Source organism: Pituophis catenifer, unplaced genomic scaffold (assembly GCF_029215685.1).
Source record: "Pituophis catenifer annectens isolate HBS135680 unplaced genomic scaffold, rPitCat1.0.hap2 SCAF_2, whole genome shotgun sequence".
Taxonomy (NCBI): Eukaryota; Metazoa; Chordata; class Lepidosauria; order Squamata; family Colubridae; genus Pituophis; species Pituophis catenifer.
The window spans coordinates 42,149,620-42,292,855 of record NW_027256882.1 but is presented as its reverse complement, the minus strand read 5'-3'; the positions used below and the strand labels follow the sequence as shown (position 1 = coordinate 42,292,855).

General features: G+C 42.0%; 8 protein-coding genes across 14 annotated transcripts in view; 4 read left to right on the top strand and 4 right to left on the bottom strand.

Annotated features, from left to right (window-relative positions):
• Positions 1-9,285: 9,285 nt before the first annotated feature.
• On the top strand, positions 9,286-10,272 carry LOC139310175 (zinc finger protein 154-like). Its single transcript, XM_070934337.1, has one exon. It carries the CDS (start codon positions 9,286-9,288, stop codon positions 10,270-10,272), a length of 987 nt encoding a protein of 328 aa, XP_070790438.1.
• Positions 10,273-22,025: 11,753 nt separating this feature from the next.
• Positions 22,026-26,451, bottom strand: LOC139312167 (zinc finger protein 436-like). Its single transcript, XM_070936734.1, has 2 exons — positions 26,225-26,451; positions 22,026-24,191 (listed from the first exon to the last, which is right to left on the bottom strand). Exon 2 carries the CDS (start codon positions 24,178-24,180, stop codon positions 22,729-22,731), a length of 1,452 nt encoding a protein of 483 aa, XP_070792835.1. The 5' UTR covers positions 24,181-24,191; positions 26,225-26,451; the 3' UTR covers positions 22,026-22,728.
• Positions 26,452-39,786: 13,335 nt separating this feature from the next.
• Positions 39,787-62,175, bottom strand: LOC139312168 (uncharacterized). 6 transcript variants are annotated; one of them, XM_070936737.1, is made up of 6 exons: positions 49,377-49,491; positions 47,113-47,261; positions 46,294-46,367; positions 42,486-42,518; positions 41,228-41,896; positions 39,787-40,719 (listed from the first exon to the last, which is right to left on the bottom strand). In XM_070936737.1, exons 3-6 carry the CDS (start codon positions 46,325-46,327, stop codon positions 40,178-40,180), a joined length of 1,278 nt encoding a protein of 425 aa, XP_070792838.1. In that variant the 5' UTR covers positions 46,328-46,367; positions 47,113-47,261; positions 49,377-49,491; the 3' UTR covers positions 39,787-40,177. The 6 variants fall into 6 exon arrangements, with proteins under 6 accessions (XP_070792838.1, XP_070792840.1, XP_070792841.1 ...); XM_070936739.1 differs by lacking the exons at positions 46,294-46,367; positions 47,113-47,261; positions 49,377-49,491 and adding exons at positions 59,856-59,920; positions 62,034-62,175; XM_070936740.1 differs by lacking the exons at positions 46,294-46,367; positions 47,113-47,261; positions 49,377-49,491 and adding exons at positions 59,856-59,920; positions 62,063-62,175.
• On the bottom strand, positions 54,285-56,462 carry LOC139312176 (uncharacterized). The gene is made up of 2 exons (XM_070936751.1): positions 55,664-56,462; positions 54,285-55,130 (listed from the first exon to the last, which is right to left on the bottom strand). The coding sequence occupies exons 1-2, from the start codon at positions 56,352-56,354 to the stop codon at positions 55,003-55,005; spliced, it is 819 nt and encodes a 272-aa protein (XP_070792852.1). The 5' UTR covers positions 56,355-56,462; the 3' UTR covers positions 54,285-55,002.
• A 6,870-nt stretch (positions 62,176-69,045) lies between the features above and the next one.
• LOC139312177 (zinc finger protein 436-like) lies at positions 69,046-89,298 on the top strand. The gene is made up of 7 exons (XM_070936752.1): positions 69,046-69,131; positions 72,127-72,198; positions 76,037-76,157; positions 76,284-76,369; positions 78,061-78,181; positions 84,648-85,286; positions 88,403-89,298. The coding sequence occupies exons 2-7, from the start codon at positions 72,184-72,186 to the stop codon at positions 89,296-89,298; spliced, it is 1,878 nt and encodes a 625-aa protein (XP_070792853.1). The 5' UTR covers positions 69,046-69,131; positions 72,127-72,183.
• Positions 89,299-96,498: 7,200 nt separating this feature from the next.
• On the bottom strand, positions 96,499-102,430 carry LOC139312171 (zinc finger protein 436-like). Its single transcript, XM_070936743.1, has 2 exons — positions 102,004-102,430; positions 96,499-99,368 (listed from the first exon to the last, which is right to left on the bottom strand). Exon 2 carries the CDS (start codon positions 99,355-99,357, stop codon positions 98,203-98,205), a length of 1,155 nt encoding a protein of 384 aa, XP_070792844.1. The 5' UTR covers positions 99,358-99,368; positions 102,004-102,430; the 3' UTR covers positions 96,499-98,202.
• Positions 102,431-105,507: 3,077 nt separating this feature from the next.
• LOC139310174 (zinc finger protein 850-like) lies at positions 105,508-130,851 on the top strand. The gene is made up of 5 exons (XM_070934336.1): positions 105,508-105,617; positions 108,008-108,075; positions 110,030-111,237; positions 120,505-121,224; positions 129,922-130,851. The coding sequence occupies exons 3-5, from the start codon at positions 110,381-110,383 to the stop codon at positions 130,625-130,627; spliced, it is 2,283 nt and encodes a 760-aa protein (XP_070790437.1). The 5' UTR covers positions 105,508-105,617; positions 108,008-108,075; positions 110,030-110,380; the 3' UTR covers positions 130,628-130,851.
• A 10,975-nt stretch (positions 130,852-141,826) lies between these two features.
• Positions 141,827-143,236, top strand: part of HDAC11 (histone deacetylase 11) — a 26,394-nt gene continuing 24,984 nt past the window's right edge. For both annotated transcript variants that reach the window (XM_070936750.1, XM_070936749.1), the window contains exon 1: positions 141,827-142,512. In XM_070936750.1, coding sequence (XP_070792851.1) covers positions 142,511-142,512 — 2 coding nt within the window. In that variant the 5' untranslated portion in view covers positions 141,827-142,510. The remainder of the gene's footprint in view (positions 142,513-143,236) is intronic.

The following is a 143,236-nucleotide window of genomic DNA, read 5'->3' as shown; positions in this document are numbered from 1 at the left end:
TGGTGGGTTTCAACCGGTGTTAACACCGGTTCGTTTCACGCATGCACTTTACACATACTTTGCACACACGTGCTCACTTTGCTTGCATTCATGCCAAATATGCACTCCGCGTAAGCGCATTGCATTTCGGAACAGCTGAGGCATGGCAATCCGCTCTGCCGCGCCTTTCAGCTGGGCTAAAAATGACTGAATATAGGTAGGTATAATGCAGGGGCAGTGGGAGGGCCCAGCTGACAGTCAGAGCAAACCGGTTTGCTCTCAGCTCACCATCGCCGCTACCGGCTCTCCCGAACCGGGATGAACCAGTAGAACCCCACCACTAATTGGAGGGGAGCTCCAGAAGACAATGCTGGCTACAGTGTCCCTTGCTATCTTACTTCATAGAGGACAGAGACTCTAAACATGTCTTCTCTTCTAGTATAACTTCGAATAGGCAATTTCTACTCAGAGCAAGTTGTCCCACAGATATCAGGTCCCAAATAAACTCTGTCTTTTATATTTGAGTCCCAAAATTACTCACAAGTAAATAAGTCACACGGCTTGTGTTGTGATGCAATTTCATTATTTGCCCATATGTGGATGCCTACACAATGGCTTTCTCATAGACAATGCTCTCTCTGTCCTTTTTACTATTTGTACGATATCTTCCCCTCAAGATATCTTCAACTATTTCTTACTGTCTCTCTTTGTCTGTGCTATGCAACTTGACATATTCGTTTCTAATAAGCAGAATATTTCCCTATGAATAATTATAAATGGGTATTCTATCAAATCAGATTTTTATATACTTCCACAGTACTATTGATTGACTTGATCAATACTTGATCAACTGAATACTTGATGTTTGTTGAATTAAGGTCCACATCATCCTTGGCAGTGTGGCCATCAGAATCTTACATAGTATTTGAGAGCAGGTATGAGCCAAATGGAAAATACTTGGAGTACGAAGAAGTTTTTCAGAACCTCGGACAGCGTTTTTCTGCCAAGTTACCCTCCGTTCTTGCCCTTCCTCTGATCTATTGTTTTTGTGAAGGAGAGCCTCAAAGGAAAATCATGTAATCAGCTCTGTTGTTCTCTCTCTGGTGTATTGCCTGTGCTTGAGAGCATACACTGCATCTTGTACGACACTGAGGTTCTTGGAGAGAATCTAGCTCAAAAGATTTTGCATTCTGCTTTAGGGATCAGATCAAATGCAATCTGGTTTCACATATCACACTAAACTATGGTTCATTTGAATATTCTTTATTAGATCAGCAATAAAGGTCAAGTTCACACACATTCAGCCATAAATAATGACTTATCGATCATAACAGCTAATTTCACAAAAGGCTAATTTCTCCAAAACTAAGCATTTCAGATTATCATGATGTGACATGTGAACCCAATTCCTTAAGGGCCACTTGCAAATCACCTTAATTATATTCCACCCCTCCATTTCAGAGAACCATTTTGGTGTAGTGGTTAAGTACAGCCTTGATGGTACAGTGGTCTAAGCACCCTGTTATTAACACAGCTGCCTGCAATTACTGCTGGTTCGAATCTCTCCAAGGCTCAAGGTTGACTCAGCCTTCCATCCTTTCAAAGGTAGGTAAATTGAGGACCCAGTTTGTGGGGGCAATAAGCTGACTTTGTATAAAATATACAAAAGTATGAAGGCTATTGCTTAACACATTGTAAGCCGCCCTGAGTCTCCGGAGAAGGGCGGCATATAAATCAAATTTAAATATTTTTTTTTAAAAAGTATTAGGTTAGAATTTGGGGGACTGGGAGTTGTAGTCCCACCTTAGGCACAAAGCCAGGTGGATCACCTTGAGCTGGTCCCTCCTTTTCTCATCTTAGAGAGGAGGAGATAATAGCAAAGCAGTTGCAAAAATCTTGCCAAGAAAACCACAAGGACTAGTCTAAGCAGTCTCCAGGAGTCAAGATTGACTTGAGACACACAATCTACAAACATCATCCATATCAGAGTCATGCCTACAGCCTGCTTCAGAAGATGGTGATACAGTATCTAACTTATAACAGATTGGAGAATTAGGGGTGAAATCAACAGTGGCATGGTTGGTAATTAGAGGTCTTGCATTACTTAATTACTAATAAAATAACTACTTGCAATACAGCTATATAATGAACGAGTGTTTAATAGTTTTTCCGTAAGGACTGTACCAAATGACCCTTCCGAATTCAAGAGCCCAAGGCTTCATCTACATTTTGCAACATTAGTGGGAAGAAATATGCCTTATCTTATAGGAACATAAGCAGTATATTCAAGAACTCTGGTAACTACACCATGTGGTCTTTTCTCCCTTTTCCTAGCTAGCACAATTGTTTTATTTAAATCTTTATTTGAATTATAATCACCAGTTTGGGGGGGGGAGTTATTTTCTTTTGAGGCTATAAAGGAAATAAAATAATATTTAAGCCCACGTATGCCTATTCAGGAGTCAAATATGGATATTGGGAAAAGCAAGTTCAGGCTATCAAATGCATTGTGTTTTACAGATATTAACATTTTTGATTACTTGACAATACAGCACATGGGGAAAATCTTTTTTTTTTTTTAATTCTATCACTTTCCTTAACCTCTTACAGTGTCTTGGCAAATGAAGGAAAGTTTAAAAATATGCAGATTAATCTGTATGCTTTGGCTATGGTTCAACTTAAAACATGGATCAATCTGAATATGCTGATCAAATTCTTCTAAAATATTGGATTGGTGCAAGGTCACCCAGCTGGCTTTGTGCTTCAGCTGGTACTAGAAGTCACAGATTCCTAGTTTCTAGTGTGATCCCTTAACTATTAAACCAAACTGACTCTTGCTATCTCTCTCTAGGTGGGAAAAATACAGAGTTTAGCAATAGCAATAGCACTTAGACTTATATACTGCTTCATAATGCTTTACAGCCCTCTCTAAGCGGTTTACAGAGTCAGCCTATTGCCCCCAACAATCTGGGTCCTCATTTTACCAAACTTGGAAGGATGGAAGGCTGAGTCAACCTTGAACCTGGTGACATTCGATCTGGCAAATTGCAAGCAGCCAGCAGTCAGCAGAAATAGCCTGCAGTACTGCATTCTAACCACTGCGCCACCGCGGCTCTTAATAGTTTGGCTCCTATTTAGAATTATATAACTTCCATAGCCCTGAGGGTATCCATGTATATAAAGCTGAAACTTCCTTCTGCATGAAAATAAATTGTAGGGGGAAATGAGCCTGGTGGCTCAGCAGACTGATAGCATTGTGATTAACACTAGCTGTCTGCAATTACTGTCAAGTTCGAATCTCACCAGGCTCAAGGTTGACTCAGTCTTCCATCCTTTCTAAGGTAGGTAAAATGAGGACCCAGTTTGTGGGGGCAATAAGCTGACTTTGTATAAATATACAAAAGTATGAAGGCTATTGCTTAATGCATTGTAAGCCGCCCTGAGTCTCCGGAGAAGGGCAGCATATAAATCAAATTTTAAAAAATAATAATAATAATTTAAAAAAAATCAATTTCCTTAATGGACTCTGAACCGAGTTCCAAGAGAGGAGCTAAAAATAATAATGCAAATACAGGTAGTCCTCAACTTATTACCATAATGGAGCTCAACATTTCTGTTGTTAAGTGAGACATTTCTTAAGTGAGGTTTGTCCCATTTTATGACCCTTCTTGCCACAGTTGTTAAGTGAATCACTACAGTTTTTAAATTAGTAACCTGGTTGTTACAGGAATCTGGCTTCCCCATTGACTTTGCTTGTCAGAAGGTCGCAAAAGGTGATCTCATGACCTTGGGGCACAGCAACGGTCATAAATATGAACCAGTTGCCAAGCATCTGAATTTTGATCACATGATTAATGGGGCTGCTACAAAGTTTGTAACTCTGAAAAACGGTCATAAGTCACTTTTTTCAGTGTTGTTGCAACTTTGAGTGGTCACTAAAAGAATTGTTGTAAGTTGAGGACTACCTGCACTTCCAAATTACTCTTAAAAAAACAACCAAGCATTGTATTATCTTCACCCATTGAGTGGTTTTAAATAGGTTTTCCTCAACTTTGTCCTGTTGGCTACGTTGGCTAATAAATAGGAAGTGAGAGGTCCAGCTCCTGGCCCCTTCTGCGTGGGGTGCCTCAGGGCTCGGTGCTCTCTCTGCTCCTTTTTAACATCTACATGAAACCGTTGGGCAAGGTCATCCATCAAGGTATCACCAATATGCTGATGATACCCAGCTTTATACCTCTGAAGTGAGGAATATAGTGACTGCAGTGGTGGGTTTCAAATTTTTTTACTACTGGTTCTGTCGGTGTGGCTTGGTGGGCGTGGCTTGGTAGGCATGGCAGGGGAAGGTTACTGCAAAATCCCCATTTTCCTCCCAATCAGCTGGGACTTGGGAGGCAGAGAATAGATTGAGGCGGGGCCAATCAGAGGTGGTATTTGCCGGTTCTCCGAACTACTCAAAATTTCCGCTACCGGTTCTCCAGAACTGATCAGAACCTGCTGAAACCCACTGTGGGTGTCTGGATGGAGAAGAACAAACTTCAACTGAACCCTGGTAAGGCAAAATGGCTATGACTGGGGCCCTTCTGTATCCAGGGGTTTATCATTTTTGCCCCTGAATGGGGTTGCACTATCCATGTGGTGGAGAACCCATATATTTATCATGAGTGTAACAATGCTTCTCTTTCAATTCCAACCTGTTTGGGCTGAAGCTTCACTTCTGCACTGTGCATGGGAAAAACCTACTGTGGAATGTCTGCCTTTGACATCGAAAGATTCACCTAGGTGAAAAAAATCATTTACGTGTCTAGACTGGAGAAAAAGCTTCCACAAAGCTACAAACAAGCAAGATACTTCACAAGTGCCGTGAACGTAGAGAAAGCTTCAGCCAGACTTCCTTGAGTGACAAGGTGTTTTTTGGAGAACCAGTTTGTTGTAATGGTTAAGGTGTTGGTCTAGAAATCAGGAGACAGGGAATTCTAGTCCTGCCTTAGGCATGAAAAACTGGCTCAGTGACTTTGGGCCAGTCATTCTTTCTCAGCCCGACTCACCTCACAGAGTTTGATGTTGTGGGGAAAACAGGAGGAGGGAGGAATATTGGTATGTTTGCTGCCTTGAGTTGCATGTGAACAAAAAAGGCAGGGCAAAAATCAGAAAATTCAGGGAAGGAAAGAAATGCAGTCAGAGTTGTAAAAAAAAAAAAAAGTTCTGTGTCTGAACTGGAAGGTTAATCAGATCATCCTTTCCCCATGCTGTCATTTGTCACTTTTCACCCATTGTGGCTTATGCCCCATTATCTCCCATTAAAGAAGCTTCAAAAGAAATCAAAGATTTCTTCCGATGCCAGGAAAAGGCACAACTGTTTAAAGAAGTTGCAGACACCCCTTTCCAGTCCTACCTCAATGTTCTGAAGTCCCTTTTGGCCTTCTAATCCCAAACCCTATTAAGAGAACCAGCAACTTTTTATTTATTTTATTATTTTATTTATTTTTATTTTATTTGTCAAGCATATATAAGATAACGGGTAAAAGTATAAACATAATTTGAATACATGAAAAGAGTAAGAGTAAAAAGGAATATTAGGACAGGGACGGTAGGCACCCTGGTGCACTTATGCATGCCCCTTACAGACCGCTTAGGAATGGGGTAAGGTCAACAGTAGACAGTTTAAGGTTAAAGTTTTGGGGGTTTGGGGAAGAGACCACAGAGTCAGGTAGTGCATTCCAGGCATTGACCACTCTGTTGCTGAAGTCATATTTTATGCAATCGAGTTTGGAGCAGTTTACCTTGAGTTTGTATCTATTATTTGCTTGTTGTTATTGTTGTGGTTGAATCTGAAGTAGCCATTGACAGGTAGGATTATTTATTTATTATTATTATTTGCTTTATTCATTAAGCATGAAACTCAGTCAACTAAACATTCAAAAAATGCATCACAAATACCATTGACTGGTGCTAATGGTTGATACAGGGTGCTGCCAGCGTCCTAGGTATCAACCAAGTACCTTTTTAAGATGTATGATGTTCCAAGTAGCGCAGTTTTTTGCAGTTCCACTGGTGTTATTGCAGGAAGCTGCAATTTGCTGATGTATAAAATTTTTAGACATGGTACCAAGTGCCCCGATGACAATGGGTATCACTGTTACATGTTTCATCCATAGCTGTGTAGTTTTGATGGCCAGGTCGTGGTATTTCATGATTTTTTCCAGTTCTTTTTCTTCAACTCTGGCATCTCCTGGTACTGCGGTGTCAATAAATTGTACGTTTCGGTTTTCGACAGTTGTGATATCTGGCATGTTGTGTTCCAAGTGACGATCTGTCTGTATTCGAAAATCCCACAAGATCTTCACCTTCTCATTTTCTATAACTTTTCCACTTTATATTCCCATGACTTTTTGGATACAGGAAAGTCGTATTTTTTTCATAATGACCAGTGGATTAATTTAGCAACTCGGTCGTGTCTAGTTTTGTAATCAGTTTGTGCGATTTGCTGCATTCACATATTAAATGTGAAACAGTTTCAACTTTGTTGTTGCAAAGTCGGCAGTTTGGATTGTTGGTGGATTTTTGTATCTTTGCTTTCATGGCATTAGTTTGTAGTGCTTGTTCTTGAGCAGCCAGTATTAAATCTTCCGTTTTTTTCTTGATGGTTCCCATCTTAAGCCCATGTAAAGTTGTCATCACATTTTCCTTCAATGTTTTTCAAGTGCTGTCCATGTTTTCCATCTATTTAATCTGTCATCCAGCTGTTTTTCCTTATATTCTGCCTTTATTTCTGTTGTTTTTATAGCCTGCAGCAATTTTTCTGTACTTTGGTTCACATAATCATTCAAACTTCATTTTTCTTCTTCTACAGTTTGATGGATTTGTAACCTGTCGATGTCACTTCGTGGATGTAAAGCGTGGTACATATTCTATTATTATTATTATTATTATTATTATTATTATTATTATTATTATTGCTACTAATAAATTACTAGCCTTAGTATCTGCAGTTCCTCCCTGCAGTGACTGATCAGTTCCTTTAGCATGTTTTTCCCTCACTGGTTGTAAAGCACCAGCAATGAAATAACATAAAATGCTTCCTCCTGAGTAGAAGAACTTGCACCACTTAGCAAGCTCCATGGTGCTCACACCCAGACAATTTGCCAAGTTAAATTGCATTCCCCATTCTAACCATCCTCCCACTATATTGCACTGCTTAAAGTCTCTAGAGAGGCCCAAGACTTTTAAAAACACCAGATTATTTAGGATATTTCCTTTGGAATCTTACATTTCTGTGACTTTTCTTTAAGAGTTTTCCCTTTAAGTAATAGAGCACCTAGAAAAGGTTTTTTCAAGAAACTCCCCACCACTGTTGAGACCACACCCAAGGTGGGACACCTTTATAGCTGACCTCTCCCTAGGGAAGGGGCCTCTTTCAGAAGAGCCTAGGTGGACACTCCAAGCAAGAAGCAGCCGTGCTGGATTAAAACAGTTACGGTGTTTACTTGGTGGGTGGTGGTGTTGGGAGCTGAACCTTAAAAATGGCTTTGTCTGTTTTCCTGTAACTAGGTTTAATCAGTGAACATTCCTGAAGAATTGAGGTTTGCTTGCTCCTGTGTCTTCCTCTTCTTCAGGAAGGCGCTGTTTCTTGTCTTTTACTTCTCTTTTAATGAGTGTTTTAAGGAGGATCTGGGAATGCGTTGGCACTACAGTTTGTATCTTTGTTATCCCACAGATAAGCGGGACTGTAGTCTAAACATCTGGGGATTATCACACTATGGGGAAATGCTACGTTAAGAGGGCTTTGTTCTTTCAACCCAAAGCAGGTGCAATTTTGTCTTAATTATTGATGTGCTCGGGAGGCCTCTGACTGCAGATTCTACACTGAGCTGGATAAGGGAACAGGTATTTTGCCAGGAGTAGATAATGTCAGTCTTGGGAATAGATAGTCTGGAATATTTTGACTTGAAGCTAGAGTAGAAAATAAATTCAGTGAAAGAAAGCAGCTGGCCCTAGTTCTCTAATACAGGGGTCTCCAACCTTGGCAACTTTAAACCAGGTGGACTTCAACTCCCAAAGCTGGCTGGGGAATTCTGGGAGTTGAAGTCCACCAGGCTTAAAGTTGCCAAGTTTGGAGACCCCTGCTCTAATATATGTGAAGAGTCTTTCTTTCCCTAGCAAAAAGTACTTTCACATTATATGATCACCTATGTGTGCTTGCAATTCTGTGAAAAGTTCTGGCTTTTGTGTCTTCTATCTTAAAAGCATATTACAGAGCTGGAAGGAAGGCAAACAGAGCAACCAAAATGAAGTTGGGACTAGGTTTCTCTGTAAAAGAAGATGGCAGCCAGCAATTGAGGCTTTGAAAGTCAGAACAAATGTAGGGAAGAGGCTTTGGATGGACAGGCAGTCATAGACACTTGATCATTCAGTCAATATTTAGATTATGTAAATTGCTGTAGGGTATGGATAATTCGGATGCAGAATTTCTCTCAGAATGTTAGAATTTGAGATCATTTACTGAAGCTGACAGCAGAAGACTCAAAACAGATAGTTAAAGTGTGGAATTTGTAGCTTTCAGATAGGAGTGTGGCACTTTTAATTAGAATTAGTTTTGTAGGGTTTATTTTTTAATGCAATCAGACTATCCAGAAAGTTTTTCTCTTTTTTAGTGCAGGTTGAAGGCAGTTTATAGAAAAGTGTGCCTATACCAGCAGCCTATAGGTAAAGAGTTTATTTATTAGTGGATAAAGTTAAGTTTGCATTTTCATAAAATCGGAGAATTGTAGAATTGGAAGAGACGCCAAGGCCAAACTCAAGTTCTAGGCCAAACTCTGCAATGTGCAGGAAGCCAATTAATCTTTTAGAGATGGCTAGTAGCCAGGCTCTTCTTGAAAGCTTACAGACATGCAAAACACACAATTACCCTAGGTAGATTGTAAAATAGTTCTTAACCATTGTTCCTATAGCTTCCTTTTATGCACATGACCACGGCTATCGCATCTACTCTCCGTGTTTATTTTTCAGACTGAACACTCTAGATTCTATCGAATGTCTTCAAGGTTCATTTACTTCCTCTTTAAACACCATTTAATTTGTCAGCTTTCTGCAAATGTACCCAGGATTGTACACAATAGTCATATGTGGTCTCACCAGGCCATGTAAAGAGGAACAATGACATTACAAATCCTCAATCCAAGACATTTTAAGAGCGTTCCTTAAAAAAAAAAAAACTATAGAAACTAGCTCCAGATAACCTTCTTTTTTCTTTTTTCTTTTTGCTGTAGGTTGGTACCTGAATTACCTCTTATTAATTTTCAGCCCCACATGGAGGCCCCAAGCAACAAAGCAAGAGAACCAGGAAAGTGTAATGCTGGGACTAAAGCTGGTGTCCTTCCCATGGTCCAGCCAACTTCCAGCAACTACCAGTGCCTTGAATGTGGGAAAAACTTTCGACGGAGCCTAAACTTGTTAACTCACCAGAGGGTCCACACGGGCGAGAGACCTTACCAGTGCCCCCAGTGCAGGAGGAGCTTTGCTCAACAGTCGAGTCTGACCATTCATCTGAGGATCCACACGGGGGAGATGCCCTACCCCTGTCCTCAGTGTGGAAGGTGTTTCCGCCAGAGTTCGAACCTCCTTAAACACAAGCAGCTGCATGAAGGGGTGAGGCCTCACTTGTGCTCAGAGTGTGGTAAATGCTTCGCTCAGCGCTCCAACCTGCTCACCCACCAGCGGATTCACACAGGGGAGATGCCTTTCCTCTGTTCTGAATGTGGGCAAACTTTCCGGCAGCACCGCAGTCTTCTTAGCCACCAGAGGTACCACAAGGGGAATGTGTCTAATGGATATAATTGCCCCGAGTGTGGGAAAAGCTTCATACAGAACTCGGACCTGGTGAAACATCTGAGAGTCCACACGGGGGAGATGCCCTACACTTGCCTCTACTGCGGGAAGACCTTTCGTTACGTCTCAAACCTCAATAGGCACAAACGAACCCACACGGGGGAAAAACCCCATGCCTGCCGCCAATGTGGAGAATGCTTCAGCCATTTGTCCAGCCGGAATATACACGAGAGAATTCACACGGGAGAAAAGCCATTTGGGTGTGCTGAATGTGGGAAGACGTTCATTTCCAGTTCTAAGCTTGCTCAGCACCTGAGGTCCCATGCCAAGCAGGCATCCCACATCTGCAGTACATGTGGGAAAAGCTTTTGCCACTATCCAAGTCTCCTTAGGCACCAGCAACTTCACAAAGCTTGGAGATCTCACCTGAGAAAAAAGGGAGAGAAAGGGACAAAGCGGCTTTGCTAGACTGAGCTCCACACACCAACTGTTCTATCAGGTAACTTTCTGTCTTAACCTGGGGAAATCCCCCCCCTGCCCTCCATTTTGAGAAATTGCAACTCAAGAAATATGATAAGGAATTTTAAAGAGAATTTCCAACACGCACTATATTCCCCAGGACTCTTTGGAGAGTACTAAATTAAAATTGGTGTCAAATCTACATCTTCTTGTAATTTTGACTTGGTTGGCAACTGAAATACTAAGAATGTTAAGTATTAAACATAGAAGATAGCCTCACTAGGGGTCTTTAACAAAATAATAGTTCTGCTTGTATCAATGTTGCCCTATCCTTGTTGCTAGTTATTTTCATTAGCTAACCAAACGGGTTTTCCTGCATATATATGCAGATTAATAATTTGGGGGTTCTGACTGGCTGAAGAAGAGTGACACCTGTGTATTTCATGTCCTTCCTCCTTTGAAGGCCCTCCTATGCACCCACATAGCCTGGTGTAGAATTTTCTAGCGATGATGTTGTCACCAATAAGGGGGCATAGGAAGCGTTCTGATGTTTTTACGTTAACGTTTTTCCAAACACAAAAGTGGGAGTTATTTTGCAGAATCCAGAATAGTTAGATAAGGCCCTTTAAATCAGGGGTGTCAAACTCAAGGCCCAGGGGCCGGATCTGGCTCATGGGGTGCTTAGATCTGGCCTGTAGGGCTGCCCTGGAAACAGCAAAGGACTGGCCTTCAGTGCCTCTGCTAGTGAAAACGGAGCTCGGGAGGGCCGCGTGAGGCCCTCCCGAGCTACGTTTTCACTGGCAGAGGGTTGCAGGAGGCTGTTGCAAGCAAAAACGAAGCTCAGGAGCCAGTTTTTGCTTGCAGAGGCTTGGTCCACCACAGGCACCCCTGACAGGAGTGACGTCAAGCTGGCCATGCCCACCCCCCACCCCCCTAAGGTCAAACACAATGCTGATGTGGCCCTCAATTAAATTGAATTTGACACCCCTACTTTAAATTATGCAGGGGGGGGGGGAAACAAGGAATGTCTTAGGTGAGCAAGGATACACTTGGGGATGAAATGATTTATGCTATATTATAGAATAAATAGTATGCTAGCTCAAGCTGAAGACTCATCTAGCCAGTTTTTATTTTCAAAATATCAGCTAGATACATCTGGGAAGTCTACCAACAGATGCATTCTTTTGATTGTATTTTCCAAGATCTCAGTTATAGGGATATACTGCCTAATGAGAATAGAATAGAATAGAATAGAATAGAATAGAATAGAATAGAATAGAATAGAATAGAATAGAATAGAATAACAGAGTTGGAAGGGACCTTGGAGGTCTTCTAGTCCAACCCCCTGCCCAGGCAGGAAACCTACACCAATTCAGACAAATGGTTATCCAGTCTCTTCTTAAAAACATTCAGTGTTGGAGCATTCACAACTTCTGGAGGCAAGTTGTTCCACTGATTAATTGTTCTAACTGTCAGGAAATTTCTCCTTAGTTCTAAGCTGCTTCTCTCCTTGATTAGTTTCCACCCATTGCTTCTTGTTCCTGCCCTCAGGTGCTTTGGAGAATAGCTTGACTCCCTCTTCTTTGTGGCAGCCCCTGAGATATTGGCACACTGCTATCATGTCTCCCCTAGTCCTTCTCTTCATCAAACTAGACATACCCAGTTCCTGCAATCATTCATCATGTGTTTTAGCCTCCAGTCCCCTAATCATCTTGGTTGCTCTTCTCTGCACTGTTTCTAGAGTCTCAACATCTTTTTTACATATTAAAGGGAATAAACACAGAGCTGCTAATAGCATTATTCTCTTGGAAATTTGCCTAATTACCTTCAAATAACGTTGGCAATTACAACGTTAGAGCAGAATGGGGCTGCCTGGGAAGAAACTGTCCTAATTCCAGTGTATTTGCTTGCTCTCTATTCCTGCAAAGTCTAATTCTAGACTTTGCAGGAATAGAGAGCAAGCAAAATATCCTGGAAGCCTCCTTCTGAATTTTTAAATGGTGACTTGACTACTTACAGTTGCTTATCTCATGCAGTATATTATTTAAGTGTAGGATTGGTCAAGTCTTGTTAAAAAAGCGTATATCTGAGCAACTACTGAAAACACTAATGGGTGGCCGTTAAAATGTCTACATCTAAAATGATGGAATGTAATATCCAGCTGCTGTTTGTATCCTGCTCACCCAAATGAGTTCCTTGGATGAACAGGAATGGGATTTGTGAGTTCTTTTTTTTTTAAATTAAAAGAATCTAAGAAAAGGGTCAAGTGATAGAACCCAATGCGGCATTCAGATAGGCACAGTACACCCCCACCCTCTAGTTTTCAGCCATAGGGAGATAACGGTTGGTTTAGTGTAGGGGTCAGCAACCTGTGGCTCTGGAGCCGCATGTGGCTCTTTCACCCTTCTGTTGCGGCTCCCTGTCACTCAAAATATGCGTCACAACCACCACTGTGTGACACCCGCTGGCACACAATTTATTGAGCTTTTCAACCCCCCCGGTAGGCCAACCATGGATAAATTCAAGAAAAGAAAAGTTTCAGAAGAAAACAGAACGTTTAATTCAACTACATATGCTAGTTTTGTGGCCACTCAAGAAATAGTCAGGCACAGGAAGGGTTTTGTGGCTCCCAGTGTTTTCTTGTCTGTGGGAAATGGGTCCAAGTGGCTCTTTGAGTGTTTAAGGTTGCAGACCCCTGGTGGTTAAGGCTCCATGCTAGAAAGCAGGAAACTTGAGTTCAAGTCCCACCTTAGCCATGAAAGCCACCTGGATAACTTTGGGCCAGCCGTATACCCTCACCCCAGTCCATCTCACAGAGTTGTTGTGGGGAAAATAGGAAGAGGAAGGTGTGTTGAATATGTTCCCCGTCTTGAGTTACTTGTAACAATAATAAAGTGGGATATAAATAAACAGTTCAATGAAAAATTTAAAAAGATACGAGAGCGCTATATAATTCCGGAACTCTTTATGTCTTTTTCAGCAGAGGAGCCAAATCCAGGTCTGAGGAAATATCTTATGAAGATGTGCTGGATTCTGCAGGTTTTGTAGTCTGCTCCTCCCAACCACCATGACTCTTGATAGCTCTGTAAAATGAATACATGCATCCAGACAGGAATTTGGTGAGAACATTTGGGCGGCTATTGCAAATGGATCTAATTTACAGCAATCTCCCTCGTCAGAAGCAGTTCCTTAAGTTCTTGCCTGCAATAAGAAAGAGAGAAAGAGAGAAAGAGAGAAAGAGAGAAAGAGAGAAAGAGAGAAAGAAAGAAAGAAAGAAAGAAAGAAAGAAAGAAAGAAAGAAAGAAAGAAAGAAAGAGAAAGAAAGAAAGAAAGAGGGCTTCCCAAAAGCAAACAAACCTTGGCTTGCGTTGATCTGCTGAAATTATCCTTCAAAGCCCTTTTTAACCTTGAGCAATGTTGTTAAACCCTTTAAATACTGTGGTGGCTTAAAATGATACAATCAGTTAGGATGACATTAGATGAATGATGCCATATCATATCCTAGCACTGACATTCATAGCTTGAGAAAAATCTGTTTTCTGTAATTGTATGAATAAATTGTGCCTGGGCATGCATGCATGCATGCATGCATGTATGTATGTATGTATGTATTTACAGCAATTTTTTTTGTCTTACAAAATGTATGTGGAAGACACATGCTCAGAAATGTTTTGCTTATTAGGTATAAAACTAAAATGCCCCATCAAGATAGTGCATACCTGAATGTTCAGAAATGCTCATTTGTTATTCCCATGGCAAAAAGCACTAAGGAGGATCCAGACTGCAGCCATAATCAATTTTAATTATTAAGGAAATGTTGAAATTGTGTGTCGCAGTGACTAAATCTACTCTCAGAAGAGCTGGGGGAGAAACATAGTGCAACTCCCTATAGGGAATTGTGGTTCTTTTAAGAACTTCTACAAAAAGTTGAATGTTTAATCTGTAGGCTAGGATTATACTCTGCCTTGCTTAAAAGGAGATCAATTGCTGCTTTTTTCTTTCCTCTTTTCATTTTCCTGCAGAAATAAATGGAAAAAATTTAAAGAGTATTTGTTTCATGTTAAACCTACAGGAGAGAGTGTGTCTATCAAAACAAACAAAAACCCCACTATATTTGTGGCTAAGCAGTAGAGACAAATTGCGTCATGCAAATCATAACAAATCTTTGTATAACCAAAGAACCTACATGATGATTTAGCACAGCACAGAACTGTCAACTTATAACAGTTCATTTAATGGATATTTGAAATTACAGCAGCATTGAAAAAAGTGACATAACCATTTTTCACAATTATGACTGTTGCAGCATTCCCATAGTCACTGGATCAAAATTCAGACGCTTGGAACTGACTCATATTTATGACCATGGCAGTATCCCAGGATCATGGGATCACCTTTTGTGAACTTCTGACAAGCAAAGTCAATCGGGAAGCCAGATTCACTTAACAGATTCACTCTTCTATTAACTTAAACAAATGCAGTGATTCACTTAACAAGTGTAGCAAGAAAGGTTGTAAAATAGGGCAAAACTCATTTAACAGCTGTCTCACTTAGCAACACATTTTGGGTACAATTGTCATAATTCGAGAACTACTTGTTCTTGGGAATTTTCTCTCTCTTTTATTTCTTGTACAGTATAGGTAACAAGTGTGGGAAACTTTAGTAAGCATAATCTCTGTTCTAGGAAGACTCTTTGCTCCTAGGACTGCTGAAAGATCTCCTGTTACAGTATAGGACAGGGGTGTCAAACTTGATTTCATTGTGGGCTGCATCAGGGTTGTGTTTGACCTTGGGGGGGGAGGGGACAGGGTATGTGGCTAGGGTGGCCGTGGTCAGTTCGACATCACTCATGTTGTCGGCGCCTGTGGTGGCCCGAGCGCTCTGCCAGCGAAAATGGAGCTCGGGAAGACCGTTCTGTTTTAGCTTTAGCTGCGCACGGCCCACCCGAGCTACGTTTTCACTAGCAGAGGCATTGCGGGCCGATCCTTTGCTGTTTTCAAGGCAGCCCCATGGGCCAGATCTAAGCACCCGGCAGACAGTGGGCCCGTGGGCCATGAGTGGTGGGTTGCCCCCAGTTCGGACTGGTTCTATAGAACCGGTAGTAAAACTGGTGGGAGGCTCTGCCCACCGACCCCGATGTCATCAGGACGCTTCTGCGCATGCACAGAAAAGCGCGTGCGTGCGGCCCCATTGCGAACCAGTAGTAAAGGTAAGTAGAGCCCACCCCTGCATCCCTGGTACAGGAGGACAGCTCTGCTTGCCTGTAGTGGTAAAAAGTCAGGAGCTTGGTGGGCTTCACATAATTTAACAACCAGTTCGCCCCAGCACTGAAAATGTGAGTGTGACCTTCTGCACATGTGCTTTGCTCGGGTGCATGCTTGCACGCATGCACACGTCTTAAAAAATACAGCTAAATTGGATGGCATAGCGCCAGGCCAGATGGGCCACCCGCAGGTCATAACTACCAATTCGCCCGAACCGGATGAATCCCACCCCTGCTGGTAACCCCTTTTCCAGCCAACAACTTTTTCGAAAAGGCAGAAGCTTTTGTGAGCTGTACACTTCAACAGATGCGAATCACGAAAGCTGCTTTCTTTTAATAACACTTGTTAATCAGAAAAGGTGTTACCAGATTTCTGGAAAATGTAACGTCCTTCGGCGCCCAAGAATGAACCAGGAATACCTGAGGTCTGGCAAAAGGACATCTCCTCCGCCTGCGTGTGTCCTTCGTCCAGGCTCACCCTTAAAATCAAATATTTTCAAGGCTTCTCACATGACTTTTTCCTTTTTCCTGTTTTCACAACAGCCTTTCAAACCTTTGTGTACAGTCACCTTGTAAATTGTCTGCTTCTTTCCCTCATCCATCAACAGACTAAACAGTTTAGATTTATGTTATTTTATTTCCTGATTCCAGTGTTAGTAGGAGGTCCTGGCTTTGAATCAAGGTTGGGTTCTCCACAGAACATGCAGGGCAAGTTACTTGGAGTAGAGGCAAAATTTATCTACTTCTCCTATTCCAAGTCAAGATTATGGAAAACAGGGCATTTTTATTTTCAGGAGACCGCTGTAATCTGTAATTAACTCCAAATCTGAGAATGAATTGCCACCTGAGTGCTCCATGGACATAATTACCAGTAATATTACTCCAAACAGATTTGCTAATGTAGCAGAGCAGTGTAGTGGCCTAGTGGTAAAGATGCTCGCCTCTCACTCGGAAGGTTGAGATTTCAATCCTAGGTACTGCAGATGTTTCTCTCCTAGGCACAAAGAAAAAGTATCTGCTATGAACTCTGCATAAGCATCAGGAAGGGGATCCAGCCAGTAAATGCCCAGCTCCATTCAGTCGCCCCAATTCTACCCTGAATTAAGAGATTACCAGTCATAAAAAGGGAGTTTTTTTTCTGTTACAGTGGCAATGTGTGCATCCTTGGAAAATCTGAAGGCCCAGACTGGGGACAGATTGTCCATATAAAATCTATTAAAGTAGTCCCTAAGAGAAGATACAAACTAGACGGCACATAATCATCTCACAGTCTCTATTGACAAAATATAATTAAAAATTTATTCCGAACTTCCATGTGCAAGTACTCAATTTATGACCACTGTTCTGCCCCAGCTATGGACCCCAAAGAACGCAGCACACACAAAGTCTGTTCAAACCTTAGTTTACTAAATAAACCAGTCTTTTACAACAATGGCTGTTAATTAACTGCATTAACAGCCGCCAAGAATTCAAAGAATAATATCTGAAAGCTTACAATGGTTGGCAGAATGCCCAGAAGCAATTTGCAGGAAGCTGATAAGATAAGCAAGACAAGTTGCCTACAAATTGCTTCAGTCTACTTTCCTCCTTAAATAGGCTAAGGGAGTAGCCAATTAGCCCCAAGCCTTACTCTCGAGGAGACCTCCTCCTGAGGAGCCACTCCTGCCTTTTGGCAGCTCTGTGTGCCTGTGCATCGAGAAGAGGCTCCTCCTCTTTGTCCTCTTCACTTAAGGGAGTTTCTGGAGGTTCTGAAGGCCCTGGCTGAATCCCCGCCTCTGGCACCACATCTTCTTCAGCCTCCTCATTGTCTGACTCGAGTGCCAGCTGCACAGGCTGCTAGCACAGCACCACACCAACCTCCTTGCTATCGGAATCAGCTACTAGCTGCACAGGCTGCTGATGGGCCACAACAACCACACAGTTGGGATCAGGATTTCTGTTGCTATTTAAGGTCATGCCTGATTTTACAGTCCTTTTTGCCATATTTGTTAAATGAGTCACGTTGTAAAATCCAGTTTCCCTGACTGACTTTGCTTGTTGGAAGCCAGCTGGGAAGATTGGGAATGGTGATCACAAGACCCCAGGATGCTACAACTATCATACATAAATACTTGCCAGTTACCAAGCATCCAAATTTTGATTACGTGATATTGTAACTGTGAACAATTGCTAAACAAATAGTTGTAAATTGAGGACTACTTGTACCTGTAGTAGGCATGGACTCCTCCCACCATAGTCACTATTTCTGCAACTAAACATACATAAATACTTTATAGAGCAGTGTTTGTCAACCTGGGCAGCTTGAAGACCTGTGGACTTCAACTCCCAGAATTCCCCAGCCAGCCATGCTGCTTGAGGAATTCTGGGAGTTGAAATCCATGTATCTTTAAGCTGCCAAGATGGGGAAACACTGCTTTAGAGTTCCACATAGCCAGACTATTTGTCACCTAAGTAAACCTTTTCTGAACTTGGTCTAATTTACCTCTCTCTATACTGTAGTGCCCAGAACTAGACACTCTATACAAAATGGAGTCTGGTCGGGGCAGAGTGCTGTGATTTGGACCGGTGTTCCTGTTAACGCATCCGAGGGAAACGTCTGCCTGTTTTAACAGTTGCATTTCAGGTTCATGTTGAACTTGTGGCCAATAAGGTCACTTGGATTTCTTTCACATGGACTCCTGTCAAGACAGCTGTCTCCCATCCTGTCCATGGGCCTTATATTTCTCCTGGCTTGTTTGTAGAACCGGTTTCTCCCTGCTAAATTTGCAAATATCTATTTCAGTCCATTGTTCATGTCTATCTAGCTCTTTTTGAATCTTCTTTCATTTAAAGCAAGGGGGTCCAACCTTGGCAACTTTAAGACTTGTGGAATTGAGGAATGCCACTGTAAACCAGTTAAATCTACACCGGGAAAGCCTTTTCCCTTTTCTGTTTAGCTTGTAATTCCCAGATAAAAGACAAACACTCAAATTTCAAACAAACTTTATTGGCTACCATAAGAAACTGGAATACAGTAAATTTAAACTGGAAAAAAAAACAAACCCCAAGTCTATAGGAATACAGACAGAAGAACAGTAAACATGAGATATAAACAAACTTGATCGATAAAACATATCAAAAAGAAAGTTTAAGAAAAAACTTATGTAGACAGAAAAGATTTTCCCCACACTCCCAATGGTACTTCCCTTCGGTCCAGCTGGCCAAGTTACAGAAAATTCTGATTACGCTAGCATCAGTTCCTTCTATACCTAGTATATTTTCAGAGGAAAAACCCTTATTCTTTGTGAAGTTGACAAGGTTTAATTGTCACAGCATGCCTATTTTTTTATATTTAAACTAGTAAAAGTTGGGTTCATACATTGTGCTAAGCCAGAGTTTTAACTAAACTCTTGTCAATATTCTCTAGCTGCCTAGTTTGCACCTAATTCAAAGCCCAAGCAAAACTGTATGATGATTTACTGCAGGAGTGAAGAAACTTGACTTTCAAATGTTGCTAAAGAATAATCCCAGCATTACTTACCACTGGTCCTACTGTTTGGGACCGACTATGGAAACCATCATTAATTGGTTTCCAAGGGCCTGGTGGCTCAGCAGACTAAAAGCATTGTGATTAACACCAGCTGTCTGCAATTACTGTAAATTCGAATCTCACCAGGCTCAAGGTTGACTCAGCCTTCCATCCTTTCTAAGGTAGGTAAAATGAGGACCCGGATTGTGGGGGCAATAAGCTGACTTTATATAAATATACAAAAGTATGAAGGCTATTGCTTAACGCATTGTAAGCCGCCCTGAGTCTCCGAAGAAGGGCTGCATATAAATCAAATTTTTTAAAAAAAAAATTGGAGGCCTTCAGTTTCCCCGTTTAGGTAAACATAATATATAAATCCATCCAATGTGTCCGTCTGTGTAATGTTAGCAAAAATCACTTCTGCACCACTAATATAAACCAATACAAATAAAATAAATGAACAGATTGTCCATTATTTTAAGCTGCACATGGTTCTCAGGTTGCACTTTTGCATTTCGCTTTTGCCAACTGAACTTAATCTTTATTTTTAAAGAAAAATATGGGAACACAAGGCAGATTATGTTAAGAAAGAGCCCCATAGCATTTGTGGAACTGTTTATTGTGACACATCTATGAATTATATGTTTTAGAGTAAGAGATTATATTCTGCATTGGTGTTACTGTTTGTTTGGTATATATATCGTTTGTATTTTAATTTTATAACTGTTTTCTGTGAAAATAAGACAGGATTTTGTTCCAAAAGTTTAGTTAGAACTGAAGAAATTTCCTGATGAGAAGTGAAACATCTCCAAGGAAAAACCAAGGAAATCCAGTTGCTTTTTGGAAAAAGCATCCCTAGGAAATGCAATTAAATGTGCAGATGGTCATCTAAATCCAAGATTGCTCCTTAAAGCTAGGTGAAAGGTGTGTCATCCAGTAAGAGGGAAACATTTTTATCAACTGTACATTTTCCACATAACATGGCCAAACTTTAACATGGTCAAACTTCTTCTATGACACTGGTAAAAACCAACTTTTTATATTAGCTCAAAGAGACACATTTTCAAATTAGTTGTTTCTTCGATCGGATATCGGCAAATGCATCATCAATAGTCTAGTATTTTGGACAGTAGTAGCTGAAAACTTTAGGACTAAGCTGGTGCCATTCTACAGCAATGGGGCAGCATTCTCCAACATGTTCTTCAGATACTTTGAGCTACTTGTCAGATTCTCTAGTCACAATTATCTTTACTGGCAGGAAATTCTGGGAGGTGCAATTCATCAAATATAAACAACGCATTGAACAATCTTTTATCTCCAGTTTTCTCAGGTTTTGCCAAGGCTTATACTGTACATTCTCTCCCTACTTCCAATCCCCATTTCTGCCCTTGATCTTTAGTGTTTTTGTTACGTTCAAGTTGTCCTTGTCATGACCAGTTGCTTAGCAACCATTTGAAGTTACCATGGACCCTCCAAAGCGTATTTAAGATCAGATTCAAAGTTCCAATGGCCACGTGACCTCCAGTCACATGATCACATTTTGGCACTCAGCATTTATGCATGCATTTATGCCCATTTGCAGTATCCCGTACTTGTGGGATAGTAATTTACAATTATTGTTTTCATGGAAACTGACATTTATTTCTGTTTTTTGGCAAAAAAAAAAATGTCCACTGTGGACAATAGGTACACTTAACAACATTGGTGTTCACTTAATGACTGCCGTAAAAAAATGTTGTAAAATCGTGTCAGCCACATGGTTGCCTCAACTTATAATTGTCATGACATACAACAGAAATTCCAGGCTCCATTATGGTTGTAAGTTGAGGACTACCTCTATAATCAAGACCACAAAAACCGCTAGCTAAGATATTGGGAATTTGTGGAACAAGGAAGACTTCTGACTCTTTTATTTAACAGGTAATGCAGATGGTATTGTTTTAGTAAGTTGTGTGAGACCATCTATTATTTTATTGTGGTTTCTGAGCCACAGTTTTAAGACTGCACAATGTGTGAACCCAGTGTGCTATGGCTTAATCAACAAATTATTAAATAAAATTGCAGTTTAGAGAGATGTGTGAACCTAGGCACCATAGATAAGGCCATTGTTCAGAGCCTCTTTCTCTAAAAAAAAATTGTAGGCATTAATAAAATACTCCATTTATCAGCCTTGCTTGCTGGTCGCAATTTCTTCATGGCCTACGGCTACGGGGTAGGACCTACGGCTGGAACAACTGATAGTTTTCACGATCAATTTGTTAGCTGCTATCAAAATATAAGTATAATCCCAAGTATAGTATTGTCCCAAGCACATCTACTCACAATCGAGCCCAGATATAATTGCACCCAAAGTTGACTAAATCTGTTACCAGCACCCCATCTTCCCTTCAGGAAGAACCGTGAGTGAAAGTTAGCGATTTCAGGCAAAAAAATAAATAAAAAAGATTAATGAATAGAAGGAATACAATAAACCAGAAGAGATCAGTGGTGAACCTCCAGGGAAGAGCATAAACATTTCAGATAGATAGATCTGTCAGATAGATCAGACAGACAGACAGACAGACAGACAACAAGCCTTTGCGTCATACTTGGCTTATGTTTTAGATAGCTGGATTGAAATTCCTCAAGTTTGATTTAAATGCACCTTGAGATAAGACCCAAAGGAGAGATGCCTTCATTGCACTACTACAAAAAATCCACCAGAATTCTTCCCCTTGACAGACACATGGACGTGTCTATTGAAAGGCTGGGGGGGCTGCACAGCTTCTCCATGAGAAAGGAGAGGGAGAAGTAAGCAAAACTGTCCTTACATCCCATGTGCTTCCCTTTGTATGAGTGGTCGATCTGTACGAAAAAGATCATGGCTTATAAATTAAGTTAAATAATGTTATTAATGACTTAAAGCTTTATTCTACCCAGCTAAAGTATTTTTATTATAGCAACAATGTTTTATTTATTAAAAATACACACACACAAACGTAGGAGAGAAATTGTTAGAAGATAATAAACAACAGAATGTTTCGGTGAAGCAGAAGACTGAGTTTAAAAGAACTGTGAGTGTTCAGCATATTCTTAAAAAGTCATGGCTTTCCACTGAGGAACAGAGCAAATAAACCCTAAGTTGTATGGATTTCTTAAGAAACAACCATGATGGATAAGAGATTATTACTTTGCATTGTTTTAAAAGAAAATACTTCCCTACAATAAACACTAATTTCGGTTATATTTTTCTTGCTCCATTTGTCATTTCAAAGCAACCCATACACAGCAGTGCCATATTTGCTTGTTTTAGCTTGCATCAATAAATATATTTTTGAAGAGGTTCCAACATTACATCCGTTTTTGAATACTTCCCCTCCCACCTCTACGCTATACATTTTTAATCAAGAATTCTCAACAAACTATGTTTCCAAGAATTTATTTGGGGAAGCAAAGCCAGCCCATGTCAAAATGGCTTTTAATTGAAATACGGCTGACGAGACCATGCTGCGGGCGCAGGATACTTCATTCTTCCTTGGATCAACCCATTCATCCTTCAATATGCACACACTGGGGGAGAGGGGGGAAGCCATGGATAGTATCTTGTTTGATCAAGCAATCCATGAAGGCTAATTAAAATGGGCAAGGGATTCCAGATTCCGTACACTACTTTGTTACTGGAAAATAAGTGTTTTCCTTCTAGTTTTCTTGTGTCTCAGCTCCTGCACTCTGTCTTTATTTCACTCACGTGGCCAGCCTGAGGCGCATCACCAAGGACGAACTGAGTAGAAGTTCCGAGGCTGGTCAGAGCCAGAGGCTCACTTGGGGCCAGCTTCTCCTCCTTGGCCCAAGGGTGCTCAGGAGCTGGGGACACAGTAGCTGCTCCTGGCTGGGATGACTCAGTTTCAGAAAGAGACGTTCCCAAGGTCCCGTCCTTCACATGGACTCTCTGATGGGACACAAGACGTGAGCTCCGGGCAAAACATTTCCCACAATCAGAGCAGGTGTAAGGTTTCTCTCCGGTGTGAATCCTCTGGTGAGTGACCAGGTCAGCATTGATCCGAAAGCTCTTCCCGCAGATGTGACATTCGTAAGGTTTCTCCCCTGTATGGATTCTCTGGTGCTTAATAAGGTCTGAGCTGTAGCTGAAGCTTTTCCCGCAGATGCCGCAGGGATACGGCCTTTCTCCAGTGTGGACTCTCTGGTGGCAGATGAGGTGCGAACTCCGCTTAAAGCCTTTCCCACAATCGGGGCATTCGTAAGGTTTTTCTCCGGTGTGGTTCCTCTGATGGGTGACTAAGTCGTAATTGACCCGGAAGCTCTTCCCACAAATGGAGCACTCGTACGGTTTCTCACCCGTGTGGACCCTCTGGTGCCGAATGAGATGGGAGCAGTCCCGGAAACGCTTCCCGCAGATCCCACAAGGGTAGGGTCTTTCACCAGTGTGGACTCTCTGATGGGAAATGAGGTGGGAGCTGCGGGTGAAGCTCTTCCCACAGTCAGAGCATATGTAAGGTTTCTCTCCGGTGTGACTCCTCTGATGGTTGACCAGGTCGTAGTTGGACCGGAAGCTCTTCTCGCAGATAATGCACTCATAGGGCTTCTCCCCGGTATGGACTCTGCGATGGGACATCAGCTGGGAACTCTGGGAGAAGCCTTTCCCACACTCTAGGCAGATATAAGGTTTCTCCCCAGTATGGACCTTTTGATGGGCCACCAAGTCTGAGCTGAAAAGGAAGCTCCTCCCGCACTCGAGGCAAGAAAATGGCTTCTCATCTGTGTGACTCTGCATGTGCGCCACCAAGTCAGCTTCCTGGTTGTAACCTTTTCCACAGACAGGGCAGGGGCGCGGCTTCTCCTCTTTGTGAACCCTCTGATGCTCCACGAGACAGGAACTCCCATTGAAACATTCCCCACAAACAGGGCAAATATATTGTGTCTGTGAGGGATAAACCTTCTCGCTGTCAGAAACGTCACCGTTGACGGCAAGAGGATGGCTCTCCTGGTCATGCTTTGAGCTTCTCGGTTCCATCTCGTTGGTTTCACTTCCTTCCGATTCAACGTCTGGAGACACATGACTCTGGCAGCTCTCAGACAGCATCCCATGTGGCTCTGCTGTTTTAGGGCCACCCTGCTTGGGAGTTCCCTCCTCTTCCTCATTCACCATCTTTTCAATGACTGGATGGAAATAGAATCCACATGAAAATTAGCCATATTACAGCTAGTCCCAAATGTGTGGCATAGCGACTTTTTGGAGTTATGACGGATCTCCCCAGAACTACTTACAACCCAGTTTTCAAGTCCCAACACCTGCCCCAACCCCAACCCCGGTTACATGATCGCAATTTGGGCACTTGGCAGCTGGCCCACATTTAAGGCCAGTTTTGCAGGTTCCACAATTGTGTGTCACTTTCTGTGCATTTTGCCAGAAACGGGTGTTTATTTTTGGTTTGCCTTTGGATATAATGACTTCACTTTACAACTGCTGTGCTCATTTAATGACTGTGGCATTCAATTAACAACCACTGCAGAAAAAGTCAAAAAATTGAGCATGGTCACATAATGAATTGCTTAATAAGTGAATGTTAGGCGTGTATGCATGCCGCTGGCACAAATGGAGATGCGTGCATGTACGCTTGCCGGCCACTCACATGGAACCATCCCCTCTCCCCCCACTGCTGCTGGTCTGCAAAGCCAGAAACATTGAGGAACTGTGGGTTAGATATACAGGTAGTCCTCGACTTACAACAGTTCACTTAGTGAAAGAAAAAGAAAGAAAGAAAGAAAGAAAGAAAGAAAGAAAGAAAGAAAGAAAGAAAGAAAGAAAGAAAGAAAGAAAGAAAGAAAGAAAGAAAGAGACAGTGTTGTGTGGCTATAGATAAGCTGCAAATGATAGATAATGGAGAATATACAAGAAGTGACCTTTAGCTACAAAGGGTAAATCGGGGTTAAAGTTGAACTTAAAGTTGGGGGTCAGTGCTTGCTGAGTTTGGTTTTCTTTCTGCAAATATTTCATTACCCAACCAGGAAAACTGACACAAGGGAGTGGAGTTTCCTAACCAGTTTCTGACTGGGCTACCTGGCTTGGTTGGCTGAATTGTTTCATCTAAAACAGTGTTTTTCAACATACTGGCAGGGGAATTCTGGGAGTTGAAGTCCATACATGTCCAAGTTGCCACACAATAACAAGAGCCTTGGTGGCGCAGCAGAGTAAAGCACTGTTAAGTGACACCAGCTGCCTGCAATTGCTGTAAGTTCAAATCTCTCCAAGGCTCAAGGTTGACTCAGCCTTCCATCCTTCCAAGGTAGGTAAAATGAGGACCCGGATTGTGGGGGCAATAAGCTGACTTTGTAGAAAAAAGAACACCGCTTGAGGGGGGGGGGGCGAAAGCCCTACTAAGCAGGTATATACAAAAGTATGAAGTCTTTTGCTTAACGCATTGTAAGCCGCCCTGAGTCTCCGGAAAAGGGCGGCATATAAATCGAACCAATAAATAAATAAATAGACAAATAAACAAAGATGATAAAAAATGATTTAAACAATTCCTGCCTAATTGTGCTGGTTCTCCCTTCTCTAGATTCTAATTAAAACAAGGGAAAATGTGCTTCAGGTTGCTCTTTTCCTTTTCAAAACGTTTGTTTGCTTCTTCAATCGTTTATACAGCTACTACAATGTTACCTAGACGGGCAATGAAAGGGCTGCAGGAAGAAAAGCAAGTGCAGCAAACAGCAAGAGGCCAACGGGATTCTTTGCTACCATATATAATGGACACCGGGATTTTTACAGCCCTGTGGGGTTGTTGCTAACTAGAAAAGCGCAAACGATTTTTTCCCCCCCTTGCATTGATTCAGATAAAACGCTTTACACTGACCTCTCGGGGAAGGAGGGAGATCCACTGATGGGGAAGGAGATCCACTGATGGGGAAGGAGGGAGGGGGGGCAAAATAGCAGCAGGATCTCCTTTTGCGCTAGAGATGTTTAATCCTGTGGGGCAGCCCCACAAGAAAACAATAGCGGCCTAGATCAGCAGACGGCAGCCAGCCACCAAAAGCCCAGGCGGAGGATCATGCGACACTCGGTCCCGCTTTCCCTCCGGCGATCCCCCAGGAGAAGGAATCAAGCGGGACCGTCCCGAGACCCACCTAATGCCGTGCAACCTTTCCAAGCCCGATGAGGCCCAACTCAAGCTTCCCACGTCCCGGTTCCTTACCAGGATCGGGCGAGACCCGATGCAGCAGGACGGATCCGCCAGCAGAGAGCGGCGCCCGGAGCACCCGCGCGCGCCCGGCGGAGGGGAAAGCACCGGCGCCAGAGCAAACCTGGGCACTTGCAAAAGCAGTAATTAGATCGGGGCACAATCGGAGGAGGCTGCACAGAGGTTACTGGCTGGCCGCCGAGGCTGGACTTCCCAAGGCAAAGCTGAGCCTCCCGGCCTCTTCAACCAATCCTCGCCCGGTTTGAGAGCTGAGTCAGGCACAGGAAGCTGCGCCACGGAAAGACTTCTCCGCGCAAGAGGCGGCCTCCGCTAGGATAGCGCAACAGCCGGAGACCCCTGGCGGCCCTGCGGAGAAGAACGGCGAGGCAAGCTTCCCGGAGACACCGGGGACTGGGGGGGAAAAGAAGGACCCGAGTCTACCTGCGATCGTGCGCAAGGTAGGTTTATTCGGTCCCCTGGTTTGATGTGCGGGAAGACAGGAAAAAAATCAACCCTGCTTCGATTTTTTTCCCCCTTTTTTTGGCCAGCGGTTGGTCGCCAGCTTCTCCCTCGTGTGGAAATGGGACTTTGCCACTATAGTTCTTAAGAAACCCAATTGGATTTAAAAAGAAAAAAGAAAAAAGTAAATGATGCCCATTTCTGTTCTGGGAATGGGCCGTGGAATGGGTTCAAGAGCCTTGGTAGTACAGTGGTTTAAAGCACCCTGTTATTAACACAGCTGCCTGCAATTACTGCTGGTTCGAATCTCTCCAAGGCTCAAGGTTGACTCAGCCTTCCATCCTTTCTAAGGTAGGTGAAATGAGGACCCGGATTGTGGGGGCAATAAGCTGACTTTGTATAAATATACAAAAGTATGAAGGCTATTGCTTAATGCATTGTAAGCCGCCCTGAGTCTCCGGAGAAGGGCGGCATATAAATCAAATTAAAAAAAAAAGAAAAAAAAAGATAGGGGTCTGTATGTATGCCACCACAATTGCAAGCATGGAAATGTCTTAAGGGGGAAGTGGGGGTGAAATCCAAAAATTTTTGCCTACCGGTTCTGTGGGCGTGGCTTGGTGGGCGTGGCAGGGGAAGGATATTGCAAAGTCTCCATTCCCTCCCCTCCTGGGAGAAAGATATTGCAAAATCTCCATTCCCACCCCACTCAGGGGGCCAGCCAGAGGTGGTATTTGCCAGTTCTCCGAACTACTCAAAATTTCTGCTACCTGTTCTCCAGAACCTGTTAGAACCTGCTGGATTTCACCCCTGGGGGGGGGGAAGGTTGATTTAAGCTCCCTCCCCCGAACCCAGTAAATTTGAAATAAATCACATGGGACCGTACTATCTGATGCCTGAAAGTTATTAAAGTCCAATCTTCAAGCTGCCATTCCAGAAAATTGACAGATGCGGGCAGCTGCCAAAACCTGCCCACAAAAAGCACGAAATGGAGACTTAGGGATCTTCCACATTAAACAACTTTCTTGTAATAAGCCTTCTTAACACACCACACCCGGCTTATTTAATGCACCACAAATGTTTTGGGAAGTTTCTATTGCCATAGCAGATGAACCACAGTTATCATTCAATCAAGATCATGTGAGGTACTAATACCACTCTATAAAGCCTTAGTAAGACCACACCTAGAGTACTGCATCCAGTTTTGGTCACCACACTATAAAAAAGATGTTGAGACTCTATAAAGAGTGCAGAGAAGAGCAACCAAGGTGATGAGGGGACTGGAGACTAAAACATAGGATGAACAGTTGCAGGAACTTGGCATGGCTAGTCTAGTGAAGAGAAGGACCAGGGGAGACATGATAGCAGTGTTCCAATATTTGAGGGGCTGCCACAGAGAGGAAGGGGTCAAAGTTTCCAAAGAACCTGAAGGACAGACAAGGAAATAATGGATGGAAATTGATCAAAGAGAGATTCAGCCTAGAAATAAGGAGAAATTTTCTGACAATGAGAACAATCAACCAATGGAACAGCTTTGCCTTCAGAAGTTGTGGGAGCTCCATCACTGGAAGATTTCAAAAAAAAAAAAAGAAGACTGGACTGCCATTGGTCAAAAATGGTGTAGGGTCTCCTGCTTGGGCAGTGGGTTGGACTAGATGACCTACAAGATCCCTTCCAACTCTGTTATTCTGTATCATCACAGAAGGGACTAATGGAGCAGCCATTTGGGTTTGTACGAAAATCGGAGTAAAAAGCCAGTCTTTTACTTACTGATCAGGGAGTGAGCTCTCTTGACTCAATTGCTAGATAGTGCTTTAAATCATGAAACGGAAAGAACGAAAGTGTCAAAACCAGGGTTCCTTCTCTTTCTCTCGCTGTCTATCCCTAACCTAGTGTTTCTCAACATGGGTAACTTTCAGATGGTGGACTCCAACTCCCAGACTCCTGTGGCCAGCATGCTGGCTGAGGAATTCTGGGAGTTGAAGTCCACCTATCTTAAAATTGCCAAGGTTGAGAAATAATGCTCTAACCTGACTTTTGAAACCGGTAAGCACAAAACAGACAGCGCTGTGCTCAGCTACACAAGCCGGCATCCATAGTATTCTCATTCGAACAGTAAGAGTTCAGAATAAGAAAAATTGCATCAGGCATTTTGACAACCATAAATAATCCTGTCAACAGGTGGATTACATTGCAGCTCACCTACAAGTAAATGCAGATAGGATTGCAGGTTTACAACTTAATCCACTGCCTTGCTTATCTGCACCAAATTATCTAGCCAGAGGCCTTCAAAAGTCACAGCAGATGACAGCCGCTTGCCTGGGTGGCTGCTCTTCACAAAAGCCAAGCTGAGTTGGGCTGGTTGGTACCTGAATAAGCAGCCAGTAGAGAGCCAGTTTGCTGTAAGAGTTATAAGGCATCAGGAGAGAAATGAGGGGACCATGAGTTCTAGTTCTGCCTTGGGCAGTTGTTATGTGAACCCATTATTCACTATGGGGTGTTTTGTTTCCCAGAAACCAGAAGTAAAGACCGGTTTCCAGCAAAAGTATCATAAATGGTGATCAAATGACCTTAGGATGCTGCAAACAGCTGTAAATGCAGGATGTTTGTTGAGCATCCAAAATGTGCTCATGTCACATGACGTAACGGGGGTGTTACAGAACTTTGGATGCAGCTCGTAAGTAGCTTTTTTAGGCTCCATTGTAACTTCAAACGGTCGTTAAGCAACCAGTCATAAGCCAAGGACTACCTGACTTTTAGGAAGCCCATTAAGCTGCATTGCTGTCCTTCATGCTCAGATGAGAGCATCCAGAACCATCATTAACATGGCACTGCAAGGCACTATAATTTAATCATTTAATAATAACCCTGTTCCTTGTTAACATTTTACATTTGGGTCAAAATCAGCCAACCACAACAAAGAAATGCACTACTACCGGTATATCTCAAACTGATACCTGACATCCTCAGGAAATGTTGGCGTTGCACTTCCTGGAATGGCCACTCAACATGCTATAGGGAACTTCCATTCCCACAACTGAAAAATACAGGAGTCACGTGATAGACAAAAAGAAAAAAAGAAAGCTACATCAAAGCAGCAAGAGGAGAAACATTCACACTCGTGTATTTGGGGCACTAGGGCATTCCATTTAAAAAATGCCTCCATTGTTGTTGGGGCAATCGTTTTCTGGAAAAAAAAAAGCAACCTCTGCCAACCAGCAGTTAAACAAGTAAAAACTTGAATGGTAGGTAGACTTAAAAGTACCATTTATTTGCTTGGACTAAAGTTGTTGTCCAGATCTGTGTCTGATGATTCCTCACTCTATTTGTTTTAGGGAATATTACAATATCACTGTGGCACTTGGATTAAATGTGATAATCAGCCTGCAGCAGAATATGACTGATTCAATGTGGCTTTCCTTTGATTGATGGTATGCCATCAAGTCGTTTCTGACTCTTAGCAACCACATCGATTTTCTCTGTAATGATCTATTCCTAATCCATTCTTTCATGCATTCCTTGCCACTATAACCGAGTCCAACCTCTTTGCTTTCCTACCTCAGCATTACAGCCTTTTCCGGAGAGCTGGTCTACATATAATATGTCAAAAGTGGGATAATTCAACTTGGTCATTTGTGCTTCAAGTGAGAACTCAGGTTGATTTGTTTAATGGTCCATTGTTTGTTTTGTTGGGTGTTGGTGGTATTCTCGGGAGTCTTCTCTGAATCCCAAAGTTCAAAGATGTCTACACAGCTCGTTTCTCTTCAATGCAGCCTGAACGTATTTAGCAAAGATCAGCCATTATATTAACACTTTTCTACCTCAACCACAGAAGTCTGGTGGTTCAGCAGACTAAAAGCATTGTGATTAACACCAGCTGTCTGCAATTACTGTAAGTTCGAATCTCACCAGGCTCAAGGTTGACTCAGCCTTCCATCCTTTCTGAGGTAGGTAAAATGAGGACCCAATTTGTGGGGACAATAAGATGACTTTGTATAAAATATACAAAAGTATGAAGGTTATTGCTTAACGCACTGTAAGCCGCCCTGAGTCTCCGGAGAAGGGTGGCATATAAATCAATTTTTTTTAAAAAAAGTCTCCCATTCCTGGTCAATTGGAAGCCACATGCAAGAAAAAAGGAGTAGCAGAACCCGAGGGCAGAGTCAAAAGAGCAATCAGCCTACAGTCAATACGTAGCCACAAAAAGACCACGTCCAACGCCATTGACCCTTATCTAAGCCCAAAATAGTGCTAACCATTAGTTAAGTAGATTCCTGTGCATAGTTCAATTGGAATTTCACATGTGGTCCTGTCTTTCCCGCCTGACCAAATGATTAATGACCATTTAAATATTGTAACAGAAATACCCTTTATGTTCAAGAAGCAAGACATTGTTTAGATATTTAAATAATTCCTCCATTATAATCATTCTTTATTTATTGAAGCTTAAGATGTCTGTAGTTTTATTTTTACATTTTTATCCCCATTTTTTATGATTTTTATTATAACTCAACGTGGTGAATATACCTAATACTTCTTCCTACTATTTTCCCCACAACATCCCTATAAGGTGGGTTGGACTGAAGGAGAGTTACTGGCCCAAAGTCACCTAACTGGCTTTTATGCCTAAGGCAGACTAGAATTCAAGAGTCTTGTGGTTTCTAAGCTAGTACCTAACCACTATACCAAACAGGCTGTATGTAGTTTTGCAATGCTCTATTCCACCCAGCAATTCCCATCAGAACTTGGGAGGTTGAGGGTTTACTGGCAAAATTTCACCCATCTTAAGCAGAAACCACAAAAACCACATCCCAGGAGCTGTATTTAAAATGTATTCTGATATTACATTAGCATCTTTCACAATGGATCCACCTTTTCCAATGTGGTTGTCAAGAAATCTTGGGAAAAATTCCCAGACAACAAGATGAAAAAATGGCTCTATGTGAGTGCAATCTTCCATATTCTATTCTCTCTCCATATGCAGCATACGCATATAAATGAGAAGCTTGAATTAAAGGAACTCAAGGGAATGTTTAGGGGGTCGTATCAGATGGAGATATTTTGTGTATCTTTAACTTGTAAAGCCATTGTTGCTATCACAATTTACAGCTGAGATAGCGGAAGGAAATGCACTAATTTGTCCTCCAAATTTGCCAATGTGTGTGAATTTCATTCAGCAGAGGATATATATAGGATTTAAAAAGCAGGTTGTCATACTTTAGGAAACATTTAATTCCTTAAAAAGAGCCCTGTCTAAGAGGAATATACATACAAACAAACTTACAAGGTCTATTTTATAAGCCTTCAAGTTCACAATGCAGTGTATCCAGATCATATGTTGTCTTGTCAATTAAACCCTATGCTGCAGAGGTGGGTTTCAGCAGGTTCTGACCAGTTCTGGAGAACCGCTAGCAGAAATTTTTCGTAGTAAAAATTCTGACTGGACCCACTCGCATCTATTCTCTGCCTCCCGCGTCCCAGCTGATCGGAAGGAAATGGGGATTTTGCAGTAACCTTCCCCTGGAGTGGGGTGGGAATGGAGATTTTACAGTATCCTTCCCATGCCACGCCCACCAAGCCATGCCACGCCCACCAAGCCACACCCACAGAACCGGTAGTAAAAAATTTTGACACCCACCACTGCTATACTGCTATATAAATATTCTCTCTCCTTAAAGTTAATTCTCCTTAAATTAGTCCAGTTAGTCAACAGGAGGATCACAGCATCTCGGAGAAGACTGGGGCTGGGTTTAGATCAGTTTTTTTTTTTTTCCAAGTTCCTCTACCTTAAAAATTGCTGATGGGGAGTGGGAAAACACATCCATCAATCACTTTTTTTGGCAAATGTAATTTAGTACGTGTACAATATATTATTCTTGACTGGCAGGGTTGGTACATTCTACATTCCATCAATTAAACAATGCCATCTGTCTGGATCCCAGAAGCACACTTTCTAGCAGTGCCTGCCCTCTAGAATAAGATTTCCCCCCTCCCCAATTTGAATGGTTCCCACACCTCTAATGTTTCAAAAGGGCTTAAACACCTGGCTCCTTGCCCAGGGCTTTGGGGAAAACAACTGACACCCCTTTCTTCCTTCTATTCCCTTATTTTCTTGCCATCATTCTTTGGTCTTATGCTGTTCCTGTATTGTTCTTTGTTTTAAAATGTTTTAACAAGTATAAACCACCCATGATGCTGGAAACTGGCCAGCCTATACAATTTTATAAATTACAGGTAGTCCTTGACTTAACAAGCATTTGTTTAGTGACTGTTCAAAGTTACAATGGCGCTAAAAACAGGACGACAGTTTTTCACACTTACGACCATTGCAGCATCCCTATGGTCACGTGATCAAAATTTGGACGCTTGGCGACTCATATTTACAACGGTTGCAATGTCTTGGGGTAATGTGATCACCTTTTGACAAGCAAAGTCAGTGGGGAAGCCAGATTCATTTAACAACCATGTTATTAACAGCTGCAGTGGTTCACTTAACGACATTATGAAAGATCGTAAAACGGTGCAAAGCCCCCTTAACAACTGTCCCACTTAGCAATAGAAATTTTGGGCTCGGTTGTGGTCATAAGTTGAGGACTTCCTGTATTCTGTTTACAGTTCACATTATGTATGACATAAGGTTGAGGAACGGGCAGAAAAGTCAAGGCGAAAACATTTGTTAAGCACCCACACTTACAGCATTCAATTCTGACAGCTATGAAGCAGCTGACAAGCAATAGGGGAATGTTACTTGCAAATCAGGTCCCACCCACTCTCATTTCAGGCCACTTCCACAACTGGAATGCCAGGTGTAGATAGAGGCAATGCAGAGCAGACCTCAACAGGAAAGCTTGTCCGGACACATTTAGACTGAATTTTGAGGAAGCAGACAAGCAATCAACCAATTCGTGACTCACTTCCTACGTAACTGTTTTCACAGAGGTAGTTTAATCTTTAGTAGGAAAAAATGGTGCAGGCTCCAGCGATGTCTTAAATACTTACAGCAGGTTTCTCTCATCACATACACTTTTTGTTCTGCTCCAGCTACAGACCCCAAAGAATGCAGCACACACAAAGTCTATACAAAGCTTATTTTACCCTTTTTCAAACAAAGGCTGTTAATATTTTCTTAACAGCCTACAAGAATACTAAGATAAGGTAATCACAGTCTTACTAGGGTTGGCAGAAAGCCCAGAAGCAATTTTGCAGAGAATCCAAATGCGAAGGAGAGTGAACTAAAGTTGTTCCCTACAGCTTGCTGCAATCAACGTTCCTCCTTAAATAGGCTAAGGGAGTGGCCAATTAGCCCGAAGCCTTACTCTTGAGGAGACCTCCTCCTGAGGAGCCACTCCTGCCTTTTGGCAGCTCTGCGCGCCCGTGCATTGAGAAGAGGCTCCTCCTCTTCGTCCTCTTCACTTAAAGGAGCTTCTGGAGGTTCTGAAGGCCCTGGCTGAATCCTTGCCTCTGGCACATCTTCTCCAGCCTCCTCACTGTCTGACTTGAGCACCAGCTGCACAGGCTGCTGGCGCAGCACCACACCAGCCTCCTCGTCAGAATCAGCTACAATCTGCACAGGCCGCTGACGGGCCACAACACTTTTACAGGTTGCCATTTGATTCATCCAGTGCAGTATTCCTGGGAAATTCCTGCCCGTTTTTACTCTCTGCTTCCAATGAAGTAAATCCATAAACCATGATCCTTCTGATAGTCTTTAAAGTGCTGAGACCCTTGGTTGTCTCCAGTTTGATCACTGCAAGAGATGGCACGAGACGGCAGGGCCTAAATCAGATCTGAACCAGGCTGTTTTTCTACATCAAGGAGAAAACATATCCTCCTCATCAATCGGGGTGGGGGTGGGGGTGGGGGGCGGCTCAACTTTCTTTCACTTTAAATAGCATTTTGTCACCTCCAGTGATACACTGCAGAATTCCCATCACTGCAATCAACTTCATCGTTTGAGTGCAGTAAAAGCATGGAGCGAAGAACATAAAACTCTCAACTATTCAAGGAAAGTAAAATGTGCCTAAAATGCAGGGTTGAATTTGCGCTGTGATATAGCTAAATGTCTATGGAGATTCTCAGTCTGTCAACCTTGAACCTGACCAAAGCCATCTTGGAGCGTCAGTGTTGCTACACTGGAGCGGAGGGGTAGGGAATAGAGATAGCTGGGGTTTTGTAGCCAAAACAAAATACTTTCTCTTGAGAACCAAGGACATTCTCACACCTAGTCAGAGGAAGGAGAAGTGATGTCATCAGGCAACCAGACAGCGCCTTCATTGGACCATGTGACTGATAGTTTGGGGAGGTGGAAAACCTAGGTGAACCATCAGAGTCGGTTTTCACCAGAAATGTGCCAATATAATATATCCAAATAAAACTATTCTTTGAGGAATCTACCTGCCTCAATGTTTTGTTCGCCATAGGTATATTACTTGGAACCTTGACACAGTCAGTCATCCAGGACATGGTTGTCCCAAAGATGCTTTTTCAAAAGGCAACTGAATTTTCTTGTTTTTCTTAGATGATGTTTCGCTTCTCATTCAAGAAGTTTCTTCAGCTCTGACTGGATGGCCCCACCATCCAGTCGGAGCTGAAGAAGCTTCTTGGATGAGAAGCGAAATGTCTCCCTAAAGAAAAGCAAGAAAGTCCAGTTGCCTCATGAAAAAAGCGCCTTTGGTGCATTGTGGTATGTTTTTTTAATTATTGACTACTGTATCACCTCCTAGACCAGTGATGGTGAAACTGTGACATGCATGTTACGTGTGATGAGCCACATTATTTTCAGTGACATGCCAGCACGCCTCATTTTGCCTCAGTTTTCTGAAGCTGCAGAGGCCACATGGGAACGAGGCCTACCCTTGGGACAGCCTTCAGACCTTTTGGAAGTTGCACAAGGGAGCCAGGCTCTCAAGTGGCCTCTGGAGCTTCCAAAAAGCACATACGCTTTCCAGTATTTTTCAGAGGCTGCAATGCCCATGCAGGAGTATTTTTCGAAGTTTCCGGAATGAAGTCCTCTTGTAACCTGGAGCTGTCTTCCATAGGCATTTTTTTTTTCCCCTGAGTGGTACGTGGGGCTGGTAAAGGTTTATTTCACAAAGTATTGTAGCATTTCAAACAACAGTGAATACAGATAATCCTCGACTTTCAACCATTCACTTAGTGACCTAAGTTACAACGGCACCAAAAAGTGACTTATGATCATTTTTCAAATTTACTGTTGCAGCATCCCCACAGTCACATGATCAAAATTTGGACACTTGCAACTGCCCGGTATTTATGATGATTGCAGTGTCCCAGGGTCATTTAATCATCTTTTGCAACTATTTGATAAGCACACTTAGCGATAGAAATTTTGGGCCTAATTGTGGTCATAAGTCGAGGACTATTTGCACTTTTGAACTAATCATTTCAAACAGCAATGAATACTTCAGAAACAAGGCCTGAGGCACTTGCTCTGTTCACAAGCTGTTTACAAACCATTATGCTTTGAAATGTTTAATTGCGAGTGAGATCAACCATAGTTAAATGACTGGCACTCTTTAAATCATGTGGATTTAACTGTTCCCTCTCTGTTACTTTTAGAGAAATAGATAATCTGCAACAATTCAATATGCGCTGTATATATCACAGGAGTTTTAACATACTTTCCTTAAGAGTTCTATGGTTAACTGAAAAATACAATTTTTAAAGTTCTGTAAAATGGGATGCAAGTACCCCAACACAGGGAAAGACCAGACTGACCTTACAAAGCATATGAGATTGAAAAAAGGGACAGCCAAGGGGAAAAAAAGAAATGTGTCTTTTGACATGTCAACTTCCTCTTTCTGAAAACTATATGCCCCATTCTGACATCACAAATATTCTTTATATTTAGCTTTTTAGATATACAACATACAGATCCACCTAAAATAACCAGTTTGAAAGAACACAAGGTTAAAAAAAACACATTCTAAGTAGTTATAGCCTGAAAATATATTTTTTGGGAGGCTGGTTTTGGTGGAGCTCAATCACAATCACTTTTAAGTTTTCCTGCTTTGTTTCTTTGGATGACAAAGGAAAATATTCCATGGAACAAGTCTGCATCCTTGGCAAAGCTAAGTGCCAAGTGCCAGAGTTTTGATCACCTTAATATTTCTCATTTCCTGTGAAATTCATGATTTGTAATATGAACATTTTTTTTCCTTTAATGTCCTAGTCCTGCTATGGGGGAAACCTCAAAATATAATCAGGATGGAGTGATAAAGAAAATGGTTGAAGCTTTCAAAATAAATAGATTGAGAAGTATGGCGCTATTAAGAGAAAAGGCAAATTATTCTTATTGTGTTATGAAACAGTAGTAAGTAGAATGTGGAATGCAAAAAGACATCTTGAAACAAATCATCACTGGCTTTTGGAAAGAAGTGAAGAAGAAAGAAAGGAAGAAATATATTTTCTCAATAGCTCCACCTCAAAGAGGGTCAATCAAATTAAATTCCTTAAGTTCTTAAGACGTCCTACGAATGTAACATCAGCAAGTTTCAGCATTGCTCCTTCTGTAGCTCAGCATGGAAAGGCCCTCCGTGAAGGAAAATTTATTAAAGAAACTCTTCTAAAATGTGCACCTTTATTGTTTCAAGATGTGCAAAATAAAGGTATTAAACATATTTCTGATTTACCAGTTAGCAGAAATACCATTAAAGACAAGAGATGACAATAATCTCCAAAGAATATCCATTAAAATGAGGCTTAGTTATAAATATGTTTCGATTTATCTTGATGATAAATCTTGACTGATGTCAGCTCATTGTTTAAATTTTCCAATGATCAAACAATGAGAGAAGAGCTGGTAAAGCTAGGAACAGTACTAATAAATATATCCCAGAACAAAATAATACTTTTTTACAAATACTTGTAAAATAAGCAAGGTTGTAAAAATACTTCATGGCCTAAGCTTTTGTTATGTCTAAAGTTGTTTCTGTGATGACAGATGGCGGGGGGTGGAAGATGGATCTGTAAAACTGTTTACGGAAGATTTTGGAGAGCCAGAATGTATTATTTCATTGCATTATCCTCCAGAAGGTGTTGTGAGCCAAGGCAGGATTCACAGAACTATATGATGTAATGACAACAAAAATAGCCAATTTTATAGCTGCTTAATCCCTTCATGAGGAAAATTTTTTGCATTATTGCAGGAAGTTGAACCAACTCATAGCAGACTGCCGATGCACAACCTGAGGTGGTGGAGGAAAAGATTTGTGCAGCACTATGAAGAAATTAAATTATATGTCGAGAATAAAAAATTGAAGTTTCATCAGCTCAGGGACTGTACGTGACTCAGCACATTGATGTTTTTACACACCTCTCGGTTCACAGGAATGAAATGAACTTAAAAAGTTACAAGGTTTTGGCAAAAGTATTGATGTTATGTTTGGGTACATACTGTAAAAGCCTTTGAAACTAAACTTCAAATTTTCAAATGTGATGTGGGGACTAAAACCTGTAACTATTTTCGACGATTACCGGTAAATAACATTTCACGGTTTGATTGTCTCTGCTAAATGAAATGAAATCTTTGCATATAAGGTACCGGTGCCTGCACATTTTAAATTAAATAATTGATCAGATTGGGTGGAAGATTTAATCAATTCAGAACTTTAGAACAGACAATTGAAATAATTAAGTTTCAGGATGGAATAATCTATAGTACGATGGAATTAAATGGTTTTCAATGGCTACAAATTGAACGATTAGAGACGCAGTTAGCAGAGTTCCAGGTTAGCATCTAGACTCAGGTGTATGTCAACCTGAGATCTTGAGTATCTGGGGTGGGGTGTAAACCGTCTTCAAGAATAAAGATTGACACTACGAACAAAACATTTTGAATGCTTGGAATTGAATACCGGAAACTTTCAGTGCTTTTAAAAATCTAGCAATGGCTTTACTGTACTCACAATTTTTCCTCTACATACCTTGGCAGGGCATTAATCTTGGCATTAAACATTAAAACAGACAAAAGAAACTGAATGACATGAAGTTAGTGCTGCTTGCTTGGATTTGCACTGCACAAAATAGCTACCTTCAATTTCAGACTTATCTAGTAGACCTCAGCAACAAAATTCATTCACTGATGTTAATCAAATTAAATGTGTATCTGGTATTTTTTTTCACTTCCAATCAAAATTACTAATAAAAGTAATTTTTAGTGCACTATTCTAAGCCCCATTAGCAGGGCGCGTATTATTTTCTCTCTTTTAGGCTTTTTCATTATTTTACTGGATTCTTGTAATTATTTGTTGTTCCTTTATATAATACGGATTAGTTCTCAACTCATGATCATATTAAGATCAGAATTTGTTGATAAGGTGGAGGTAAAATGTATCCCACACAATCTTGCCACTTTTTTTTGCAGTGGTTGTTAAGCAAATCAATTGTTAAATGAATCATGAGGTCATTAAGTGAATCCAGCTTCCCCCATTGACTTTGTCAGAAGACAGTTGGTAAGATTGCAAACGATAATCAAATGAGCCTGGTGGTGTCATAAAGGAGCCCTGGTTGTGCAGTGGTTAGAATGCAGTATTGCAGGCTAACTGCCCATAGCCTGGAGTTCGATGCTGACGGGCTCGAGGTTGACTCAGCCTTCCATCCTTCTGAGGTCAGTAAAATGAGGACCCAGATTGTTGTGGGCAATATGCAGACATTGTAAACAGCCCAAAGAGTCCTGCGAAACACTATGGGTCGGTATATCAGTGCTATTGCTATCCTTGGGGATCCTTTTAACTGTGAGGACTGGTGTCACTTTTTTCAGTGTCATAACTTCAAAAGGTCACTAAACGAATGGTTAAGTCAAAGACTACCTGTATATAATATATGATTGGACTGCACTTTAAAAAAAACGGTTATGTAAAGAATTGTTTTTCTTTTGTTCATGTCTATGTGCGTGAACCACCAGCAGAATTAGGCATTTTCTTACATTTTTGACACATTGAGCCCAAAAGGTTTGCCATCCTTGTCATATGAAGCTTTCTGTGGAAATTGGGCAGCCATTTTTCAAAGACAGAAAGCTGAATCAAAACCACACCGATTTAACCCAGCCTAGCAACTCTAAAAAGCCTGTAAACTCCACCATCAAACACATGTTGAACAACTTGGAACAACAGTGCAGTTTTTATTACTTTTCAAATATTACCTTCTTACAGGTACCTGGTAATGTGTTTTAAGTGTGTATTTTTTTAAAAAAAAATTATACTTGTACATCGAACACTGCATTCCTTTGGAAACAAGGTGGAAGGAAAACTAACATAGGTACGCTAAAAAAAAAAAGTAATAATAAAATCTAGATGTACATTTGCTGGCGGCTGTTTCCACAACGTTAACGCTGTGGGGAGACACACGTTAAGGGAATGAGAACATGTCCTAACTATGCAAGAAGAAAGGCAGTAAGGAAAGCAATATATGTTGTCCTAATAGGAACAAAAGAACTGGAGAATTGGTTTCCACCAGGACGCTAAATCAGCAGTGCCGTTCTGCCTGATGGCTTCATTTCATCCGCTTCCTGGGAGAGACATCTCCATTGCTGGTGGCAGACTGCTGGGAAGGAAATGGAAGGCTGGAAGGGGAGGAGCATGGCATCTCTTGGCCGTTTGATGAAGTACCACTTGTGTGAATCATGCTAGGGCCTGGAAAATCGTAATACTGTGATGGATATGGAGGACTGTACGATGTTCTACCCCGAATGTCTTTCATAACCTCCAAGATGCCCTGCAGTACGCTGGTCTGGCTGCTTAGCTGCTCCTTCAGAGTTTGATCACTTGATTCCAAAGCGCTTACAAGCCTTCCAATGTCCTCAGCGCTCTGCTCCATCTCGTCCTTCCGGGCCGCGAGATCCTCCTTGTAAGCACGCTCAAAAGAAGCCACCTCTTTATGTGTGAGGTCGGACAATGTCCGGACTAGTTCACTGGTAGCCTGGGAGGTGACTTCCATCAGCTCTTTCAAAGTATCCCCCCTTCTCTTTCTTTGCCGGCAACGAAGATTACGCATCCTCTCTGCAGCGGTCAGGGGCCGAGGGCGCAGATTTGGCGCTGCAGGAACAAAGATCAAAAAGAGTGTTTAATTAAAAAAAAAAAAAAACGAGAGGAGAGAAAGAGAGATGGGGCATTGTGTAGGCAAACGTCAGTGTCAGTGGGTATGCTTACAAAAGAATATCCTTTGCCCTAACAAATCCAGGTTTTATACCAAGGTTGCCCCGTTTATGTGAAAGGAAAAGTGAGAAACTGGAACCCAAAAGTATTATTATTGAAATTGTACCATTGCATATCAACATTTGCTTAGTGCAATCATGTCCTGTTGTCTGTAGGAGGAAGAGTTAGGCAGAGAATGCAGACGCTGCTGCCCTGAATGATGCAGTTTTACTCAAATCTCTCTTAGGAACTCTGACAGTTATCTGATGATATTTCAAATACGACATTAAGTCACCTGCCTTTGTAGCCAAACAAACTGAAAAGAAAGCGCTTAGAAATCCAGAGGGCTGAAACAACACATTATACAAAACCCGTTTAAAGACACACGGCAAATCCAAACAAAACTCACCAGTAACTGAGTCATTGGATGGCAAAGGATCGGTGGGAGTGCCAGGACCAATGCTACCATCCATGGAAATATCAGAATTTGCTGCTGGAGACGCCGCGTGGTTTTCCATGTTGGCTTCGCTCTGCTGAGATCCTGGTTCGGGCAACAACAGACAGTCCCCGTCTGGCTCTTCAAAAGTCCCTTTGTCGCTCTTGCCAACTGGGGATGGCTCATACGGGGCATCTTGCGCTTCTCTGTGCTCGCGACGCCGGCGGTCAACAGGAGGCCTCGGGTTGCTCCCTGAAAGCCGTGGAACGACCAGATTTTGCTTGATGCAAAGAAATCGATTAAGTTCTTCGAAATAAGGCCACACGCGGCGTCCATGGCCAGCGTTGCTGTTCCCATCCACTATCTCTTTGAAGCCCCGTCGAAGGACCTTTGCACGTTCGCGGCATTGCTCCCAATCCCTGTTGTAACCCCGGGCTCGCATTTCATCCGCTATCCACTGGAACTGTGCAACTGTACGATAGTTTGATGCCAGGGCACTCTGCACCGCGTCATCACCCCACACCTGGATGAAGGCCCGGGTCTCCTCGTCAGTCCAAACAGGCTGGCGCCTTGATTTAGTGGCAGAGGAAGAGCCCTGCGAGGAAGCCGTCAGTGTGCCGTGATTCGGCATGGGCACGGTCTCTGGAAGGGTATCAGACAACATGGTGTGCTCCAGAGATGACACGGTGCTATTGGCAGCAGGGAATTTTACAATGGTAGCAGGAAACGTTTCAATTGATTTGGGCGCAGTAACAGGAGTGCTAGTGGGGAGGGTGCAACAAAGAAGCTCCTAATTATAGAGTGCGGATAGAGACAGATGGGACACACTCTACAATGCACTCTATGGTTATGCCGGCAAATCCCCCCTCCCCTGAGATACTGCATCTCACACAAATGTTACGAGAGACACGCATCTCGCATCTTTGTTCCCACAAGTTGGCCTGCAAAGAAAGCATGTGTGACCTCAAGAAAACGACTCAGGGGTCTGCATATGAAAAAAACACCAAGAGCCAACAATGGTGCAATGCGCGTGTCTAGCGTAATGTGTGAAGCAGTTTTAAAGTTCCATCCCTCCTTAACCTTCACTAGCCTAGCCCCTGACCAAAGATATACTTTTAAAGAAAATACATCACTGTTGCATAATAGATTCCAATCACAAAGTTTCAGAGCAGATTTAGAGACACGGCTGATTTAGTTTCATGGACTGACATGCAAAACAACAATTACTCACCTGTGTAGCTGCCATCTGTTGAAATGTAGGCCGCTCAAGGAGAAAAGAAAAACAGACAAAATTAGAGGCAGTCATTTTTAGATGCCTTCATTGCAAGAGGAGTGCATTCATGGAAAAAATAAATAAAGCTGAATTTCTGTACCCTTTTAACTATGAGAATTGGAACTTGGCTTAAAAAAAAAAATGAAAAACACATTCTGAAGCTAGACTGAAACTACTTTGCCTGCTAGCCCCCAGATACAGATAGGGTAATATTATGTCTATGTAGGTTTGTAAGTCATTTATGTGCCATAAATGATTGACATAAATATACTAGTTTTCTTTTTAAAAAAAAGTAGTTTTATGGGCCTAACTGCTTGCCTCCTACAGACAAACTCATTACAGGTAGTCCTTGATTGTTGGTTTTTACAGCAGTCTGTTTTTAACAGCAGCCTTGGAAAAAGTGACTTGTGACCTTACGATTCAAAATTACAGCCGTCACTCCATCCCCTCAGTTACACGATTGCAATTTGGGCGCTTGGCAATTGGGTCGCATTTACGATGGTGGCAATTTGCAATCTTTGCTTAAAGACTCCATGGTTCACTTACTGACTAGGTGATTTGCTTAAGAGCTGCAATGACTTACTCAATGGCCAGGACAAAAATGGTTATAAAATCAGGTCGAGTCCCATGATGACTCATTCAATGACCATAATGCTTAGCAACCAAAATTGTGGTCCCAACTGTGATTGTAATTCAAGATCTACCTGTACACCCATTTTCCTCCTCAGCTGCTATCATCACTGTGTTTATCCCCTTGTCAAGACTGCCCAAAAAAAGGATCAGGGCTTAAATAAAGCTAAAAACACGCTGCAGGAAAATATCAGATAATGAAAGATGAAATGACCCTCTTTACAGCCAGTAGCTCCCATGTTTTAGCCTGAACTTCCTCAAGAATACAAGATCTACAACTTCCCCACTTGGAACAAAACTAAAAAGCATCCAGCTGGAACTTCAGCCAAGACACTGCGATAAATCTCACTTGCCTGGAGAGGGAGGGAAAAATGGGCGGCACGGCTTTGTTCCCAATTGGCATTCAGAGATAAGAAAGCCAAGGGGTTGAGAGGAATAAGAGGGATCAAAATGAAAAAAACCATGATCATCATCATCATCATCATCACCACAGGACCTGCCTTAAAAAAACCATCCTTCTCAGTGTGGTTCCCTAATTGCCACTCTCTCTGAAATGGAGGCCAGAGGAGCCATTTACCACTTACCTACTTATAAAGACTTATCCCTTCAGTGAGCTACTTTTAAAATGTTGGTAATAAGGACATAATCTTCTCTTCCCTCAAATACCCCTTTTATTTTTATTTTTTTTCTTTGCAGGGAAAACATTTTTTGCAGGCACTGCAAAAATCTGGCAGGGATGTGGAAGATGGGTACCATAATAGCCAAGGAGGAGAGGTCAAACCTTCCTGGCCTTTTCATCTTGAAAACAGGCTGTTTTATTTCTTTCACATTGTTGAGACCCCCCTTTAGAACGACCTAAAGCCTAGCCATTCCCACCAGGTTTTTATACTTAAGCAGGATAATGGCTTTGTGAAGACACTTTCACTTTTGAAACTACTTCAATAAGTTGGTCAGGTTTTGACAAACTAAATCAAGGTTATCGCATTCTATGGGGCTCCTTTCAGATTTTCCCAATACGGGTGTGTAAATCCATAGACATTTTGATTTGGTTGAGTTTCCCAAGCCAGCCTCTCAGCCAGATTTCTAATTCAGTACTGTTTTCCGTTTACAGGAGATAATTCAGAGTCTTAGACACAATAGAAAAGACTCAGAATTCCACAACAATGGCCATCTTTGCTGTCCTTGAAACCATCTTCTCAGTCTCTACTCCAGCCAACTAATAGCCAAGGCAAATCAAGGCTGAAAGTTCATCTTTGCATAATCACAGAATGGAATCGGAACCAGATGCCCACAGAAATGATAAATTTGGGGCAAGAAACTGTGCATTCAAAACCCTGGGCACAAGCGAGGGTGCTGGGAGATAGACTATTATTTCAGAACCATCTCTATCTTTCAGATATTTTAACTGAATAAATAATGGGATATTCAGTCATTAATTATATAACCTCTGGACTAAAACAGTCCTTGAAAACACATAGACAAGCAACTTGCCCTGCTCTCAATGTCAAGCAAGCATAATCTCCACTGCAACTAGAAGGGACGCCAATGTTATCTGAAGGTTGGCACAACATGAACCACAGGGATCAATATATAAAGGTAAAGGTTCCCCTCGCACATATGTGCTAGTCGTTCCCGACTCTAGGGGGTAGTGCTCATCTCCATTTCAAAGCCAAAGAACCAGCACTGTCCAAAGACGTCTCCGTGATCATGTGGCCGGCATGACTCAACACCAAAGGCGCACGGAATGCTGTTACCTTCCCACCAAAGGTGGTCCCTATTTTTCTACTTGCATTTTTTACGTGCTTTCGAACTGCTAGGTTGGCAGAAGCTGGGATAAGTAACGGGAGCTGACCCCATTACGCAGCAGTAGGGATTTGAACTGCCGATCTTTCGATCAACAAGCTTAGCGTCTTAGCCACTGAGCCACCGTGTATATTTTATATATTGATCAATAATTATATAATATAATTATATTTATTATATATTTATAACAATATAATTATATATATTTATAATGATCAATATATAATGGCAATCAATTGCTCAACTATCTAGAAATATTAAGGGGATGACATCTTGGATATTTTTTATGTTCAGCTCTGTGCAAAATTCTCAGCAAAACAATGATTTCCCAAATCAGGATTACCTTTCCATGCTAGGGCAACAATATTAATACAACAAAAACTGACCTCTGGTCTAATTTAAGACCTCCAATGGACCGTTACAGATTATCCAAAAACTCTAATTCTGGAACTGTATTACTCTTGTATAGCTGCAGAGGCTGACGGGATCTTTAAGAACGCTGAAACAGATTGCACAACAATCTGTTCATGTGGCTTTTTTTCCCCCTTGAGAAGGAATCTTGCCTCCCCACGTATCCCTAAGACACCTTTCATGTGTTGAGATTATCTAAAAGCTTCATTGTTTTTAAACTGGATTGCCCAGAACTGTACATATTTAAAATGGATTCAACCACCCGATATAATAGTGGAATTTTCACTTCTGCCTAACCCTTGAGCTGGCTCATTCAGGAACAAGAACTACTTAGCTCTCTTGAAACACCTTCACTGTTAATAAAGTAGCAGGATCTTGAAAGCCTACTAAAGTATTTCTCCAGATCGATTTATACCTAGCGTAATTAAGACAAAATTATTTGGCTAAGGAAACAACACCAGACTTCATGTTTTCAACCCCTCCTGGATCTTCCATCCCAAATTCCTGTTGAAGCAGCCTAAACCAATCTTTGCTAATTTTGCAGCCACATCTTACTGCTGGCTCATATTTAGTATGTAATTAAATATTATTAACTTATTCACAAACACAATTGTCACAGAATTTGTTTTTCCCTCCCAGACATATTTTCCAGTTCCCAATTTTTGGGATACATTATTGAATGAAATGAGAATATGCTCCTTTTTAACTTAAAAGAACCCATAAAAAGAAGACCCAGTCATAGCATAGTTAATGCTACACTCACTGCATCTGTGTCAACTGTAGTTCTTACAATTTTTTTTAAAGGAAGGGGTAACTTGGTCACAGTGAGGGGTTTCACAACCAGGGCTATAACAATTTCTTAAACAGATCTTAAGCATTCAAAATTACAATGACAATACAATGATAGAGAAGAGATCCTTACCCAGGGAAGCCACATCTTCACCATTTTCCTCCATGATTTCACTCGCTGTTAAGGCCTCAAGATGAGTTCAGCCCCTGCGAAAGAGAAAGTCAGTTAATCCCCAATGCCCTACCCACTAACGCAGCCATGGAACCTAGCAGGAAAATTAATCAAGCTTCAACATGAAGAGGAACTCAACACCCTTTGATTCAAATGCAAAAGCAGACAACACCGTGCTACATGAATGATGCCTCAAAAACCACAGAGCTCATTTGGGGATACGCCCCATGAGCATAGGGCATGACTGGGCTGCAACCGACACTGTGTCATGATTGTCAGCAGATTGGCTGTCTGTTAACGCTGTACCCACAAACTAATTAAACACCAATGACTGCTGTACTGGTGTCCCAACTGGCACTTACAAAACTCTGGGCTCTTCTGAGGCTACCAACACATGTGAAAATGTTGACTACTAAATCCTTATAAACACCCAAAACTTACTTAACCTGCAGATGATCAGTAGAATGATAGAACAGTTACAAAACAAAATGTAAGCTATGTTCAATGTACTTCAAGGGAAACATTGAAAGGACCGGAGGCTAAAACGTATGTAGACCGGTTGCAGGAACTGGGTATGTCTAGTTTAATGAAAAGGACTAGGCGAGACATAATAGCAGTGTTCCAATATCTCAGGGGCTGCCACAAAGAAGAGGGAGTCAAGCCGTTCTCCAAAGCACAAGAAGCAATGGGTGGAAACTAATCAAGGAGAACAGCAACCTAGTAATAAGGAGAAATTTTCTGACAGTTAGATCTAACTGTTAAACAAGTGGAATGGCTTGCCTTTCGAAGTTGAGGGTGCTCCAACATGGGAGGTTTTTAAGAAGAGACTGGACAAGTATTTGTCTGAAATGGTATAGGGTTTCCTGCTTGAGCAAGGGGTTGGACTAGAAGACCTCCAAAGTCCCTTCCAACTGTTATTCTGAGAGGTCCTACAACAAAGTAGTAAAAAATATGTCGACCATGACCAATTCCTGTAATTCTCCTAAGCAGATGGCAGCAGCAGGCTCTTTCAATTTCTCAAAAGGTTAACGCGGGTCAGACCTTCCTAGTCTTGGGTGAGAGAAAATACAGGACCAGATACTATACTGAGGAATAGGGAAAAAAATCTTGGGAAAAGGCAATGGCAACCTATTTCCCTTGTGTTGCTAACAAAAGTAAATAAATATAGATGGATGTACCATTAGATACCAAGATGTGAGCAAAATGTAGAGAGTTTTTAATATCTCAATTTAACACAACATGAAAAGAGCCAAAAGAAAACTGGCTTGCCTATTCTAGTTAGACAAAAGGTGTCTTTGGTAATTAAAGTATCAATGCATGGATTTAGGCACAAAAGTATCTTACGTTTGCAATATACAATATAGAAAAATTACCATTCATCAGCCAATAATGTAGAACGCCCCGTCTCATTTCCTATGTGAAATCCTGCCTATCAGACTGTGAATATCTTACGTTTACTGCTCATTGTTCCTCTTTATTGCTGTTTTGAACGCATAGGATATTCCCCCAAAACTATACCTACTTCTCATTCTTTATTCTCTGCCTTTCCATTTCATGGAATTCTAAACTTAACTTCTATTGTAGGAAGGAGTTTGGGGATAATCCGAACTTGGATCCAAAAATATACACTTTTGGACTCAACTCGCTATTGCGAGATGATTATCTATTATCTATAAGAGCCTTGGTGGTGCAGCGGACTAAAGTGCTGTTAAGTAGCACTTAGCTGCCAGCTGCCTGCAATTACTGCAAGTTCAAATCTCACCAGGCTCAAGGTTGACCCAGCCTTCCATCCTTCCGAGGTAGGTAAAATGAGGACCCGGATTGTGGGGGCAATAAGCTTTGTATAAAAAAAGGAACACCGCTTAAGGGGGGGGGGCAAAAGCCCTACTAAGCAGGTATATACAAAAGTATGAAGGCTATTGCTTAATGCATTGTAAGCCGCCCTGAGTCTCCGGAGAAGGGCAGCATATAAATCGAACCAATCAATCAATCAATCAATCAATCAATATTATAGCTTTCGAAATGAGTGCTGATAATATTGCCTTTCTTCTTCTGCACTTTCTGCATTGCTTTTGTTCCATCTCAGCAGGTTAAGCACTCCTCTCTCTCTCTAGTTCTGCCTTGATTAAGCGGTTTCTACTCCAGGCCAGCTTAAGGCGGCTTGCCTCAACTTGGCTCCCCTTCTGGGACTCTCACATACACCCAACTAACCCCCAACAGCGCTGGTGGCCTGCGCAATCAGGGGCAACTGTAGTCCAACCCATCCATAGGGCAGGCAGGCAGGCAGGTTTGCGGAAAGGCTATAAACTAAGCCGTCCTTTCCAGATGTCAAACGGCTCGTCCGCGTTTCGGGGGGGGGGGGGGAGAGGTGGGGAAGGCAAGCATTTTACAACGCTGACCCGTTTCGTCTGTTGAACCACAAAACCAGGGAAACGACGGCTCTCAAACCGTTTTCGCTCGTTTGAACCGCGATGCCAAGGCGGGAGATGATCGCCGCGGTTAGTATGACTCATCGGCGGCCCACCTCTCTCTCCCCTGGCCCCCGGGGAAGGAGAGAGACGGCCAGGAAAGCCTCCCCCCAAAAAAAGAAGGAAGCGAGGGTGGCGGGCAGGAAAGTGGGCAGCCTACCCTGGGGAGAGGCGGCCAAGGCCCACCCAAGCCTCCCCCTCCCCCGCAGGGGAGGACGCCCCCCTCCCCCAATTCCCAGCCCCTTGAGGCTCTCCTGGGCAGTCAAGCCACCGGTTCTCCCCGCCTTGTGGGTGGCCAGCCGGGCAGGGGGCTGTGGGGAAGGGGGAAGAGAGGGGGATCCCGTCTCCTCTGAGCCGCCTGGCTGCTCTGCCCTCTTTCCAGCCCCGAGCCCGACTCCCCTCCTCTTCTCTCTGCCGGCCCTCCTCCCCTCCCCTCCCGCTCCCCAGCCCCCCCCTTGCCCCCCCACCAACCGTCCCCCTGCCCTGCGGTTTCGGAAGCGGGGGGAGGGGAGGAAGGGCGGCGGGTCTGGGACCCCACGGAAGACCAACCCTCGTTCGCGATCTCCTCCGCCTAACCAGGGATCGAGGAGGAGCCGATCGGAGCGGGATCCGGGGCCCCGGCCAGTCGCCTCGTCGGGCGGCCGCAAGGAGAAGTGGCGCCGAGGCCTGACGGGCGGCGAGCAACCCCAATATGGTGGCCGACCGGATGCAGGGACCGGATGTAGTCGGGGATGGAAGCTTCGGAACAAAGGAAGCGAGAGGAGGCGAGAGAGCGGAGAGGGAGTTGGGGGTGTTTGTGGAAACCGCTGCTTTCCTAGATGCAGAGCCCCCTAGTGGTGGCGGGCAGGAAGACACCCCAACACGGGTCTCCGTGCGAGGAGAAGGCCGATTAGGTAAAGGCGGCGTGTGGGTGTGTAAAGCTCTTGGCTGACCTTGTCTGGGCTTGGAAGCTAAGCAAGTTCCGACACGGTCAATATTAAAACTTGAGAGGTCATCACAAAACCCCAGGATTAGAATACAGACCGGTGTTCCTCAACAGGCCTGAGGAATGGGGGGTTCAGTTACTACATTGTTCCGGGGCTCATGAATCAGGGTGAAATTTTAAAAAATGTTTACAAAGCCAATTTTTTAAAAAACAAAAACAATATTGGGTATATACTTCCATACTCTCTTCTTTGCATGTATAGCAAAACCGCCTTCCAGCCTTGTTTGAGACACAACCTTTTATTAATCTGAAACTCAAGTGAACTGTTATTTAGGTAATTTATTGAATTTTAATTTCAGTACTTATTTAAGTTTGCAAGTTTACTTTCATTTCTTTTATGAATATGTTTTATATTTCATTTCAGTTTATGAATGGTTATGAAATGTCATTTCAAAAATCCGGAGCTCGAAAACGCAAGGAAAAACTAGAAAGGTGATGAGATGAATAAAAAGGGGTGACAAACGCTTTTTGCCCTGTGAAACAGCTTTATTTTCGCCATGTGGATGTCACACACTTAATTTGTGTGGAAATGGTCTTTGGGTCTCTGTCGCGCATGCGGTGAGGGACGGAGCACATGCCGGGGGACCATGTGCACACACAGGAGGCATGCAGGTGGGGGGGGCACAAGGGCATGCATGGGGGGGGGGCTCTCATATTAGTCTTGTTCCAGCAGTTAATAATCCTCTTGGCGGCCTTGTTCCTCACGCTTGGCAATTTTAAGATGTGTGGGTTTCAACTCCCAGAATTCCCTAGCCAACGAAGTCAATCGTTTAAAACAATGTTCATTGATTCATTTTTTTCGTTCATTCAGTGTTTTGCCAGACCGAAAAGATTCCTGGCAGCTCACAGCCACAAAAGTATTAAAAAATAAAAACAAAATGCATGTTAAAAAAAAAAGTTACAATGAATGTAGCCATATTTTAAGGACAAAAGTGCACACTAGCATAAGGTAACCTCTGTTTTCCAAGGTCCAGCAAAATAATTCTGGTTTGATTGACCTCTAGGGAGGATGTTGTTAGGTACCCAAGTGGGCTGTCCTGCAGATCTCATCGCCTCATGTGGCCTGTCACTTTCTTCTCTGGGATGGATTGGTTTCACCTCCCATCCTGAGAAGATTCTGCAGAAAACCTTTCTATGAACATCTGAAGTTGAAACCAGACACTGGAGATCATAAAATGAAACTGCTCATCCTGAAAAACAGAAACCAAACACTTCAGCAGATTCTTTACACCGGGGGTGTCCAATTTCATTGATGGCTGCATCAGGGTTGTCTTTGACCTCGGGGAGTGGGGGGGGAGCGAGGCTGGGGTGTGCGGCCAGCTAAATGTCACTCATGTCAGGGATACCTGTGGTGGCCAAGCGCTAAGGCAGGACTTCCCTCAGACCCTCCCTCCCTCATCTCCTTCCTTTTTCCTTCCCTCTTCATTCTCTTTTCTCTTCCTTCCCTTCTTTTTCTTTTGTCTTTCCTCTTTCCCTTTTTCCTTTCCTGTCCCTTCTTCCATGCTCAAATGCAAAAGGAGAGACATTACTTCTTTTGTTTTGCTAGCCCTCTACCAGTGAAAATGGAGCCCAGGCCCCGTTTTCGGCTGGGACAGCCTCCTGCAGTGATAATGGAGCTGGGGGGGGGGTGTCGCACATGGCCCTCCCAAGCTCCATTTTCGTTGGCAGAGGCACTGCGGGCCGGTCCTTTGCTGTTTCCAGGGCGGCCCCATGGGCCAGATCCAGTGGTGGGATTCAAATAATTTAACAACCGGTTCTCTGCCCTAATGATTTCTTCCAACAACCACTTCACCAAACTGCTGAGAAAGTTAACAACCAGTTCTCCCAAAGTGGTGCGAGGTGGCTGAATCCCACCACTGGCCAGATCTACTGTAAGCATCCTGCGGACTTTGAGTTTGACACCTGTGTTTTACACCATCATTTTTCCTTTTCTACAATTCTGAGTGTGGCATCCTACATTTCAGTGTTCCTGGATTGAAATAGGTGCCCATCAGCAACTATTTGGACGATGGAGATCTTATTTCCTATCCAGCCACTTTCTATAGATTTTAGCTTTTAAAAAAAAAAAACATTTTTTTTCTATATAAAGGATTCAGAGAGGGAGAGAGCCCCTCCAGGAGGGAGATGGTGGGTTAAGAAGTTTGATATATAATTAAATAAATAATAAAATAAAATTCAGAGCTATGGAGGTTTCTGACACTTGTATGTGACAAAGAGCCACTCTTGCTGATCTCAGGGATGTAGTTCATCAGTCTGCAACTTACATGCAGAATTCAAAACTCAAAGAATCTGAATTTTACTCATTCATTCAGAATTCCTTCACTCCCATTGACAAAACTGTTGCCAGGACAAGTTTGGGTGATCTCATTTTTTGGCCTCTTTTTTTTCTCTTCCTATCTGCTATTTCTCTCTTTTTTCCTCTCCCTATCTGCTATTTCCATATAAAATTACTATTCCGGCTCTGTTTATTAAACAATTTAATGTGTTTCATCCTGAAGGTTGAACCGACCTTCAAAAGAGAGATTAAGACAAAGCCACAACTCAAAAAACCTTGGAGAATGTTGTGAATGTAGCCAACTCAGCCAACAGATAGCCTTAGGTCAACACATAAGTTTGTTGATCACAGATAACAAGGAACACTGTCTACTCCCTTGGGTGAAATCAAAGTGTCAGCATTCTTCAACCCATCCACTAAGCCTCTAATCCAATTAGGAAATAAAATAAAATAAAAAGAGGGAGGATTCTTTCCGACAAATCCATGGAGATTTCTAGTAACCACTGCGGTTGTTTTTAATTGTCAGACAAGCAGACTTCTTGTCAATCTTAATGCCTCTAATGCTTTTTCCTCCTCCCTCGCTTACTCCTGTATGGACTCATCAAGTTGGAAGGGGTCACAGAGGTCATCTTATCCAACCTTCCATTCAATGCAACACTTGGTAATGCAATTTGGACCGCTGAAGACCTGCAGTGACCTACATACCACTTCATAAATCGATCTGTTCCACTGATTAATACCTCTTCCCATCAGAAGATTCCTCCTAATATCTAACCTGAATATACTTTCCTCAAGTATATTCACTTGTCAACCTTGCAAAACGACTTCAGCTGAAGCCATACTTATTTCTGATTCATTTCTTGGTTGCCATTCAAGGGTGGGGGGGGGGGAGAGAATGGGAGGAGGGGGGACTCGGGAATGTGGTGCCTCAGCCAGCTGGCCATAACATTTACTAACCGGCGTGAGAACCAAGGTCATGTCAACGAACACCTGTTGAAGTTGAGCGGGAACCTACATATGGACTGATTGGCCCATGTGACCTGAGAGACAAAGAGGGGTGGGGAGATCGTATTCTTTTAACTGTCCCTAAGCACGGGAATAATTTAGAGCTAGCTTCACCTTTCTAAGTGTTGATATGATGTACTCAATATAGGATCTCTTGAACCTCAACAAAGTGTCAGAGTCCTGACTACCCTGAGTTCATTACTCGGAATGACGACATCACTAGTTGTAGTTCTACCCTCTGGTCAACACAGAACAAGTCTGTTCCTTTCTCTAGGGGGCGCAATGGCTCAACGTTTTAAAGACATTGAGCTTGACACTGGAGCCGACAGCCTTTTTTTTCAAACTTCAGGTCTCGGTCCTTCTTCCCTTCATTGATAGGGTGTAATGATTAGATAGATTAACAGAGTTGGAAGGGACCTTGTCAGTCATTTAGTCCAACCCCCCTGCCCAAACAGGAGACCCTACACCATCCCCGACAAATGGCAGTCCAATCTCCCCTTGAAAGCCTCCAGTGATGAAGCTCCCACAACTTCCGAAAGCAAGCTCTTCAATTGGTTGATTGTTCTGTCAGAAAATTTCTCCTTATTTCTAGGTTGAATCTCTCCTTGATCAGTTTCCATCCATTATTCCTTGTCTGGCCTTCAGGTGACCCACTCCTCTCTGTGGCAGCCCCTCAAATATTGGAACACTGCTATTCTCCCCTGGTCCTTCTCTTCACTAGATTAGTCATGCCGAGTTCCTGCAACTGTTCATTGAATGTTTTAGCCTCCAGTCCCCTAATCGTCCTGGTTGCTCTTCTCTGCACTTTTTCTAGAGTCTCAACATCTTTTTTATAGTGTGGTGACCAAAACTGGATGCATTATTTTAGGTGTGGTCTTACTAACTTACTTACTAAGTAAGTACTAGTTACTAAGTAGTACGCTATACTACTTTATAGAGTGGTATTGGTACCTCACTTGATCTTGATTGTAATCCTTTGTTCATGCATTTTAGGATTGCATCGGCTTTTTTGACTGCTGCCGCACACTGCTGACTTATATTTAACTGGTTGTCCACTAAGACTCCAAGATCCCTCTCACAGTCACTGCTATTAAGCCTGGTTTCACCCAGTCTATATGTGTACTTTTGGTTTTTCTTGCCTAAGTGTAAGACTTTACATTCAACACCCAAATGTCCCAACTTCTGCCAACCTAGCAGTTTGAAAGCAAGCAAATGGGAATTGATAAATAAGTACCACTTCAATGGTGGGAAGATAACAGCTTTCGGTGGGTCTTAGCATATCGTCATGCTGGTCACATGACCAGAGAAATGTCTTTAGACAACACTGTTTCCTTCAGTTAAGAAATGGAAATGAGCAACCACCCTTTAGACCCGGACACGATTGAACAGGGGAAAACGTTGAACATCATCAGGCCCAGGACAGATCTCTTTTGCTCTCAACTCTGTATCTATCACCAGGTTGATATGGATCAGTTTATTTGTATTTCCTGAGTACAGTCATTCAGTCAGTCTCAATTGCCACCTGTAGCCTGTATGGATATAATGAGAGATTTTGTTGAAGGCTTTGCTGAGGTCAAGGTACATTATGTTCTGTAAAATTAAGGTGGTAACTGTCCAGGAGATAAAGGTCTGCCTGGCCTAACTTCTTGTGACAAACCCATGCTGGCTCTTGTTAACTTTTGCATTGCTATCCAGGTACACAAACACACTATTTAATCATTCGTTCAAGGGCTTTCCCCAGGTGCAATGTCAACTGAGAAATCTGTACTTTCCTAGATCATCCTCCTTCCATTTTTTTTAAAGACAAAAACATTTGCTAACCAATGTCCTCAGTGTTCTTCTCCAATCTGATCCCTCCGGGCCGCAGGATCCTCCTTATAAGCATGCTCAAAAGAAGCCACCTCTTTATGTCTGAGGTCAGATAATGTCCGGACTAGTTAACTGGTAGCCTGGGAGGTGACTTCCATCAGCTCTTTCAAAGTATCCCCTCTTCTCTTTCTTTGCCGGCAACGAAAATTACGCATCCTCTCTGCAGCGGTCAGAGGCTGAGGGTGTATATTTGGTGCTGTAGGAACAAAGATCAAAGAGTGTTTAATTAAAAAAAAAAAATGAGAGAGAGAGAGAGAGACAGAGAGACAGAGACAGATGGGGCATTGTGGAGGCAAACATCAGTGGCAGTGGGTTTGCTTACAAAAGAATATCCTTTGCCCTAACAAATCCAGGTTTTATACCAAGGTTGCCCCATTTATTTTATTTTATTATGTGAAAGGAAGAGTGAGAAGCTGGAACCCAAAAGTATTGTAACTGAAACTGTACCGTTGCATATCAACATTTGCTTAGCACAATCATGTCCTGTTGTCTGTAGGAGGAAGAGTTAGGCAGAGAATGCAGACGCTGCTGCCCTGAATGATGCAGTTTTACGCAAGTCTCTCCTAGGAACTCTGACATTTATCTGATAATATTTCAAATACGACATTAAGTCACCTGCCTTTGTAGCCAAACAAACTGAAAAGAAGGCGCTTAGAAATCCAGAGGGCTGAAACAACACATTATACAAAACCCGTTTAAAGACACACGGCAAATCCAAACAAAACTCACCAGTAACTGAGTCATTGGATGGCAAAGGATCGGTGGGAGTGCCAGGACCAATGCTACCATCCATGGAAATATCAGAATTTGCTGCTGGAAACGCCGCTTGGTTTTCCATGTTGGCTTCACTCTGCTGAGATCCTGGTTCGGGCAACAACAGACAGTCCCCGTCTGGCTCTTCAAAAGTCCCTTTGTTGCTCTTGCCAACTGGGGATGGCTCATAGGGGGTATCTTGCGCTTCTCTGTACTCACAACCCCGGCGGTTCACAGGAGGCCACAGGTTGCTCCCTGAAAACCGGGGAACGACCAGATTTCGCTTGATGCAAAGAAATCGATTAAGTTCTTCGAAATAAGGCCACACGCGGCGTCCATGGCGAGCATTGCTGTTCCCATCCACTATAACTTTGAAGCCTCGTCGAAGGGCCTTTGCACGTTCACGACATTGCTCCCAATCCCTGTTGTAACCCCGGGCTCGCATTTCATCCGCTATCCACTGGAACTGTGCAACTGTACGATAGTTTGATGCCAGGGCACTCTGCACCGCGTCATCACCCCACACCTGGATGAAGGCCCGGGTCTCCTCGTCAGTCCAAACAGGCTGGCGCCTTGATTTAGTGGCAGAGGAAGAGTCCTGTGAGGGAGCCGTCAGTGTGCTGTGATTCGGCATGGGCACGGTCTCTGGAAGGGTATCAGACAACATGGTGTGCTCCAGAGATGACACGGTGCTATTGGCAGCAGGGAATTTTACAATGGTAGCAGGAAACGTTTCAATTGATTTGGGTGCAATGATAGAGTGCGGATAGAGACAGATGGGACACACTCTACAATGCACTCTATGGTTATGCTGGCAAACCCCCCCCCCCCCCCGAGACACTGCATCTCACACAAATGTTACGAGAGACACGCATCTCGCATCTTTGTTCCCACAAGTTGGCCTGCAAAGAAAGCATGTGTGACCTCAAGAAAACAACTCGGGGGTCTGCATATGAAAAAAAAACCCCAAGAGCCGACAATGGTGCAATACGGGTGTCTAGCGTAATGTGTGAAGCAGTTTTAAAGTTCCATCCCTCCTTAACCTTCACTAGCCTAGCCCCTGACCAAAGATATACTTTTAAAGAAAATACATCACTGTTGCATAATAGATTCCAATCACAAGGTTTCAGAGCAGATTTAGAGACATGGCTGGTTTAGTTTCATGGACTGACATGCAAAACAACAATTACTCACCTGTGTAGCTGCCATCCGTTGAAATGTAGGCCGCTCAAGGAGAAAAGAAAAACAGACAAAATTAGAGGCAGTCATTTTTAGATGCCTTCATTGCAAGAGGAGTGCATTCATGGAAAAAATAAATAAAGCTGAATTTCTGTACCCTTTTAACCATGAGAATTGGAACTTGGCTTTAAAAAAAAAGATGAACAACAGATTCTGAAGCTAGATTGAAACTACTTTGCCTGCTAGCCCCCAGATACAGATAGGGTAATATTATGTCTATGTAGGTTTCATTCCCCTTGTAAGTCATCTATGTGCCATAAATGATTGACATAAATATACTAGTTTTCTTTTTTTAAAAAAGAACTTTTATGGGCCTAACTGCCTGCTTCCTACAGACAATCTCTCTACAGGTAGTCCTTGATTGTTGGTTTTTACAGCAGTCTGTTTTTAACAACAGTTCAACAGCCTTGGAAAATGTGACGTGTGACCTTACGATTCAAAGTTACAGCCGTCACTCCATCCCCTCAGTTACACGATTGCAATATGGGCGCTTGGCAATTGGGTCGCATTTACGATGGTGGCAATTTGCAATCTTTGCTTAAAGACTCCATGGTTCATTTACTGACTACACAATTTGCTTAAGAGCTGCAATGACATTTTCAATGGCCAGGATAAAAATGGTTATAAAATCGGGTCGAGTCCCATGACGACTCATTCAATGACCATAATGCTTAGCAACCAAAACTGAAATGACACATTTAATGATCCATAAAATTACAGCCGCTAGATTGGCATACGCACAGTATTGGAAAGAGAAAATTCAACCACCAGAAGAGCTTACAATTAAGAAAATACTCGAGTGCGCAGAGATGACTAAATTAACTTATGAATTAAATGATGAATAGTCAGTTTACTATATGGTGTGGGAAAGGTGGTACAAATGGTTGCATGATAAAATGAAAGAAAGATCTAAAGGTGTGTTAAATAATGGTTAAAAGTGAGTTAAAATGTCACCAAGTATTATTTATGTAAATAGTTAAAACACTGCACATCCGATACAAATTGAAAATGTATATTATATTTATGTGTTCTATGTTGTTTGAATGTTTGTTTTTTATATATATATATATTTCTCTTTTGTTTTTTTAAAAAAATCTCAAAGTTTCTAAAAAAAAAAAATGGTTATAAAATCGGGTCGAGTCCCATGACGACTCATTCAATGACCATAATGCTTAGCAACCAAAATTGTGGTCCCAACTGTGATTATAATTCAAGATCTACCTGTACACCCATTTTCCTCCTCAGCTGCAACCATCGCTGTGTTTATCCCCTTGTCAAGACTGCCCAAAAAAAGGATCAGGGCTTAAATAAAGTTAAAAACACGCTGCAGAAAATATCAGATAGTGAAAGAAGAAATGTCCCTCTACAGCCAGTAGCTCCCATGTTTTAGCCTGAACTTCCTCAAGAATACAAGATCTACAACTTCCCCACTTGGAACAAAACTAAAAAGCATCCAGCTGGAACTTCAGCTGAGACACTGTGATAAATCTCACTTGCCTGGAGAGGGAGGGGAAAACAGGAGGCAGGGCTTTGTTCCCAATTGGCATTCAGAGATAAGAAAGAATAAGAGGGATCAAAATGAAAAAAAGCCATAAGCATCATCATCATCACCACTGGACCTGCCTTAAAAAAACCATCCTTCTCAATGTGGTTCTCCAATTGCCGCTCTCTCTGAAATGGATGCCACAGGAGCCGTTTACCACTTACCTACTTATAAAGACTTATCTCTTCAGTGAGCTACTATTATAATGTTGGTAATAAGGACTAAATCTTCTCTTCCCTCGAATACCTGTTTTATTTTTATCTATTTTTTTTGCAGGGAAAATATTCAGCTTCAGGTCTGGGAGGGGCTGAAAAGACGCAATATAATTTAAGTCTACTGAGGCAAATGAAACGAAATAAAATAGCTGCCTCAGAGCCAGGATGGGCAAACGGAGGCCCTGGAGCCTCAAATGATCTTTCAGCCAGTTTTGCCTCTATCTCCCCCTCCCTACCTCCCACCCCACCATACCTGCAAGAATAAATTCCAAAATTTTGTGGCAAGACCAGGAACGATAATGTACAATCCCAAATTCAATGAATAGTCCAAAAAAACTAGAAAAATGGAAAATTCTTGCCCTGCTCATCTGCATGCTGCACTCCACTGATTTTGCATCAGCAACCCAACTCCTATAGACCTTTCATGTGTTGAGATTATCTAAAAGCTTCATTATTTTTAAACTGGATTGCCCAGAAATGTACATAATGTTTAAAATGGATTCAACCACCCTATACAATAGTGGAATTTTCACTTCTGTCTAACTCTTGAGCTGGCTCATTCAGGAACAAGAACTACTTAGCTGTCTTGAAACACCTTCACTGTTAATAAAGTAGCAGGATCTTGAAAGCCTACTAAAGTATTTCTCCAGATCGACTTATACCTAGCGTAATTAAGACAAAATTATTTGGATAAGGAAACAACACCAGACTTCATGTTCTTAGCCCTTCTGGATCGTCCATCCCAAATTCCTGTATACTTCTATTGAAGCAGCTTAAAGCTATCTTTGCTAATTTTGCAGCCACATCTTACTGCTGGCTCATATTTAGCTTGTAATTAAATATTATTAGCTTGTTCAGAAACACAATTGTCACAGAATTTATTTTTCCCTCCCAGACATTTTCCAGTTCCCAATTTTTGGGGTACATTACTGAATTAAATGAGCTCTTTTTTAACTTAAAAGAGCCCAAAGGACCCATAAAAAGAAGACCCAGTCATAGCATAGTCACTGCACTCCACTCCACATTCCGCACCTGTGTCAATTGTAGTTCTTACAATTATTTTTAAAGGAAGGGGTAATTTGGTCACAGGGGTTTCACAACCAGGGCTATAACAATTTATTCAACATTCAATATTAAGATGGTAATACAATGATAGAGAAGAGATCCTTACCCAGGGGAGCCACATCTTCACTATTTTCCTCCATGATCTCACTCACTGTTAAGGGAGTTCAACCCCTGCAAAAGAGAAAGTCAGTTAACCCCCAATGCCCTACCCACTAATGCAGCTATGGAACCTAGCAGGAAAATTAATCAAGTTTCAACATGAAGAGGAACTCAACACCCTTTGATTCAAATGCAAAAGCAGACAACACCGTGCTACGTGAATGATGCCTCAAAAACCACACAGCTCACTTGGGGATACGCCCCATGAGCATAGGGCATGACTGGGCTGCAACCGACACTGTGTCATGATTGTCAGCGGAGTGGCTGTCTGTTAGATCTAACTGTTAAACAAGTGGAATGGCTTGCCTTTGGAAGTTGAGGGTGCTCCAACATGGGAGGTTTTTAAGAAGAGATTGGACAAGTATTTGTCTGTATGGGGTTTCCTGCTCGAGCAAGGGGTTGGACTAGAAGACCTCCAAAATCCCTTCAAACTGTTATTCTGAGAGGTCCTACAACAAAGTAGTAAAAAATATGTCGACCATGACCAATTCCTGTAATTCTCCTAAGCAGATGGCAGCAGCAGGCTCTTTCAATTTCTCAAAAGATTAAGGCGGGTCCCACCTTCCTAGACTTGGATGAGAGAAAATACAGGACCAGATACTATACTGAGAAATAAGAAAAACAAGATCGTGGAAAAAAGGCAACAGCAATTTATTTCCCTTGTGTTTCCTAACAAAAGTAAATGAACATATGGATGTAGTTACCAAGATGTGAGCAAAATGTAGAGAGTTTTTAATATCTCAATTTAGCACAACATGAAAAGAGCCAAAAGAAAGCTGGCTTGCCTATTCTAGTTAGACAAAAGGTGTATTTGGTAATTACATGTATTACATGGATGTATTTATTACATGGATCATTGCATGGATTTAGGCACAAAAGTATCTTACATTTGCAATGTACAATATACCAAAATTACCATTCATCAGCCAATAATGCAGAACACCCCCTCTCATTTCCTATGTGAAATTCTGCCCATCAGACTGCGAATATCGTAAGTTTACTGCTCATTGTTCCTCTTTATTGCTGTTTTGAACGCATAGGATAGTCCCTCAAAACTATACCTACTTCTCATTCTTGCTCATCTCTACTAGATTTTTATTCTCTGCCTTTCCATTCCATAGTGTAGGAAGTTAGCACCCACCCATTTCCTGGAAGAGTAAAATATTTTAGGAAATATTAAAAAGGCAGAATATTATATTTCCCTGGATGAGAAATAGATAAGCATGTTTTGGAACAGCTCCCATCTTCCTGCCCCCACCCTTTGTCAATGGGCCATTAAGGCCTGGGCCAGTCTATTCTACATAACAAAGATCTGCCTCCTTCAGGCAGAGCCATAGTAGGAATTGCCAAAGATCCAACAAAGATAGGATTAGCCCTCTACACAATAGCAGCAGAAACTCACCACATGTGACCTGGGAAGCACATGTGACCATCAGCCAGCAAGGCTAGCTAAGACCCCCACCCCCTGGGAGTCTGACAACCAATCAGGATACTCTTTCGGGGGCCCAGGAAATGTAAAGCCAAAGAGAGCATAAAAACCCGAGGATTTACTGTATCTGCCCTTTTCTGTTCAGGAACTCAAGCCATGTGATCCTGTCCACCATTAAACCATCTTTCCAAGCAGTCTCCATGTTTCCAGTGTCTTTTTCCCTACTTGGAGCTGAACCTAGAAGGATGTTTCTTCCAACAATAGAATCCTAAACTTAAACTTCCATTGGTAGGAAGGAGTTTGGGGATAATCCCAAACTTTTTAATCTCTCAATTTAGCCTCAATTTACCCTGGGGAGAGGCAGCCAAGGCCCACCCAAGCCTCCCCCTCCCCAATTCCCAGCCCCTTGAGGCTCTCCTGGGCAGTCAAGCCACCGGTTCTCCCCGCCTGGGCAGGGGGGCTGTGGGGAAGGGGGAAGAGAGGGGGATCCCGTCTCCTCTGACCCGCCTGGCTGCTCTGCCCGCTTTCCAGCCCCGAGCCCGACTCCCCTCCTCTTCTTTCTGCCGGCCCTCCTCCCCTCCCGCTCCCCAGCCCCCACCTCCCCCCACCACCACCAACCGTCCCCCTGCCCTGCGGTTTCGGAGGGGGGGGAAGGGGAGGAAGGGCGGCGGGTCTGGGACCCCACGGAAGACCAACCCTCGTTTTCGCGATCTCCTCCGCCTAACCAGGGATCGAGGAGGAGCCGATCGGAGCGGGATCCGGGGCCCCGGCCAGTCGCCTCGTCGGGCGGCCGCAAGGAGAAGTGGCGCCGAGGCCTGACGGGCGGCGAGCAACCCCAATATGGTGGCCGACCGGATGCAGGGACCGGATGTAGTCGGGGATGGAAGCTTCGGAAGAAAGGAAGCGAGAGGAGGCGAGAGAGCGGAGAGGGAGTTGGGTGTGTGTGTGTGGAAACCGCTGCTTTCCTAGATGCAGAGCCCCCTAGTGGTGGCGGGCAGGAAGACACCCCAACACGGGTCTCCGTGCGAGGAGAAGGCCGATTAGGTAAAGGCGGCGTGTGGATGTAAAGCTCTTGGCTGACCTTGGAAGCTAAGCAGGTTCCGACTCGGTGAATATTAAAACTTGAGAGGTCATTACAAAACCCCAGGATTAGAATGCTGACCAGTGTTCCTCAAATTTGGCAGCTTTAAAATGTGTGGGTTTTAACTCCCAGTATTCCCTTTGAAACAATGTTCATTGAATCAGTTTTTTCGTTCTTTCTGTGTGTGGCCTGACCAAATAGATTCCTGGCAGCTCACAGCCACAAAAGTATTAAAAAACAAAACAAAATGCATGTAATATATATATATATATATATATATATATGATATAAAAATTACAATGAATGTAGCTGCATTTTAAGGATGGAAGTGCACACTAGCATTAAGATAACCTCCGCTTTCCGAGGTCCAGCAAAATAATTCTGTTTTGATTGACCCTTTGAATGAATTATTGCTGGCCTGACCTCTAGGGAGGATGTTGTTAGGTACCCAAGTGGGCTGTCCTGCAGATGTCATCACCTCATGTGGCCTGTCACTTTCTTATCTGGGATGGATTGATTTCACCTCCCATCCTGAGAAGATTCTGCAGAAAAACTTTTTATGAACATCTTCTGAGGTTGAAACCAGACATCCAAGACTGTAACAGTTGGATAGTAGAGATAATAAAATGAAACTGCTCATCCTGAAAAACAGAAACCAAACACTTCAGCACAAATCAGGGGTGAAATTCAAAATTTTTCCCTACCAGTTCTGTGGGCGTGGCTTGGTGGGCATGGCAGGGGAAGAATATTGCAAAATCTCCATTCCCACCCCACTCTGGGGCCAGCCAGAGGTGGTATTTGTCGGTTCTCCGAACTACTAAAAATTTCCGCTACCAGTTCTCCAGAACCTGTTAGAACCTGCTGGATTTCACCCCTGGCACATATTTTTTACACCAGGGGTGTCAAACTCGATTTCATTGAGGGCTGCATCAGGGTTGTGTTTGACCTGGGGAGTGGGCTGGTGGGGGAGTGTGGTCAGAGTGTGTGTGGCCAGCTAAATGTCACTGATGTCAGGGGTGCCTGTGGTGGCCAAGCGCTAAGGCAGGACTTTCCTCAAACTTCCCTCCCTCCCTCTCATTATAATCTTTCTTCCTTCCTTCCTTCCTTCCTTCCTTCCTTCCTTCCTTCCTTCCTTCCTTCCTTCCTTTCCCTCTTCATTCTCCTTTCTTCATTCCCACTTTCCTTCTTCTTCCTTCCATGCTCTCTTCCTGTCTTTCCTTTTTGTTTTTCTTTCCTCTTTCCCTTTCTCCTTTCCTGTCCCTTCTTCCATGCTCAAATACAAAAGGGGAGACATTTCTCCTTTTGTTTTGCTAGCCCTCTACCAGTGAAAATGGAACCTGGGCCCCGTTTTCGGCTGGGACAGCCTCCTACAACCCTCTGCCAGCGATAACGGAGCTGGTGGGGGTCGCACACGGCCCTCCCAAGCTCCATTTTCGTTTTCAGAGGCACTGTGGGCCAGTCCTTTGCTGTTTCCAGGGTGGCCCCATAGGCTGGATCTACAGCAGAGGTGGGTTTCAGCAGGTTCTGACCAGTTCTGGAGAACTGGTAGCAGAAATTTTGAGTAGTTCGGAGAACCGGTAGTAAAAATTCTGACTGGCCCCGCCCCCATCTATTCTCTGCCTCCCAAGTCCAAGCTGATCAGGAGGAAATGGGGATTTTGCAGTAACCTTCCCCTGGAGTGGGGTGGGAATGGGGATTTCGCCGTATCCTTCCCCTGCCACACCCACCAAGCCATGCCACACCCACAGAACCAGTAGTAAAAAAATTTGAAACCCACCACACTGATCTACAGTACATCACAGAAGTGAGTACATCCCCTCACATTTTGTAAATATTTAAGTATATCTTTTCATGTGAACACTGAAGAAATGACTCTTGGCTACAATGTAAAGTAGTGAATGTACAGCTTGTATAACTGTAAATGTTCTGTCCCCTCAAAATAATGCAAGACATAGCCATTAATGTCTAAACTAGCAGAGACACTGCTGGTCTTTCCTTTGCTGTTTCCAGGACAGCCCCACGCCAAATCTAAGCATCCCCCCATGGACTTTGAGTTTCACACCCCTGCTTTACACCATCATTTTTCCTTTTCTACAATTCTGAGTGAGGCATCCTCCATTTCAGCATTCATGGACTCAAATAGATGCTCATTGGCAACTATTTGGACGATGGAGATCTTATTTCCTATCCAGCCACTTTCCATAGATTTTAGCTTTTAAAAAAACAATTTTTTTTCTATATAAAGGATTCAGAGCGAGAGGGAGAGAGCCCCTCCAGGAGGGAGATGGACGGTTAAGAAATTTAATATATAAATAAATAAATAATAAAATAAAATTCAGAGCTACTGGGGTTTCTGACATTTGTATGTGACAAAGAGCCACTTTTCCTTCTCAGGGATGGTAGTTCATCCGTCTGAAGGTTGCAAGTTGCAATGCAAGTTACATTCAGTATTGCAAAACTCAAAAGACAAAACTGTTGCCTGCACAAGTTTGGGTGATCCCATTTTTTGGCCTCTTTTTTTTTTCTTCCTATCTGCTATTTCCATGTAAAATTACCATCCCGCCTCTGTTTATTAAACAATTTAATGTGTTTCATCCTGAAGGCTGAACTGACCTTCAAAAGAGAGATTAAGACAAAGCAACAACTCAAAAAACCTTGGAGAATGTTGTGAATGTAGCCAACTCCGAGTTGCTCAACAGATAGCCTTAGGTCAACACATAAGTTTGTTGATCACAGATAACAAGGAACACTGTCTACTTCCTTGGGTGAAATCAAAGTGTCAGCATTCTTCAAACGATCCACTAAGCCTTTAATCCAATTAAGAAATAATAAATAAAAGGAAATAAAATAAAATGAAATGAAATAAAAGAAGGAGGATTCTTTCTAACAAATCCATGGAGATTTCTAGTAACCATTGCGGTTGAGGTTGTTTTTAATTCTGTCAGACAAACAGATTTCTTTCAATCTTATTAATGCTTCTAATGCTTCTTCCTCCTCCCTCACTCCTTACTCCTGTATTAATCATAGATTTATCAAGTTGGAAGGGGTCTCAGAGGTCATCTTATCCAACCTTCCATTCAATGCAACACTTGGTAATGCAATTTGGGCTGCTTCTGTTTGAAGACCTGCAGTGAAGGAGAACATACCACTTCATGAGTCAATCTGTTCCATTGATTAATAACCTCTTCCCATCAGAAGACTCCTCCTAATATCTAACTTGAATATACTTTCCTCAAGTTTCAACTCACTAGTTGTAGTTCTGCCCTCTGGTCAACAAAGAACAAGCCTGATCCCTCCTCTAGGGGGCACAATGGCTCAACGGTTAAAGACTTTGAGCTTGACACTGGAGCCCGAGTGCCTCAACTTCTGCCAACCTAGCAGTTTGAAAGCAAGCAAATGGGAATTGATGAATACCGTATTTTTCAGAGTATAAGACACTCCGGACTATAAGATGCACCTACCTTTTTTGGGAGGAAAACAAGATATACGCTAGTGCATGGATATGGGAAATAATATGAAATTTTACCAGTTTGGAACTGTTTTAAATTTTTTTCTTTGCATAGATTGGTATTGTAATCAGAATCAGTAAGTTATTCAGCACGCAATCTGTTAGATGTAAAGCTTTCCCCCCCACACCTCTCTTTATTTTCCTTCAGGTAACATTTTAATTAGGTTACTGAAATGCTTTTTAAATTCCAGCTAACTGTTGATTCTAAACAGAATTTTTACAACAAAAGGACACAAAGAAGAAAATAAGATCATAAAACACTCACAATAACTCTGCCACTGCCTCCCAGTTTGCCTCCTTGCAGCAGCCTCCTTTAGTTTCATTTTCATTTTCATCACAAGAAAAAAATAAATCTGCCTCCCAGCAATTTGCCTGCTTGCAGCAAGCAGCGGATGCCTGCACGCCAATAGGCAATGGCAATCCCTGCAGCCTGAAACAGCTGACAGTCGGGAGGCCAGTCCAACTGACAATCAACTTATGCTAAGCAGGCTGTGCTAAAGCTGAAATGGGCTGTTTTGCTGTTTGTTGCTTGCTGCAAGGAGGTAAATTGCTGGGAGGCAGAGGCCAAAGGGTGGGGGCTGGCGGGTGGGCGGGGATACATTCGGTGTATAAGACGCACTCAAATTTTCACCCTCTTTTGGGGGGGGGAAGTGCGCCTTATACTCCGAAAAATACGGTAAGTACCACTTCAGTGGTGGGAAGATAACAGCTTTCGGTGGGTCTTAGCATATAGTCATGCTGGTCATATGACTACACTGTCTCCTTCAGCTAAGAAATGGAGATGAGCAAATGCCCCTTAGACTCGGACATGATTGAACAGGGGGAAATGTTGAACATCATCAGGCCCAGGACAGATCTCTTTTGCTCTCAACTCAGTATCTATCACCAGCTTGATATGGATCAGTTTATGTGTATTTCCTGAGTACAGTCAATCAGTCATTCTCAGTTGCCACCTGTAGCCTGTATAGATATAATGAGAGATTTTGTTGAAGGCTTTGCTGAGGTCAAGTTACATTATGTTCTGTACAATTAAGGTGGCAACTCTCCAGGAGATAAAGGTCTGCTTGGCCTTATTTGTTGTGACAAACCCATGCTGGCTCTTATTAACTTTTGCATTCTATTTCAGTATGCAAACACACTGTTTAATCATTCGTTCAAGGGCTTTGCCCGAGTGCAATGTCAACTGAGAAATCTGTACTTTCCTAGATCATCCTCCTCCTATTTTTTTAAGACAAAAACATTTGCTGTCCTCCAGCTTTCTGGGAACTCCGCCAATTCTCACTCTATCATCATTATTTACAGGTTAAGATAACACAAATATATCTGCTTGATTGCAGCTGATGTTGTGAGTGAACTTGAGTAGATTCCTATGTGAGATTATGTTGTAAAACTTGCTGGAACCTAAGTATTTAAGGGAGATTGGAAGGAGAAAAGGGTTAAACTCTACGTACATGTATTATCTTTTTTTGCAAGAATATGTCCAGGCGCTACCAGCCATTTTAATAGCAAATGTTTTGGAGATAGTCTGTCTACTCAACTGTTAACATCCTATCCCATATCTCCTTTTATCTCTGCTAGAGGAATGGAGTGATGGGAGAAGCAAGTAAATTTAATTTAATTTAATTTATCGAATTTCTATGCCGCCCAACTCCCAAGGGACTTTCCATTCAGGGGAAGGGAAGGGAAAATCCATTCAACAAACTTAACTCCTTAGAAGATATGAAACTGAGGACTTTCAAAGAAAGATGAATTTCCAAGAAAACATTGCACCTCAAAACTGAAAGAAGCATTTGCAGGTGTTTGGTCATTCAAACATCTTGCCACTTGGACAGCTTTACTGGACAAAAAGCATTTTTAAAACAGGTTTGCTAAAATCAATGCAATACAGAAGTCCAGATTTCAACTCAGGCTGGGGACTGCCTGAGACAACAGAGTTAGATTAAATGCAAATATTACAAGATCCAACCTGGGTCCACAAATTTACTTTTCCACAAATATCACATTTAATATTTGCATTTATAAAGCCCTTCAGTCAAGGATGACTTCAGAGAAGGCTTTAAGGATGCATTCCAGTGTTGCTATAACTACAGCGATTCTATCTTCTTGGGGGGGGGGAAAATAAAGGTCCAACCTGAAAAAGGGACAAATCTGAAAGAGGATAAAAAAATATCTGTTTTATAAAGGAAAATTCGAAGGTAAACTATAGAAACAAAATAATGGAATCAAATAAACGTAAAGGACAGTTTTCTGAAATAAAGGGCTGTCCTTTAGAATAAAGGATATATATTGTTACTGTAGTTATTAATTAACCCCCATAAGGAAATCCACACATGGTTGGAAAAAAATGACAAAGAAACACATTGACTTTAAATCAGAGATATTTTTATTAGGGATTTCATCAGAAATATATAACAAAGAACTGAGATATTTAATTGTGAATGTTTTAACAGCAGCTAGAATTGTATTTGCTAAAAATTGGAAAGGTGAGAAGATACCTACTGAAGATGAAGTTATTAAAAAAATTATGGAGTGTGCTGAAATGAGTAAATTGACATTCGAAATTAGAGAACAGGAAGATAAACAATACTATTTGATTTGGGACTTGTTTTATCAATGGCTAGGCAATAAAGCATAGAGATGAAATATGAAATTAATGTAATGGTAAAATAGATGAAAGGTTTTCTTTTGCTAGACAATGGCTAAATGAGTATAATATTTAAAACTGTTAAGTAAGAGAAATCAAATAATTGGTATTTTGGGATAAGGGATTGAGCACAAAAAAAATTCTAACCGATCGACACACTGTTTGTAATTGTATTTGAATGATGGTGATTTTATGTTTTGTTTTTGTTTTAAATAAAAAAAAAATTCCCCCCCAAAAAATTAACTGAGGAATCTTAAACTGAGGAAAATGCACCCTTTTGTCCTTAAGCTCGAATACGTCCTCCCCCACCTCCACCGCTCCCGAGCCGCTTCGGACAATGGCAGAACCCCGGGGTGAGTCAAGCTCGTTGCAGAGAGGCAGCCGGCCAGCAGAGGGCGCCGCGCTCTCATGGCTAACGAAAGGAGGCGCCGCCTCCACCGCCCCATCTGTCAATTACCGACCATTTTAGACGCAGCGCCGCCTGGTTGTCCCGGGCCGGAGGCGCTTCGGCTTTCCCGTTTGGATCGTTAACAGCTGCTGGAAAAAGGAGGAGAGGCGAAGGTACCGGGTTTAAGCAAGGAACTCGATGGGAAATCCAGGGGAACTAGATTTGCCGGCTGGTTAAGGGCTCCTTATAGTCGCGAGCCGGGTGTGTGTATGTATGTGTGTGTGTGTGGTTGCAATGTAATAGGAGGTCGCTGGAGGCAAGTGGTGTGTGTGTGTCCAACCTACGGTTGCATATTTTGTGCATTGGTTGTGCATTGAACGTGGATTTCCCTCCAGGCGATGCACAAAGTGCTTCTTTCTCTTTCGCCTTTTGCACACAACACAACAGCCCGGTGAGGTAGATCTGTTGGCAAGAAAAAAGAGGGTGTCATCACTGCACAAAGTGGACTTGAACGCGGGTCTTTCTGGATCTGATCCAACACTTTAATTTGCTCCGCGCTCCCTGGGCTGCGCTGTTCTTGAGTTGCTTGCTGGCTTCCTGGGGTGGGGTTGGGGGGGGCAGAAGGACTGCTTTGTGCATTTGTCGATTCTTTGTTTAGTCCGTTTTGTGTGGTTGCTTGTTTTTAAAGGTGCTTAAACCATTGATAAGATACTCGCTGGGAGGCATATATATTTATTAAATGTATTCTAGAAGACCAAGATCCTTTTAAAACGCATGAACACCAAGCCAAGTTTTCCCCCATCTTATTATCTTCTAGATTCGTGTTAGTCATTCTTCCTTGCCTTGTGTATCATCTGCAGATTTTTATAGAAATTCTCAATCATCTGGGTCATGGTTGTCCCAAAGGTGCTTTTTCCAAAAGGCAAGCAAGGCGTGTTTTTTTTTTTCCCCCTTTGAAAACATTTCGCTTCTGAATCTGAAGGATTTGAAGAATTGAACTGAAGAAGCTTTCGGGATGATAGAGAAGTGCAATGTTTTCAAAGGGAAAAAAAACAACCAAGAAAATCCAGTTGCCTTTTGGAAAAAGCACCTTTGAGTCATCTGCAGATGTAATCCTCATCCCTTGAACCCATTCATCCAAGTTATTAATAAAAACGTTGAATGGCCCAGGGCCCAGGATACGAGCCCTCAGATGCAATTATTCAACCAATGAAGTCATCTATCATCTTATCTACCTACCTCATATTTGACTATTTTATTATTGAGAATATAGTGATGTTATTTATAAAAATAAAGGCAGGATAATAAATAAATAATAGCTCTGTCAGAAAAGAAGAAAAGATTAGTTTGGCTCTAGTTAATTATTACATTCCTATCCAAGTACTGTCTGCTTCAAAACTTTGCCCAATATAGACATCAAGTTTACAGAGCTGTAATTTTCCAGAATCTCTTCTTTTTCTTTCTTTTTCTTTTTCTGAGGCCAGAGACATTTGCTACCTTCCAAGTTTCCTGGAATACCAATTTTACAGGCAGTCACAGGAGCCACTGTTAGCAGTTCTGCTTAATTTCTGTATTCTAGGGAGTGAGTCACCTGGTTCTGGAAAGCTTAAATTTGTCAAATTAGTTCTTCTACCCTCCTCTTGTGTACCTTGAATTGTAACCCCTTCTTTCCACGTGTGGCACAACAACAGTGGCCAGTTAGGCCTTTGTTTTCCTTCTGAGAGTTGTGAAATGTAAAAGATGAGGTAACAGATTCTACCTTCGTACAGTCACCTGTTTATTCCTTTCTCCTAACAACAGACTGACAGCCTCTTGGCCTTTCTCCCAAACTTGAGCACATTCTGAATTTAGCTGTATTGAAGTACTTCCAGCAATATTTGCTGACTGCCTTATATCCTTTGTTTATATGTTCTTCCGTTTCCTATAAATGTGGCCTTTTTGTTTTAAAAAATGCCCACACAGATCTCTTTAGATGTTTCTCATTTTTTTTTTCCTTTCTAGTAGTGTGCTGCAACAGAAAATCTGGTGCCATTTGTGGTGGTTAAGTCGAGAATTGTACTTTGTGCTCCCAGTTCCTTCACCTTCCTATATAGCCCTTGGAGATCTGTTTAGGGCCTCTTTTGTCAAGGCTGCTCACCCCCATATGAATTATTGGAAAGAGGTAGTTTTTGATGGGATTGAAGAGATTTGGCATCTTGTCTGTCACATCTTGGAAGACAATCCCCCGGCTGCAGGATCACATCAAGTCTGTACTGCAGCTTTGCTCCTTCTCATCAGAGAATTAGCTACCACCAGAATATACTTTTTCTTCCATACAGGATTTTTCAGTTTACTGTTTACTTCTGCTCTGTTTGGATTGATAAGATTTTCTTATGGACTGTAGATTAGCTTCTAGAGTAGTGTTTCTCAACCTTGGTGTTGAGAATGGGAGCTGAAGTCCAAACATGTTCAAGACGCCAAGGTTGAAAAACACCGTAATCTAGAGAAGCATCCAATACCAATTGCTGAGCTTTATTGGAAATGAATACCTTAATTTTTTTCTTTGAAGAAAAGCAAATAAACCAACTGTTCTTATTTGTAAATAAATTTTAAACCCATTGGCTTTTATAGTACACATATGTGCAGTTCTGCATTCCTTGGGGGGGAGTTTCTCTTGTTTAAAAATCCACCTTTGGCATCTAGGTTTGATTGTTGGAATTGTAGTACTACTATAGGGCTAATGCAGGGGTGAAATGCTACCGGTTCGCAACGGTTCAGGCAAACCAGTAGTAATAAAAGCTACTGGTTTGGGCAAACCGGTAGTCAAAAAAGGTGCCAGTTTGTCGGAACCAGTATTTCCAACAATCAGCTGTGCCATACGATTTATATTCGCTAGAAAGCAGGAAATCCTGCTTTCTAGCGAATCTAAATCATGTGGCACAACTGTTCCCCTCCCTCGCTGTTCTACTTACCTTCAAATGGCTCCTTTTTCTGTGTGAAACACATTTGATGCACAGTGTGTTGCGCATCCAGCGTGTTTGTTGTGCACTGCGTGCAGCGTGCATCTGGTGCATACCATGCATGTGTGAGCGGCAAACCGGTGGCAACTCACGGAGGATTTCACCACTGGACTAATGGGATTCATCCGTTGTGCTATAATAAATTGTTTCTTCTCTAATTTCTGGGCAGATAAAAAGTTCCAGTCTCTGCTTCCCTGGATTACTTCCTGTGCTTTTTTCTAGCAAGATGGAACTTTCTCAGGTAAGTAGTTTTCAAGAGGTCTTTATTTGGCTTTGTTTTGGAGAGCAAAAATGCCTCAGAGGGGAACACAGTGGCTGTCCCCCTTTTATCCTTTTTGCCTAGGTGAGCAAAAAGAAAATAGGCTCCATGGGCAATGTTCTTTTGGCTAAGGAAATTGATATGTGTAAACTAACCCCAGGTATTAAGTCTGATGACCCTCCCAACAAAAAGAGTGTATTTTTATACACTCTGTGAGAGTGTATAGAAAATAATGTATTGCCTTATCGCTTTAATAGAACAATAAATCCAGTGGTTCAAATATAACAATATGGAATTATGTTATTTTTTATTCAGTTACTGTACATGTACCTTGCAGATGTATTCCAGTAAAGTTTAACATTGGGAATAATGCCGAAAGATAATAGACTTAACATATCACTAGACTAGAGGCTGGTTAGTCATCCACTGGAGATGATTTCAATATGATTCCTGTACTGGAAAAGGATTGGCTGTGTTATTGTTACAAAGAGGTGAAACAGCTCAATTATTACAGCAACGATTATGGCCAGAAACTGACTGTGGAACATATGTATAAACTGCTCCTGTGCAAGTTCCAATTCAAGCTAAATTGGAAGAACAAAACCAACTAGTTTTCAGATATGATTCAGCTCACTGATCCATCATTTTCAAGGAGAACATCAGAAATTGCTTTGAAGTCATGAATCTCCTTGGTCGGGAACAGGAAGAACTATGGAATGAGATCAAATAAATTGTTAAAGGTTGAATGTGAAAAGAGGGAGTCAAAAAAAGAAAGAAAGAAAGAAAGCAATCTGAAATGTCAGAATAGGTAGTGAAAATTGCTAAGAAGAGAAGAAAAACCAAAGGGAAGAAAGATCTCAAGAAGAAACTTAAAACATTTCAGAGACTGTTAGATGAGGTTCATTACAATAGCGGTCCCCAACCTTTGCGGCTTGGTGGCCTGGCTGGGGGGGGGGGTGGAGAGGGGAACGGGGCCGCATGAGTGGTGGACTGGCAGCTTCACTCACACAAGAGAGAAGAGAAGCTTTTGGGGTGCTGCTTACGTGAGTGGAGCTGTGCACACACATTGGCCTGTCTCTCATGTGGCCTGGTTCTGAATAGGCCACTGCCCGGCAGTGGGCCATGCCCTGAGGGTTGGGGACCCCTGCTTTACAACATCAAAGATGGAAACAGACATGGGAGAAAACGAGGAGAGTCTTCCAGAAGATCTCTGAACTTAGAAGATTCCGTCCTTGAATTGGCATGCTAAGGACGCTTCATAAACAGATAATACCATATTTTTCGGAGTATAAGACACACTTTTTTCCCTCCTAAAAAGGTTGAAAAGGTTGAAAATTTGGGTGCGTCTTATACTCCGAATGTAGCTTTTTCGAAGCTTTTTTTCAGCCCTAGCGAGGCGCTAGCGAGAGTGAAGCAATCTCCGTGGTTTGCCTTCTTTTCTCATTGCTTCTCTCTCCAAAGATCAGTTGTGCTTTAGAAGCTGTTTTTTATCCCCAAGCAGGGGATAAAAACCAGCAAACTAATGTGCTGAAGCTGACCAGACTAAGGACGCTAGCCAGATGAATACCTGGTAGGCAGATTTCCCCCCCCCCCTATTTTCCTCCCCAAAAACCAAGCTGAGTCTTATACTCTGGTGCGTCTTATACTCTGAAAAATACGGTAATTGGTTCACAGAAGGTCGAAGGAGTTTATTGAAATTCTGTGTACAGTAGTACTAGGAATGCCAAAATTCAAGATATTCTCTGAAGGTACTCCATTTTCCAAATCTCTAGTACTAGAAGACAAAGTTAAATCAACACTGCAGTCATTACCAAGTTGAAAGGCTAGAGAAATATGGTAAGCTATCACAGACAGGTAAAGATTCTTAACCAAACTGTGCCGGCATGTGGTCAAAAGTCATGAAAGAAGTCAATGTATATATCAACACAAAAGAAAAGAGACTTAATATAGTATGTAAACTATAGATAGTCCTTGACTTATAACCATTCATTCAGTGACTGGTCAAAGTTACAATCGTTTTTCAAACTTACAACTGTTGCAAGGATCCCCATGCTCATGTGATCAAAATGTGGATGCTTGGCAGCTGTCATGCATTTATGATGGTTGCAGTGTCCTAGAATGGTGTGATCACTTTTTGCGACCTTCTGACAAGCAAGGTCAATGGGGAAGCCAGACTCACTTAACAACCATGTAGTAACTGCAATGTTTCATTTAACAGCTGTTGCCAGGAAGGTCATAAAATGGGCAAAGCTCACTTAACAACGGTCTTGCCTAGCATCAGAAATGTTGAGTTCAATTGTTTGAGTAAGTCAAGTACTACCTATATTATACGATACACTTAATTTCACATTCTAGCAGATTAATAGGAATATCAGTGAATAGGTTTGTGACTGCTGTGTTTGCGTCATGTCGGTAACCCATTTTACAACCATCATTATGACCATAATGGTCAGGCTCCATTGTGATGATCAGTCAAGGACTACCTGGGCAATTGTGTGATTATATGATTATTTTTTTTTTGTTATTCGCATGCTTCCACAGTTCTTCATTCTTAATTCATTCAGTTGCAAAGTATAAACTTATTGTTCTGACCTAGGCTTCCCAAGAGCATGAAGCAGACACCTCGTCCCGATAAAACCTCTTTTATTTAGGTTAAAGGGAATTCCTCTCCAGCAAAATCCCAGCAAACAGTCTTTCATGAGATTTCACAACTACAGACCTTTATCAGGCTTGGAGAGTTGCCAGGCCGATATCTTCCAAATGCCACGCTGTAGCAGCAATTACTTGGCAAGAAGTCAGGAACAGATCTTCACCCTAATGAATTGAACTAATTCTCTCCTGCAGACTCCCCTCCCCTTTCGCTCCTCTTTATTCCCTATTGGAGGGGCCGTTTACCGTCCACCTGTGTCTTTACTCCTGAGTCGGCCCTTGTTCCTTAGCTATTCTCTTCTCCTGGCAGCTCTGCGCATGCGCACATCGGGAACAGGCTCCAGCTGTTCTTCTGCCCCACTGTTATCTGACTCTGAAGGCAGCTGATAACTGTCCGATGGCCCTGGCCCCATCTCTGCCTCTGACTCAGAGCACTCATCAGAGCCTTCCCCAGAATCCAGGACTGGCCCATGTTCCTCCCCAATCTCCTCACTGAGTCTGCCACCAGTTCCGCTGGCCACTGACAGGCCACAACACTTATATCCTGCCTGTATCAGGATAGAACAAGCCAAACAACCATTTGGCCTGAACTATATAAACCCTAGTGCAGAAGTATCAAACTCAATTTCATTGAGGGCCGAATCAGGATTGTCTTTGACCTCAGAGGTCCAGGGTGTGTGGCATGGCCAGGGTGGGTGTAGAAGGCTTGACATCATTCATTGAGGCTCCATTTTCGGCCGCAACAGCCTCCTGTAGCCCTCTGCCAGTGAAAACGGAGCTTGGGGAGGCTGCATGCAGCCAAAAACAGAGCCGGGGGGTGCGCATACGGCTACCCCAGGCTCTATTTTTGCTGGCAGAGGGCTGCAGGAGACTGTCGCGGCCGAAAATAGAGCCTGGGCAGGCTGCAAGCAGCCTCCCCGAGCTCCATTTTTGCTGGCAAAGCCAACGCGGGCCAGTCCTTCACTGTTTCAAGGGCGGGCCCGTGGTCCAGATCTAAGCACCCAGATCCGGCCCTCAGGCCTTGAGTTTGACACCCTTGCCCTAGTGCTTAGCCTCGCTCCCAGTTTTCATAATTTTGCAAAGCTCCGTGGTGAACTGTGATTGTGTTAAGGGTAGGAATAGAAGCTCTTCCGTTATGAAATAAAGATGTCATTTTTTTTTTGTGGTGTAGGTGGCATTCGAAGAGGTTGCTGTGTATTTCACAGAGCAGGAGTGGGCCTTGCTAAACGTTGGTGAAAAAGTCCTCTACAGAGATGTCATGAAGGAGAATTTTGAACATGTGATGTCACTGGGTGAGCATCTTGTTGTTTTCTGTATTATTAAACACCAGGGATTCTAGATGCATGCAAACTCTCTTTTAGAGAGGATAATAGACGAACTAGTTACTGTCTCATGTTAATGTTTTCTGTAATTTCCAGGCATCCTCCTTGCTCTGAAAGAAAGCAAAATCGCGCCTTGTTTACTTTTGGTAACACCCTACTCTAGCTCTGTGGCTTTTCGACAGGTAAGCATCTTATATACATCAGGCTGTACTTGGGAGAACAAAAATGCAAACACAAGATGTAGATGGAAGAAAACACATGTCTCTGTAATATGCTTTATTCGTGTGAAAAATGTTGAAGTGTGCTCTTTGTGTAACAAAATATAGTTTACACGGCTCAACAATCTGAAAAGGAAACACTAGAGCAGGTGTCTCCAACCTTGGCAAACTTTAAGCCTGGAGGACTTCAACTCCCAGAATTCCCCAGGCAGCAAAGCTGTACTAGAGACCCCTGCACTAGAGGATATTTTCCTTCCTTTGCACTAATTCTTTTTTTTTTTTAAATTGGCAATTTTGGCTGCGGTCAGATCAGGGGTGAAATCCAGCAGGTTCTGACAGGTTCTGGAGAACTGGTAGCGGAAATTTTGAGCAGTTCGGAGAACAGGTAGCAGACATTTTGAATAGTTTGGAGAACTGGCAAATACCACCTCTGGCTGGCCCCAGTGTGGGGAGGGAATGGGATTTTGAGGTATCCTTCCTCTGGAGTGGTGCGGGAATGGAGATTTTGCAGTATCATTCCCCTGCCACGTCCACCAAGCTACACCACGCCCACCAAGCCACGCCCACAGAACCGGTAGTAAAAAAAAATTGGATTTCACCACTGGGTCAGATCCCTTTTAAATAAGCACTATTCATATTTTTACTCACTCTGCCTGCGTAAACGATGTCCCAAGGGTTAAATGTGTTAACCCACATTTCTGGAATGCCAGAGGAGAGAAAGTTAAAAGGTGCTGCTTTTTATTGTAGCAGCACTAACACTACATAATGGGCTCCCCATTGATATTTAAGCTGCCTCCCAGGTAACTTAAAGTAATTAAAAACAGCTGTTTTTGAGGAAACTTTCAGTAAAATCACTCATGCCTCTTGTGGTTGTTATTATAATTATTATTTTCCCTAGCTTTGATTTTGTGTTTGCAATGTGCATGGTAGGTTGTTTAAATCCTGTAGTTTTTTTTTATTGTGGCATTGTGATAGCCAAGATTGTGACAGGATAAAAATAAACCAAACAAACAAATAACAGTTGTCCACATATACTCTAATCAAGAGCTATGTTTTCAGCTGAAATCATAGCCTCGATTCTTGGTGCTGTTGAGTTTGTGGGGAAGGACAGGGGAAAAAAGGAAAGAAAAGGTATGGCAGCTGAACTATTATTCGGTAGTGTTAAGAGCGTATTCATTTATTTTCCTTTATCTAGTAATAATCTAATATTAGAGGTGTACAGCCTGAGACTGGAAGACCACAAGTATCCCACTGGCCACATTTTAATTTTTAATATGGTATATAATAAAATATTAAATACATGATTGGGAATTGATCTTATGTGTATTAAATTTAGAACATATGTAAATGAAATGCAGCCAAATAGAATTTTAGTTCTGGGTGCACCACACTGGTTTTTAGTTTTTGTGACCCCAAATCACTCAAAGCATAGCCTCCAGCCCAGAAAAACTGGATCATACCCTGCTGTCAGTCCTTATGAGCAGGAGAAATATGTTGCTCTTATCACCCTACCCAGATCGTTTGTTCGGCAGATTCTTCCTTCAGTTCTTGGCCCCATTCCAAACTTCCATGTGTTTTCAGACCAGGCAATATATGACTATGAGGTTGCTAGAGGGGTCTATTGGAAATTAAAAGATGTTGCCTATTTCCAATAGGTCTCGTTTGAGGAGGTGGCCATGCATTTCTCGGAGCAAGAGTGGGCATTGCTGAATGTGAACGAAAGAGCCCTCTACAAGGATGTCATGCAGGAAAACTATAAGCATGTATTGTCCCTGGGTAAGTGTTATATCTCCCATTATCTCCTGTATTATTAAAACTTGGATTTTTTTTTTTTTTTAGATTCTGTGTTACATGGTTTACATAAACAACCAATCATGATGAAGGGACCAGGACATTTCAATTTTAACAAAGATCAGAACACGTAAAACATTGGTTTTTCCAGTGGTGATTTATTTTTTATTTATTATATTTTGGAACTGTCCACCTTCATACTTGGGAGTGGCTGTGAAAGTTGGATTCAGGGAAGGAATGAGAGAAAGAAGAAGATCAATGCCTTTGAATTATGGTTTTTGGAAGCGATTGCTAAAAGCACATGGATTGATCAACAGCTGTTGATCAACCGTTAATCAAACAAAGGCCAGTTGATCTTTGGAAGCAAAGATCAACAAGCAAAAACTCACTTATTTAGACAGACGATGTGAGGGATGAAAGGATAGATAGGGTTATTATTCTTGACAAGGGTGAAAAAAGAAGCAGAAAAGGAAGACATCAGATAAAATAGACGATCAGGATCAAGAAGATTTTTGGATTAACTTTCAGATATTGCCAAAGGCAGGTTAAGATGCTGAGTATTCGGTCTTAGAATCACAAGGAGTCAAGCTTGCTTTGACGGCACCTAACTAACTTTATTAAAGGAAATGCTTTCATATCACTTTATATGTCCTTCCTGATCTTTTATAGGTCAACTGCAAAGTTTATTGATATCCCTCAGCAGTCCCTAATAAAGCATGCTGTTTGTAAAGCCAGCTAAAATTGGTGTGTCCCGATTACAGCTACCGTAGTCCTCGACTTACAACCATTTGTTGAACAACCGTTCAAAGTTAAAATGGCACTGAAAAATGTGACTTAAGATCAATTTCTCACCCTTACGACCACTGCAGCAACCCCGCAGTCATGCGATCAAACTTCGGGTGCTTGAGAACTAGCATGCATTTATGATGGTTTCAACATCCCGGAATCCTGGAATTCTCATTTGCAATCTTCCCAGAGAGCTTCTGACAAGCAAAATCGATGGGGGAAGCCAGATGTCAAAGTTCCAACTAATGAACCCAACCAATTCAGCACTCCGAGACTTTCAACTTTCTCAAAGAACTGTTTTATTGAGTACATCATTTCAGCACGGATAACAATAAAACCAGCTCTAAATATTTCCCGTGGTTTCTGTATAATTAAAGAGTAGATAATTCCCTCCCTCAGTGTCACAGGTCACATTGCACAGTTAGTCTATGGAGGTCATGGTTGTCCCAAAGGTGCTTTTTTCAAGAGGCAACTGGACTTTCTGTTTTTTCTTTGAAGACGGTTCGCTTCTCATCCAAGAAAGCTTCTTCAGCTCTGACTGGATGGTGGGGAATGGAAGGATTTATACTCCTTGCAGACAGCTGGTCATTTGCATTCTTTTAGCAGTATGTTAAGGTCACCTGGAGGTTTATCTGTGTCATCAGGGTCACCTGAGTGGGGCAAATGGGTGTGGAGCCTTCTTGGAACTGTTGAAAGGACTGTGTTGTAGATTGGAGGGAGATGATGTCTGCTGAATCTAGTCCTGATGTGTTTGTTCTCCTATGTTGTGCCATGCATTTATGAAGTGGTTGTTTCGTTTCCCCAATGGGCCTTCATCAAATCTCAAAAAAGACCCTACAGGAGCTTCTCTGTAACAGACAATGGCAAGAACAATAAACGAAGCAACGTCATTCCATCCGTTGCAGGCATATCGGAAGGCATATCGGAAGGAGGATCTTTAGCCAACACAACATATGGGCACACTTCAAACCCAAAACTACACTGAGGCAGAAACTTGTCCACCCCAAGGATAAAAGACCCAGACAGAAACTGAGCAACGTGGTACATGGAGTACAATGCAGCGAGCCATGTGCAGATCGGGGAAACAAAACAACCACTTCATAAACGCATGGCACAACATAGAAGAACAAACCCATCAGGGCTAGATTCAGCAGTCCATCTGCATTTAAAAGGCAAAGGCCACTCTTGAAGACAGCAAAGTCCATATTTTAGACAGAAAGGATCACTGCTTCGAAAGGGGGGTTAAAGAGGCCATATGCATCAAAATTGAACAGCCCTCTCTCAACAGAGGGGGAGGAATACAACATCATCTATCTCCAATCTACAACACAGTCCTTTCAACAGTTCCAAGAAGGCTCCACACCCATTTGCACCACTCAGGTGACCCTGATGATACAGATAAACCTCCAGGTGGTCTTAATGACTCTATAAAAAGAATGCAAATGACCAGCTGTTTGCAAGGAGTATAAATCCTTCCATTCCCCACCATTCAGTCAGAACTGAGGAAGCTTACTCGGATGAGAAGCAAAACCTCTTCAAAGAAAAACCAGAAAGTCCAGTTGCCTCTTGAAAAAAGCACTTTTGGGACATTGTCCAATTAGGTGTTCTGGCATCTCTTCGGTCTCTGGCCAGCACCTGTTGAGATGACCTGGGTTCCCACGGGATGGTCTGTTGTTGCTGTCTGGTCTGACACTCCCACCCCTTCCCCCAATGTGTGGCAAGCTGAGAAATGGAAAGATGGCTGCGACAGGCCTGATCGGTTTCCAAAGTTTGCTTAACTTTGTTTAACAACAGCATGGCTCACTTAACAACTGTTGTGATTTGTTTAACAATTATGGACAAAAAAAAGGTCATAAAATGGGGCATGATTCACTTAAGAACTGCCTTGCTTAGCAATGGAAATTCTGGGCTCAACTACCTCTAATGTCCCTACCTCCTTTATATATTTTATACTCTTGTTTCCAGGATTTTATACTCTTGTTTCCTTGTCTCCTGGATGTTTCCAGGAGAGTTCCTGGTGGTTTCTCATTTAGAATAGAATAGAATAGAATAATAGAATAGAATAGAATAGAATAGAATAGAATAGAATAGAATAGAATAGAATAGAATAGAATAGAATAGAATAGAATAATAGAATAATAGAATTCTTTATTGGCCAAGTCTGTTATTGGACAAGTGTGATTGGACACACAAGGAATTTGTCTTTGGTGTATATGCTCTCATAAGGAGAATAAAATACATTCTTCAACAATAAAAAGATACAACACTTAGTGATAGTCAAGGTTACTAATAAGCTATCAAATCGTGCTAGGAAACAAATAAAAACAATATAAATTGAAAGGTACAAGAAAATGGTTATAGTAATAAGTGGGAAGAGACAGATACTAGGAAGGAAGAGAAGAATAATTTACTACAGGCTAGTAAATTATTTGACAGTGTGGGAATTAGTTGTTAAGCAGAGTGATGGCATTCGGGGAAAAAACTGCCCTTGCTCTCTATAGCATCATTTTGAGGGTAGAAGTTGAAATTTAGGGGGTGATTGGTCTCAGTCCTCTTCATCCAGCAATATGGCTGCCTTGCATGCCTTCAGAGTTTGTTCATTAGGATGGGATCTGTTTTGCGGACAGGGGAAACACAGAGGGGGGGGAAATCCTTTCCCATGGCAGTTAATGGCCACTGATCTGAAAAAGAGTACAAGAGCTGGAGAGAGTACAAGACTGCAAAGGGAGACTGGCTGTTTCTGGGGCTCTCTGAGCAGGCTTCCCAGTGGCTCAGCCTGGCATGGCCACCCATACGGAGCAAAGGGACGGCCTGTGGAGGTCGAACTTTCAAGAATATTGAAAGAACAAATCCTTGACAAAACTTATTCTTGGTGAGGCATGGCTAAAATAGTCCAAAATAATAATTACATTTTTACTCTCTACATTCTGCCTTTATGCATATAATGATTTGTTTTTTTGAGGGGAGGGGAAAGAAACATACATATAGGAAAGGTATAGTTAAAAGTGCATTTTCATTCATTGTAGGAGCTATCTGTGAATGTATGAAACGGGACAGTAGCATCATTTCTGTGCTACACATTACATACAGGTGGTCCTCAAGTTGTAACCACAGTAGGGGCGGCCCAACAGGGTCGTAACTCAGGACGGTTGTAAATCAGGTGACCCACATGATCGGTCCAATTTTATGACCATTTTTGTGGCAGTCATTTAAGTGAATACCACAGTCATAAAAGCAACTACATGGTTGTTAAGTGAAGCCATGGTTTGTTATGAGTCAGTTTTACTGAAAGTAAAATGGGGTCATGTGATCGTGAGACCCTGCAAATGTCCATATATGCAGCCTGGTTGCCGAGCGCCCAAAATGCTCCCTCCCCCTCCCCCTCCCCCCGTTAGGTCTTTTGCAGGGGTGCTATTCCACAGGTTCTGACAGGTTCTGGAGAACCGGTAGCGGAAATTTTGAGTAGTTCGGAGAACTGGCAAATGCCACCTCTGGCTGGCCCCAGAGTGGGATGGGAATGGAGATTTTGCAATATCCTTCCCCCAGGAGTGGGGAGGAAATGGGGATTTTGCAGTATCCATCCCCTTGAGTGGGGTGGGAATGGAGATTTTGCAGTATCCTTCCCCTGTCACCAAGCCACACCCACAGAACCCGTAATAAAAAAAATTGAATTCTACCACTGGTCCATTGTAACTTCTAATAGTCACTAAGTGGCCAGTTGTAACTTAAGGACTACCTGTATACAACAGCTGAATATGTATCTAGTGGCATCTCAATTCTAGATAACTCTGGTAGTTGTTTCATTAAACAACGTGGAGTAAAAATACTACTTTATAGGATACCACAGAGTATCTTAACTTGAGTAATCCCCTTATTAAAATTAAACTAACATGGCACAGAAGAATGTGCAAGTTTTTGACTGCCTCGTGAACTTTATAAATAATGGAGTGGAAAAAAGCAAGAAAGAGTAAACATTAGGCCAGTTCTTTTAGTCATAAAGTTTAAAGTTCAAGCTTAGTTTCTAAATGGAGATTGTAGTCAGAACATTTCATGGAGAAAGAAAGCAGCTGCGTCTCTCAATTCTGAAAACCCAAAAAGCAGTAAGACTATAATATTTTCCATGCAAGCAATGCTCACAGGAGTCTGGCAGGAAGCAAACATAAAGAAATATTTATATCAGCAATTATCAACAAAGTCGGAAGAGAATATTGACAATTTGATTAGATAAAAGGTCAGTTAAACCGAACTATGGATGAAGATGGACTTTCAGACAGCACAATCCTCTTAAAACTCTGGGAAGTTTTAATGCCAAGACTCCATTTTGGTGGCCTATTTCAGACATATAAAAATTAGTAGTTATTTTGATTCAAGAAAAAAGCTACCTGTCCATAATTGGGAAGTACCCTAATTAAGAACAATTAAAATGTCAAAAGAATTTGCAACCTGGTCCTCGACTTACAACCATTCATTTAATGACTGTTCAGAGTTACAATGGAACTGAAATACATGATACCAGTCCTCACACCTGTAACGGACACAACATTCCAACAGTCACATGATCAACATGACATGTGGCCTGTATCTACAGTGGTTGCAGTCATGTGATCGTCAATTTATGATCTTCCCAGACAGCTTCCGGTAAGCAAAGTCAATAGGGAAAGTCTGATTCATTTAAAGACCACATGATTCACTTAACAACTGCAATAATTCACTTAACATCCCCGGCAAAAAAGGTAAAAATTAGGCTTGACTTATTTAACAACCATCTTGTTTAACAACATAAATTCTGATCTCCATTGTGGTTGTAAATCAAGGACTATCTGCATGTACAATATCAGCCTCTTCTTGTGGTGTGTTTGGAGCCATTGCTGAGCGATCGAAGTCCTGCCTTGTTTTATGTGAGAGCTTCTTTCTTTTTCTTTTTTCTTTAAATAGTTTTTATTAAACATTTTTCACCTTTAAAACAAAAAACAATAAAAACATAAAAAAACAAGAGAAACATAACAATGTAGAGTAGTTTTACAGGCCTTCCATATCAGCATATATGTCCTTTTTTTATAATTCGCTCTTCTACATTGCCTTCCTATCGGTTATAACAACTATAATGATATAATAACAATTATAACAATACTAGTTACTCATATCTATATCATTACTAATACTCATATTACTCATATAATTTTAGGTTCTATTTAATTGGGCCAAACTATGTTATAATAATAATTTTAATTAGCAATTTTATGATGTTTGTGTATCTTATATTTTTCTTGACTGTACACCGCCTTGAGTCCTACGGGAGAAAAGTGGTATAGAAATATAATAAATAAATAAATAAATAATAAATATCTACAGTATACTTACATTATAATCAGTAATTTAAATTTAATAATTATTGGTAACTTTGGTTAATATTTAATCAATACTAATTTAAAACTCCTATTTCTTGTTTTGGCTTCTGTTCTCTAGCCACTTATACATTCTATTCCAAACTTTATAATAATCTGACAGTCTCTTGTAGCAGTGGGAAAACTTTGGCTTTTGGGTTGCTGTTTGGTTTGTAAGTCTGCTGAATGGAGAAATAATGGGGTAGGAATGCTTTCGATCCATAAAGCTGGCCTCTTGTGCTTCGCACACGGTCTAAAAGTCCAAAAAACTCTCTTTGCAGGAGATATTTCTGAACCAGGAAGCCCCATCACCACGACACCGTTTGGAAGATTGGTGGGTCATTTACAAGCCACGGACTCCCTGAACTCTGACCTTCCTTACCTCAGAGAGGAACTCCAAGAGGAGAAGCAGATCGCGCAGGGAAGCTTTGATGAACCTGTTCCCTTACGAAAAAGCACCCAGGCTGTGGAAGGCCCTCCGGCTGACGTGGGAGAAAGAAAAGATTCTTGCCCCAAATGTGGGAAAACATTCTGTCACAAATCGGCACTCACCGCTCACCTGAGAATTCACACTGGAGAAAAGCCGTATCACTGCCAGGAGTGTGGAAAAAGCTTTAACCAGAGCTCGGCCCTCACTCAACACCAGAGGATCCACACCGGAGAGAAGCCCTACGCCTGCGTCAGTTGCGGGAAAAGGTTCAGCCAAAGCTCTGCTCTGACCCAACACCAGAGGATTCACACTGGGGAGAGGGCGTACAACTGCCTGGACTGCGGGAAGAGCTTCATCTACCAGTCAGCTCTGATTCGGCATCGGCGAATCCACACGGGAGAGAAATGCTACATGTGTCCTGATTGTGGGAAAGGTTTCAACCAAAGCTCCAACCTTATTACGCACCGGAAAATTCATAAAGGCGTGGAAGGTTGGTGAACAGCCTCCGTGAGAGCGTCGTTCTTCTTCTGAATGCAACTTCTGAAGGCCGACTGTTCTGCTGGTTGGTTGTTCCAGTTGTAGAACCGCTTGCCTTTAGAAGTTGTGGGTTCACTGGAGATGTTAAAGAAGACATTGGACAGACATTTGTCTAAAATGGTATAGGGCAGGGGTGAAATCTACTTACCTTACCTACCGGTTCGCAGAGGGTAAAATACAGGTTACTTCCTGGTTAAAACCAGGAAGTGATAACAACCGGATGGGTGGGCGGAGCCTCGTACTGCCGTCACTACCGGTTCTCCAAACCACCCGCCACCATCGCTACCGGTTTGGCCGAACTGGTCCGAACTGGTAGCATTTCACCCCTGGTATAGGGTCTTATGCTTGAGCAGGAGCTTGGATTAGAAGACCTCCAAGGTCCTTTCTAACTCCATTATTCTGTAATTCCTGTACAAGTAGTCCTTGACTTACGAAAGCTCATTTAATAACCGTTCAAAGTTTCAACGGCACTGAAAAAAGTGACTTATGACCGTTTTTTACACTTCGCATCATCCCCATGGTCATACGATCAAAATTCACATGGTTGGCAATTGATTCATATTTATGATGGTTGCAATTTCCAGGGGTCATGTGATCAGCTTTTGCGACGTTTTGACAAGCAAAGTCAATGGGGAAGCCAGATTCACTTAATAACCATATTACTAACTTAACAAATGCAATGATTCACTTAACAAATGTGGCAAGAAAGGTCATAAAATGGGACAAAATTCACTTAACAAATGTTTCATTTAGCAACATAAATTTTGGGCCAAATTGTGATTTTAACTCAAGGACTACCTGTATTTTTCTATTGCAGTGGCCTTTTACCTGGCCAGATGCCCTTCAGATGAATGGGGAATGCTTCTCACAGCATCCAAATTGGGAATTCTGGGGGTTGCAGTCCCAACACATCTGGTGGCTGCCATGTTAGGAAAGGCTGAGTAAGCTGATTCCCAAATAACATTTTATTGACAGTTCTTATCTCATATGCTCGGTCAGTAGGTTATATAATCATAATAATAGCATCTGTCTATATCCCAGGTTCTTGGGAAGGACTTGATAGCTGGATAAAAATGCCAAATCCAATCTAAACATCTGGCTGGCTGTGTGACCAACCATAATTTTTAAAATCTATATGCTGCCCGACTTAACAATGACACTGAATGGCTGTTGTTATTATTGCTCTTTTTTCTTTGATCTTGTTTGATTAAGTGATTCTCAGCCTTCCCTCTAAATATTGAAGATTGTGGCTGATCTAATTAATTTAATGCCATTTATATGCCATTTATCCTCTAATTTGCTCCATGCTACAGAAGCCATCAAATGGTATGGTAATAGCAATGTACATTTGATATATTTGATTTCAAGTATCAAGAGCATTCTGCAGAAACAATTTTTCCAGTTAAATTTTTATTTATTTTGGAGATTTGCATAGTGACCAAGTTGTGGTAGTTATGATTCCAAGCAATGTACATCAAATCCAAACAGAAAACAGAGATTACAAATAAGAAACCTTACAGAGTCAAAAGAAATGAAATCCTGTAAGCAACATAATAGAAATAAAATAGACTTCTTGGTTATATGAAAGATTTTCAGGAGACTTACATCAATAGTGGATAATGTAATAGCAATAGCAATAGTACTTAGACTTATATACTGCTTCACAGTACTTTATAGCCCTCTCTAAGTGGTTTACTGAGTCAGCATATTTCCCCCAACACTCTGGGTCCTCATTTTACCGACCTCACAAGGATGGCAGACTGAGTCAACCTTGAGCCTGGTGAGACTTGAATTGCCAAATTGTAGGCAGCCAGCAGTCAGCAGAGGTAGCCTGCAGTGCTGCATTCTAACCACTGCACCACTGCAGTTAGAATATTTTAAGGGCAGTGCAGCCACCCAAAATTTTAGATCTAGTTATTTATTTGTTTTATTTTATAATTCAGATCTCCTTCCTCCCCTTATTTTCCCCACCGCAACAACCCTGTGAGGTAGGTTGGATGGAGAGAGAGAGTGACTAATCCAAGATTACCCAGCTAGCTTGCATGGCTAAGGTGGGACTAGAACTCACCATCTCCCACTTTCTAGCCTGATGCCTGGTAGGCCCGCAAACAAACTATATGGAGACTTAAGTACAGTTTTTGCCAAACTGGATATTTACTGAATTCCCAGCCAGGATGGCCATTGTTGAGCATTTAATGGAGGAGTTTTGCTTAGCATTATGTACAAAGGCTTTGGCGGTGAGATACAAAAAGTTAAAAAAGAAAGGATTTCCTAGCCCAGATCTCTCCTCCGCTTCCAAAAGGAGTGTACTGTGAGATTTCTTATAATGAATCATCTCTGCTTTGTGGAATTAGCAATATCTGAACATTGGAAGGGCATAAGAATCTGCCCCCTTATTGTCTTCTTTTCGAGGGTTTCATACAGTTGAATTCATACATTGAATTCAACTGTACATACAACATTCATACACTAGGAGCCTGAGTGGCGTAGGAGGCTAATGCCCTAAAATGCTTTAACATCCAGCTGCCTGCAATTACTGCGAGTTCAATTCTCACCAGGCTCAAGGTCAACTCAGCCTTCCATCCTTTCTAAGGTGGGTAAATTGAGGACCCAGTTTGTGGGGGCAATACGCTGACTTTGTAAAAATATACAAAAGTATGAAGGCTATTGCTTAACACATTGTAAGCCACCCTGAGTCTCCGGAGAAGAGCAGCATATAAATCAAATTAAAAAAAAAAAAAAACTGAGCCCGACTAGGCGGCTCAGTGGCTAAGACACTGAGCTTGTCGATCAGAAAGGTCAGCAGTTTGGCGGTTCGAATCCCTAGTACAGGTCTCCTGCGTCAGCAGGGGGTTGGACTAGATGATCTCCAAGGTCCCTTCCAACTCTGTTACTGTTACAGTTGCGTTTTTCACCAGTTTCTTGAGATTGAACCCAGATCTGCATACAAAATGTGTTCTCTCTCACTGAGAAATGAGACTCATAATGAGCTGCTATTGCTAAATTTGCAGTTTCTGTCTGACATTATACTTACTTTTTTTTTTTTTATTTTGTCCATTTATCCTGAAGGTAATGGAACAGCCTGTGGGAATGACAAAAAGAGTTCCGAGCTTGAAAATCGTGTGCAGTTAGAACCGCATAGCAACACTTATACGACATTCCAGCAAGCTTGCCCTCAGAGTTCTCCTTTGGAAAAATGCCTTTTGGACTGGAAAATTTCCAAGAGAAACCCTTCAGATCAAGCCCAGGCAGCACCTGTGTCTAGCACGGGAAGTTTGATATCTCAGAAGGACGCTGTAAGAAAAGTAGGCATCCCCAGGGTGAAACGGCCACTTATCTGTCACGTCTGTGGAAAGAACTTCAGATACAGCTCCCATCTGGTCAACCACCAGCGGATCCATACGGGAGAGAAACCTTATCACTGCACAGACTGTGGGAAGAATTTCATTCAGAACTCAGCGCTCAAAAGGCACCAAAGGAGTCACCGAGGTGACAGGCCCTATCGGTGTTCAGATTGCGGGAAAAGCTTTAGTCGGAATGCCCATTTGGCGAAACACCAAGGGATTCACACCGGCTTAAAACCTTACGAGTGCCTGGACTGCGGGAAGAAATTCAGTGTGAAGATGAACCTTGTGATTCACCAGCGAATTCACACAGGAGAAAAACCGTACATGTGCTTGGAATGTGGGAAAAGCTTTAGCCAAAGGGCTCATTTCATTATCCACCGGAGAATTCACACGGGAGAGAAACCTTACGAATGTCCCGACTGTGGGAGAGCCTTCCGCGTGAGCTCACACTTGGTTACACATCAGAAGATCCACATGGCGAAGACTTCTTTCATATGTCCTGACTGTGGGAAAAGTTTTAACGGGAGCAAACAGTTCGTTCAGCATAAGAGGTGTCACACCACTGGAGAAAACGGTCCCCTGCCAAATTCAGGGGTAACTATTAAGAGTGAACCCTGAATTTCCTTATTAGAAGTGAATTCCTGGTTCAATTAGCCCTGAAGTTGAAGAGGGCATTTCTATATAAGGGAATCAAAGGAGACAAAACGTCTCCCAGCTGTCTCTTCTAATGGCCAATTTATGAGCCTTTTTCTGCGCATAGAGCTGGATTCAAGGCAGTTCTTAACAGATTAACAGAGTTGGAAGGGACCTTTTAGGTCATCTAGTCCAATCCCCCGCCCAAGCAGGAGACCCTACACCATTTCTGACAAATAGCAGTCCAATCTTTTTTTGAAAGTCTCAAGTGATGAAGCTCCCACAACTTCCGAAGGCAAGCTCTTCCATTGGTTGATTGTTCTCACTGTCAGAAAGTTCCTCCTCATTACTAGGTTGAATCTCTCCTTGGTCAGTTTTCATCCATTATTCCTTGTCTGGCCTTCAGGTACTTTTGAAAATAGCTTGACCCCTTCCTCTCTGTGGCAGCCCCTCAAATATTGGAACACTGTTATCATGTCTCCCCTGGTCCTTCTCTTCACTAGACTTAGCCATGCTCAGTTCCTGCATGTGGCACTCGGTTCATCGTATGTTTTAGTCTCCAATCCCCTAATCATCCTGGTTGCTCTCCTCTGCACTTTAATCTAGAGTCTCAACATCTTTTTTATAGTGTGGTGACCAAAACTGGATGCAGTACGCTAGGTGTGGTCTTACTAGGGCTTTATAGAGTGGTATTAGTTGATTCAGAGAGGAAATTTTCTCAACTTTTAAACTGTTGGGGCAGAGTTGAGAACCAAAGACATTACACAAACTAATCTTATTGAGAATTGATGAAGTGGAGGAAAAAAGCTTGTGTTTACTGTCTTTCAATTCTTTAGACCAAGAACGGAGTGCTACAAATAAGATACTATTCCCAGAAGAGAATCATCCAGTGGAATCATCAGACATCTCCATTGCTTCTGAACAGCATCCTGGGTAGCAAGGAAAGGACAGAGGAACTAGAAAGAGCTTGGTTTCCCGAGAGGACACTTCTTACGATTGCACTGGCTGCCAGCTTTGGAAGACAGAAGGCATTTCTCATGGCATCCACCAAGCGGGCCTTTGCATTGAATTGAAGGAGGGTGAATTTATGAAATGCCACTAAGGCTGGCCAAGATATTCTATTATTTGAAGTGAAGAACAAGGTGTCTGGCCCTCATTCTGTTCAGGTAAAGGTAAAGATAAAGGTTCCCCTCGCACATATGTGCTAGTTTTTCCGAACTCTAGGGTGCTAGCGGTGCTCATCTCTGTTTCGAAGCCGAAGAGCCAGCGCTGTCTGAAGACGTCTCCATGGTCATGTGGCCAGCATGACTAAATGCCAAAGGAGCACGGAACACCGTTACCTTCCCATCAAAGGTGGTCCCTATTTTTCTACTTGCATTTTTTACGTACTTTCAAACTGCTAGGTTGTCAGAAGCTGGGACAAGTAACAGGAGCTCACCCTGTTATGCGGCACTAGGGATTCGAACCGCTGAACTGCCGACCTTTCGATCGACAAGCTCAGTGTCTGAGCCACTGAGCCACTGCGTCCCACGTCATTCTGTTTACACCACCTCAACTACTTTCGTAGCTGGATTTTATTTCAACTTTGGCAATTAAGACATCTTTTTGTGCTAGACCAGTAGGTGGCAGTCTAACTTAGGGGGCCCGAGGAGAATGTGGGGGAGGAGGGCTGCTTGCTGCCTGAATCTGTAGAATCTGTGGGCTGATGATGTTACCTAGTTGGGTAATGAAACATTTGCAAGAAAACAACCGTGCTCAGAGACCACCACTCAAGGATCCAGTCTGTATAATGTGTCTGCTGAGAAAGTCTGCCGAGCGTCAATTTTCCAGCTGCACAGCCAGAGACACTCGGCATGTATGTGGCTCCCCAAAACCGAGCATATGCTTTCCACCTCCAAAATTTGCCAGCAGATTGCAACTGTTAGTGTAACAGAAAGGGGAATTAATGATATGTAACTAATTTAATGTAATTTTAATTACATATAAACTGCATTCAATCATATTTAACTATTGTCCTTGCCTAACTGTTGTCTTTTGGGTGTGGACTCTGTACTGCAACCAAGAAGCTAAGCACAAGCATTGGCCTGAGAAAAGCAACAATCCCACACCCCAATCAAGTTTAGGCTTGACAGCATTGTACCTAATAGTAGTGCAGATCCTACTTTAATGTAATTATCACATTAAATGAAGTTATTTCTGTCTCATGAAGTGGATTCAGAAGTCTGTTCCAGGGGAGAGCGAGGGGAAAAAAAGAACCAAATTCTGCCTCTTTCATTAGCATGCCTTTGTATTTGGCCTTTACTGTCCACCAAGAAAAGAAAAGTAGCTTCTATACTTGTGATAAAATGGAGCCCATTTGGTTAACATTTAATCTGATTGGAATCTCTGTTCCCAAATCCAAAATGTTCTTTTTGAACTATGACTGTATTTTAATGTGTTGTTGTAGGGTTTTCTTGGTTTTTGTTTGGCCATTCAGGAAACTCTTGAGAGAAAATAGAATTTTGTGAATACTGTTTTGTGAAAATGATCCTTTTCAGATTCCCCCCCCCCCAATTTTTGCATATCTTTCAAAATGTATTTGTCAGAACTTCATGTGGGTCTTGTTGATATATAAAAAGGAATCGAAGTGGACAACGTTTGGTGCTTATTTCAATGATTTAATAGCAGTGGTGGGATTCAAATTTTATTACTACCGGTTCTGTGGGCGTGGCTTGGTGGGCGTGGCAGGGCAGGGGTGGGTTCTACTTACCTTTACTACTGGTTCGCAACGGGGCTGCGCGCGCAGAAGCATTTTGGTGATGTCAGGGTCAGTGGGCGGAGCCTCCCGCTGGTTTTACTACCAGTTCTATAGAACCAGTGTGAACCAGGGGCAACTCACCACTGTGGCAGGGGAAGGATACTATAAAATCTCCATTCCCACCCCACTCCAGGAGAAGGTTACTGCAAAATCCCCATTTCCTCCCAATCAGCTGGGAGATAGATAGGGGCGGGGCCAGTCACTGGTGGTATTTACCAGTTCTCCGAACTACTCAAAATTTCTGCTAGCGGTTCTCCAGAACTGGTCAGAATCTGCTGAATAGCACCTCTGTTTCATAGCTATCTATCATGCAGTGTACAATTTTGTGCAGTTCAGCCAATGAAATTAAAGGGCCAGTGGTGTGAGTACTTTATTAAACAATCAGGACTGACTCGGGCCATCTCTGCTCTATAGGACATTCTCAAGCCTCCTCATTGTAAAGTTGTCACTTCAAAGATTCCACAAGTATTACTACGACCTACCGATAGAAGATAATATTTGTAGCTCAGATTTGAACTGGGGGGTCCTTGGTACTCTTTAAGCTTGCTTTTTTTCTTCTTGCCAACCTGTCATTACCAAATTTGGTAACATCATCAGTGCACTAATAATATTACCTAATTTGGCAATGAAAATAACCAAGCTTAGAGACCCAAGGACCCACATCCCATGCCTTGCTAAAAAGAAATCATGAAGACTTCTATTGATGGTTATTGATGGTCAGTAAAAGAAATGTTGTAAGTCAAGGACTATCTTGTAGAATGGCGTAGCAGTTTTGTGAATATTTTAAGATAACACAGTTCATATGAAAATCATTCATTCTGTTGTGGGCCGTCAGCAGCCTGTGCAGATTGTAGCTGATTCCGACAACGAGGAGGCTGGTGTGGTGCTGCGCCAGCAGCCTGTGCAGCTGGTGCTCGAGTTGGACAGTGAGGAGGCTGGAGAAGATGTGCCAGAGGCAGGGATTCAGCCAGGGCCTTCAGAACCTCCAGAAGCTCCTTGTGAAGAGGACGAAGAGGAGGAGCCTCTTCTCAATGCACGCGCGCACAGAGCTGCCAAAAGGCAGGACTGGCTCCTCAGGAGGTCTCCTTGAGAGTAAGGCTTGGGGCTAATTGGCCACTCCCTTAGCCTATTTAAGGAGGAATGCCGCTTGCAGCAAGTTGTAGGGAACAACTTTAGTTCAATCTCCTTCGCGTCTGGATTCTCTGCAAAATTGTTTCTGGGCCTTCTGCCAACTCTAGTAAGACTGTGATTATCTTATCTTAGAATTCTGGTAGGCTGTTAAGACAGTTTATTGTCTTATATTGTCTTTGGTTGATAAAGACTAAGTTATTTGAGTAAAATAAGCTTTGTATAGAGTTTGTGTGTGCTGCATTCTTTGGGGTCCGTAGCTGGGGCAGAACATATTTTTAAAGCTAGCGTATTTGATTTATAATAACCATCAAAAGCAGTGGGGAAGTGAATTTGCAAAAAAGAGAAAAAAGCAACCTTAAAAAAACTTTAAAACTTTTTAAAGCATCCTTTATTATCTGGCAAGGAAACAATTAAGAAATGGCTTACTTAATGGTAATAGTTTTTAGCATTAGTGGACCCAGGGTAGGCATGGATTGACTCACTAATGCAAAAATCTAAGGAAGCCTAACAGTTCTGGCAGAGTGAAGTTCTATAGCATATTCTAAACATTCTTCAAAATAGGTGACTTGTTTGTGGTTGCAGAAAACAAGATATACAAGAAGGGAAACTCCATGATTCTGTAATGGATGCTCCTCTGGCTGAATTTGGTTTCATCAAGTATTTCCAGCCTGGAACTATCTCACTTTCTTGCTTTCAGCTTTTATATTTGAATGTAGTTTAGAGCTGCACCATTGCTATAGATCTTGGCTGCAATTTTGGAGATCAGCCACAAGAGGCCTCTCCTCCTGTACAGGACAACCAGTTCCTTTGAAATCTAAAACTAACTACATCCTTAAAGTTTCAACAATAATAAAGTTAGTGCTTTTGGCTGTGAAGGTGTTTCGTTGTGTTGTGTTATGTTATGGCTGAAACTAAAACTGGTCTCGGCATGTGTTCCTTTGAACAGACATGTTTCCTTTCATTTGGATTGTTCCAATTGCAAAACATGCCAGGTTCACTTGTTTGCAGCTTTTGTTAAAATCATTTTTATTCATGTATAGATTTATGCAGCCGGCACAGTTATGCCATCTCCCTCCTATATTTTTCCAGAAAGAGCTTAGGAAGGAGGCTTTCCCTGTCGGAAAAATGGGTAAAAATGGTTTCAATGCAGTGGTGAAATCCAATTTTTTTTTCTACCAGTTCTGTGGGCGTGGCTTGGTAGGCATGGCAGGGGAAGGATATTGCAAAATCTCCATTCCCACCCCACTCCAGGGGGAAGGATATTGCAAAATCCCCATTCCCACCCCACCCTGGGGCCAGCCAGAGGTGGCATTTGCCGGTTCTCCGGACTACTCAAAATTTCCGCTACCGATCTCCAGAACCTGTTGGAACCTGCTGGATTTCACCCGTTTCAAAGGTTTCGAAAACTCCCAAACTGCTGTTTCCCAGCTGTAATAAGACTGCTGGTCATGATATTGAGATATTTCAATTTCTCTCTCAGGAAATCTTAACACCTGGGACTGACTACCCCGTTGCTAGAATTGCCTCTGTTTCTTCAGCACTTCTTCCAATGTTTTGCCATCAGTGCCTGTGGATCCCTTGACACATAGCAACCTGGATACGATCCAGATGGGTTGAAATATACCTGAGAAGGGAGGACAGTGGCAACTCTACCGGACAAGCAACAGGAACTTGTGTTTTTGAACAAAAGGGGTAAGGCAGCCAGGAAGTCAATGCAACCAACCCAGAACTGGAGCTGATTCAACGTCCAAGCAAAATCTGCTTGGCAGTCATTCCTTAATGAGGTTTCAGATCACTCATAATGTCTCCTTAAACTGAAACTTTTTGCTTGCCACTGCTTCTCCAGCACTGTCTCCCTTCCAAGAATAAATCCCTTCTGACCCTACTCAGCTTCTTCAGGCTGGCCATGTGTTGCCACTGTATGTGCTGTATGCTCGTATAGAACCACTTTTCCAGGAAAACATGTATGCACACTCATTCACATAGGTTCAAACAGTTCATTTAACCACAGTGTATTAAGAGCTGTGGTGGCGTAGTGCTTAGAATGCAGTATTAATGCAGACTAACTCTGCCCAGAGTCAGAAGTTTGATTCTGACCAGCTCAAGGTTGACTCAGCTTTCCATCCTTCCGAGGTTGGTAAAATGAGGACCCAGGTTGTTGGGAGCAATATGCTGACATTGTAAATTGCTCAGAGAATGCTATAAAGCAGGGGTCCTCAGCCCCTGGGCTGCCGCCCACTATTTGCAACCGGGCCATGAGTGGCGGCCCAGCGTGCATGCGCGTGTATCTTGACTCATGCGAGTGGTAGGCCAGCGCGCACATGCATGTGTGCACAGCTCAATTAGTCAAGCTGTCTACGTGCACTTGCACACCAGCTTGCCGCTACTCTAAGCTGGGCCGCCAAGCTGCAAAGATTGGGGACCACTGCTATAAAGCACTTGGAGTGGTATATAAGTCTAAGAAGTGCTATTGCTATTAAACAAGCTACCATTGTCTGGGTTCACACACCACCCTAGGCCCAAAGCAAACAAAAATGAAGGCTTGGCACAATGTGTGAACCACATTACAAGTAGTCTTTGACTTACAACCATTTATTTAATGACCTAAGTTACAATGGCACTGAAAAAAGTGGCTTACGGACAGTTTTCACACTTACCACCATTGCAACATCCCCATGGTCTCATGATCAAAATTCAAATTCTTGGCAATTGGCAGGTATTTATGACAGTTGTGCTGTTCTGGGATCATGTGATCACCTTTTGCAACCTTCCCAGCCAGCAGTCAATGGGGGAAGCTAGATTTGTTTAATGGCCTTATGACTCACTTAACAGCTGCAGTGATTCACTTAACAGCTGTGGCAAAAAAGGTCGTAAATTGGGGCATAGTTTTCTTAACTGCCTTAGCCACAGAAATGTTGGGCTCCATTGTGGTCATAAGTCAAGGACTACCTGTACACTAGTTTCTTTGCCATGATACTGTCAAAGTTTTCCAATGATTTCATACACTTAACAGCAACAGAGTTAGCTTTGTGTGTCAGCAAAAAATTAAGACCAAATCAATAGCAATTAATTACGTTTGTGACTTTCACACCCAGACAGTTGGACTGCACAAGTGCAAAATCAGGTATCCTGACATGGAAACTGCTGGAATGAAACTAGTTTTGTAATCCTTAAGGCTGCATAGAAAATTCAGTGGCCTGAGAGCTCACAAAAATTAAAGAAAGCTAGGTCTTATTAGGGATTTAGTTTGGGGGCAATTCATTTTATTTTGCACATCTTCATCTTCCTTGGTGGATTAAATAAAAACTGTTACGGTTCACACATTAGCCTACACTTTTGGCAGCCGAGTAAAAAGACCATCTTTATTTATCATATCCCGCCTTTCTGTTTATTCAACGCTTAAGCAGCTTAACAGCATAGGAGCTACAGCAGAACTGAATCAGACATTTTAACTTCCAACAATATTTTGAACTATTTGCCTTACAGTTGATTGACACTTCTTGATGACTATCCTAAACAACTGGAATCCCCCAAATGTGTGACTTTGCAAAAAAAAAAAAAAAAAAAGCCCCTCTCCCTACTGCTACTGTATCTTTCCATAATTTCCATATGTTAAAGGTAAAGGTTCCCCTCGTATATATGTGCTAGTCCTTCCCAACTCTCATCCCCGTTTCAAAGCCGAAGAGCCAGCACTATCCGAAGACGTCTCCGTGGTCATGTGGCTGGCATGACTAAACGCCAAAGGCACACGGAACGCTGTTACCTTCCCACCAAAGGTGGTCCCTATTTTTCTACTTGCATTTTTTACGTGCTTTCGAACTGCTAGGTTGGCAAAATCTAGGGATTTGAACCGCTGAACTGCCAACCTTTCGATCGACAAGCTCAGTGTCACTGAGCCACCGCGTATCTTAGGCTTCCACAATATGTTAAAAATTAGGATTTTGCAATAGCAAGCAAGCAAGTAAAAGTATGCAAATATACTTTTTTTGTGTTACATTATTTTGGAGAGAAAGAAAAACATGCTTGTTTCCTTGTTGCCTGAATCTGAACTTAATACATCTTCCTCATCAGATCCCATTCTTAAAAGAGAATTTTTTTAAAAAAATCAAGGATCTTTTAATAATGAAATCCTTTCGTACAAGATATGGCATACAGGTAGTCCTTGACTTACAACCATTCATTTACTGCCCGAAATTACAACAGCACTGAAAAGAGTGACTTACGACTGTTTTTCACGCTATTGATTGTTACAGTATCCTCACGGTCACATGATCAAAACTGGATGCTTGGCAACTGGCATGTATTTTTTTTTTTTAATTTTGATTTATATGCCGCCCTTCTCCGGAGACTCAGGGCGGCTTACAATGCGTTAAGCAATAGCCTTCATCCTTTTGTATATTTATACAAAGTCAGCTTATTGCCCCCACAAACTGGGTCCTCATTTCACCTACCTTTGAAAGGATGGAAGGCTGAGTCAACCTTGAGCCTGGCAAGATTCGAACCTGCAGTAATTGCAGGCAGCTGGTCTTAATAACAGGGTGCTTTAGACCACTGTACTACCAAGGCTCTTACATCTTTATGACGGTTGCAGTGTCCCCGGGGTCATGTGATCCCTTTTTGCGACCTTCTGACAAGCAAAGACAATGGGATAGCCAGATTCACTTAACAACCATGTTACTAACTTAACCAACGGCAGTGATTCACTAAGAATTATGGCAAGAAAGGTCGTAAAAACGGGACAAAATTCACTTGCTTAGCAACGGAAATTTTGGACTCAATTGCGGTCGTAAGTCTAGGACTACTTGTACATTCTTCGCTCTCTTATGTCTACTTTCATTTTGGCTTTCCTTACCGCAAGCATTTGGACTTTCTAGCAAAATTCCCCGAATAAGCCATATATTTTTGTTATCTTCTTTTTAAGCATCTTGAGTAGCTAATCAGAATCCCATCTACTGCGTTTCTTACTCAGAATATTTCAAGGATGTCTCTCTTTCATGGATTTTCCGATGCTTTGTAAGATTTGAACTTACACTAAAATTTCTACCACACTCTGGGCACGTGTAAGGTTTCTCTCCCGAGTGTACTCTGTGATGAGTGATGAGATGTGAATTGTTACGGAAAGTCTTCCCACACTCGAGACAGGCGTAAGGTTTCTCTCCTGTGTGAAGTCTCTGATGGCCCACCAGAACTGAACTGTAAGAAAAGCTCTTCCCACATTCGGGGCATTTATAGGGTTTTTCTCCCGTGTGGATCCTCTGATGGGTCACAAGGTGGGAATTCGTATTAAATTTCTTGCCACAGGCGTTGCACTGATAGGGTTTTTCTCCAGTGTGAATTCTCTGGTGTATAATGAGGTCCGCACTGCGGCAGAAGTTTTTGCCACACTCCAGGCACAGGTAGGGCTTCTCGGTCATATGGATTCTCTGGTGACTCAGAAGGCCAGACTTCACGCTGAAGGTTTCAGGGCAGTCAGAGCACTTGTACGGCTTCTCCCCGGTGTGAGTCCGCAAGTGCATGACCAGGGTGGAGCGTCTGCCGAAGCTCTTCCAGCAATCCTGGCACTTAAAAGGTTTCTCGCCGGTGTGGGTCCTCTGGTGAGTCACCAGGGTGGAACTCCGACTGAAACTATTCCCGCAGTCAAAGCATTTGTAGGGTCGTTCTCCTGTGTGCGTCCTCTGGTGCATGATCAGGTTCGAGCTGCGGCTGAAGGTTTTCCCACAGTCGGAGCATTTGAAAGGGGGCTCCTGGGAGTGAGTCCTCTGGTGCCTGGTGAAGTTCAAGATCTGATTGAAGCTCCTCCCGCAGTGAGGACAATAGTAGGGCTTTTCTCGGGTGTGGCTCTTCTGATGGGCAATGAGGTGGGTGCTCTGGACAAATCCTTTCCCACACTTGGTGCAGGTGAAGGGCCTGTCTCCCGAGTGGAGTTTCTGGTGTCGGACAAGATCTGAGCGGCGGCAAAAATTCTTTCCACAGATGGAACAGTTGTGTTTCTTCTGGACCGCATGTTCCTCAGGTGTCTTCTGCACTTCTTTGAAGTCCTTCAAGTGGGGGTCATGCTGCTGTACCTTCTCCTCTTCTTCCTGTTTAAAGGTCGTCTTGATTTCCTGGGTCAGCATTTTGTTAACAGCTGAAGAGAAAATAGATGACAGATGTTATTCTGTGCTAGGAACCACAGTGTGATGTATCCAGCCCCACATTTTCTGGTTTCAAAGGATTCTGAGCATGTTTATGCTCTTACTGCTCTGAAGATTTGTTCTTATCGAATTTGACGCATACATTGTTTGGGTGCTATGGAATGAAGGCAAAGTAGCAAATGACAATTATTCTCTAATTCAAAGTACATGAAAATCAAGACGATTTCAGCTATTGAAAATGCAAGAGAGCAGAATTCTGTAAGAGTTAGAAGAAGGGACTCACTGGAATTGGTTTATAGTTTGGAATACAGGTAATCTTTGCATTACGTCCATTATGGTTATAAATTGCAACAGTTATAAAAATGGAATGGTCATGTGACCAACCCAATTTTACACTGTTTTTTGTGGCAGTTGTTAAATGAACTCATTGTTCATTATGGCACGCTTTTGCCAAAAACAAAGTGTCAATTTTTGGCAAAATCATCATAAAACATGGTCACGTGACCATAGGATGCTGTAAATTATCTTGGCTAGACTATTGTAACAGATTCTGTGTTGGGCCACCCAGTAAACCACTCAGAAAGTTTTATTAAGTTTTTGAATAGGATAAAATACTGGCTTCATGTAACTATTTAACTATTACAATTTTAATGGCTGCCAGTTTCTTTGTGAGTGTTGTCAAGCTACAGGAAGTGGCATCAATTCCCTTGTGAATCTGCCTGTCTTTAAGATCACCTGTTGTGTCCTAATGTTGAAAGGGCTTTCTCTATGACAGCAACCGATCTGCAGAACTCGATGTCTCAACATAACACATTATTTCCTTCTCTGTTTGCATGTCCTCAGCAACCCACGATGTTTTATTTAAACGCCTTAGTTGACATGTTACTGCCTGTTGGCCAATTTAATTTACTGCCTGTTGGTTTTGTCTATTTGTAGCGTTTTTGATACTCCTATTGTTGTCATGACAGGTTACAGTATTACTCCTTTTATTCCAATTTGCAAGTTACTGCAATGATTGGTTTTTGAAAGGACAAATGTGCAACAGGTTTTCATTCACAGCTGATACCAACTCTGGTATAATACTGTAGAACTTTTGTCACTCTTCATGTGGCTTAACTGATGGCTGGACTGAGCCTATCTCCAGGTTTCAAAGGTATACACGAAACAGCTGACTTTATCTTGCTAATGATACCTGCTTAATTGAAACATATCTAGGCTGTGGACCAGGCCTGGATCCCCAATGAGGTGATTTAGAAATTTTATATCCCTTTCTTCTAAATAAGAAATTAGTGGGTCATTACAATAAATGGGTGGCTTTTTTAATTTTGCGCTGGGACTTTTTATGAAACTCTGGCCTCAGCATTGGGCAGTATATTACTTACATACGTTAGTTGACTGGACCTACTTTCATCTAATCACACTAAACCAAATGGGGTTGGAAGATATCTTGTACCCAAGCCTCTCATAAACTCTGACACTCTTTTCTGCACTCTTTCCAATTCCTCAATTTCTTTGTGATTGTAGTGACCAGAACTGGTAGATACAGTATTCCAGTCTAACCAATGTAACATAGAGCAGAGCTAACCTTCCCCCTGATTTCAATACTGTATCTTGGTTGCTGCAATCTAAGACTGCATCAGCTCTTCTGGCAGCTGTATCACCCTGCTGGCTATGTTTAATCTGTGGTCAATGCTCAATCCTTCTCTTAAGTACTACTGCCAAGGAAGGTGCTCCTTATCTTATACTTGAGGATCTGCTTTTTCTTACCTAACTGCAACATTTCTTCCCACTTAAACTGTTCATGTTTCTCAGATGCTACTGAATTCCCAACCTGCATTTGGCGGTATTAACCATCCTTTACAGCTTGTGTCATCTGCAAATGGGATGAGCATCCCTTATAGCTCCTTGTCTAAAGGGGATTTATGATTTATTGATCATTAAAAGGGATTTATGATTTATTGATTTATGAAACGTGGATGAGCTCCAGACGTGAAGCCTGAGGTATTCTACCATTTACTTCTTTGGGGCACTGTGTCAATCCAACCACTGCGCTTTCAAAACCATGATTTATATTTTAATTCATATCCCAGTTTTATTATTTTCAGCATATTTAATACTCCTTCCTCCTCCTATTTTCCCCACAACAGTGAGGAAGTTGTGGGGTGAGGTGAGGTGAGTTGGGTTGGGTTGAGAGAGTGTGACTGATCCAAGGTCAGCCTGCTTTCATGCCTAAAACGGGACTTAGAACTCAAGCTCCCAATTTCTAGCCTGATAACCCTTAACCACTAGACCAAACTGGTTCTGGCTGCAAACTCAAACATTGTCCCACAAATCATGGCTTAAGGAAATCAACTCCTGAAAGGGTCAGACAAGACTTAGAAGGGGCACTATGAAGCGGTATATAAGTCTAAGCGCTATTGCTATCTCCAAAATCCCTCCCAAGCTTTGCATTCGATGATTCTTAAGAGAAGCGCAACCCCAGAATGTCGATTGCCTCTCTCTCTCTCTCTCTATCCAGCCCAGATCAGATTGGGAAAGCGGAATGCGTTGATTTATAATCCTCCACCGTCTCTATTCCCCATTTCCCGATAAAAAAACCCCTCATTTTCTGCCCAGTCGATTCCTTACCTCTCCTTCGCCGCAGTCCGTCTACACAACAGCGCAGGAAGAATTTAATGGCTGCCGCGGCCCGTGGCCAGTTCTCACTCCGGTCGGGGGAGGAAGGCGACGCCGCGGGACCCTGAGCCGACCTGCTCGGCTGGTGCGTGGGGGTGCAGGAGCTGCCGCGTACCTCCCTCCGAGGTTGCCGTGCAGCGTTCCCAAATTCCCGCCTGAAAAGCTCAGGTCCACCGCCGACCCCTCTGGGAGCACAGCGAAGGGAAGGGGCGCCTGGACTCCCTTCGCCTCCGTCTCGATATTATAACCCGAGCCCTCTGCTGGCCGCTGCCTGTTCTGCACAACGATCCTGAGCTTCTAGATCCAGGGGGCTAAATCCCGTTTCGCTAATGGAAAGACAGGCCGGGTTAAGCGTCGGACGGATGCAGAAAGACGCCTGCCCTAATGCGGCACGGAGCGCGTGAAGCGCAGCTCGACCCTTCTGTGGTCTGGAGCGACGAAGTCCAACCTCATTTCCTCCATCTAAAATTGCAAGATCTTTTGATGCCCGAAGTTTGATTCATTTTTTTATTTTGGTGGGGGTTGTTTTAGACTTTCTTCTTTTCTTTTCTTTTCTTTTCTTTTCTTTTCTTTTCTTTTCTTTTCTTTTCTTCTTTTTTCTTTTCTTTTCTTTTCTTTTCTTTTCTTTTCTTTCTTTCTTTCTTTCTTTCTTTCTTTCTTTCTTTCTTTCTTTCTTTCTTTCTTTCTTTCTTTCTTCCTTCCTTCCTTCCTTCCTTCCTTCCTTCCTTTCTTTCCTCTTTCTTTCTTTCTTTTTTCAGTATATAAAGAACTTTATTTTTAAACTGAACTCCATTTTAATGTTTCTTGCTCGCAGCTGCCACCTGTCCAGCAATCCTTTCTTTCTTTCTTTATTCAAGTACATATTAAATAATATATATAAGTATAAGCATGAATTGAATACATAAAATGAATACAATTAAAGGGAACATTAGGACAGGGACGGTAGGCACACTGGTGCTCTTATGCACGCCCCTTACAGACCTCTTAGGAATGGGGTGAGGTCAACAGTAGACAGTTTTAGGTTAAAGTTTTGGAGATAACTTCTCAGTTAAAGTAACTTCTCAATCGTTACCTACAGACTTTTGATCATCCAAGTACTAATCAGATCTGACCCCGATTAAACCTTATAAAAAAAAAAGCCAAAATTGACCAAAGGTTAATAAGCCTTTTCAGCTTGTACGGTAGGAACTACAATCTTCAACCTCCCAGAAAGTTTCCATAGGATCAGGTACACAACAGTGCATCAGTTACCTATTTCCAAAAGATGCTGAAACTAGAGATTTCTTCTTTTCCAATGCCCCAAAGTGCTTTTTCAGGAGGCAAGTGGACTTTCTTGTTTTTTCTTTTGAAGACATTTTGCTTCTCGTCCAAGAAGCTTCTTCAGCTCTGACAGGATAGTGGGAAATGGAAGGATTTATATTCCTTGCAGACAGAAAGTCCAGTTGTCTCCTGAAAAAGCACCTTTGGGACAACTATGGACCTGGATGGCTGAGAATCTCTAAAGACTTCTTTTTCCAATGGAATAAGCAATGCTTCTTTCTTTTCACATAGCTTTATATCTAAATCCTAACTTTCTAGCAAAAGATCTTCAAGGCAGTCTATAATTTGGTTCAAAACTATCGAGTATTATTACATCTGTATTAACTAAAGAACCAATACAGGACAATTCAAGAGCCCTGCCACATCAGATTAACACCCAAAGGGTGCTGTTTCCTATCCTAGCCAACAAAATGTTTCTGTGAAGCTCAGTGTGCTTTTTCACACTCCTCTGGTATTCAAACTGGTATTCAAATAGCTTTTTCTTCCACCAACTGTCTAATTCCCAGCTAAAGCTGTACAAATGAGGGACTGTATCACCACATGGCTTCACTATGTTTTATGAGAAATATTTATCTTTGCCTGCATTGTTTTGCAAGGTTGAATGTCTTCAAGTCATACATTTGTACAGGGGGAAAAAAAAGATGCTGTGTTTGCTTTCTCCAATCCGTGCATCATTTGGCAGGCATTCACATTTCTCTGTACTTTTTTCTTCTTTTTTTTCAGACTGAAAAATTGCCAACCTCCTTATATCTTTGGCTGCCTTTCGTTGCCTTTCAAGATTCAGCAGTACAACTGTTGTGTTACAAATCTGTATAATGGTGTTAAGGATCTGTATAATGGCATAAAGCAGTTTCATTTTTCAAATCCTTTCCTAAGGAAGTTTAACACGGAATTCATCTTTTGCACACTGCATCAATATTGCAGGCACCCGCACTGCATATTGGACAATAATACAATCGAACGAGTCCAGAGATATTTCACAAGAAGAGTCCTCCACTCCTCTGCTTGCAATAGAATACCTTATGCCACCAGATTTGAAATTTTGGGCTTAAACAACTTAGAACTACACCGCCTTCAGTCTGACCTAAGCATAGTACATAAAATCATCTGCTACAATGTCCTACCAGCCAATGAATACTTCAGCTTCAACCAAAACAATACAAGAGCACACAATAGATACAAACTCATGGTAAACCGATCCAAACTAGACTGCAGAAAATACGACTTCAGTAACAGAGTTGTCAATGCCTGGAATTCATTACCTGACTCTGTGGTTTCTTCCCGAAATCCCCAAAACTTTAACCTTAGACTGTCTATTGTAGACCTTGCCCCATTCCTAAGAGGTCTGTAAGGGGCGTGCATAAGTGCATCAGTGTGCCTACCGTCCCTGTCCTAATGTTTTCTTTTATTCGTATCCTTTTCATGTATTTATAATTATGTTTACACTTGTATCTGCCATAAAATACATGCTTGATGAAATAAAATAAACTAAAAAAAAAAAAATCACAACCTCTAAATCTTTTTCCTGCCCAGTCAGGTACAGACAGCCCACAGCTATCGTTCTGTTAAGTGAAGTTTAGGATTTGGGGACCAAGGTATGTTGCTCCCTCTATAATATCCTTCATCACCATAAACTGCAATTGGCAGTTACGCTCCATCGACAGGTTAGTAAGACTCGTTCGAACCTTTTCGTGATTCCTATTAGTTACACACAGTTAAAGTAATGGGCGCTGCCCTCAAACAAGTTTTCAGCTACCCCTAAGGATTTCTGATTTTATCCGCAAACTTTTCTCGCTTGTCAATCCTACAGACAGCGCTGTTTGGAGAATCGTGCTGGTGCCAAGGTGCCCACTGGCACGGGATCTTCCAATCCTTTGTTGACTATAACTGAGATCAGCATTTCTCTTGCAAGCAAGGCAGTTGCTGGCTGGGAGGGAATTCACAGAGATTCGCATGAAGCCTCTCTCGTCCCTTGCTTTCCAACGGGATTAGGCTTCGTTGAAGCCAGCAGAGAGCAGTGTGAGGTTGCACCGAGGAGCAAAAGAGTATTCCGCTTCCGGAGAATTTGCACGGGCTTTCCACGGGGAAGGGAATTCTCGCGCGAGGCTCGCCACCCTGCTTCTGACGTCACGCTTTTCTTACACTCGGCAGCTGGAGAGATCCAGGCGAATGGAGATTGCTCGAGGGCAGCCCCGTTCCCAAGCACAAGGCTTTCTAGGAACAAGGACGCGCAAAGGAATGTGTGGGTCAGTGCAATCGAGCCCTTTGGCGTGCAAATGGGGAGGTTGGAAGAACCAGAGCGGCTTTGAAATAACTTTTCCACCATCCTGCACCCGAGGAACAGTTTCCTCCAAGGCGATGCCGTCAAAATGTACTGGATTTATATTGTTAAAGCTGCCTTAGACGTTGCCAAAAAAAAAAAAAACCCAAAAAAACTTAAGCGATCTGAAGATATGGCCCTTCGGTCAGTTGCTCCTTGCTTAACAATTAAATATACTGTTATTGTTTTAAGGACGATATGATTCAGCCTGTGTAAAAGAAAGTGAAGTAAAAGATCTAGCAAATGCATTTGCACCATTTCTTTTTAAAAAAACTTTACTGTTAGTTCACCACTAGGTGTTAGTGGCACCCAGCTTGACTGTGGCTGATGTCTGAATGGGAGGGGAACCATTAGGACCATGATGGCAAACCTATAGCACGCATGCCACAGGCGGCACGTGGAGACGTATCAGTAGGCACGCGAGCTCAGCTCTGCTAGCTGATTTTCGGGCCTTCTGGGTCTACCAGAAGTTGGCAAACAAGTCATTTCCGGCCTCCGGAGGGCTTCTGGGGTGGATGGGGAACCCCCAAGAAAGCCTCTGGAGCCTGGGGAGGGCAAAAAATGGGCCTACCAGGCACACCGTGCCATAGCGTGCCAAAAGCGGGGGGAGCCTGGGGGGGGTCGCACGCGCATAAGTGGGGTGCATTGAATTATGGGTGTAGGCACACACGTATGCGACCCCCCCCCGCTCCCCCTGCTTTTGGCACGTGATGGCAAAAAGGTTAGCCATCACTGCATTAGGGAATTCTCAGGAGTAGTTGGCTAGATGTGAAAGTTGAAAAATGAAGACAGTGAAGTTCACTGTCACAGCATTGTCAAAAGACAGTTGGGTGGAAGAGATCACCAGGGGTCAAGTTGGACTGGAGGAGATTTATTGGACCAACCCAATCCACATGTTTAATTCAATTTGTATTTTGTAAATGCAGAAAACGGGTTAATTCAATAGCAAAGTTAGTAGGTTGTGTCGACATGGCCACTAAGTCCCATGCATGCAACTGATGTCACATTATTATGGTGTGACAGAATGGGGTTAAGACCAATTGGGAAGCATTATCTTACCTAGGAATAGGAGTAAATATGCACAACTCTGCTCAAAAGACAGCTCTTTTTTGAAGTTGGTAGAGCTACTCTGCAAATACAGAGAGTCCTCGACCTACAACCATTCATTTAGGGATCATTTGAAGTTACAATGGCACTTTTAAAAAGTGACTTACAATCAGCCTTCGCACTTATCATATAATCAAAATCTGGGTGCTTGGCAACTGGCACGTATTTATGATAGCTGTAGTGTCCTCAGGTCATGTGATCACCATTTGCGACCCTCCCAGCCAGCAACTGCCTTGCTTGCAAGAGAAATGCTGATCTCAGTTATAGTCAACAGAGGACAACTTACCGGTATACGTACAAATAGGATAAATGTTTATGGAAATTCTCAGTCATCCAGGTGATGGTTGTCACAAAGGTGCTTTTTTCAAAAGGCAACCAGACTTTTTTGTTTCTTTTTCCTTGAAGATGTTTTGCTTTTCATCCAAGAAGCTTCTTCAGTTCTTGGATAAGAAATGAAACATCTTCAAGGTAAAAACAAGAAAGTCCAGTTAGCTTTTGAAAAAGCATCTTTGGTACAAATAGGGTCTCCTCAGAGGTGAAATCCAGCAGGTTCTGACAGGTTCTGGAGAACCGGTAGTGGGAATTTTGAGTAGTTCGGAGAACCGGCAAATACCACCTCTGGCTGGCTCCAGAGTGGGGTGGGAATGGAGATTTTGCAATATCCTTCCCCCCAGGAGGAGTGGGGTAGGAATGGAGATTTTGCAGTATCCTTCCCCTGCCACGCCCACCAAGCAATGCCCACCAAGCTACACCACCCCCACCAAGCCACGCCCACAGAACCGGTAGTAAAAATATTTGGATTTCACCACTGTGTCTCCCCCTTAGTAGTGGGACTCCCCTCACCTCCCAGCATTAGGGTTAGAGACGATTGACCCACCTTAATGGAATAACACATACAGACAAAAAGTTAACGTATGCATATTTACACCTACAGGCTATATTTACACAAGCATAAAAAGATGACAATTCCCACAAAAGATAGGGGGGAGGGGGTTTACATATATGGTTGATTAATTTGTTAGAATGTGGATATTAGAATGATTCTTACTTCCTTTAAATTCTTCATTGGAATGCCTTCCTATGATTAAAAAAAAAACCCTAAAATTATCCCCACATTTCTTTGCTGTACTTGCTTTATACTAAGAGAGAAATCTTGCTCTGAAGAATTTTCAGAAATTGTGATTCTCCTGCTATTTATTCTGTTTTCAGAATTCCAGGGCAGAATTCCATTCTAGGCGTTTACCAGTCCCACGTACTTTTCACAACCAGCATGTAAGGTAGGTCACTAATTAGGACTACTTGTACAATTATGCATTAGTTAATACAGTATTCTTTATTACAGCCATGATATGCCCCCATATGCATTAAGAGCACTTCTTCCAGTTTCCTTAGAAAATTGTCATTCTAGATACCGTATTTTTCGGAGTATAAGATGCACCTTTCCCCCCCACTAAAAGGGAGTGAAAATTTTGGTGCATTTTATACACCGAACGTAGCCCCGCCCACCCACTGGGCCCCACCCTTTGGCCTCTGCCTCCCAGCAGTTTACCTCCTTGCAGCAAGCAGCAAGAAGAAACAGCTCCTTTCAGCTTCAGCACGGCCTAATTAGCACAAGTTGTTTGGATTGGCCTCCCGACTCTCAGCTGTTTTTCTCTCAGCTGTTTTGCTGGGGCCTCTGCTGCTTGCTGCAAGGAGGCAAATTGCTGGAGCAGATTTTTTTTTTTTTTCTTGTGCTAATCAAGCTATGCTGAAAACGAAAATGAAAGTAAAGCAGGCTGTTTGCTGCAAGGAGGCAAAATTGCTGGGAGGCAGAAGCAGAGGCAGATTTCTTTTTCTTGTTTTCCTCACCAAAAAGGGTAGGTGTGTCTTATAGTCCGGTGTGTCTTATACGCCGAAAAAAATGGTAGTTCTACAGAAAGAAACACCTGCTAAAGAAGATGATGAGCATATTTTATATTCAGGAGCTTTTTTTTTTTTTTTTTTGCAAGATCCCAAGAATGAGGGTGCTAGAACTGACATGATTCCCCCCCACCTTTTTTTTTTCTCTACTTCACTTAATATTTTTTCCAGATGGCCAAAAGCCTTAGAGATCCAACTGAAAAACAATTCTATTTTTGTACGGTCAGCAAGTGGCGGTGCTGAGGAGATTCATATGCGTTATAGGTGGGGTTGAAGCAGATAATTTTGCACAGTAACTCTAGCATCTAATCTCTGCTCTAGAGGATCCATGGACTTAGAAACAAATGTTAGGAAGTTTATTGTGGCACAACTGGGAGATTTTGTTTCTGTAGGATTGTCACCAATCAAATTTAGCTCTCTGGGGTGTGAGCAGTGTTGAGATGTAGCAGGCCAGGGGTTCTTCCTCTAGCTGTTTGCTTTTCATTTAGTATAAGATTTTGCTTTTGATCACTTTAAATCTACTCTTAATTCTAGGCAGTTGAGTGAGATGAAGATGGCTATGCTAGTAATAGGTTTATAGAAAAAAAAATGGAGAAGTTAAAAGATAGAGTACTGTTAAGATATGACCTGGATGTTGAACAAGTAAAATCCATGATTGGTATCTGGAGATTAAATTTCCTGGAATATGTCATTATAGTCATTAGAAGTTAAGTTTGTTTCAAAGAAAATATTAATCTATACCTTTACACCGGTTTACTCACAATTGGGTAGAGCAGAGATAAACATACCCTAATACAAACTGTGGGATGCGGTGGCTAAGACGCTGAGCTTGTCAATCGAAAGTTCGGCAGTTCAGCGGTTTGAATCCCTAGTGCTGCGTAATGGGGTGAGCTCCCGTTACTTGTCCCAGCTTCTGCCAACCTAGCAGTTCGAAAGCACGTAAAAAATGCAAGTAGAAAAATAGGGACCCCCTTTGGTGGGAAGGTAACAGCATTCCGTGCACCATTGGCATTTAGTCATGCCAGCCACATGACCACGGAGACTTCTTCGGATAGCGCTGGCTCTTCGGCTTTGAAATGGAGATGAGCACCACCCCCTAGAGTCGGGAACGACTAGCACATATGTGCGAGGGGAACCGTTACCTTTACTAATACAAATTTTATATTTTGGATGTAATTCCCTCAATCCCTTGGTGTTGGCCTTGATGGATGAAGCTGACAGGACTAAACCTGATTGCCTAAATGTGGGAACTAAGGGAATGTGGCAATGTATTTCAAACTAAATTGACTTTCTGAATTTTTGCAAATAAAGTCCTTTATCTAAATTCTCTAGCTTGGCAGCAGATCACAGAGGAAGCCATGTTTTCATCTTGCCCCTTTCTGGCAACGTCTAAAGAGGCAAGAGAAGATGTAATGACCTTGAATGAAAGCTAATCAAACAAAGAAATACTTTGATCATTCTAGCCAAAACGTCATCTTATTATTCTTTGGAAAACAAAGCCATCTTTTACTAATTCTTTTTTTGTTTGTTTGTTTGTTTGTTTCATGCAACCCTTCTGCAAACACTCAATTTTTATTCCACATTAAAAAAAAAAATCCAACGTAGAGGAAAATGGCTTGTTACCCATTTTTGGTACTTAGAATTACATAACAATTGGTGAAGAAATTCATAAGGAATCCCCCAATGGGAGAAAAATGCTTGAGATGTCCCAATCTTGGGGAAAACCTTTTGGGCAAGTCAGATCATTCCGAACCTCAGCAAGTCTGCCCCACAGATAAACTGTATAAGTGCCTGGAATGTGGGAAATGTTTCACTCACAGTAAGAACTTCAGCACCCATCAAAGGATCCACACGGGCGAAAAACCTTACAAATGCCCCGAATGTGGTAAAAGGTACGGGGCCAGCTCCACTCTGAGTAGACATCGGAAAATCCACATGGAAGAAAAGCCTTACAAATGTCCAGACTGCGACAAGAGTTTCAGTTACAAAGCAGATCTCATCAAGCACCACCGTGTTCACACGGGGGAGAAACCTTATGTGTGTGGCGAGTGTGGGAAAAGTTTTAGTCAAAGCTCCAATTTTGTTACTCACCAGAGAAGCCACACGGGGGAGAAACCTTATGAATGTCCTGACTGTGGGAAAAGTTTTACTGTGAGCTCGAGCCTTATTGAGCACCAGCGTGTCCACACAGCTGAAAAACCCTTTTTGTGCCTGGAATGTGGGAAAAGTTTTAATCGCAGCTCCCACCTCAGTGTGCACCAGAGGATTCACACAGGGGAAAGGCCTTTTCAGTGCCCCGATTGTGGGAAGGGCTTCACCATTCTCTCCACTCTCAGTAAACACCAGAGAATCCACACAGGAGAGAAACCTTACAAATGTCCCAAATGTGAACGGAGTTTTCGGGTGAGCTCCATCCTGACCCAACATATTAGGACCCACACGGGAGAGAAGCCATACGTTTGCTCTGAGTGTGGGAGGAGCTTTAGTCAAAAATCACCTCTTATTGCTCACCAGAGACTTCACAGTCGTCAGAAAACCCGGTAGGTGAAGGTGGGTCAAACACTGGACCAGGCTTTGAATGACCATACTACAAAAAAGGAAGGCTGGGAGAGTTGACCAGTTTTATGGGGTGAAATTGGCAACTTAAGCCAGTGTAGGCCTTAAAGCAGAGGTCTTCAAACTTGGCAGCTTTAAGACTTGTGGACTTCAACTCCCAGAATTCTCCAGCCAGCTATGCTATGCTGGCTGGAGAATTCTGGGAGTTGAAGTCCACAAGTCTTAAAGCTGCCAAATTTGGGGAGCCCTGCCTTAAGGTTTCCATTTTGCCTCTTCATCTTCCGATCCCCCAAAGCATTCAGAACAGGGGAAAGTAGAAGGTTTGGCCCCAACTCATCACAAAAATGGTGCTCATGGTCTGGATTTAGCCCAGGACTATACTTTTTGCCTACAATCCAGTAACCTGCAGGCCAAAGTAATCCATAAAGATGAGAGTGAGAAGGATTGAAGGCAACAGAATTGCTCATTCAACACCTACTGGGCTCTAACTTTCAGGGAGGGGGGCGGAGGAGAGAAATGAAATTGTGGTTCTTAAATTTCCTTGACTTTATCTTTGATGATAGCCTTTTCCTGGACCAATGGGAGACAAGGGATGGATGTTAACTCTGCAGCCAGTGTGCATCTCTTTTGTGAATGGAAAGTCTTTTCCAGACATGTAAGAGCTATGGGGACCCCAAAGGTTTTTGAGAGGGTGGAAAGTGTTACCTGTCATTAGATTTCCTCCTCTGAAAGTCAACACACTTTTCTGCTCTTGGAGGTGGTCAGAATCACAACTGGGGTCCTGAAATGTTTTCCCATTAAACTCCAGAACTTAAAGCTAAGAAATGGTTGGTTGTGGTAATAAGAGTTTGGGAAATGGAAAATTATAATTTTCTTTTTTATATGTCCTATATAGAAAAGTGTTTCTTGGCTAAAAATGGCATCCTTTCGTATTGCTTTAAAGCCCATCTACGATCCAGCTGCTGTGTTCTTGACTGAGTCGGTGGAGTGTTAGAAATCCAAAGCTATTATGCCATGACAACACAGGATGAGTAGGATAGGGAGTAGGAAAAATATACTGTACATAGATTCTGACACTAATAAACAATTTTTGTAAAAAAAGGTCTTCAACTCCAACTCAGAAATAAATTAGTGCCTTTACTTGATAGTTTGTCCAGCAACATCTGTCCCTTTCTCCATGCCCCCTTTTCCTTTGTCTCCTCCTTTCCTAATTCTCTACCATTGCCCAACAAGATGTCCTTGCCATGCTGTGTTGGATCCAGTGGTGGGTTTCAAATTTTTTTACTACCAATTCTGTGGGCGTGGTTTGGTGGGTGTGGCTTGGTGGGCATGGCAGGGGAAGAATACTGTAAAATCTCCATTCCCACCCCACTCCAGGGAAAGGATACTGCAAAATCCCCATTTCCTCCTGATCAGCTGGGAATTGGGAGGCAGAGAATAGATGGGGGTGGGGCCAGTCAGAATTTTTACTACCGGGTTCGATGAACTACTCAAAATTTCCACTACCGGTTCTCCAGAACTGATCAGAACCTGATGAAACCCACCTCTGGTTGGATCCTACTCTAAGATTTTCCAGCTTGGTGCTTTCAGAAGTTTTAGGATACAACTCCTACCATCCAAGGATGGAAAGGCAGATGGGAGTCATAATACAGTTTATTTGAAAGTGATTAGGCCAGGAAATTTTCAATTTAAAAAATTTAATTTTTTAAATTTTAAATGGGTTCACAGACCATTTCTAAATCAAAGGGTAACAGGGTTTGCCAATTTAGCATGTGTGAATATATATGTGAACATATATAAGTATAGGTCCTTTACAAAGTCTTTGGAAAAGCATTCACAGAGATGGAACATGTTTTAAACAGATTTATTTATAACTGATGAAAGTATCACAGTTTTCAAGAATGGTGACTGAAAATGTTCCAAGTACATAAATTAGTATAAAATTTGTCAGATTCTAAAGTGGCAATTGTGTTTGGTCATAAAGAGACGATTGCAGGGCATACAGTTACTCTAAAAGAGCAACAGATCTTTATCAACAACAGAAGCAACAGAAGCATATGAAACTAGCATATGCTTCTGTGGAATACAATTCACTTTGTAGGAAAATTGCAGAAAGGTATGTAGTAGAATCCAAATACTTCAGATTGCATTCACTTTCAGCCTTTAATTTGTCTCTCTGTGGATTTGATTTCCAGCTTGTCAATATGGTGGTTTCGCTTGCTATGCCCTGATATTCTCTGGAATAAGAAAATAATTAAATACATTCATACAGTTGAGCATTTATCAGCTCTTACTCAGCTGTCGAGTTCTGCCAAAAGCACGTCAATCATGTCAGCCACATAGAGGCAGTCCTCAATTTATGACCGGTTGCTTAGTGTCTGAAGTTATGACCAACCCAGAAAAGGGGATTTATGACCTGTTTTGAAGTTATGATAGTCCGGACTCCGGCCCCCACCACAGTCATATGACCAAACTTCTGGTGCTAATCATATTTATGGCTATTTACAGTGTCCCACAGTAACGTGACTGTTTTACAACAGTTTTGCTTTTTGGCAAACTTCCAATTTTTCAGCAAAACCATGTCCACAGCAAACCATTGGTTCACTTAACAATCTATGTTTGTTTAAAACTTCGCAGCATTCACCTAATGACCACCACAAAAAACGATAAAATCACATGACCAATCAGTTTCATGACTCTCACAATATGCATCTGTAATGGGTAGATTCCAATACAGTGATGTTTCGAGGACTACTTGTATTGCCATCAATTTTGCCCTTGGTGCGCTAGCTGGGGCTTGTTCCATACAGTGTTTGCCATAGTTTGGATAACTCCAAAGCTGCTGTCTTGATGGAATTTTTTATTTAGAACGTGTATGTTATCCCGTATGAACTAAGCATACAAAAGCATTACAAAAGGGAGGGGGGAAGGGATAATTATCTTTTGGTAAATAGGTGTCAAAATTGAAATTCCCCAGCATTTTTGGAAATGCAGTCTGATGCTATTATCGGCACAATAGCTATAATGCTATTGTCCTGATTACATAATTTTGATCTGAAAGTGGAGTGAGACACCATCTTCTTAAAAATATAATGGGTGGTACTATGTCAAGAGGGCAGTTCCAATTACACAATGGAAGTCCCAAACACTTTTAATGGGTGTTGTATGATCACTGGTTCAAGGTTGATTCAGCCTTCCATCCTTCCAAAGTTGGTAAAATGAGGACCCAAATTGTTGGGGGCAATATGCTAATTCTGTAAACTGCTTGGAGAGGGCTGGAAAGCACTGTGAAGCGGTATATACGTCTAAGTGTTATTGCTATCATACATATAAAGGAGTGGGGGCTTCTACTGTGTAGAAGACTATCGCAGCTGCCATCTTGATTTTTCTTGACCATTCATCCCCTGTAGCAAAGTAACATCCAAGTGAAGCCTCATTTTACAGTAGTGGGGATGTAGTGGGGATACTAAAGGTAGTAAAATCAATCGTGCACTCTGGGTTTTACATTTAAAGGGTCTATATTCTCAGCAACCTACTGGCCTTAAATTGTGGATTTGAAAACCAGAACCCTAGTGTTCTGTGAGATTTTGATGCAGTTACAGCAAAGACTATATTTAAAAAAAGTTCATTCAGATACAGCGAATTTTCTATCATTGGAGCTTTCCTTCTTAATCAAGGATTGTGGGATTTAAAAAAACCAACAAATAGATTCTATAGCCTGAAAATGTTTGAAAACCCCTGAACTAGTACTCTGTCTATATTTGCTTTCTAACATGAAGTACTGTAATGACTGTATTTCGTCCATAGCAAGTCAAATTTGAAAATACGAGGCGTGGGAGGGGAAAGATTAAGGGGAAATGGATGTGTCAGTCATTAATCTTCATTGGTTTGAGATTGTTTTTGAATGGAATTTTATACCTAAAATACCTGGCTCAATCTCAGAATTTATTCTTTTTCTCTTCCATTCTCTCTCTTTTTTTAATGTTTTTGTTTTTTCATTTAAAGGGTTTATAGGTTGTTCCAATCCACAGACACTGAGTGGCAGACAATTTGCTCGATCCTCAATCTGGATTGCCATAAATACCTAATAAAGATTAAAACCAAGATCCTACATACAAACAAGATGTGAAACGTTCCAATATATATCAATTATATTAATCTGTCCCCAAAACTTGATGAAATAGCTGCATGAGATGGTCTCATAAGGAGAATGAGTTAAGGAGAAAAGTGACTACAGTTTGAGGGTGAGGGGGAAAAGGGACACCAGCAGCAACAGCCAAACTTGCTCCTATGTTCTGGGACTACCTCACATCTAGAGCTAAAACTATCTGGTTTATTTCTAAGTCCGATGTTGTCAGGACTTAGTTGAGGTATAACGAAACTAGCCGGAGGTGCTGGTTATTTCGCTCGTCTCACTTTCTTAGTGCAATGACATCTCGTGATTGCACAATAAAGGTCTCAAGGAGTGCAGGAAGCCGCCTAATCGCAGACGCAGCTAATCAATAGTTCCGGGTGAAAATCAGGGCGGCTGACGATCGTTTTTCCTCTGAGGTGGAGAAAAATCCAAGGTGACAGCTGAGAATAATACAGTACGCGAATCTTCAGGCTCGGCCTCAGTCCTGGTGCTCTGGAATTCGCGCCTGGGCCAAAGCCAACCCCCCCCCTCTTCCGTTGCTGCTTCTGTTGCTAAAGTAGAGGGAAGGCGAAAGCACCGGACCTGAGTGAAAACTTCATTCTGGCTAAAATCAGTTTTCGGAGTTAAATGGCAGAATAGCTATACAATATTGGCTGTTCCTGTGAAAACTTGATGAGGATAGAGAGGGCCGAGCAAGGGAAAATATAGGGAAGAGGGGAAATGCAGCCCCGTTGATGACTCTTTCTTTTCTCCTCGTGAAGCTCGATTAGGGACAGGTTGGCTGCTGTTGTGAAGCAAGGGGGCTGCAGCCCTGCGTGGTCCTAACTTGGATATCGTTGGATTTAAGAGACCCTTTTTTCCATATCCCGTGTGTTTCCTGGACATTACAGTTCCTTATCAGAAATATATAGGGTGACCATAGAGGTTCCATATAACTATCCCACCCTCCAAATTTGGTGTCTTATCTTTGTAATCCTGTTTCCTCACCAATACTTTTAATTTTTTTTGTTGTCATTTAAACTCATTCTTTTTGCGGAGGTGGGGGAAATAATATAATTTATTAATATTAACATAATTAGTGTAATTATTATCAAATTCATTTTAGTATTTGTATGATGATAATCGATATTTATATTGCGCTTAAAACTCAAGTGTAATATAAAAGTCCAAAATTAAAAGTCCAGAATCATCTTAAAGGGGAGATGGGTGGCATAAAAATTTAATAAATAAAAAAATGGGGAAAAAAACAAATAAAAAGAATTATCAATTGAATCTGAGGCCTATACAAAAATCACAATAAAATTAAGGCAGCTCTTATTTTGATGCAATAGTGGAACATCAGATAAAGGCTTTGCAGTCAAAAGAATTACAAATAAACTATAGACCTTTATAAAACCTGAAAGGATGTCCAGAGGAAAAAAAGATTAATGCCTCGAAGAGTCTTTTTGATTATTTTTTTTTTAAAAAAAACACGAATTAAAAAAAATATCTTGGTGTGTTTTGGGGGTTGTTTTTATTTTAATAATAAAATATTCTATTCTGCCAAAGTACTGCAAACCGGCATGAATGCACGGTTCCACTTCTTGCTCGTCCTCGCCTTTCCGGCTCTCCATCGGGCCCTTGCCCCGAGCTCTTTCTCGCCGAGCTACCACGAGAGGGTTCTCGATCTGCGGGATCTCAGCTTCTGCGGGACTTTCGACAGTCTCTCTCTGCCTTTAACGTGGCAAAGATGCTTTCGGTTGTTTGCTTGTTTTCCATAATCCTGCTCTTCCCGTGGCCAAAGAGAACAAAAATAAAGAAAATATTCCGATGTTGAAAATGGTGTTGGCCGCCAGAGGCCTCTCGATTTCAGCTAGGAAAGCCAAGAGGAAGTCGCTCCCTCTTCCTCTCTGCTGAGGAACATCCTGACTTGGGCAGAGAGCGAGCCGCGACAGCGTCGCCTTGGAGGTCTGTTTCTCTTCGGCGGATGCTGGGAGTACTTGATTGAGCTTTTTCTTTGACCGACCGAAGTGGGGACTGAGGTCCTTCGCAAGCCGGGCTTGGTTAAATGCTGGAAGTTTCTCCCTGACTTAGAGACAGCCTTTGGAGGGGAAAAGAAAAAGAGTTGAAGGGAACGGTCCCACAGATTCTTGGCGAAGAAGGAAATGCTTTTGGAGGATAATGAAACTGAAGAATTGACGAGGATCGGTGTGTGTAAAGGGAAAAGAAACGAAGATAGGGAACTGTTTTGACCGAGTTACACGTGGAGGAATAGATTCTATTCTATTCTATTCTATTCTATTCTATTCTATTCTATTCTATTCTATTCTATTTTCAGAGTCAAGTAGAACAATCAGATTTGATACTTTTTATTTGCTAAATTTTTAGATGGGGGGAACGTGGGGGAACATTTGTTCAAAATATCTAAGGTACTGGAAGGTTAGTCAGGGAGTGGGAGGGCAACAGTTATAATTCAACAAATCTATATTGTGAGGACTTAAAAATCAAGTCTTATTTTATTGATAGAAGCACACTTTTAATCTATTGCAATTTTTTGCATGAAAGCTGAAGCATGTAAGGATTGTTACTCTCCTGTCAAAATACAGTAATAGCAAGCCTTGTACCCTGTTTCCCCCAAAATAAGACATCCCCTGATAATAAGCCCAATCGAGCTTTTGAGCGCATGGCAATAAGGGTTCAGAAAAATATAAGACAGGGTCTTATTTTTGGGGAAACATGGTAGTATGTTAATTTATTACAAATGTTTTTGTGAACTGCAGTCCATGAGATGTCATTCCATCCATATATTTTATTTTATTTTCATTGGTAAATTGGAATCATAGTCATGAACATTTTTGCATGTACAGTAGAAGGTTCCGAGTGTATAATTTCTCTAATTTTCATTTAAAAGAGGTTTCTGGGTACCAGCTAACCCAGAGGGCTTCCTGCTGAAGACAAGATTAGAACTTATGGTCTCCTGGTCACTGACTTGGTACTTTTAACTACTATACCAAAATTGCTACTATTCATGTTAATGATGAAGTCTCCTTTGAGTCAAGCTGAACTCTTGGTGACTTCATGAACATGGCTATCTTGTTTTCTTGGCAATACAGTAATACCGAAGTGATTTGCAACCACCTTTTTCCAGCATGTTTTAGATTTCTCAGTCCAGTCTGCAGCCTGAGGTTTCCTGGCAGTCTCCCACCCAACTACTGTTCAAGTTTGATTATGCATAGGGGTGTTGTTGTTTTGTTTTGTTTTGTTTTTTTAAGAGAGAGAGAAAGAGAGAAACCAAGTTCAATGAAATGCATTTTATTAGCTTGCTGCTGATCCAACTGTAGGGGGCGATACAGTCCATCCTGTGATATTGTCCTTTGTCTTTCTAAGTGCCACATTTCAGTCCCTTGTAGCTCATTCTATGTATGTTAATTCTATGCATCCTACCACAGTAAGATTTTTTGAGGAACTGTGTCAATCTTCATGGAAATCCCAGCTGGCTGCACATCATGGTAGATGGAGTACAGTATTCCAGTTTGCCCAAATCTAGTAGTTTCCATGTATTATAGAATTAGAATTCCCAGCACTCCCAGCCAATATGGCTATGTTAGTTATGAATTTAACGAATCAGTAGAGGACAAAGTTAAGAAAAGATGGCCTTATCTAGTCAGGGGATATGACACAAGCCAAAAGAGCACCTGTGGTCCAAAGACAATCCCACGACTGTACACAGGGACCTAACAGCACAACAGTCACTGCAAAGAAAGCACTTCAACTCATTTAAATAAGGGAAAAATGATGCCACTGAATTCACCCTCAAATATTGCCTAGACTATATTTTGCCAATACATGAAGCCAATTTTATTTTACAGTTGTTAGCTGATGTTTGTAGTACAAGCCTTTTGAAACACATCTGGTACAAAACCCTCAGTGATTCTTTAGCATAGAACTGGTGTGTAGAACTGGTGTGGGCAACTCGCGGCTCCAGAGCTGCATGCGGCTCTTTGGGCCCTCTGCTGCGGCTCTCTGTCCCATCACTGGCTGGGAGACTTCCAGAGAATCTTAAAGCTATAAGCAAGACTTGAGAAGGGTTGTTTATTTGTTTGATTTTTACAGAAGATGGTAAAGACAAATAATTTCCAGTGTACATGTTGTCCTCAAGAACTGAATTTAGTTCATGAGTTCATTTTGTACTGTGTTTTGGATTCAGCAGGAAGATGTGGAGGAGGCAATAAAGTTAACTTATTTTACAGGTTTGGTTGAAAGAATTACCTCTGGAATGTTTCATGTAGTCCCCCAAGTTCAAGAAGATGCTTCCTAGCAGGGGTGAAATTAAAAAAATTCCCCTACTGGTTCTGTGGGCATGGCTTGTTGGGGGGAGGTGATGTGACTGGGTGGGCGTGGCCAACTCGACATCACTCACATCGAGGGGCTCCTCACCGGCCCCTCCCCTCCCAGCCATTCCTTGTCGCGAATGGCAGGAAAATGGGGGGGGGGATATTCCTGCCTACCATCCTTCCATCAGTCTGTGCTAAGATTGAAGAATGGATGACAGGCAGGAAAATCCCCTTCCCCATTTCCCTGCCTTTCACAAAAACGGCTCTATTCCAGCTGCTTTCCCCTCCCTCCCGTCCCCCTCCCTCCTGGGGACTACCTTAAAGGGACAGGCTGCAGCAGCTCTGTTCTGAATGGAGGGAGAAAAGTTAGCATTCTCTCTGCTGCATTTAACATTGAATTCTGTGGAATATTGAGCAGCCAGAAGAGGTGAGCGGCGACCAGCTGGGCATGGGTGGGGCCAAGGAGGGGTAATTACTACCAGTTCGGTGAACTGATGCCCATAATCCCTAGCAGTTCACCCAAACCGGTCCGAACCGGTAGGATTTCACCCCTACTTCCTAGATACCGTTTATGATTTGCTTTCTTCCCAGATTTGTGATATGATGTCAAAGCTATTTATTTTTGCTTCCATTCCAGCCACTGGACAGAAAATGGAAAACACTTCCAAGGAGAAAAAAACAGGACAAATACAACTATGCAGGAAAGTGGGAGGAATACCCCAAAAGAATAATTCCCAGGAAAAAGAAGCTTCTAAAAACCAGAAGAGAACAGGGAAACAAAATGCCAAAAACCCTGGATCCAGAAGAATAAAGTCCATCATATCACAAGGAAACTCCAAGGAACAGCCAAGTCAGCAAAGAAAGCGAGTGTCTAAGAAACAGCATCCGTGTCCTGATTGTGGGAAAATCTTCAACAGAACCTCTGCTCTCAGTGCCCATCAGAGAGTCCACACAGGCGAAAAGCCCTACAAGTGCACTGAATGCGAGAAGAACTTCAGCAAGAGTTCACACCTCATTGCGCACCAGAGAATCCACACAGGAGAAAGACCCTACACTTGTTTGACCTGTGGGAAGAGTTTCAATCACTCTTCCCATGTGATTATCCACCAGAGAACTCATACAGGGGAGAAACATTACAAGTGTTTAGAATGTGGGAAAAACTTCCGATACAGTTCTGATCTCATCAGGCACCAGATTGAACATGCAGGTGAAAAACCCTTCCGGTGTTCAGACTGTGGGAAATGTTTCAATCGGACCTCCAACCTTCTTATCCATCAGAGGATACACACAAAAGAGAAACCCTACAAGTGCCTTGAATGTGGGAGAAACTTCAGTTACAGCTCAGTTCTTATCAGGCATCAAAGAGTGCATACCTCTGAGAAGCCTTTTAAATGCCCGGACTGTGGGGAAGGTTTCCATGTGAACACAAGCCTTCTTACACACCAGAGGATACATACAGGAGAGAAACACTATTCATGCTCCAAGTGTGGAAAAAGCTTCAGGTGGATATCACATTTAAATAGGCATCAGAAGATCCACGCTGTAGAAAAGTCTTAGGAAAAAAAAACCCCCACACTTAAAATAACAGAGTTGGAAGGGACCTTGGAGGTCTTCTAGTCCAACCCCTTGCTTAGGCAGGAAATCCTACACCACTTCAGAGAAATGGTTATCTAATCTCTTCTTAAAAACTTCCAGTGTTGGAGCATTCACAACTTCTGCAGGCAGGTTGTTCTACTGATTAATTGTTCTAACTGTCAGGAAAGTTCTCCTTAGTTCTAAGTTGCTTCTCTCCTTGATTGGTTTCCACCCATTGCTTCTTGTTCTACCCTCAGGTACTTTGGAAAATAATTTGACTCCCTCTTCTTTGTGGCAGCCTCTGAGAAATCGGAACACTGCTATCATGTCACCCTTAGCCCTTTTCTTCATAAGACTAGACATATCCAGTTTCAACAACCGTTTTTTATATATTTCTATATAAATTTGAACACTAGGAAATCACCTATGAGTTCCAATTTAAGATGCACTCTATTTTTGGATGCTATATTCTTCTTTTTTCCTCTAACCAAGATAAAATACATTGTTTTGATCTAATGTTTAGATTGTAAGCAACCTATCTACAAGAACATTATTTACAAAGTAAAGTTAATAAGCATAACATTTCCCTGCTACACCTGACTTTTTAAAAAGATTATTTTTAATTTAAAAGAAATGAATGGAAATAGCAATAGCAATAGCATTTAGACTTATATACCGCTTCATAGTGCCTTTACAGCCCTCTCTAAGCAGTTTACAGAGTCAGCATATTGACCCCAAAAATCCGGATCCTCATTTTACCCTCCTTGCTTGGAAGGATGGAAAGCTGAGTCAACCTTGAGCTGGTGAGATTTGAACTGCCGAACTGCAGCTAGCAGTCAGCTGAAGTAGCCTGCAGTACTGCCACTCTAAACACTGTGCCACCTCGGCTCATAATATTTTTTAAAATTTTAAATTTAATTAAAAAGAAATTAATGGGAAGTTGATATTTCTCAAAGCACCAACAGCTAGTAACATTCTAATTTGACGGAATGCCATGGGTGTTATAAAAACTGTGTGAGCATTCTTAGAAAATAAATATAGTGAAAGGTTGTAACCTAGTTGTTGCCTGGACATGGGTTCAATCACTCCTCTTCCTAAGTTCTCAGAACAGAATATCAATTTTAAGTTATTTTACTTATCCAGACTCAGACTGCTGCTGAACTAGCTTCTGCCTCCAAGCACAAGGAAGTACTGGGATGGGGAACACACCAAGGAGCATTCAAGATGTACTGCATTGCCTCCAAGATAGAGAAGTCATTGTAAACACAGTCCTTTGCACCTGCCTTGCCCTGGAAAACATAAATTGCTGAGGAAATATAGAATCCTCAATTTTAGGGGAAAAAAATCCTAAGAATCCCAGTTATACATCTCTCAACAAATTGTGTAATATGCAAAATCCAAGCCATTCAGAAGCCTGAGGCTAGCAAACATTACAGATACCTGTGCATTTTAATATAGGTAGGAATCTGTCTCCTACCCACTATTGGGAAATAAAAGATAGGATGAGAGAGTGCCTAAACAAATGATCAATATAAACATTAAACTGGAGATTCATTTAACTGTCTCTCCCCTCCTCTTTTTTGAAAAGTTTGAAGATGTTCAACAAATCCCCAGACAGGTGTTTTCATACAGGCACAAATGAGTGAAAAGGCATGATTTATTATGGAAACTTCCAATGATCTCCATATTTTTTCCTTGGAATACTGTAAAGTCCACAGGTATTTGAAAATCAACAAAAGCAGCAAAAATGCTGATATGTAGCATATTACTCAGCCAAATGATATAAAATGAAATATTGGCCATCTATGAATTGGCTCACCCACAAATTAGCATCCCTATTCACAAAAATGTTTTCATTCGGCAGCCAGGAGTGGCCTGCATAAAGTGCAAATTCCTTTTACTTATCTGACAGGATGGTAATTTCACAATTGCCTTTCCTCCTTTTTTTTATATTCTTTATGTGGTTAAGGTGCTAGCCTAGAAATCAGAAGACTCGCTTGGTGACTTTGGGAAGGCCACTCTCTCTCAGTCCAACTCACCTCACAGGATTGTTGTTGCAGGGAAATAGGAGGTAGGTGTATATATGCTTTCTGTTTTGAGATATATTAAAATGGCAGGATAAAAATATAATAATATAGGGATAATAAGTGCAAGGCATTAGACACCAAGAATCTTTGATATGCTGATATTTTTATTTTACCACAGAGGGGCATCCAAAAATAGCTCCTTCTAGTGTATATGGAAACTTCCTCATAATTCTACTGTCACATTTTAACATCCTAGATAATAATTACATATATAAAATGTATTTTATACTATATATACTGTGTTGATATTAATATATCTATATAGTAATACAATATTATTTTACAATATAATTAAAAAGTCCATTTTCACCCTTATGGGTGGTCTGTGTTTTCCTCAATCTTAGATTCTCTACCAGAGGCATGGAAGTTGGAAGGTTCTAACTGTTCCTAGCACTGCACTCTTCTGAACAGAGAAACTCTGAGGTTGTTCCTGGAATATGTTGGATCCACTCTCTCAATTTAGGAGTCATAGCCACAGGCGCTCCAATCACCACTGGGACCTCTTGGGTCTTCTCTCTCATTAGGTCTACCGTTGTAGTAGCATCCATCAGTTCCAGGTTCTCTTGTCTTCTCCATGTATGGTTTTGTTTCTAGTAGCCCAACTGTCAGATTGACCTGGTTCCTCACAACATCTGACATGGACCTTTTTAATCAGAGATGGGTTTCAGCAGGTTCTGACCAGTTCTGGAAAACCAGTAGCGGAAATTTTGAGTAGTTCGGAGAACTGGTAAATACCACCTCTGGATGGCCCTGCCCCCATGTATTCTCTGCCTCCAGAGTCCCAGCTGATTGGGAGGGAATGGGGATTTTGCAGTATCCTTCCCCTGGAGAGGGGTGGGAATGGAGATTTTACAGTATCCTTCCCCTGGACTGGGGTGGGAATGGAGATTTTACAGTATCCTTCCCCTGGACTGGGATGGGAATGGAGATTTTACAGTATCCTTCCCCTACCATGCCCACCAAGCCATTCCACACCCACAGAACCGGTAGTAAAAAAATTTGAAACCCACCACTGTTGTTAATCCATGTAACATCCGAGGCGGGGCCCTTGCACCAAACTCCCTACTGGCATGAACCTGCCCAGATTTACACAGACACAGCCCATTTACACACACACACGCACACACTCCACCAGACTGGATAGTACTTAGTACTTATAGTACATTCAAATGAAACATAATATGGATTTCTGAATATTCAGCATAATTTTTAGAGGAGCCAGGGCGGAAATTATGTTTTTGAATGTAGTAGTAACCTGCCAGTAAATAGCAATAAAGCTCCCTGCTAATTCAAAACGATTCGTGGAGCTGGCAAAACAATTTCTCCCGATGCGCTAGCTTTTTACAGTACTTGCCCAGGATGATTTTTTTTTTTACTCCTAGCTCTGAAGAAAAAGGCATTGGTAACTTAAAAAGCTTCTCCTGGGCGGCACCTAAAATAAGTGTTTTTCAGCGTAGAAGAAGCCCCTCTCCCATCTTGCCAGGAGAGGGCTCCGCTTACTGTTTCCTAGGAAGTATCAGGGCTTTTCCATTTCGCTCCGCTGAGCCAGGAGGATGAACTTCCTGTAGTAAATAGATTTGCCGCCATCGTGAAAGCTATGAGATAGATAGGACCGAGATAAGTGGCCCGGCGGACATCGAATCAACGCTTCGTCACTCGACCAGAGTGAAGACTAGCATCTATTCCGAGATAACTCCGAATAAACTGGCAGCGGGTCAGGTAAAAGAAAGACTGTAAGGTGGAACGTAGGGAAGAAATACTTATCGCAGAAAACCTTTTATACTAGGTTCTCCCACCAGGATCGATTTGTATCCGCTATTTTTCAACCTGCCTCTCTGCTTGGAACCTGCACTCTGTAAAAATTATTATTTTTTTATTGATATTAGTGAATTAAACTGAAGCACGGAGTTCCTGTTTAATGGCACGAACTGAAGGATGAGCCATTCTTTTGGTTGGTCAGGTTGGGGGTTGCTTGGGAATAGAGTATTTTGTTTTGAAAGAGCCCTGTGGGCAAAATCTGCTTCATCTGGCATTCCAGCCCAGACAATGGCCAGCCAATTGATTGTAGGCGTTGAGAGAAGCCTACAACAAGAAGAATGAAATAGCAGGTGCTGACTGTTACTGCTTCCCTATGGATGATGTTATTAATGGATAGACAGTCAGTCGGTGGTTCATTTGACACATCATCATGCAGACCTTGGCTGACCTTGTCTGGATTTGGAAGCTAAGCAGGGTTGGGTGTGAGAAACACCCCAGAAAATATTCTGGGAAATTGAAAAGCATCCCAGGAAAGGCACAGTCAAATTACCTCCATGTTGCTGCTAAGAAAACTCAATCAGGAGTTGAGCTCTATTTGACAGATTTTACTTTCTCTAGGTCAGTGTAAACAAGCAATTTGCAAGACTGAAGCAATTAAGTTCAAGGGCTTTTGCTTTTCTTTTGCTGGTGTGCTTATCTCCTTTTTGAATTTGCATAATATGTTTTCAGCAACTGCGTGAGGGTCCTTGGTGCTCTCCAAGCTTGCTTGTTTTCTTGCAGGTGTTTTATTACCCAAACTAGGTAACATCATCAGTGCACCAAGGACCCCTCATGTCAACCCTGAGCTACAAATATTCTCCTTTGTTAGTATCAGCAACTGCAGTTGATGGACATGAGGGTACCATTCTAGAGAGTAATATTTCAAGTATGTGAAATATTTCTTCCACCAATTAGCTTCATGGAATAATAATGAATTCTGATATTGTATGAAATAGTCTAAAACTTTTCTACCAGTGCATAGTTTTAGATATATCACATTTCCTCTTACTTCCTTTCCCAAAGAAAAGAAGCTCTAGACTGTGTGAATTTTCTCAAAGAGAAAAGAAACCCTGAACAAATAATCCAAAATCATTTTGACTAAGATTTCAGCTATTTGGAATGATAAATGGAATTGCTCGAATAGCAGCCTCTTAGTCCCACATGGATCATTTTATTTATTTGTTTAATTAATTGATGGGGCTGAACTTTATTTATGACACTGGGAAATATACAATATTTAAACAATTTGAGACAAAACAATATGAAACAATAATTTCTTCTCTATCATCAGGTCCGCAACAGAGGTGAGAGCTCAGACTGGAAAACAAACAGGATTATCTCAACATTATTGACAATGAGCTGGTGGATATTCCATGATCAGCCTTTTTAAAATTGACTTGAAATGGTGAAATATTTAAAAAGTCTGCATAACACCCCCAATGCTTTAATGTTTATGTAGTGAAAAAAAAAAGATAAATCTGTTATAGTGATTAAAATAAACTAAATGTGACAAAAGCAGAAAAAAACTAACAGAAAAATCCATATAATATAAATAAACATAGAAAATTAATCCAGTTGTTAAGCATATCACTAAATATAGACCATATCGCAACATATGCTCATCTTACTTTTAGAAAACAAAGGCTTTTCAAAAACAGGTAATTCATGTCCTGAATCCTTTCCATAAAATCAGGAAAGCATGTTTCTGTCCAATTACTTACAATTATCCTCTTCGCCTTACCTCAAACTCAAAATTCTTAATGAAACAATAAACCCCATTTTAAGGATATTATTCAATATCCCTTTGAGATCCTTAATATTTTTTTCCAATATTACATAAACAAACTTTAGTAAACACAAACAAGGCTGTGATAGAACAAGACCAAATCATATGGGTTAAAGGGCCTTCACACATCAAGGAACATAATGTCTATCCTTTTTTAAAATAATTAAATGGTACAGTAAATCCCAAATAATGTTTTCTGATGAATATGTTTTATTTATGAATCATAAGATGTATATTTTGCATTTTTTCATTCCAGCTTCAAATATTTCATTACTTCTGACTTTCATTTCACTTTTTGGGTTCAAACACTGCATCTTATAATGAAGCTAAAATTATAGGTAGCCTAGAGATTGTTAAAGCATTTGAGCCAAACTGATTAACATAAGTTTCAACTGAATATATCATATTGTACGCAGGCAGACACATCAATGTCAAAAGGCAATTTCTCAAAATATTTAAAACCATCATTAGTAATCAACTGATTTAAAGTATTAATCTTTTGTGTAATCCAAGCATTCCACCACAAGATTTTCCCTTTTATTTTAACATTTGAGGTATACAGCAGTGTCAATTTCTTGGACAGATTGCCATTCAAGGAACAAGAGGTTCAGACAATTTTTGGATTCTTCCACCCTAAAGAATTCATTAATAAATGAGTGTTAGGAGTTTGGCTCATACAATTTGTAAGGTGGCACATTAACGTTTTAGCTCTTTGGCAACAAATCTAATTATGATCTTTCTTTTGGAGTACTACTATGCTACTACTGTTGGTGCATGTGTATCAGTTTATCTCTAAAGGTATAGTAGAGACACTCATTTGCAAACTGCTGCTGAGCTTTCACTAAATGGCTGGGGATTTGTATTATTTCTTGTGTTATATGTTTAGCACAAATAAATGTGAAAAGCTCCAGTTTATAAGTGATCTTTCAGGAAATAAGAATGGTCTACATGTCTGATGATCCTATGGGGGCACAAGCTTTTATTGATGCCTGATTTTGCCAAGAAGGCTATTTGTTTTGTCCAGTGACAGTGTACCATTGAATATTAATTTGTAGAGTACTTTGGCCAGGGGCGGGTTCCAAATCCTGCCGCTACCGGTTCACACATGTGCAGAAGTGTCCAGGTGGGTGGGCGGAGCCTCCCACCACCGCTACCGGTTCGCCCTATCCGGTATGAACCGATAGCAACCCACCACTGACTGTGGCAAGAAACAGTTGCTGCTTTGAAGCATTTGCTTATGGGCTTTTCAGAGGCATTTTTCATACTGTCTCAGAATGAATTTTCAAAGAAAAATAGTGCAGATGGGGAGAGAATTTCAGCTCTCCTTCCACATGTTGCATACATCATCTTCATCAAGTTGTTTCCTTTGTGATGCAGAATTGAGACTAGATCACCTCTTACTTTCCACTTGTAATCTGTTCCTATTATGTACTTAAAGGAGTTAAAGATGCAATAAGCAAAGGCCAGTTCCTTCGGGACTTATGCTAATTACTCTCAGTGTAGTTTCCAGTGACTGTGTCCCTAGAGACATATACCATAGATACAGGTAGTCTGCTTAATGACCATTCTTTTAGTGAATGAAGTTAACAAATGTATTGAAAAAAATAGCTTACAAGTGATCCTTGCACTGAAGACTGTAACAGCACACCCATAGTCATGTGATTGTAGTTCAGGCGCTTGGCATCTGACTGGTAACTATGACACTTGCAACGTCCAAGCGAAGTGAATGGGGAAGCCAACAGGTGGTCGCAAGTTGTGGTCGTGATGTCTTGCTTAAAGACTGAAGATTCAGTTAATGACTGGCAAAAAGTGTCATAAAAATTGGATACAGTCACATGAAGATTTGCTCAATGACTGCACTGCTTAATAACAATTTTTCTGATCCTTATTGTGGTCATAAGTTGAGGACTACCTGTAATGTAAATTCTTGTTTATGTGTCTCCCTAATTTTGATCCAGGTTTTGCCAATTAATTGTATGTGATATTTGCTGATGTTTAATAATGTCACATATTTTTTTCTAGCTGAACTGAATGGCACATGTTCTTGCTTTGATGTGGATATAGAGATTGATTGAGCATATTCTGGGTATAAACTAAACTGGAAATTACCCACATTTTCCAACACCACAGAATTGCAGCCCCAGTAAAATTTACTTCCATTCTCCATGGATTATTTTAAATCTGATATTTGGAGTATGAAATTATGTGTACAATAGTTTCTTTAGAAGATCCTGCTTAACCAGAAATTCCAGTTTCTGAATCTGGAATCTTAGATAAGCAAACATTCTCTAACAGAATGCTTATTATTTTGGTTATTGTTTTAAAAAATAAATACAACTCTTTGTCTAATCGTCCTTCAGCATTTATCAATGGAGTAAAATGGAAAGATGGTATTGGCTTTCTATACCTCAGCTTTATCTTCCTCAGCATATAATTGTGCATTTGAAATTTCTACTAACTGGCATTGTTTTTGCTGTAACATAATTTTGGAGATTATTCTTAGGTCAGATTCAATAAGTAATGTCATTTGAAACTTTTAATGGATTCTTTTTTTTTATTCCTATGTTATCATTGTTTAACATTACGGACGGAAAAGACTGGAAACCATCTTTTTTGTTTAAAATCTGATTTACTTCAACAGGTGATGGGATGGCAACCAAGACTGAGAAGCAGACATCCATAAAAGAAGAACCAGAGCATGTAGAAATGCAGGTGATGTTTAGAGGAGGATCTAAAGAGAGTAGCTCTCAAAGATATAAACAGGAAAGGGGGACTGTAAGTCACTACAATGTGCTGCCAGAGAGAAGAGAAAAAGCTGCTTCTGATAAAACACAAAGCAAAGCTGGTCAGTGCAAGGAGGGGAATTTAAAACGTCTTGACCAAATAGTGATCCAGCAACTCATCCACATCGGAGAAAGTAAAATTACCCCTAAAAAACAGGAAAATAGCTTCTGTCAGAATGTAGGCATCAATAGACCTCAAATTCTCCATTTAGGAGAGAAGCCGTATCTCTGCATCATTTGTGAAAAAACTTTCCGCAACCACTCAGGGCTTATGGTCCATCAGAGAATCCACACAGGAGAGAAGCCGTATAAGTGCCCTGATTGTGACAAGAGCTTCAACCAGCGATCCCATCTCACCTCTCACCATGGGACCCACACAGGTGAGAAGCCATTTAAATGCTTTGACTGTGGGAAGAGCTTCAGTTACAACTCTGGGCTCATCATACACCAACGAATTCACACTGGGGAGAAACCGTATAAGTGCTCCAACTGTGAGAAAAGCTTCAGCCAAAAATCTCATCTCCTTTCGCATCAGAGGACCCATATGGGAGAGAAATCTTTCAAATGCCCCGACTGCGGGAAAAGCTTCAGTTACAACTCTGGTCTCGTAATACATCAGCGGATCCACACTGGGGAGAAACCATATAAATGTTCTGACTGTGGAAAGAGCTTCAATCAGAGATCGCACCTTATTTCTCATCAAGGCATTCATACAGGGCAGAAACCATACACATGCCAGGATTGTGGCAAAAGTTTTAGCTTCAATTCTGGGCTTGTTATTCATCAGCGGCTTCATACTGGAGAGAAACCGTATAAGTGTCCCAACTGTGGGAAGAATTTCAATCAGAAATCGCACCTTATTTCTCACCAGAGAATCCATATTGGGCAGAAAACTTAAATTCTAAAGACAATTCTGTATAGGCTATTAATATTAGCATCGTCTTTGCTCTCTAAATGGTAGCTTTGGAAGAACTGTGTGTCGTCATCTGTGGGCCCAGAAGCAGTGGACTTATTTTAGGATTTTGACATTCTCTTTGTACTTACATGTTCAATATTTCAAAATGTGTAGCAACAAAGAAAAGTGACAGCCAAGAGCAGTGGATATAGAACAAGAGGACTGAGGTCAGGGGTTAAGAAGGCTACAAGAAGTATAAAAATGCCAGAAAGCTAAGACTTAATCTATTTTAATATTCGTTTTTCAATTTTATGAGAAAATAACATTGTAGTTTGAAATGTAAAACATTTATTAGTAACTATAGGAAAATGCTTTAAAATGATCATTAATGTGTTAATATAGATTCTTAGCCTGTGCGAAACATATATAAATATATATATTGCAAACTTTGGAAAAAGTTTCATCAAGGCATAGAGAGAAAGAGGGTAGTTGGACTGGACCCCCACTGCTGAACACATCCTTGATGCTGTGTTCCTTTTTGGCTTGGGAGTTTGCTATGCTTAGATTTGAAAGGGAAACCTTATATTTCTACAAACAAAAAAAGTCACATCACATGGAATGCTGGAATAAAGATGTGATACATAGATAGTAGCCACACAGGCCGATCTTTGTTCCTCTACAAATCCTAGACTATATTGTATGGAGGCAACTTTGGAATTTCAAAGTGTAGTAAATCAAGAATTCACCCTTGTTAATCTCTAGATTTTCTCTAATGCTTTTTATAGGAGGTTGCCTGTGCAGACTTTAGTATTTAAAGAATGCATCAGGGTTACAAATGCAAATTAAAGTATGGTTTGTTTAAATTAATGCATAACTTCAGTTTTCTTCAATTTAATTGATTAGACGTGCTTCTGAGCATCATCCAAAGTGCTGCTTATTCGGCTATATTATTCAAGATTGCCACATGAGGCTGTCCCCTGCAGTGATCCTCAGGAACCCTGTTATTTGCCCTTGTGTGACACCAGTATGTGGAATTCTCTGCTCCAAGTGATCTGTTGACCCTTTATTTAGTAGTGGTCAACATTGGTATTTTTAAAGAAACATTTTGTTCTACCTCTCTTTCCATACCTTTTGTGATTTTATTTTAATTTTTGAATATTTGATCTAGGTTCCAGATTGTTTGTAGATTGTTGTTGTTATTTTTGTTGTTATTACTACATTGGATCCAGACTTGGCCGCACTTAAAAAAAAAAAACCACTGAAATCAGAGAGGGTTAAGGTAACTGTAACTAACCTGTACCATTGATTTGAATGTGCTTATGTGTAACCATGAAAGGTAAATGGCTTTCTTCACTGTTGTTGAGCTCCAATTTTCAACAGCACTTGGCATTATGGTCACCAGTGAGAGATGGTAGAAATTGCAGCCTAACAACATCTGGAAGGCCATTGGTTACCCAGTCTTGGACTACTATAGTATTGGATGCCGTCTGCTGCCCTGAGGCCAAGGGGCTGAAAATATTAAATGTAAATATTAAATCAATTGTAAATATTAAGTCAGTCAGTATTACATTTTTAAGCATTGATCATTACGGCTTAATCGCAGCCACTCTTCTGTACATATAACATTGCTGATTAGAATGGTGTATACGGTAGTTTTTAAAGTACTGAAAAATGTTTCCTTGGAATAAGTGGGGAGTGTACAATGTTAAAATGCATTTTTAAAAAGATATTCTGATACTGGTTGTTTGCTTAGATTTTTACTTTTTACCATTTTCTCTCCCTCCGGTTAGGCTAAGACCAAGGTTGACAGAAAAATTTGGCTACAGTTCAATTCTTAATTTGCTTACACCCAATAGACAAAATCTTGCCAGACCAAACCCTTACTACTCTTACCTTAACAGATATAACTTCAGAGATCCTAAGCAGTGGCTATTCTTACTCTCTTCTTCTGTCTCCTATCCAGCTCTGGACTGGGCTGCCTCTTGTCTCATTCTTCTTTCCGAATGTGTTCCTAGGTAACTATAACCTCACTGTAGTCCATCACACAAACTCCGCCTTTTGAGGGCACTCTCTCTCTCACCTCCTCAAAATCAAATGTAGCCATTACAACCCTAAGAGAATTTATTTGCTTGAATTAGCTTTTTAACAACACAAGTAAAAGAGGTTTAAAAAAAAAAAAAAAACCTTGAACCATGCAGAAGACACTTTTCACGTACCAGATGGTTGAAACTTTGACAATAGTGCATCTTCACAACAGTTTTTCCTGCTAATCTGAGTAGTCAAGTTCATAGCAAGAGAGGTGATCCCATAGACCAGGGGTGTCAAACTCAAGGCCTGGGGGCCGGATCTGGCCCATGGGGTGCTTAGATCTGGCCCGCAGGGTCACCCTGAAAACAGTGAAGGACTGGCCCGTGGTGCCTCTTTCAGCGAAAATGGAGCTCAGGAGCCCATTTTCTCTGGCAGAGCGCTTGGGCCAACACAGGCGCCCTGACATGAGTGACGTCGAGCTGGCCACGCCCATCCCAGCCCCCTGAGGTCAAACACAACCCTGATGCGACCCTCAATGAAATCGAGTTTGACACCCCGGCCATAGATTATCAAGCTCTAAACTGTGTAGGGTTTTATGAGTCATTATTGCCCTGGAATTATTCCTTTTGTTTAAACACAATTTTTATTAAAATTTTTATACAAGAATGCTTGAATTATTCCCAGAAAACGCCAGCGATTGTTGATCTTTATTACAGGAATCATATGAATTCTATACACTATGGCGGTCAGCAGCCTAGCTGCACTGCTTGGTAGTATTTGCAATTTCTAGACCCTTTTTGAGAATAGCCTCACACGCAACACAGTTAAGGCAGATGGTCAACTCTGCCACAGTCCAGCTGGCTCAGGAAGGGTTGCATTTGATGCAGTGGCTTGTAACTGTGCAAACATTCTTCTTGCCAAATTTGCCGTCTGCAAGTCCTGTGACAGATGGAGATCGAGGGGCACTTCCAGACCCCAGCCTGCTCCTTCTGGGGGCTGCAACCTTGTGCAGAGGAAGCTTCTCTCTATCCCAGAAGTCCTACTTTTTCCATACCAACAGCAGCTCCGATTTGTCTGGATTTAATTTCAACTTGTTTTCTCATCCAGCCTACTATCAGGATTTAAGCAACATTTAGGGCTACTGATTCTTTCCTTGAAAATTGGGTTCAGTAGAGCAAGATTTCCTATGGGTAAGACTCTGGATGAATTCCCCCCAATAATGTCATGTAGAGATCTTAGTAATAAGTCGTTGTTTGACATTGAAATCTATTTGAAATCTATTTGAGAGTGTGGGTGTGTAGCTGAGAACAAGAAGTGTATTGTTGCCCACAGTGCTAATCCATCTCAGCCTTTCCTTACTCAGTGTCAGTTAAATGGCTGGTGGAATATGGAAGTTAAAATTGAGCACATTTGGAGCATATCAGGAGACAGCAACCTAGTAAATATTTCCTGATATAACATTTTAGGAGTCATACTAATTGTCCTATAAAAAAAAATTAAAGCAATGCCAATAGAAATAAAAATCTGGGGAGAGAATGTAGTTACTTTTTAGCGTTTTTTTAAAAAATTCTTCAGTGCATGCTATCAACTTTAGGAGTCAACCATGTGTAGCAATGAGGCAAGAATTCAAAATGTTTTGACATTTATAGATAGTCCTTAATTTACAACAATTGAAACTGGAACTTTTTGTCATAAATTGGATGTTTGTAAATCAAGTCATGACATGACCGGGCCTAATTTTATGACCATTTTTACCACGGTCGTTAAGCAAATCCAACTTTCCCAGTTGATTTTTTTTTTTTGTCAGAAATCAGCTGGGAAGGTCACAAATTGGGATCCCATGACTGCAGAATGCTGCAATTGGTCATAAATGTGGGGTTACTGTAAAATCACTTTTGCCACCCCCCCCCCAAGGCTGTCTTAACTTGAAACCATCTTTAAATGAATGGTTGTAAGTACAACCATGTACCTTAGCAAGATACTAAAATATTAGTGACTACATTATTCTGCCCATAAAGTGTAAACTCTTGGAAAATTAATACTAATTTTAAATGGTCTTTTCACTGTGTCTTGTCAAATACAATGTCTTGAATATCTTGCTCAATAAAAATATAATTTCTTTTTACAGTGTTGGATTTATTTGGCTTTTGTTTTTATTAGCGCTCTAAGTAAAGAAGTTGGTTTTAAACAAAGAATGGTCTTCTTGGAAGAAGCTAATGAAGCTCAACGTACTGTATCAAAAGCAGAAAGGCTTTTTCCTCCAGATATAATCTGAATGATACTGGCTGGGTGAGGCAGCATAATACTGTGAGTATTTCAGAATAGCTAAATGGGGCATCAGAAATGATAACCTATTTTTTCCTGCACACACATATTCCCCAATAGGCTCTGGATGACAAACCAGACTAGGCTGCCATAAGGTTAAATATGTGTGAGCCAGTGTGGTGTGGAAACCCAGCTGTTGCCTTAGCATATTTATTTAAGAAAATTTATATGGCTGCCCAACTCATTCTCAGTGACTCTGGGCAGCTTACAAGAATAAAAGCTCAATACAGAAACAATAAAAAGCAATAACTGCACACACCCGAGTGAAACAATCAAATGAGCCATTGGATGGGTTTCCATTTTACTCTGGGGTACCCAAGCCCCAATCCTGGCAAACCAGGATTTCAGGGCCTTGAGACAGAGTGTTAAAAGTGGAGGCTGATCATATCATCTGTGGGATGATGTTCCACAGGGAAGGAGCCCCCGTAGAGATGGCTTTTCCTTTTGGTACCACTAGATGGATCTCCTTAGGAGAGAGGGACCCATAGCATTCCCTTGGCCCCAGCTTTGGTGGGTTGGGTAGGTTAAATAACCTGATCCCAAGGCATATAGGGCTTTAAAGATGACAACCATCAGCTTGAATTGGACCTTGAAGCAAATTGGCAGCCAATGCAGTCCTTGCAGGAGAGATGACGCATATGTACATCTAGGCCCATACAAAACCATGTGGGCCACTGCATTTTGAACCAATTGAAGCTTCCAGATACTTTTCAAGGCCAGTCTATGTAGAGAACATCGCAACAGTCAAGATAGAAGGTAAGTAAGGCATGGTGACTATGAGCAGGGATTGTTGGTCCAGGAAAGGGCATAAATAGCACATAGCCCACAATTGCACAAAGGGCCTCATGGCCACAACTGCCATCTGCTCCTTGAGCAAGGGTCATGAGTTTAGGAGAACCTCCAGATTACACACTAGATCTGTCTGGGGTAGTGGTACCTCATCCAAGACCAAAGGTGGCAATTCTCCATGAACCAAACAACCTCAAATCCAGAGCCATTCCATCTTGCCAGGGTTTGGGTTCAGCCCGTTGCTCCCCATCCAGCCTTAACAGTCTCCAAGCACTACAAGGAGATCACGATTGCTTAAATTCACCACGGGCTTAAGATACTTGATATAGACTTGAACTTTGGGTGCTATCCAACACAATGAAATTCAATGGTGAAAAAAAGTAAGGTTCTACATTTAGGCAAGAAAAACCAAATGAACAGGTATGGTATAGGTACCTGGCTCAATAGAATAGTTAACTGTGAGAGAGATTTTGGAGTCCTAGTGGACAATCATTTAAATATGAGCCAACAGTGTGCTACAGCTGCCAACACACTTCTATGCTGCATAAATAGAGGGATCATAGAATCAAGATCACTTGAAGTGTTTATAATGCCTTGGTAAGGCCACACTTGGAATACTGCATCCAGTTTTGGTCGCCACGATGTGAAAGATGTGGAGACTCTAGAAAGAGTGCAGAGAAGAGCAACAAAGATGATTAGGGACTGAGAGCTATAAACATATAAAGAACGGTTGCTGGAATTGGGTATGTCTAGTTTAATGAAAAGAAGGACTAAGGGAGACATGATAGCAGTGTTCCAATATCTCAGAGGCTGCCACAAAGAAGAGGGACTCAAGCTATTCTCCAAAGCACCTGAGGGCAGGACAAGAAGCCATGGATGGAAACTAATCAAGGAGAGAAGCAACCTAGAACTAAGGAGAAATTTTCTGACAGAACAATTAACCAGTGGAACAACTTGCCTTCAGAAGTTGTGAATGCTCCAACACTGGAAGTTTTTAAGACAAGTTCGGACAACTATTTGTCTGAAATGGCATAAGGTTTCCTGCCTGAGCAGAGGGTTGGACTAGAAAATCTCCAAAGTCCCTTCCAACTGTTATATACAGATGGTGATATCTCAGTCCATGGTGGCAGATGATCTCACCCAGCAGCTTCACGTAGATGTTAAACAGAAGTGGAGAAAACTACTGAGCCCTACAGACCCTGCAAAACTGAGGACGAGGGCCAGACCTCTTGCTTCCTATCAACACCAAGAACGACCACAGAGGAAGGAAGGGAACCATATTCTGTGAAATGGGCCATCACATTAAAACATCATATCGTTCATTCATAGCAAGTTATGTGAACACAGCAATTGTGGGGTTTTTTTTAACCTGGCTTTGGATTTGCTTTGAACTCACCCCACAAGGACTTTAAGAGAGCCACATTCATTAGTTACATATATGAGAAATTTGGAAGGAGAAGCTAAGTCAGTTCCGTCCAGTCCAGCACTTCGTTTGCAAAGCACCACTTAGTTGCTTCAAGGGGAGGTTATCAGTACATGTGAAGGCAGCATCTCTTCTCTATTGATTGTCTCCACTAACTGGTAGAAAAATGAAGCCAGGTCATGAGAATTTGAGAAGGAAGAGTTGTGAATGATACATACCTAGCATATACAAACACATTCAGTATACTATAGGGAGTCCTTGACTTATGACCACAACTGAGCCCAACTTTTCTGTTGTTAAGCAAGACAACTATTAAGTGAACTCTGCCCCATTTTACGACCTTCCTTGGAACAGTTACGTGAATCACTGCAGTTATATTAATAACACAGTTGTTAAGTGAATTTTGCTTCCCCATTGACTTTTCTTGTCAAAAGGCGATCACATGACCCTGGGATACTGCAACCATCATAATTGTGAGTCAGCTGCCAAGCATCTACATTTTGATCACGTGACCATGACAATGCAACGGTCGTAAATGTGAAAAACAGTCATGAGTCACTTTTTTCAGTGCCGTTGTAACTTCAAACGGTCACTAAACAAACTGTTGTAAGTCGACAGTTCAAACAATACTCCATTGTGAAAATATGCAAGCATTTTGTTCTCCAATACCTCCGTTCGGATAAAGTCTCTCCAGAAAGAACCCCAAATAAGCAGTCAGCTGGATTTGGTTGTAAGGGAAAGGAAGGCTCCTATCAATAAGCTACTGTAATGTCTTTTCTAAAGTTTCTTTTCTTTTTCCAAACCAAACCATCCAGAATGTACATTATCTCTCTTTTCCACAGGATGAGTTAATTAAGCGAGTAGATAAGCCTGGCTCAACCTCTTACTGGGCAAGATAAAATTACTATTAAAAATCCCTGAATTTAGCACTTTTTTCCTCCCTTCACTTCCTGACAACACATCTTTTCCATTCAAGATAAAAGTTTTATACTTGAAAGAGAGACAGAAATTATTTGCTTTCCTTTGATTCCAAGAAGACTCCAGCCCTGACTTTCTGTGCAGGCTGAGACGGTGGCAATATCCTGCTAGCCATACGCAAGGCCTCTGCCACAGATGCCACGGCATCAACCATTGGATGGAGGATCTCCCTGGTGCGCTGAAGCTCGGCTTCGATCATACCAAGCTCCTTAATCCTAATCTCTCTCTCCAATTGGTTGTCCCTAATCCTGGCTTCTCTATCCAGCTGGGCCTCCCTTGCCCGGGATTCACGATTTAATTGGGCCTCCCGTGTCCGGGCCTCTCTGTCCAGAAGCATTTCCCTCAGCACGGCTTCACGGAAGTCCCCAGCGTTGATTTCACTTCTCTCGTGAAGAGCCTCCATGGTCTCCCAGGTCCTCCTATAGTCAGTCATGATCTCATGCATCATCTCCTCGTGCGACCGCCTCTTCCTCTCCCGCATAGATGCCATCCTTTCTGCTGTTGTCAGGGGATGACCAAAGGACTTCTCTCGCCTGCCTCTACCTGTTAGGGGGAAATGGGTTAGGTATCCGGACAATATTATCTACTGCTCAATGAATCCGTCCAGTTACCGTATTTTTCGGAGTATAAAACGGACCTTTTCCCCCCCAAAAGAGGGTGAAAATCTGGGTGCGTCTTATACTCCGAATGTAGCCCTGCCCAGCTTCTCAAACGCAGGTTTCAGAGGCTGAAAAAAGCATCAGAAACGAAGCTTCAGAAAAAAAGCCCTCAAATAGAGCTTCAGAAAAAAAAGCTCCCAAACAGAGCTTCAGAAAAAAAGCCTCCAAACAGAGCTTCAGAGGCTTTTTTTCGGAAGCTCTGTTTCAGAGGCTTTCAGAGGCAGGAAAAAAAGTTTTTTCTGAAACAGAGTTTCAGAAGTTTCAGAGGCAGAAAAAAAAAAGCAAAAAAAAGCAAGGCTCACAACCAAGGAACCTGTTGCTAAAATTCACCTCTGAGAACAGCTGATTGGGGGTATTCCAGGAGGCTGATCCACACGCCAATCAGCTTTTTTCTTATTTTCCTCCCCAAAAACTAAGGTGCATCTTATACTCCTGTGCATTTTATATTCCGAAAAATACGGTAGGTGGCCCGGCAACAGGGCAGCAAAGGTGAGGTAGCCTGAGATTGCTGGATTCTCTTATTTTCCAGGAACAGGGACCGATGGCAGTCTACCATCTGATATAGTTTGAGTAAGTTGGAAACCTTCTTCCTCCTTCTCTTTTCCCCATCACAACTCTATGAGATGGGTTGGGCTGAAAGAGAATGACTAGCCCAAAGTCACCCAGCCAGCTTTCATGCCTGAAGCAGGACTAGAACTCACAGTCTCCTGGTTTTAGGCCAGCACTTTAACCACTACATCAAACTGGCTCTCAATGTAGCTATCACACAATCATTTTGACAAAGTGGAACAAAAGCAGCTGATTGGTTGCTAGAATGAAAATCTAACTTACCTCCTTACCAACTACTGTTTACCTTTTTTTGATCTTGGTCAAATGGCTCTTGTCCTCCTTCCCACTCCCCCTTTTTTTAAAAGCACATCAGGTCCATTTGACTATCTTGGCAAGCTGAGATGGGAATGTACAACATTTACGTTTAGCCTGGCTCCTTCTTTGAACTTAAATCTCAGACCGCACTTGTCTCCCCACCTGTATCTAATTTGAGCTTCTAAAATTCAGGTCATTTCTCTCATTTTTTTTTTTTAACAAACCAAGAGCCAATCTCTATCTTTGTGGTATCTCAGGCAAGTTCTTAGAGATTCTCATAACTAACTTAAACCCAAGGTTATGAGATGGCTGAAGAGCAAAGAGCACCAATTGAAAAACAAAATGCCATTGAAGAAAAATGACTCTTGCTCACCAGTAGCAGTGTGGTGCCCATCTTCACTGCAGCCTGGAACGGGTTGCCCACAAAAGGGCACTGCCTTCTCTTCAGGATCTTCCTGAACTATTGTGGTTTCAATCACGTTGGGATCTACCACTGTCACTAACCCTCGTGTGATCCCCACGTTCGGTTCGGTTTCTGTGTCTGTGTCTGCATCCATACTTGAGAGGGTGTTTGGGGGCGTCATTTGGTTACTCTCTTCCTCAGAGGCCTGGGCCTCCATATCTTTTGCATCCTCGCTTTTTACCACCACCTGCATGGATCCATCCATGCTGGCCAAGCTCCGGTTGGTGGTCCTATCCATTTCACCTCCAAACATTTGATCCAATTCTCGGAAGTAACGGCAAGACACGGTCTCAGCTCCAGCACAAATCTGGGCATCTTTGGCTCTCCGATAACTTCGTTTCAGATCCCGGGCTCGGTTCCTACACTGCGAAGCATTGCGCTCGTGACCCCTGGCTATCATCTGGGCTGAGAGATCCTCGTAGATGTCACTGTTTGGCGGGCGGTTTTCAATCCACCTCAAAATCAGCAATTCACCCCAGAGGGCCAGGAAATCTCGAGTTTCTGTCTCTGACCAAATTGGAGCCCGAGGCTGCAACCGTTGGCGAGGGGTATGTGGCATTTCTGCTTGAGCCTGATTAATGCAAACTCCAAAGTGCCCAAGTGATCTAGAAGCTACCTTTGGGTAGATAATAAACAAAAGTGGCATAGAAGTGCAGGATCCAGAAAGAAAGCCAAGATGGAACCTTTTGCCTAAGGGAGTGTTCACACGAACAGTTGTTAGTCAGGAGTAACGTCGTGGGCGGAGCTTCCATCCGGACTTGGAAGGATCTCTTTTAGACACTCGGAAGAGCCAAACCCCGCTTGCAACGTCAGAACCACCGACCATTGAAGGGGTTCTTGTTAGCGAAGGGTGGAAACAGTCACGCCGTGAGCCAATAGACAAAGCGGGGAGGTGGAGGGCGCTGCTTCTGCAAACAGGAACAGGAAAGCGTCGCGGCCAGTGTTTCCGAAGCAGCTCCGTCCGCGCGTGGGGTAAATGGTCAGACCTGCGAGGTGAATTCATGCGGGGGGCTGCCTGCAGAGTTTATCTCCCGCTTGCTCCCATTTTCCTACATTATCTGGGCTTTCTCCAGCGTGGACAGGAAGATGATTGTGGTTTCGAATTATTATCGAACTTTTGGCTTTCGAAAAATCTAGGAATGTTCCTGCACGGAATCCGGGCTTGGCTGTGATCTGTATTTAGATAACAGCAAGGGTTGCCGAGAGCTTTTAAAATCGCGGTGCAAAGTGAAAGGCTGTTATTTTTGTTTCCACGTTTGGAGGGATTTTAAGAAAAGAAAAAGTATCTGGGGAGTATTAAGGAAGAATGAAGGCCAGTGGAGAAAGGAGATGATGCTTTTTAGAACTTAATGGAAATATTTATTTTTTAAATTTATTTATTATTGATATTGATATTGAATGTTTCCTGATTGCTTATTTGAACCCTATGATTATCATTAAGTATAGTGTAGTGTAGTGTAGTGTAGTGTAGTGTAGTGTAGAGTAGAGTAGAGTAGAGTAGAGTAGAGTAGAGTAGAATAGAATAGAATAGAATAGAATAGAATAGAATAGAATAGAATAGAATAGAATAGAATAGAATAGAATAGAATAGAATTTTTTATTGGCCAAGTGTGATTGGACACAAAGGAATTTGTCTTGGTGCATATGCTCTCGGTGTACATAAAAGAAAAGATACATTCATCAAGAATCATAAGGTACAATACTTAATTATAGTCGTAGGGGACAAATAAGCAATCAGGAAACCATATCAATATAAATCGTAAGGATACAAGTAACAAAATTACAATCATACAGTCATAAGTGGAAGGAGATGGGTGGTTGGAACGATGAGAAGATTAATAGTAGCGCAGACCAAAAAAAAAATAAATCCTGTAATTCAGGGATGTACTAAAATGAGAGGAAAGGGCAAAACAGTCTGTGGCTAATGGGAAGTTGCCCTGGAGGATATCTGAAAACTTTTGATGATTTGTTTAGAGCTAGAGAGAGTAACTCGCAGAAAATCTGTGCAATCGCCAGAAGTGGAAAAACGATTCGATGGCGCATAATCAAGAGTGTTACTACGTAAATAAGCCAACTTTCACGGTTCAGTTATCCAACTTAAGTCGAACGTGGCTGATTCAGTTGAACAATAACTCCGGGTTCACACAACCTGCCCCACTACGCCACAACGGAACGTCATATCCCGCCTGTTGTTTTTAAGAACGCCGAGGGCAGAGCAAGCAAGCAAGACTCAGATAAGGGCAAGTGGCCTCATTGGAAGAGTCTGAGCGTGCTCAAGAGCAACCGGGCATGCTCAGTATTGCCCGGGCAGGACTTCGACACGTCGGGGGCTCGGACCGAGCTTCGCTTAAGGCAGCATGTGAGTTGCAAGAGACGGGGTGGGCGCAGGACTTCCCCGGGCGAGGGAGAGGCCCCTGGGGAGGAGCTGTTTCTCCCGGGGTGGGGGGGCGGCGGGAAGCTGCGGCTGCTGCAGAGCTGCACCGACCGGGTTGCGGGTACCAGACGGGGTGGGCAACGCCAAAGCTGGGGCGCATATTAGGCTGCGATGTTGCGGGAGGCAAGAGTTGCGGAGTCCCGCGTCCCCGCCGCGTCGTTCCTCGGAGCGGTTGCTGGAACGGATTTGTGTGTTCTCACAATGGCTGGGTTCGGGACGACATGTTGCCCCTGGGGGTCGGGCTGCATCTTACACGAGTCCTGGATTTTGATCGAAACTCATTTACCACCCGGGCTGCGCTTTATACATAACAACATGCTAGTCTTGAGAATACAGACTCCTTGGAGGTAGTTGTGTTGGGATGTCTTGGCTCAAAGAACGTTTATAAAAATGGCGATAGAGACTTATCCTCTCACAACTTTCGTGGGTTAGGTAGGTGTGCACCTGTGTGGGTGCCTGCCTGTGTGTGCACACACTGAGGCCCATGGTATTGAGAAAATGGGAAAGTGAACTGTTCAGATGAGCGTAATACAGAATATTGTATTCTGTATTTCCTTGATGAGATTCCATCCATTACTTCTTGTGCTGCCCTCAAGTGCTTTGTTTATCATTTATTTATTTATTTATTTATTTAATTTATATACCACCC

Excerpts from the sequence above, each read along its gene's own strand:
- LOC139312168 (XM_070936739.1), bottom strand. The coding sequence starts at position 59,889 with ATGGAGGAAAATAGTGAAGATGTGGCTCCCCTGG. Across the intron at positions 42,519-59,855 it reads TGAAGATGTGGCTCCCCTGG|CGGCCTACATTTCAACAGAT; the intron begins GTAAGGATCTCT and ends TTTCTCCTTGAG. Across the intron at positions 40,720-41,227 it reads ATCCAATGACTCAGTTACTG|CGCCAAATCTGCGCCCTCGG; the intron begins GTGAGTTTTGTT and ends TTGTTCCTGCAG.
- LOC139312167 (XM_070936734.1), bottom strand. The coding sequence starts at position 24,180 with ATGGTGAATGAGGAAGAGGAGGGAACTCCCAAGCAGGGTGGCCCTAAA.
- LOC139312177 (XM_070936752.1), top strand. Across the intron at positions 78,182-84,647 it reads TAAGCATGTATTGTCCCTGG|GAGATATTTCTGAACCAGGA; the intron begins GTAAGTGTTATA and ends CTCTCTTTGCAG. Across the intron at positions 85,287-88,402 it reads AATTCATAAAGGCGTGGAAG|GTAATGGAACAGCCTGTGGG; the intron begins GTTGGTGAACAG and ends TTTATCCTGAAG.
- LOC139310175 (XM_070934337.1), top strand. The coding sequence starts at position 9,286 with ATGGAGGCCCCAAGCAACAAAGCAAGAGAACCAGGAAAGTGTAATGCT.
- LOC139312171 (XM_070936743.1), bottom strand. The coding sequence starts at position 99,357 with ATGCTGACCCAGGAAATCAAGACGACCTTTAAACAGGAAGAAGAGGAG.
- LOC139312176 (XM_070936751.1), bottom strand. The coding sequence starts at position 56,354 with ATGTTGTCTGATACCCTTCCAGAGACCGTGCCCATGCCGAATCACAGC. Across the intron at positions 55,131-55,663 it reads ATCCAATGACTCAGTTACTG|CACCAAATATACACCCTCAG; the intron begins GTGAGTTTTGTT and ends TTGTTCCTACAG.
- LOC139310174 (XM_070934336.1), top strand. The coding sequence starts at position 110,381 with ATGGGAGAAAAATGCTTGAGATGTCCCAATCTTGGGGAAAACCTTTTG. Across the intron at positions 111,238-120,504 it reads CACAGTCGTCAGAAAACCCG|AAGAATAAAGTCCATCATAT; the intron begins GTAGGTGAAGGT and ends CCCTGGATCCAG. Across the intron at positions 121,225-129,921 it reads TGGATATCACATTTAAATAG|ACCTCAAATTCTCCATTTAG; the intron begins GCATCAGAAGAT and ends AGGCATCAATAG.